This window comes from Cupressus sempervirens, chromosome 10 (assembly GCF_028749045.1).
Source record: "Cupressus sempervirens isolate cs-2001-9-10 chromosome 10, ASM2874904v1, whole genome shotgun sequence".
In the NCBI taxonomy this organism is placed as follows: domain Eukaryota; kingdom Viridiplantae; phylum Streptophyta; class Pinopsida; order Cupressales; family Cupressaceae; genus Cupressus; species Cupressus sempervirens.
The window spans coordinates 340,490,540-340,634,718 of NC_143127.1; the positions used below are offsets into that span (position 1 = coordinate 340,490,540).

The following is a 144,179-nucleotide window of genomic DNA, read 5'->3' on the forward strand; positions in this document are numbered from 1 at the left end:
AAAGTGTTTGTGATGAAAAGTGTAAAGAAGTAAATGACAAGAAGTTTGCAGATTATGTTTGTTATGATAATAATAGTATTGGCTTGAAGATTATGAAAAAATGGGTTTCAAAGGTAAAGGTTTAAGAAAGGATGAGCAAGGATTAATGAATCAGATTGAGACTACAGTCAGGTCAAAATATGCAGGTCTTGGATATGATGCAAGTAGTTGAAAGATGAATAAAGGTTCAAAAGAATCAATTGAAAGCATAGAGATTATGCAATGTTCACATTGTAATAGGAAAAGGCATACAAAGGATAGATGTTGGGATTTAAATCCATGTAATATTTGTGGCTTAAAAAATCATTGTGACAAGACATGTTGGAATAGAGATTACAAAAATGATTCTATGGCAGGTTGTATAAAAATGGATTGTCGATGGAGCTATGGATCAAATTGGCATAAATTTGTAAGACTGATCAGAAGTTTATTCAAGTACAAATGTTCAAGCATAAGGAAGACTTCAATACAAGTGGGAAACAAATCTGAGCAAGGCATCAAAGAGGCAAAAGGTTATCGGCATTTGTGATAGATGAGACAAGATGAGGCAAGATTATCAGTAGATCCTATGAAAAGAGGAAATCGTTGGCAGCCAATTGCTTACAAAATATTGTAGAAATTAAAGGCCGCAACCTTGGAAGACACTATTCATAAGGCATTAATTGATATGAAGATTATTGGAAAATAGCTTTTTGGGATTTGGATTTGTATGCAATGAAATTTGGTAGTAGAAATTAGAGGGGAGTGTTAGAAATAGTAATTTCTACTAATCGTCTGATGCTTCTAGATTATTAGGTTTAGGTTTAGGGTGTTCCGGCTAAAGTATTTTCTAAAAGTTGTGTCAGCCAAAGTATTTTTCAGAAACATGTAGATATTTGTGTTTTGTGCTAATTTAGATGTTTCCAAAATGATCTAAGACCTTTATAAATAGAGGAATCATGTAATGTAATTGATATGGACAAAAGAGTGAATGAAATATAATATATTTTATTGTGCGGCAGCACATTGTATTCTGTGTTTGGTATTTTGTATTGTTCTGTGTCTTTGTTATTTTTTTTTGTCCTCTGCCCATCCATCACTGTTTTCATTATGTTGTCTCTGGACACTACTATTACTGGATGGCTATATTTTTTGTCAATTAGTACTGTACTAAGTTGTGTCGAACTTTTTTCGGACTATGTTGGGGTTGGAATCCAGTGTAATTATATATGAACATGTCATTTTGTGATTGTGAATTCTTGGTCTCATGGTTTTAAGCTATGATTGATGTTCTCGAGTATGAATATGATCTATTGTAGTTCGATGAATGTGGGCAAGTAGTAATATTATGGATTAAAATGTTTATGATTAAAAGAAAATTGTTCCAACAAAGATCAAAAATCTAAGTCTTTGCAACAAAACCAAAAATAAACATGTACACGCTTTACCGGACTATCATTTTTTTGCTCTTTTTTAAAATTTCAAGGTTAATAGAATAGACCTTAACTATGCTATCAATAGGGGTGATACTCTTATCTTACCACCTTCTTAGGGGTGATACTCTGATCTTACCACCTTCTTAATATCTTGACAGGTTAGTATTGGATGTGAAGTTTAACTGTTATGTCTGTTCATTTCTTCTTATTAGTCTCTTTGTCTTCTATTGAACAGTAATGTAGAAATATGAAAGCAAATCCCTGTTAAATTTATTGTGAAAAAGGATCATTGATTAATTGATACCAAAGCATGTAATGGTTCACCCAATGACATACCATCGTGATCCAAAAATGACTAAAATAGTAATGCAAGATGTTGAGGAAGTTGAGGTGAGCGAGTAGTGCAACAAGAATACATGTAATTTCCCCTAGTAGTTTATTTTCGCTTTATAATCTTCCCCCATTTTTACAGGTCACGATAATTGAAAAAACCCTAATTTGGTAGCTTACACACTATTCATGGCAATGAGAAGATTCATGGCAATGAGAAGAATCTGGTTTACAAGCATGATGTGGTTGCAATAAGGAACCAAATGATGGTGTTGGTGAGAAGATCAATATAATTCTTCTTCTTCACATATCCACCAAACTCCTCCAGGTAAGTTTACGAATCTCAAGCTACTATGACTAAATAAAATAGTTGCTCTACTCTTAGTATAGATGTAGCCACAAATTGTTGTGAACTACAATAAATTATGTGTCTCTTTTCTTATTTTTGTAATTGATTTCTAATTTTAACAGTCCCAACATAAAAGCCTTTTAAGTCTTCTCACTGGTATCATCTGCATCCTCAACGCTGCAATTATATCCATGAGGTGAACTTTCTTGGCCAAATTCACACTAACAGATGACGAAGTAGAGTTATCCTTATACATTACTTGTAAGGCCTCTTCTTGTTCAATCAGTTTCTTTAAGACCCTCAGTGATATTATCCATGCCCATTTTACTAACTGCAGTTTCAGCTCTTAGCTTATCCTGAATCACCTTCAAAGAATCTTCAAGCTTGTTAATAGACTACTCATGGTCTTCCCTCAAATCGCTATTACCCTTGGCTAAAGTTTGGTCACTTGCTATGATGTTATCAAGACTCTGGTTTGAAGGAGAAGATCTGTCATTCAATCCATTTATTTTAGCTACCATCCATGGAAATATAGAATCGTAGGTCTCCATCATATTTTTTACACTTTTATTTATATTAGGATTTTCCAAGAACCTATAAACCCCTCTTAATTGCATTATCTCTCTCCATGTCAATAGGGATGTCCATGTGAATTTGAAACTCTTGATTTGGAGTTTTAGAATTTGAAATCTAGATTTCAGCTTTTCAGAATTTGATTTGGACCATTTGATTGATCAAGATTTCATTATCAGAATACACATTTCCTCTGTTTAGTTGTACAGTTATGAAATTAGAATACCAACCAAAATAAACATAAATGAAATATATTTTCAATATATTATTACAATCACATAATAATAAATTCCATAATGAAAAAGAAACGAAAGATTTTAATGAAGTAGAGAAATTTCCATTCATTACAGTACAATGAAATCGAGGAGGAATCAATTAAATTTATTTACATTGAAGTCAAGCAGGTTAGATGTTTTATTATTTATACAAGTTATTTATTGAAAATTGCCTTTGCCTGACAGACAATAACACCTTTTCGCACAAAATACATTCAACCATTATGTTCATCGTCATGCCTGAAAGCGAGATAAAATTAATAGAAAGACAGACTAAATTACAGCTGCCTTTCTGAATTTCATCCCAGGTTGCAGTGTATCTTTATATCTTCATTACAATCTGGTGTTTTTGTGTTACGCCTAGGATTATGGATTATGTGGATTATTCTTGGACAAATGTTGTCCAAATTGACCAAAGTGTGCAATACGGTGATGCCAACTTTATTAAGGGATATTCACAAAATTGTTTTGACTGGGGATTTACAAAAACTTTTGAGAAAAGAAATTCATTTTGACCATGCGTATGATCGACTATGGTAAAAAAGGACAATGAACAATTTGATCATAGAAATAGTCACGAAGTCTTTAGGAACCATTTGTTATTCATTTTCTTTGCTTGATTTGGTTGTCTGTAAAGGGGCTGGATGCATCCATTTTCAAAGGCTAAAATTAACTTCTTTCTAGGGATGTCATTCAGTGTAATAGCTTGCTCAGAAATGGAAAAATCAGAGAATATTTCTTCTGTTGAACACATGTGGAGGGATATGATCTCTCTTTTTGTTTAGTGTATTTGTTGTTTCGCAACGATTGAGTAGAGTATCAAACATAGCAATGTGAGCAATAGGTCAGGTGGACCTCAAAAATTTTTCATTTCAATTCATATGTAATTCAAGTTTTTGGTAAATTGGAATTGAAATGGGAATTGGAGCAATTCCACCATTTAGATGGAAGACCAAATTATGGATTTGAAGGTAAATGGGGAATCCAAATACTAATTTTTTCAATTCTAGTTCTGATTTTGCACACATAAACAATGGATTAGAAATATTTAGAAATTACAAATGTCAATTTTGGTTCAAATCCATGAACCAAACAGACCCTAAGAAGGAGGAATAAGTGAACTAGGCTTTGATTTAGCATTAGGCTTTAAGATAGGACAACTTCCTCGTATGTCTAGCATAGAATGTTTCGGAAGTGTCTATCTAGTTGAACAAATTGTTGTGATTAGGCATTTATTTATTATATAATATTACATTAAAATCACAAAAAAAAGTTTTTTATAATTTTAAATGATTAATAAATTACAAAAAAATGTCATTATGTTGGCTGCATAGCAATTTCGATGGCTCAGAGGGTTTCTTGTTTCATTTCATTTTATGAAAAGATAAAACTAGCTTTCTCATTTTCTTTGACAACAACACTAGGCTCTAAAGAATCAAAAGCATTATCATTTGATGATGTGTAGTTAGAGTCATCGCCATAAGATATAGCAACTTTGTTATGAGTAAAGAAGCTAGATGAGGGATGTTTCCTTTTATTTGAATCAACTCTTGATATGAGGAAGTTGCCCATAATGTATCTTTAAAGAATTCTTCTTAAATAAAATTATAATTTTAGATGGAGTGTTTCTCCCTAAATGCAAAGCCCTAACATATTCCATAACAAGTAAAATCAACCTCTCATGAAGAAGAAGGGGAAAAAAATTGCTTGAGCATGTAGACTATAATTTATAAATTGAAACAAATAAAACAAAAAGGAAATGCACTTGTTGTGCATTAAATGGTTAAGGATAACAAAACAAAAGTTAAAAATATTACAAAATTTATAAATGAGGGCGAGATAATGCACAATTACCTTAGAAATATTTGCTCATTGACCTTTTAAGGGAATGTCTATGACAACCGTTACCAGTATTATTTTCTACATTGTCTCTTTCACCATGCTAAAAAAAATCCACTACTTCATTGACACACTTCTTATCTATGTAAAACTTCCTACCCTCTACTAGTGGGCATGAGATCTTTACAATTAAAGAAAGGAAAAAAGATTTTTCTTGGACGTGTACAAACAATGATTTATAAACAAAAACAAATAGAACAAAAAGGAAATGCACTTGTTGTGCATAAAATGGTTAAGGATAACAAAATGAAAGATATAAGTACTGTAAAATTTATAAATGAGGGTCAGCTAATGCATAATTACCTCAACAACATTTGCTTAGGGTCTTTTAGGGGATTATCAATGATAAACCTCACCAGTATTATTTTCTACACTATCTCTTTCAGCATGCTAAAAAAAATTCCACTATTTCATTGACACACTTCTTATCTATGTAAAACTTCCTACCCTCTACTAGTGGGCATGAGATATTTGCAATTAATGTTTTATCGATTTATGACTCAATGGCGTATACTCTAAGAGTACCCTCCTTCCATCCTTCAATAAATGGTTTGGTGGCCTATACATCGACCCCATGAAGCTTTTCCATATAGCCATTTAGGCCTCACACTAAAATCTCACTCTAGACTGAGTCCATATTTTTTTTGTCACAGACAATGGGTTCTATTTTATTATGGTCCCCCATTCTTCCATAAGAATAAGCATCCATACTCTTGAAAATAGGGCAAGTAAATCAAAACACCAAAATTGTCACTTCCAAAATACTCAACCATTTCATAATAAGGCATTTATAACATCATCCTTTACAAGATCATTATGCATGATACATGGATATCATTGTTAATATCCTAATTCATCATTTGTTTAAAATTTAATGTCAATATTCACTAGCCTTCTTGCCACATAGTTAGCTTCTTGCAACATGTGGTAGATTTTATATTCTTTAAACATACCCAACATTAATTTTTAATCTTTAATAAAATAATAATAATTGTCTGCCTTGTGGGACATTTCCATTTAAACCATCATCAATCTTAATATATGCATTTTCAACCATAACTTCATCATCCCCCTATCGTTAACTATTTTCATTTGAATGTTGATTTGTTGGAAATATAAGAGGAGTAACTGAGAGGGGAGGGGTGAATCAATTACCACTAAAATAAATCTCAGATCCCTTTGATGTCAATATAGATCAAAACTAAACTCTGTTATAACTCAATAACACACAAAAAAAGTGTTGTAACTCGGTAAAGACTGAAATGGCTCGATAAATGCTTAACATGAAAATCTTCAAGATATTATCTGAGGTTAATCATACTTAACTTAATTACACACACATAAGAAAAATAGCATGAACACAGTTGACACCAAGATTTAACGGGGAAACCTAATTTGGAAAAAATCACCAATTGCAACTAGTTACTAATTTTCACTCTTCTAAAGTAAGCCCTACTAGGAGCTAACCCTGTTAAAGGATACAAAATAGACTATAATGTGTGACCTTGTTAAAGGATTTAATCACCCTATTAGGAGTGACCTTGTTAGAGGTCTTTAGACAATTCAATAGAAATGCCACCTTGTTAGAGGATTTACAAATAGTTTTTAATCCAACTTTGTTAAGAGATTTAGATCATTGTTACAATGGTTAAAGAGTAACAATGAGATGACCTAATTTTTGACGCAACTTAATTGCTAATTACAAATCTGAATTCTAGCTTGTAAACTTGATCCTTCCTGATCAAATGTATCTTTGCATCTCAATAAGGATATTCTGCTTATCCTTCTAATTCACTTCCTCTTAGCATCATCAAATCTTCAATTATGTTCCACACATTCAATTCCTCAACTTGACCTTGTATTTATATCATACATATTGTCAATTCAACTTAAATACAACTTAGAATAATTAATATTCATCTTCTCAGATGGCTAGAACCAACAGACAATTCAATTAAGCTCAATATGCCAAAACAAGAAAATCCTTCATTAGTCGACCCTACTTGGTAGATATTAGCTCAAAATGATTTGCCTATGTTAACCAGGTGAACTCGATTAATACTACATATTAATAAAGTTCCATTGGTAATCGAGTGAGCTTAGTTAACACTGATTCCATCCAACATTTCCTTTCTAAATCGAGTTAGCTTGGTTAACACTCAACTTTTGCAAACTTTCCTTTATCACCCAAGTGAACTCGGTACACATTGTCTTCTTAACTAGGAAAACTCTGGAGTGCTTGACAGACATAGAAAACTATCTTCAATACTCGAGTGAGCTCGACATACACTGATTGGCAATGATATGACATTTTGTGTAACATCAAAGACAATACACAATTAATCAATTGTTTTTAACAAGATGGACCACATAAACATCAACATAGTAGTTTTTCTAAGTAATATTATGGATTGAAATTTTTTTATTGAATTAGTTGGAGAAGGGCCTTAATCCTAGATATTATAACTTAACACATGACAACATAGACTCAAGCCTTAAACCCTACAACAAAATCCTAACCAAAAATCTAAATCACATCAAAAACAATGTATTTAGATGCCTACTACACTATTCCTTTATTCTATAGAGTTTCTAACATAATAAAATACATAACAATATGAGACTTTGAAACCATATAATTAACCAATGAGATAGTTTTAGCCCAAAGGACATGGGTATTAGAAAATAATAGCCAATTCATTATGGTCAAAGCTGAAAAAATCGTAATAACTATTATCATATTAATTTTGAACTTAAGGTCACTAACCTCATCTATTGGCATCTTTAACCTCATCCTTCTTTGAGATGATCTTCCAATTCTTTGATAGATTTGAGGTTTATTGTCTAGTCTTAGTCATGCTCATCAATCTCATATTCTTCCTTGTCTTCATCTCCTCCCTCTTGTTTCTAACTCTTCTTCTTGTCCTTCCTTTTGATTATATTTTTCCCCTTAACCACTACAAACATAGCTTTTTTCATTATTCTGCCAATAATCCTACATAGGTTATAACAATTATTTAGTTTGCTTAGAAGAAGTAACAATCTCCTCTACTTGGATGATTTATTTTTTCTAAATGTTGTCAATTTATTCATATGCGTTGGGAGGGATTTATTTCTCTTTAGGAATGTTGGGGACAAAGGGAGCCCCTTCATCAACCATATCCTCATTAGAAATAAGGGATGCACAAGCATGGTCCAAAACCTCTTCATAATTAGCCAAATTGATAGAGATATCAATAGATTATTCTTCCTTGCCACCTTTGTATCCATCATCCTTAGAGTTCTCTAAGGATCCCTTTTGCTCTAGCTCATACTCAAAGTTAGTTTCAAGGATAATTTCATTTTTTGTATTTTCCCCTTTGAGTTACCTTTTAAGCAATTGTGTCAAAAAAAATCCTTAGAACTCATCTCATGTTCCTAATCTTCATGAGTTTCTTGGAATAAAATGTTGATCTTGAAGCATCAATTTACTTTATATTTGATATTTAGTAGAGAAATGTAGAGCTTCAAAGTCTTTTTTTTTATCAAGCTAGAAAATAGTTATATTTGTCAACATAAAAGATAGATGATGGTCACATTGGTAATGGGATCATAGCTAACATGGTTAAACATAAATAAAACTTATTTTCTTCTAATAATAAGGTGTTTTGAATTTTAAGGCATTTTAGGATGATGGTTATTTTAAATATAAAATTCTTATTCCTATTCATAACAAGATGTTTCCTAGTTCATTTCTATTATAGGCTCATTTGGGAGTTCTTATAATATATGTTTTTATTTTGTATGGATGGTTGTGTGCTAATTATATTCAAGAAGTATGTGTCTTTGATGAGCTATTTGGAGGAAAATATTATTATTTTAGAGGATGACTAAAAATTCTTCATTAATAGGTATGTTGAATAAGTAGTTGCTTGTCATTCACTTTAATAATTATATCATGAGTTATAATACCATTATAACAAGATAAATCTCAAGTAGGAGGAAAAAGGGCTTATAATAGATAAATATTATGTGTGTGTGTGTGTGTGTGTGTGTGTGTGTGTGTGTGTGTGTGTGTGTGTGTGTGTGTGTGTGTGAGAGAGAGAGAGGGAGAGGGGGGGGGGGGGGGGGCGAGGGGGAAGAAAGATGAAATGGATATCAAGTACGATAATTATCACTTACAATAGGAAAAGTTGGTGATGGTGCATGAGAGAAAGAATGGGAAAATGGTGAGAGACATGAGGTGGACATAGATAATAATTATGTGAAAATATTATGAGAGGGGGAGAGATGTGAAAAATAAAGAAGGGGAAGATGGAGAGAGATGATATAGACCTCAAGTTAGGGCTTATATTAGATTTTTTAAAAATTGTGATGGTAAGGTGGGGAAAGAAAATGAGAGAGAAAGTAGTTATAGGGGGACATGTGAGAGATAAAGTGCAAGCATGGTGAGAGGTTGATAGACATGAGTTATAAATTGAGGGTAAATAGAGAGTAATAAATGTTGAGAAGAGACAGAGAGATAGTGAACTAGGATAACTAGAGGGAGAAATTTGTGTGTGAGAGTGTGTGTGTGCATGTGACATAGAGAGAGGGGGGCACATGTTAAGAAGCATGAGAGAGTAGGGTAATTAGGGTATATATGTTTTAGACAGAGTTACAGAAAGGAGAGAGGGTTAGCCACATGAGGAATAAGTTTATGGTAATGTGTGTGTGTGTGTGTGTGTGTGTGAGAGAGAGAGAGAGAGCTAGGTTTTCTATAAGGAAGCTAAAGGTGAAGACCATCAATTAAATTAAAGAGGGAGTCAAAGTAGTTGCCAAGAAGATTAAGGTAAAGGAGGAGGAGATGACACTAGAGCCATCATAATGTTGGTAAATTTGTTTATTCTTTTGTTTTTTAGCCTTTTAAAGCTTTTCCTGCATAGTTTATCATTTGGTTTTGGTGACAGTTGTAATGTCCCTACTACTAGGGTTAGCTTGGGACAAGTATTGCCTACAAAATAAATATTAGAATTCAACAATAACAAGTTTAACTATACTATTTGATGCAAGAGCATCTTGCATTAGAAAATAGAGAGAGAGAGAGAGAGAAAAAAAATTAATGGAGGAGAGAGAAAGTGACAAAAATTAGAGGAAAAATAAAATAAAAATAAAAAATAGAAAAAAGTAGAAAAAGAGAAATTTCTATTTTCAAGGTGCATAGGTGGTGTAAATAGAAAAATAAGTAAAAATGGTTGTCATTCCTTTTATCGATGTGTGTAGGTGGAATTCTAGAAGTTTGTGGGCATTTCCATAAATCATGCATTTAATATTTGTTAGGCCACATGATGGTGCTTAGTTATATTTGGGTGGGAATTTAATATTTTTTATAAGGTATTTGTATTTACCTTTAATCCCACATTGGTTGTGTTTGTAACATCTTGGGTGGTGAGTGCCTATTTAAGCAAGGCATATGAGCATTTCTAATCAAGCTTCAAAGTGTGATCTCTTCTTAATAGAAGCTTGGAGAGGAGGAAGTAGAGGAGTGAGTTTTCCAAAGTCTGTGGATAAAGTGCCAAACATGAGTCAGTTTATAGAAGGATTGTGGTAAATTTGTGAGTTTGTGAGAAGGGCTAGTGGTTGCAGTTTGGAAACAATGAGATTGTTTGGTGGGCTTATGAGTACTAGTTAGATCTTCCTTGGAGGTTTCTACCAGAGTATGAATCTGGAATAGGTAGGGTTTGCATTGGATCTTGAGGGATATTGCAGAACTATTACTTGCTTTGTATTTGGTTGTAACTGGGAAGGCCTTACTGCCCAACACATTGCATGCAACCAGCTATATCTATGAATAAATTATTGTGATTTGGCTTTAAATCTTGCATTGTTGTTTTACTTTCATTCTGTTGCTATTTTCTAGCAGCTAGGACATCTTGTTTGGGGATTCTCCTACCTTGCACTATGTCAGGTGGTATTATTGTGAAGGTTATTCCTAAGCATGTAGACATATTGCCAAAGTTGAGGCAGTCTGCACCAAGGCCTTAGGACAACATGCAAATGGATCTATGGTTGTGAAGATGGAAGATTGATCTTGTTTGGGAAGACTCATCTATTAGTGATTGTTTGAAGAGGGTTTGTAAATATCTTAGAAGATGGCTCTGAGAGGATTGGAACTTGGGATGATTTCTTATCTCCATGATATAGTTGAGAGAAGGATTAATGAGATAATAGTTGAGGTGGATGTTGTTGTGGATGATACTTTTTTTAAAAGATTTGAGAAACAAAAGAAGGAAGTTCTATGATACTAGAGTTGGAGTCTACCGATCTAGAAGAGAGTTGTCTAGCCAGTTAGAAGACTTATTTGAGAAAGAAGATGACATAGCAAGGTTGAGGTGAAAGAGGTTAGTTTTGTTGACCAATTTGTGGAGTCTGGTATAGAACTTGTAGAGAAACTTGAGGCCATTGCTGACGATATTCCTAATCTTATTGATGCTAGGATGTAGATTGGTTTTCATGATAAGTCGATTGAGTTTGACATGGAGATTACATAACACTCAAGCCTGGATGATGTGGTTGTTGTTAGTGGTCACTTATATGTTGCAAAGCATCTTGTGTGAGCAATAAGACAATTGGTGTTGTGATTGTGGAAATGTGTTGATGGAGATCCACATATTGTTGTTGATACGGAGTTTATTACTATTGATGTGATGCAAGAGCATCCTGAGTGTAAGGGCAATCTTGCATCACCCAAAAATATTTTCTTTTTAGCCTTTTCTATTTTAATAAGGACAAGTAGAAAGGGTGGTTACTATTTATGGGAACTTGCTATTTTTAGTAAGTTGTTCATACAAGCTTGGAATGTTCTCATTTATTATAGCACGGTTCATTTTAGAGATATAAGCTTACCACAAAAATCTCATTCCTCTAGCTTAAGTATTAGAAAAGTTATTGCAGATTATCGATGGAAAGAATTGCAGAAAAATTTCCAAGCTCACTATTGGAGGCTTTAGAGTGCACTGATGAGGTCCGAAAACTCGATAGAAGGGTACTAGCATTGTTCTAAGCCTATAGATCAGGAGTTGGCATTTCCAAAAAGTGGTTATAATAGCCAATCAAAGCAACACTTTGCGAGTTATAGCCTTCAGAAGTTGGGCTACTGAAATTTCTAAAATAATTTGTCAAAGATGTATTTGGCTGACTCTATGTTTATTGTTAGGGTCTTTCAGCCCTAGCTATTAAGTTTAAGTATCTAGAACCTTCCCAAGCAACATAAAATTGCCTATTTAAGAAAGCCCCAAACATTGTCTAGGGGAGCTCTGGGTGATAGTTCACAGAACTATCTTGCAGATTACTATAATGAAGGCACCCATTTGGGTTAGCATATTGTAATTAAGAATTCTGTAATTCAGCATTTGCGACAATAATGAGAAGTTCATATTTTATTCTTGCATCTTCTATTGTTTCTTTGTTTCTGTTATGAGTTTATGGTATTAAGGGGTGTTCTCTACATCAAGTGGTATCAGAGGTACAGTTCTTGAGCATGTGGACAAATTGTCGACTGTAAGGTAGTTTGCACCAGGACCATGGTTTGGGTTGAGTGTGTAGAAAAATCACCGATTATGAGGGAGTTTGCACTAGGGTTCCAATAGAAGTGTGAAAATGCCTCCACGAAGACAGCGTGTCGAAAGAGCAACAGGTGTGACACCTAAGGGTTTTTGAGCCCTCTAAAGACAAATGCAAGCATTGGAAGAAAAAATGCGTACAGGAATGAATCTTCCCATAAGAGATGAAGGTGAGGATGAGGATGAAGTAGAAAAAAATACTGAAGCAAAGGCAGTTCTAAACACAAAGGAAGAGAGACTTTTTAGGGCCATCTCCAAGATTGGAAAAAAGACCTAAGTTTGACGTTCCCACATTTTCAGGAAATCTTAACACAAAAGAGCTAATTGATTGGATCAATGAACTAGAGGAGTACTTTGAGTATGAAGATATTGAGGATATGGATAGGGTCAAGTTTGCAAAGGCAAAATTGAAGGGACATGCAAAGATCTGGTGGCAAGAGGTTTAGTTGGAACGAAATAGAAAGGATGAAATCACCAGATGGGATTAGATGATAGCTAAAATGAAGTGACAATTCATTCCTATGGATTATGAGCTTGATCTATTAAAGAAGATGTAAGGAATGAAGCAAGTGAGAAAATTTGTTCAAGAGTATACCAAGGAGTTCTACCGAGTTCTCATTAGAACTGGCCATGCAGAAGCTGATAAGGAGAAAGTCACCCATTATCTTAATGGGTGAAGGCCCAGCATTTAGGACAAGTTGAGTCTAGTTCGAATGAACAGTATTGAGGAGGTATACTAGTTTGACCTAAGAGTTGAGAAGAAACTGAGTAAGAAGTTTGACAATAAGAATAGTGGAAGAGGTCATGGTGGAAGATCTAGTGGATGATCTTATGGAGGCCATAATGATGATCAAAAGAACAAGGATGAGGCTGGAAGTAGCAACTAGAACCAAAAGGGAAATGATTCCAATCATTTTCATGATTAGAACAATAGAGATCATAGAGGAAGAGGTAGAGGACAAGGATCTAGAAGAGGAGGCTTCTGTGGAAAATGTTTTCACTATAGGGAAGAAGGGCTTAGAGCATTTGAATGTACCCAGTGCCAAGGAAAGATAGATCGAAGAACAGAAGGTCACACAAGAGATGCACATGTTGATGAAGATGCTAGATCTTCACATTCTAAAGATGCTAAAAGAGGAGAAGTCCTAGTTAATAGAAGAGTCCTGCTAAGTGGTGAAAATGAACCTAATCAAAGAAGGAGTTTTTTTTGAACAAGCTACAGATGTGAACATAAGTGTTGTGTGTGATCATTGATGGTGGAAGTACTCACAATTTGGTGTCAAAAATGATGGTCACCAAGTTGAAGCTAAACATACAAAAACACCTGCATCCGTACCGTATTTCTTGGGTGCAAGATGACCAAAAGGTTATGGTCAACGAGCAGTGCTCATTGAAGTTCAAGATTGGGAGCTATCTGGATGAGGTACTTTGCGATATCATGCCTATGGACATATGTCATATATTGTTGGGTAGGCGATGGCAATTTGATAGGCATGCTATACATGATGGGCAAGAAAATACCTATACTCTAAGTAAGGATGGAGTGAAACATAAGTTGAAGTCATTGAAGGATAAAGAAGAAAAGGTATGTAGTGCTTCTAGAATATGTTTTGTTGATGGAAAAGAGTTTCTTAAAGGTATGAAGCATGAGCAAATGTGTTTTTCTATAATTCCTAAAGATAGTAAAGAAGAAGTAGAGGAGGTACCTGCAAAAGTTGTAGATATATTGGAGGAGTTTTCTAATATTGTATCAGATAATGTACCTGATGGATTACTCCTAGTGAGGAAGATCAGTCACCAAATGGATTTGGTTCCAGGAGCCAATTTTCCAAATAAAGCAGTGCACAAAATGACACCAGCAGAAAGTGAAAAGTTAAATAGGAAAGCTAATGAGTTGTTGTAGAAGGGGTTGATTCAAGAGTGCTTGAGTCCATGTGTTGTACTAGCAGTATTAGCACCAAAGAAGGATGGAGAATGAAGGATGTATACAGATTATTGTGCTATCAACAAGATCACAATAAAGTATAGATTTCCATTACCAATGATGGATGATATTATAGACTACTTGAGTGTAGCTAAGTATTTCACAAAGATAGATCTAAAGAGTGGGTACCATCAGATTCGTATCAAAGAAGGTGATGAGTGGAAGACTGATTTCAAGACAAGGGAAGGACTATGTGAGTGGTTGGTCATGCCTTTTGGGCTAACCAATGCACCAAGCACTTTCATGAGGCTCATGAATGAGGTACTAAAGGAGTTTTTAGGTAAGTTTTTCATGGTTTACCTAGATGATATATTGATCTTTAGTAAGACATTAGAGGAGCATTTGATGCATTTTTGCAAGGTGTTTGAAAAGTTAAGGGAAGAAAACTTGTTGATAAACCTAAAGAATTGCAGTTTTGTAAAGAAGGAGTTGGTGTACTCGGGATTTGTAGTCTCGGGAGAAGGTCTAAAAATGGACCCAAAGAAAGTGAAGGCTATCCCTTAATGGCCTACTCCAAGGAGTATTATAGGGTTGTATCAGCCATTACTTATACCAAAAAAGCCATGGGAGGATGTCAACATGGATTTTATTCTTTGATTACCGAAGACACAGTGCGGGCATGATTCTATTTTTGTGGTGATTGATAGGTTTTCAAAGATGGCATATTTTATTCCTTGCAAGAAGACAAGTGATGTTGTTCATATTGCAAAGTTTTTTTTCAGAGAAGTGGTGAGACTACATGGTCTACCAAAGAGTATAGTTTCAGATAGAGATACCAAATTTGTTAGATATTTCTAGCATACATTATGGAAGAAGTTGAAGACAAATTTGAAGTTTAGTTCATCACATCATCCACAAATTGATGGGCAGATAGAAGCTATGAATTGTAGTTTGGGAAACCTATTAAGATGTTTGGTTGGAGATAAACCCAAAGGATGGGATATGATCTTATCACAGGTAGAATTTGTATATAATAATTCTATCAATAAGAGTATTGGTGAATCACCATTCCAGATTGTATATGGGAGTAGTCCTAGAAATTTTTTTGAATTGAGGAAGTTGGATAAGGGAGAGATAAGTAGTGTTGAAGTAGAAGATTTTGCTAAACATTTGAAGAACATCCATGATGAGGTGAGGAAGCACATCATAAAGATGAATACATAGTATAGTATAAAGCTAAGGCAGATGTGAAAAGGAGATATAAGAAATTTCAAATTGGAGATGAAGTCATGGTTCATTTGAGAAAGAAGCATTTTCCAGTAGGTACATATAATAAGCTCAAGATGAAGAAGTTTGCACTATGCAAGATAATGAAGAGGCATGATTCTAAAAATGCATATGAAGTGGAGTTTCTCAGTGAATTGAATATTTCACTAGTATTTAATATTTTAGATTTGATAGAGTATTATGAAGGAGGTGATGGAGATGATGTTGCAGAAGCATAGTGGAGTACTCCAGCAGCTAGTTCAGCTACCAAGGAAATTGAGTAGATACTAGACAATCGTATCAGAAAATGTACTAGAAATAGAACTTATGAAGAATATCTGTTCAAATGGAATGGGAGACTAGTTGTGGATTCATCATGGCTAGCAAAGGAGGAGGTCAACCATCTTGGTTTTCCTCTGAACACATAAGACATGACGGGGTCACTTCTCAAATTACCTTGGGTGTTTAATGTAGGAGCATCCTGGCTGTAAGGGTAATCTTGCATCACCCAAAATATTTTATTTTCAGCATTTTCTATTTTAATAAGGACTAGTAGACAAGGTGGTTACTATTTATGGTAATTTGCTATTTTTGGTAAGTTGTTCATACAAGCTTAGAATGTTCTCATTTTCTATAGGAAGGTTCATTTTATAGATATAAGCTTACGATAAAAATCTCATTGCTCCAACTTAAGTATCAGAGAAGTTATTGTAGATTTTTGGTGGAAAAATTTGTAGAAAATTCTTCAGGTTCATTGTTGAAGGTCTTAGAATGCCTGAATGAGGTCGAAAACTCGATGGAAGGGCACTAGCATCATTTCGAGCCTGTAGATTAAGAGCTTTAATTTTCAAAAAGTGGTTATAATAGCGAATCGAAGCAACAATTCGTGAGTTATGGCCTTCATATGTTGGCCTACCAAAATTTTTAAAATAATTTTTCAAAGATGTATTTAGCTGACTCTATGTGTATTGTTAGGGTATGTCGGCCCTAGGTATTAAGTTTAAGCATCTAGAACCTTCCCAAGCGACATAAAACTGCCTATTTAAGGAAGGCCCAAAGATTTTCTAAGGGAGCTCTTGGTGATAGTTCATAGCATTGTCTTGTATATTACTATAATGAAGGCACCCACTTAGGTTAGCATATTGTAATTGAGAATTCTATACTTTTGCATTTGTGGCAATAATAAGAAGTTCATATTTTTTCCTCGCATTTTTTATTGTTTCTTTGTTTCTGTTATGACTTTATGGTATTAAGGGGAGTTCCCTACATCATAATGTGGATTCACTAGTTTCTAATGTGGATGAGGGTTTGCTGCTAAAACACTATGTTTAGTTTGTTCCTATGACTGAGTATGTTGATTGGATGGTTGAGATTCTTGTGTTTGACATAATGATGCAGATGTGGATGATTTGCATGTTGGTTTTCTTGTCCTTGATGAAGTAAAAACCATTGGTGAAGATGAAGATGGTTGTAGATCTTTCTTTTTGTATCAAAGTGGGGGAACACATTTTTTCTATCTACATGGGCAGTCTAATGTGGGAGCATCTTGCATTATAAAATAAGGAGAGAGAGAAAATTAAAAAAATAAAGAATGGAGGAGAGAGAAAGTGACAAAAAATAGAGGAAAAATAAAATAAAAATAAAAAATAGAGAAAAGGAGAAAGAGAGGATTTATATTTTCAAGGTACATAAGTGGCATAAATAGAAAATAAATAGAAAAGGTTGTCATTCCATTTATCGAGGTGTGTAGGTGGAATTCTAGAAGTTTGTTGGCATTTCCTTAAATCATGCATTTAGTATTTGTTGGGCCACATGGTGGTGCTTAGTTGTATTTGGGTGGAAATTTAATATTTGTTATAAGATAGTTGTATTTACCTTTTATCCCAAACTGGTTTTGTTTGTAACATCTTGGGTGGTAAGTGCCTATTTAAGCAAGGCATATGAGCATTTCTAATCAAGCTTCAAGTTGTGATCTCTTCTTAGTAGAAGCTTGAAGAGGAGGACGTAGAGGAGAAATTTTTCCTGAGTCTGTGGATAGAGCACCAAACGTGAGACAGTTTATAGAAGAATTGTGCTGGAGTTGCGAGTTTGTGAGAAGGGCTAGTGGTTGTGGTATAGAAACAAGGAGATTGCTTCGTGGGCTTACAAGTACCAGTTAGATCTTTCTTAGAGGTTTCTACCAAAGTATGGATATGGACTAGCTAGAATTTGGATTGGATCTTGAGGGATCTTGTAGAATTATTACTTGCTTTGTATTTGATCATAACTGAGAAGGCCTTGTAGCCTTGAACACTACATGTAATCAATTATATATATGAATAAATTATTGTGATTTGGCTTCAAATATTCTATTGTTGTTGTGTTTCTATTATGTGGTTATTTTTTGGGGGCTAGGACACCTCCTTTGGGGATTCTCCTGCCTTGCACGACATCAAGGCTAAGGGCATGGAAGAGAATCCAATTAAGAAAAGTGTTACATTTTCTATGAGGAAGATAAAGGTGAAGAATTTTGAACAAATTCAAGAGGGAGTCAAAGTAGTTGCCAAGAAGATTAAGGAAAAGAAGGAGGAGATGGAACTAGAGCCATCATAATGTTGGTTTATTTGTTTATTCTTTTGTTTTTTGGCCTTTTAAAAGTTTTACTCGCATAGTTAGTCATTTGGTTTTGGTGCTAGTTGTAATGTTCCTACTACTAGGGTTAGCTTGGGACAAGTATTGCCTAAAAAATAAATATTAGAATTCAATAATAACACATTTAAATATACTATTCCACCCTCTAATCTAAGCCCCAACATTACAAACCGCTCTAGATTGGGCTTCCTAAACCTCATTTATTTGATAACCTTCCATGGAACTCACCCATTAAGGTTTTTAAACAAAACATTTTCTATCCATGATTAGTCACATATGCATATGTTGATAGATCATCAGAATATTCTGGTACATGGTGATTATCCATTAGTCCTAGTCATGGTATTCAAATGGAAGCCTTTAATGCCTATCATATCCCATGCTAGAGATTTCTTTAATATCCATGGTGTTAGTCCAATGGGCTAACACAATATTATGTGTTTCTCTTCTAGCAATTCATAAAGGGTTACTCATCTCTCGCACTAATACGATAGCCATTTATACAAGGATTTCACTTCCTACACTAGCACTATGAGGTTAAATCAATTACTTAGATCCTGAAATAATTATATTAATATATTGAAACACATCAATTTATTCTTTATATTTACTAAATAAAATATTAAATTATTAAATATAATATTAAATAAATATATATTTCAAATACTAGAGAATCAATTATAGTATTTGATTTATATCTATATTTATAATTCAATAAAAGAACATTTATATAGGATTACAATTGATCCTAATAACATTGCTAAGGCAAGGGCTTTACACTTGGAAATGGGTATTGCAATTTCTAATGACATTCATAGAATCCACATAGAAGGAGATTCTCAAATTATAACTTGAGCCATTAAATTAGGACACTTTGCTAGTTGGGAGATCCACTACATTGTCTAGGAGGTGAGGGCATTACTTTCTAAATTTGTAAAATTGAAAATTTCACATTGCTTTAGGGAGGTTAATAGATTAGTAGATCCACTTGCCAATAAAGGGGTTGCTTTGCATAAAGGGTCGATTGAATGGGATCCAATATCATTAGCTAGTTCATTAAAATTTGATATAGATCCAGAATGGGTGCTAGGAGAAGTCTCTTCACCTAGTATCTGATAGATGTCTAGGGGGTTATCGACTTCTCATGTAGTATTTTGGCTTTGAATTTGCTTCCTTTTTTTTTTGTATAGATTATGGTTGTTTCTCATTGAATATATAATATTTTTTCATCTGCAAAGGGAGAGTTTCTTCACTAATTTCCTCATGGAGCCTTTTGAAGTAGTTTAGAATAAAATATGATGGCCTTATCCATTTTTTCCAAGAAGAAAGAAGAAATACCCTATAACTTGAATAGTTATGTCCACCTTTTATGAGTTATCCTTTGACTTTTTAATACTCTTTATTATTTTCCCACTTGACATGTGAGAGAAATTTGAATAGGAATAAAACTATCACCTTTAAGTCTAACTAATTATGTTTCCTTTTACTAGTTTCCATGTTGATGTAGGGGGTTATGTCCACCTTTTATGAGTTATCCTTTGACTTTTTAATACTCTTTATTATTTTCCCACTTGGCATGTTAGAGAAATTTGAATAGGAATAAAAAATATAACATTTAAGTCTAACTAATTTTGTTTCCTTTTACTAGTTTCCATGTTGATGCAGGGGACTCCCCTTAATACCATAAACTCATAATAACATAAAAAGAAACAACAACAAATGCAAGAAACAAAATATGGACTTCTTATTATCACTGCAAATGCAGAATTACATAATACTTATTTACAATATACTAACCCAAATGGCTACCTTCATTAGAGTAATCTACAAGATAGTGCTGCAAACTAGAGCCCCCCTAGACAATGTTCGAGCATTTCTTAAATAGGCAATTTTATGTCACCTAGGAAGGTTCGGAATGCTCAAACTTAATACCTAGGCCAACAGACCCTAACAATACACATAGAGTCGGCCAAATACATCTTTGACAAATTATTTAGAAATTTCAGTAGCCCAACTTTCAAAGGCCATAACTCAGGAACCGTTGCTCTAATTGGCTATTATAACCACTTTTTGGAAACACCAGCTCCTAATCTATAGACTCAAAAGTGCACTAGCACCCTTTCGTCGAGTTTTCAGACCTCATCTGGGCACTCTAAGGACTCCAATGGTGAGCCTAAAGACTTTTCTACAAATTTTTCCACCGAAAATCCTCAATAAATTCTCTGATACTTAAATTAGAGCAATGAGATTTTTATGGTAGGCTTATATCTCAAAAATGAACCTTCCTGTAGAAAATGAGAACATTCTGAGCTTGTATGATAAACTTACTAAAAATAGCAAGTTCCCATAAATAGTAACCATCCTGTCTACTAGTGCTTTTTAAAATAGAAAAGGCTGAAAATAAAATATTTTTGGGTGATACAAGATTGCCCTTACACCTAGGATACTCATGCATCAAACACCTAGGGTAATTTGAGAAGTGACCCCATTACGTCTCAAGTGTTCAGAGAAAAATCAAGATGGTTGACCTCCTCCTTTGCTAGCCATGATGAATCCTCAACTAGTCTTCCTTTCTACTTGACTAGATATTCCTCATAAGTTCTATTTCTGGTTTTTTTTTTCAATACGACTATCTAGTATCTCCTCAATCTCCTTGGTAGCTGAACTAGCTACTGGAATGCTCCACTGTGCTTCTGCAACTTCATCTCCATCACCTCCTTCATAATACTCTATCAAATATGAAATATTAAATACTAGTGAAATATTCAATTCAATAGGCAACTCCACTTCATACACATTTCTAGAATCATGTCTCTTCACTATCTTGCATGGTCCAAACTTCTTCATGTTCAGCTTATTATATCTACCTACTCAAAAACACTCCTTTCTAAAATGAACTATGACTTCATCTCCAATTTGAAATTCCTTATATCTCCTTTTCACATCTTCCTTAGCCTTATACTGTGTATTCATCTTTATGATGTACTTCCTCACCTCCCCATGGATGTCCTTCAAATCTTCAGCAAAATCTTCTGCTTTAGCACTACTTATCTCTCCCTTATCCAACTTCCTGAATTCAAAAACATTTATGGGACTACTGCCATATACAATCTGGAATGGTGATTGACTAGGAATCCTATTGGAAAAATTATTATATGCAAATTCTACCTATGTTAAAATCATATCCCATCCTTTTGGTTTATCTCCAACCAAGCATCTTAGCAAGTTTCCCAAACCGTGATTCACAGCTTTTGTGTATCCGTCAGTCTGTGGATGATGTGATAAACAAAACTTCAAATTTGTCTTCAACTTCTTCAATAATATACACAAGAAATAACCAACAAATTTGGTATCTCAATCTGAAACTATACTCTTTGGTAGACCATGTAATCTCACCACTTCTTTGAAAAACAATTTTGCCACATGAATATCATCACTAGTCTTCTTGCAAGGAATAAAATGTGCCATCTTTGAAAATCTTTCAACCACCAAAAAAATAGAATCATGCCCACGTTGTGTCCTTGGTAATCCAAGAACAAAATCCATGTTGACATCCTCCCATAGCTTCTCTAGTATAGGTAATGGTTGATACAACCTTGTATTCTGCTTCATTCCTTTCACCATCTGACATACTCGACAACTTTGTACAAAATTTGTCACATATTTTTGTAACTATGGCCAGTGATAATTTTCAACAACCAAAGCTATAGTTTTATCTCTACTAAAATGTCCACGCAATCCTCCACTATGCTTCTTCTTGATGAGGTTCTCTCTCATTGAACTTCTTAGAATGCACAATTGGCTTCCTTTGAACAACATATTATCTTGAATCATAAAATCTAACCACTTTGTCCTGTCAAGTGTAACAGGTTCTGTACAAGCCTTCCATGCTTCACCAAAATTATGATCATCTGGATACAATATACTAAGTTCTTTGAACCACACCACCTCTATCTGCATTTTTTTTAGCAAAAGTTTTCTTCTACTAAGAGCATCTACAACTTTTTTAGATTTCCCACTTGTGTTTCAAAACAAATGTATAACTCTACGAAAAATCAACCCAATTTACATGCCTTTGGTTCAATTTTCCTTCACTATTCAAATATTGAAAAGCTTGATAATCAGAATACAAAACAAACTTCTTGGGAAGAAGATAGTGTCTCCACTTCTTTAATGTTTGAACTATAGCATAAAATTCTTGATCATAAAAAAAATATTTTATTTTTGTATCATTCTATTTTTCACTAAAATAAGCAATTGGTCTACCTTCCTGGCTCAAAACAAGTCCTGTTGCAGTACCACTAGCATTATAGTCTACTTAAAACACCTTGCTGAAACCAGGAAGTGCTAAAATAGGCTGCTCAATAACTTTCTATTTCAACAAATTGAAATTCTTATCTGCTCCTACATTCCACTTAAACTCTTTCCTATCTCCTCTTATTGTTTCAATCAAGGGTCCACAAATACTACTAAAACTTCTTATGAACTCTCTATAAAATGCAGCCAATCCATGAAAGGATCTTACCCCTATTAGACTCCTTGAAGTAGGCCATTCAAGGATAGCCTTCGCTTTCTCTAGGTCCATTTCCAGATCTTCTCCTAAGACTACAAATCCCAAGTACTCCAACTCCTTTACAAATTTGCACTTCTTTAGGTTTATCAATAACTTTTCTTCCCTCAACTTTTTAGACACCTTGTAAATATGAATCAAATGATCCTCCAATGTCTTACTAAAGTACAATATATCATCTAGCAAAACAATGAAAATCTTACCTAGAAACTCCTTTAGTACCTCATTCTCAAGCCTCATGAATGTTCTCAGTGCATTGGTTAGCTCAAAAGGCATGAATAACCACTCATACAATCCTTCCCTAGTCTTGAAAGTAGTCTTTCATTCATCACCTTCTTTGATACGAATCTAATGGTACACACTCTTTAGATCTATCTTTGTGAAATATTCAGCTCTACTCAAACAATTCATAATGTCATCCATCCTCAGCAAAAGAAATCTATACTTGATCATGATCTTGTTGATAACATAAGAATTTTTGCATATCCTCTATTCTCTAGTCTTCTTTGGTGCTAACACTATTGTTTCAATACATGGACTTAGACTCTCTTGAATCAACCCTTTTTGCAACAACTAATGAACTTGCCTATTCAACTCTTCACTTTTTGTTGGTGTCATTCTATGCACTACCTTGTTTGGAAAGTTGGCTCTCAGAACCAAATCCATCTGGTGATTGATCTTCCTCATTGGGGATAATCCATCAGGTACATTACCTGATACAATATCAGAAAACTCTTCCAACATATTTGCAAGTTCTATAGGACCTCCTCTACTTCTTCTTTACTATCTTTAGGAATTATAGAAAAACACATATGCTCATGTTTCATAACATTAAGAAACTCCTTTCCATGAACAAAACATATTTTGGCGATACTACATACCTTTTCTTCTTTATCCTTCAATGAATTCAACTTATGTTTCACTTCATCCTTAGTTAGAGTGTAGGTATTTGCTCGCCCATCATGTACAACATGCCTGTCAAACTGCCACAACCTAGCCAACAACATATAACATATGTCCATAGGTATGATATCACATAGTACCTCATCTTGGTAGCTCCCAATCTTGAACTTCACTGAGCACTGCTTATTGACCATAACCTTGGGGTCATCTTGCCCCCAAGCAATATGGTTTAGAAGCAGGTGTTTTTGTCTCTTCAACTTCAACTTGGTGACCATCATTTCTGACACCAGATTGTCAATAATTCCACCATCAATGATCACATCACAACACTTATCTTAACATATGCACCTTGTTTGAAATAAACTCCTTTGATCAAGTTCATTCTCACCACTTATGAAGACTCTATTGTTAACTAGGACTTCTCCTCTTTCAAAATCTTCAGAATGTGAGGATCTGGCATCTTCATCAACATGTGCAACTCTCACCTAACCTTTTGTTCTTTGATCTATCCTTCCTTGACACTTCGTACATTCAAATGCTCTATGCCCTTCTTCTCCACAATGAAAACATTTTCCATAGAAGCCTCCTCTTCTAGATCCTTCTTGTCTGTCTCTTCCTCTCTGATCTCTATTATTTTGATCATGGAAATTATTGGAATTGTTTACCCTTTGGTCCTAGTTGCTACTTCCAGCCTCGTCCTTGTTCTTCTAATCATCATTATGGCCTCCATAAGATTTTCTGCTAGATCTTCCACCATTGCATCTTCCACTAGGGTAAAAGTAAAACCTGTGCCACCCTTTTACAAAGGAAAAGGCTAACAGAAGTATAATTGTTCAACTTCAATGATGTAAATATTGTATTATTATTTAGAATTTCAAAATGAAGTAAACTAACGAATAATGTAAAAATGGATGAAGTTTAGGATTATAATTTTTAATAATTATTTGCAAAAAGAAATAATAGATTTTCATATTTTTTAAAGAAAAATTTTTAGTTGCTGAAAAATGCTGGAAATTAGGGGTCTAGTTCCCACCACAAAACTACAAGGAAATAAACTTATTTCCTTTTGATCTTAGATTATGATATAGATAATATTTTTAGCTAAAAAAAATTAAAAACAAAAAATTGTCTTTAGACCTATATTTTCTCTTTTATGATGATTCAAATTTCAATTTATTCAAATTGATAGTATTCATCTCCCACCACATTTTTGAAAATAAATCTATTGCAACCGAAAGAAAAATTATAGATTCTTGAAGAGGACTCCCTCCTCTAGAATGTCATAAATTTTTTTAATTCTTTTGATATGATTTACTATTTTTTTTTTCTCAAAATCGACATCTTCTTGAGTCTTAAAATGCGTACTTGTAGAATTGTTTAATTACAATATATTATATCTAATCAAAACATTGTGAACTCCATATGAGAGTATTCTTGACTTTGAGCTCTATAAAATGGTGTTTATATGTTATTGAAAATATATCATAAAAAATAGTAAGTTATTGAAACATTAGTTTTCTGAACTAATTTAATTTCTTTGGTAATTTGATACTAACTACTATAAAACATGCATTTAATAAAAATTTCCAATTGGAAAAGTGTGAGCCCATATAAAACTTAGCTAGAATAAATTTAACAAGATTGTATGTTTGAAAAAAAAATAACTTTTAGATAGAAATACTCAAATTTAGTCATTTTGATTAGTCAGCTTGAAAGGTAACACAACTTTGTACTTTCACCCCTATTCTTATTGTCAAACTTCTTCTTTAGTTTCTCCTCAACTCTTAGGGAAAACTGGTATGCCTCCTCAATACTGCTCATTCAAACTAGAATTAGCTCATCTTGAATGCTTGGCCTTAACCCATTAAGATAACGGGCGACTTTCTCCTTATCAACTTATGCATGACTGGTTCTAATGAGAACTCGGTAGAACCCTTCAATATACTCTTGAACAAATTTTCCTTTTTGCTTCATTCCTTGCATCTTCTTTAACAGATCAAGCTCATAATCCATAGGAATGAATTCTCGCTTCATTTTAGCTATCATCTGAGCACATCTGGTGATTTTGTACTTTCCCTTTCTATTTCACTCTAGACGAACCTCTTGCCACCAGATCTTTGCATTTTCCTTTAGTTTTTCCTTCACAAACTTGACCCTATCTGGATCCTCAATATCTTCATACTCAAATTACTCCTCTAGTTCATTGATCCAATTAATTAGATCTTATGGGTTAAGATTTCCTGAAAATTTGGGAACCTCAAATTTAGGTCTTTTTCCAATCTTGGAGATGGCCCTAAAAAGCCTCTCTTCCTCTGAATTTAGAACTACCTCTGCTTTAGCATTTTCTTCTACTACATCCTCATCCTTGTTTTCATTTCTTATAAGAAAATTTATTCCTCTTTGCATTTGTTTTTCCAATACTTCCATTTTCCTTTCGAGGGCTCAAAAATCCTCAAGTGTAACACCTACAGCTCTTCCACCATGCTCTCTTCATGGAGGCATTTTTTGCACTTTTACTGATAACCTAATGTAAACTACCTCACAATCAGTGCTCTATCTACATGCTCAACCCAAACCATGGGCCTAGTGCAAATTGCCTCAAAATTGATGATTTGTCTACACACTCAAGAACTCTAGCTCTAATACCACTTGATGCAAGGGACTCCCATTAATACCATAAACTCATAACAAAAACAAAGAAACAACAATAAATGCAAGAAAAAAAAATGGACTTCTTATTATCACCACAAATATAGAATTAAAAAATTCTCAATTACAATATGCTAGCCCAAATGGGCACCTTTATTAGAATAATCTACAAGATAGTGTTGTGAACCATCACTTAGAGACCCCTCTAGACAATGTTTTGGTCTTTCTTAAATAGGGAGTTTTATGCCGCCTGGAAAAGTTCTAGATGCTCAAAGTTAATACCCAGGGTTGACAGACACTAAAAATACATATAGAGTTAGCCAAATACATATTTGACAAATTTTAGTAGCCCAACTTTTAAAGGCTGTAACTCATGAACTGATGCTTCGATTGGCTATTATAATCACATTTTAGAAATGCTAGCTCCTGATCTACAGGCTCAGAACTGCACTAGTGCCCTTCCTTTGAGTTTTTGGACCTCATTACGGCACTCTAAGGCCTCCAATAGTGAGCATCAAGATTTTTCTACAAATTTTTCCATCGAAAATCCATAGTAACTTCTCTAATACTTAAGTTGGACAAATGAGATTTTTATGGTAGGCTTATATCTCTAAAATGAACCTTCCTATAGAAAATGAGAACATTCCAACCCCATATGACAAACTTTATATATATATATATATATATATATATATATATATATACACCACCCTATCTACTAGTCCTTATTAAAATAGAAAAGGCTGAAAATAAAATATTTTTGGCTGATGCAAGATTACCCTTACAACCAGGATGCTCCTGCATCAAATGTGAGTATGGAACCTTCTTTATCTGATGTTTTCTCCTTTATTAATAATATTTTCTCTTTCTTTTTATGTTATTAGGTGCATGTCCTACTTTGTCTTGTTATGAATGGTCTTACCATTCAATAGTAATATAGTTTATTTATAGCTTTTATTGAATGAATGGAGATATAAAACTATCTTTTAACACATGACATGACCTCCATAATTTATTATATCAGCCATGTTATTTTCTACTGTAACACTTTTTGTCAAGTAATATAGAGGTAATAATTCTATCCAAATTTTAGGAGTTTTCCTTGACTCGTTTGGTTAATTATATTATTTTAAAAATGTTTAATAAATTATGATGGGCACTAATTTCTAATCTATTTTATATGTAAAACAGAATCACTTATTTTATTTTCATATATTTATAAAATAAGAATGTATTTGAATAATATTAATATTATTATTTATTTATTAATTATTATTAGATAATACTATTTATTTAAATAATGAAATATATATATTAAATTATTCATATATTATAATTGATTATTACAAAGTCATATCTTCAAAATATTTGTTGAAATTAATTAAATTTACAATTGTATGTTTCATGGGTTTATCTTAATTGAGGATCATTTCACGAGTTCTTATCTTTATCTTCCTAATAGTTTTTTGTTGGTATTGGTTGTCTAAGGGTGCTAGTTATTTTTCCAACACTATGAATTATCTTAAAATTTGACTACTATGTTGTAAATTCTTTTGGGGCTTTGGACCCCTTGCAAAAAACTTGTTTTAACCCTCCATCGAAAAATATTCAATAAATTGATTAATAGGCAACAATTATATAAACCATTGTAATTATGTAAAGTAATTAGACATTATAATATCTTAACATTTAGCTAATATCTTCATTCTCCTAACATTTAATTTGGTGATGTTGATGTTTATAGTAAATCTTATTCTTTGTTGATATTTTAAAGAAAACCAAATTGTGTTAAACTACTCTAGTTTATAGTTTTGATTAAAATAGGAAAGAAGAGAATCTTGAACCTAGATAACAAGAAAGTAATCAAACCATCTATGAGGTCATTACAGCCAAGCATTAGAGAAGTGCACTCTAAGCCCAATGGTTAGAGTCCCACCTAGAATTTACAAAGAGAAGAGTAGTCAAAATTATCCATGTTCTTTTGAATAGTTTAAGTTATCCACACCTATCACTAACTTAAGTCTAAACATTAAAATACCAAGTTTACTAACCATGTTCAAATATTCACTACCCCAACAGTGGTGAAGATTAATAGAGTAAATAATTAAAATAAACCTCACCATGATCAAAGTTTATAGAGATGTTTGTAAGACAACACATAAAGCAGGAAACCTATAGAGAACCCAAGAGTACCAAAAACACAAGAAAAGAAACTAAGCCTATTAATGTTCTTTGAATCTTCATTGATGTGCTTGGTCTCTTTAGTTTAGCTCTTGATTTGGGTGGTAATCTTTATCTCCTCACAATTCTCTTTATTGGCTTGGCTTGCATTTTTTCAATTTTCTCTTTCCATTAATGACCCCAAACACAAGATTTCTTTTCATTTCTTTATGTACTTTGCAACTGGAGGAAATAACCAACTCCAATTCAAGACGAGTAACTACAAAATTAAATTGTTTGTTTATACTTTCAATTTTCTCATTTATTATCACAATTCTTATTGAAATCTTCTAGATTCCTCTAGATATTCGAGAGGGATTTCATTATTTCTCCAACCTTAGCTTTTTCACTAATCTTAATCCTTTAATCTTCAGAAATGCCTAAGTCCACCACCACTTTCTAATCTTGAGGAGAGTGAGTCTCACCATTAGCTTCTTTCACTTACACAACAAAATCTTCCTCATTAGAGGAGTAAAATCTAATTTTCTTTGGCATTTTCTCCACTTTCATATATCTTCCACTTTGTCCTCCATTTGGGAATTGTGGGATTCCTCCTTGCTTTCTTCCTCATAACTCTTCCCTTTTTTATTTTTCAACCTTGTGAATCTTCTCTCTCCAAAGCTACTGTTTCATTTTTGCCTTTTGAAGTCCATAGTCCTATCCTACTCATTTGTATAATATCCCTCCCCTTCATTTTTATTGATATCAGTAATTTCTTCAATCATTTTCCTTTTTAGGGTTACTAGCATGGTTGGAAATCACAGAAGCATTTTTCTACTGCTTGGGGGCCTCAATCAAAAGGGATTGTTGCAAAGATATATAAAAATTCTTAGATTTCATGGGATAGGGTTTATCAAATATTTGAGGTGACTCTATTTAGGACTTATCAATACGGATTTCTTTGATAACCATAGAGGAATTATGAGCTCTAAGGGTTCTAGGGTTATCAATGGGTATAGGACATCTACCAGAACTTGGGTGGTGACCACAAACATGCTGATAAAGACTAAAAATGAGCCCTTGGTGAATACGAGGGTTTTCTCCAAGGAAAATGTTGTTGACTAGAGAGGAATAAAGGAAGAATGAGTTGTTAACTTTTTCCCCATGTCTAGGCATTTTGAACAGTGGAAAATGATAGCCATGATAGGTCATGTAGCAACCTTCAAGAGTAAAATACTTAATTAACTAGTAGAAAATGGCACCAAAAGGAATAGGGAGAGATAGTCTATCATGTCCCATTTTAAGAACTCGCATGAACTAGTTCTTTCATTTCATCAAAGAGCTTATGCCTAAATTTATTGTAGTCCAATGAACCTTTCCTTTCCACTTTAAAGGCAATATATTCCAGGCCTGGGCCTTCACCAATTAGTTATGGCATCACCATGAATCTAATACTGCTAATTTCCATTAGTCTTTTGTTCAAATAATTTGCAAACTTATAAGAGAGAATAATGTTGTGGCCTTTTAGCGCATGGAATATGTACAAATGCAAACCCTCCTTAACAAAATATCCCCAAATTTCTTTATTTTTCTCTAGGTCTTTATAATTTCTTGATTTTACTAATTTTGGTGAGCCTTCCATGGTGTTCTCTTTCTCACACAATTTCTTAGAAATCTAAGTACCTAAGTTCAGATCGACGATGCTTTTCTTTGTAATATCACTCATTGTGGAAACTTCCTCCAAAAATTGAAGATTATGGATATTATTGAGGGAGTTAGAGGGACTAGAAGGAAATTTTGTTTCTAAATATAGGTGATGCAAAAAATAAACTATAGTCATTGATAGTTCAAAATCTTGTGACAAATCTTACTCTCAGTCCTTGTAGCATACCACTTCAAATAACTAGGTCTTTCTCTATCATGAATGTGACAAATGTGATGAATCATGATGACATGCCACGTGTATAGCCTTGGTTGGGTAGAGGACTCACTAACTTGCCTCCATATAAATACTTGACATCAGTATTGGGTAAAAGTACAAAGTTTTGTCACCTTTCAGACTGACTTATCAAAATGATAAAATTTGAGTATTTCTATCTAAAAATTAATTTTGTTCTTGTGAAAATATATTATCTATATAAATTTATCCTAGTTAAGTTATATATGTTCTCATACTTTTTGAATTGAAAATGGCTATTAAATACATGTTTTTGTTATAAATTCTATACAATAATTGGGGGCAGGGGTGGGTGAATCAGTTATTCAAGGTCCAAATGTCTTGATAAAACTTTTCACTAAATATAGTGAGCCCATTTGACTAATCAAGCATATAAGCTTAAACTTTCCTACTTAGCAAGTTACTGTAAAATCAACATGCAAGAATAGCATTCATGAAGAATCAACACATAACACAATGATTTACGTGGAAACTTAATTTGAGAAAAACCACCAATAACATGCTACTCAATTCTCACTCTTTTAAAGTGATGCCCTGTGAAAGCCATGCCTTATTAAAAGTTACAACACACTATTAAATGTGCCTTGGTTAAAGAATTTCAAGCACCCTATTAGAAGTGGGCCTAGTTAGAAGACTTTAGAACATTCCCTTGGAATGCCACCCTACTAAAGGATTTACAAATTGTTGTTAAACCAACCTATGTCCATAGGATTTTACTCTAATTTATACAATTGTTAGAGAGTAACAACAAGGGCTTTCGATCTGATACAACTCACAACATAACCTGCAAATTTCAAATCTTGATTCAGCTCACAAATTTTCCTGGCATTTAGTCTCTACAGCTCTGATAGCTTTTTTCCTTTCAAGCTTCATCTCCTTGAGTCTTTGTGCTCAATGTACCAGTGCAATCTCCTCTATGGTCACCTATCGAAGAAGAGTCTTTGTACTCTATTCCTTCCTCTCTCTCAATGCCTTCACCTTGACATCCTACCAACCACTTCAAGAACTCTTGATTCTTGACCTGTAACTCTGAATACTTTTCCCACTCTTAATTTCAGTTCAAATGGATTAGGTAAGATTTAATGAGTCTACCTATAATCTTGTTCCTTCCAGAAACATCATGAGGAATCCACCTTTATTTTCCCAAAAATGATTTATCTAAAATTTTGTGCCACCACCTTATCATCCTTATCCTCCATTTGGTTAACAAAATTCAAAGTAGCAAACTTGTCAGCTCAGATCTGGCAAATCTTTGACTTTTCAAATAATGCACCAGCTTGGCACTATTGAAATTCTAATGCTTGACACATACTGTGTTACTTGGCACCTACTATGTTTTATTGATGCTCGGCACCTATTACTTGCTTGACACTTGAAGTTGCTCGGTTCCTTTTGTTTCACTTGGCACACACTAAATTTTGCATTTGCTCGACACTTATTGATAATCTACTCAGTATGAGCTAACTTGACCCACTAATGAACTTAGTCAAGCTTTGCAGGTAGATTTGTTACAACTTATTCTTCTAGAGTTTCTAAGTGTAGCTAACATCTGTATATTTAAGTATATTATCAATACATCATTTTACCATTGTCTTAACTAATCCTTGTACTTCATTACAAAACCATAACTCAATCTCTCCCTTAGGTGCTTTTGTTACATCTTATTGATTAAATCCTCTTCATTAATTAACTAAGTGATAATACTTGGATCTTATAAGTAATTGTCATTCCAACAAATAGCAGGTTTGACATCAGTGACAAAACAATGATTGAAAACATTCTTTATCAACAATCTCCCTCTTTGCAAACAATCTCTCTTCTTCGATAATGATCTTTTCAATTAGATCTCAACAATCTCCCTCTTTGGCATTGATGACATACTAAACTGATCAACCAAGTTATCAAAACACTAACTAGGTTTAAAATAGTAAATTAAATGCCAAGAAGAAAATTTTATCAAGAAATGTTCATTCTATCAGCAACATAAACTAGCTTGTGATTCCCTTTGAATTTTGTAAGTAACTCCCTCTTTCAAAGTATTAAGAATATCTCTTTTGATGATAAATCGTATTCTCTTCTTTTATTTTGCTCTCTCTGTGATTGATTCTTGTTTGCACTATTTTCTCCCTTTGAGCAGCTATTTTCTTTTTTCATTTTCTACTATTTTCCTTTTACACATTTCTCCCTCTACATGTCTGATCAGTTTCTATATGACTCCCTCTTTTCTATAGCTTACCACTTTGATCAATTTTTGTCTACCTCTTAGCTGCTATTTCTCCCTTTACACATTTCATTCTATAGATTTGACATTTGATTCTGTAGATTTGATCAATTTTTTCTTTTCTCCCTCTTTAGCAACAATACCAAAGACATTCTATTTTTGCATCTTGTCATGCAAGTGTAGCATTTGCAGGAACTCCAATGTCTCCTTCTATCACCTTGCTTGTGACTTGTTTGGAATTTCAATACTTTGATTACTTCAAGCAAAAACCTAAAGTAAGTATCCTCTGCATCAATTTATAACATTTTAACAATCAACTCATTTGATGCAGGGTAGTCTTGTCAATTTATAACATTTCAACAATCAACTCATTTGATGTAGGGTAGTCTTGTTGCTTAAGTAGCTTTGGATATGGGTATCATCCCTAACTTACCTCTAAGATACTCAAATGCATCTTTACGTAATGCTTTTGTGAAGATGTTAGCAATTTGTTCCTTTGAGTTGACATATTCCATCTTCACTTGCTTTTCTTCCACCAATTCTCTTACATAGTGATACTTAATTACAATGTGCTTTGTTTTGACATGCATCACATGATTCTTTGATATGTTGATGGCACTTGTGTTATCACAATACAATATCATAGGTTTAGTTACCTCTTCTTTCATACCTTTCAACAAGTGCTTGATCCATACAATATTGGTGCAGTTGATAGCAACAGCAACATACTTAGCTTCTATTGTGGACTGTGAGATACAACTTTGTTTTTTGCTAGTCCAAGTAACCAATCTTTTACCTAAGAAAAGTGCTCCTCCACTAGTGTTTTTTCTATCATCAATATTGCTTCCCCAATCTACATCAGTGTAGGTTTTCAATTCAAAAAATTTAGTCCTCTTGTAATATAATCCAAAGTCATCAGTTCCTTTTAGGTACCTTAATATTCTTTTTACTGTGATAAGGTGATTTTCTCTTGGGTTTGCAGAAAATCTTGCCACTATTCGAATAGCTAATGCAATTTCCGGTCTACTATGCACAACATACTAGAACTTTCCAATCATTGATTTGTACATGGTTTGATTTACTTCAATTGACTCATCATTCTTGAATAACTTATGTCCTATTACCATTGGTGTACTAACTAGTTTTGAATCTTCTAAGCCAAATGTCTTGAGTATCTCCTTGATATATTTTGATTGGGTCACAAATATGCCTTGATTTAGTTGATGTACTTGCAATTCAACAAAGAATTTGATTTCTCCAAAAATTGACTTCTCAAACACATGTTTCATTTGATCAACAAAGTCTTTGCATAGGGCATCTTTTCCTCCAAATAGTATATCATCAACAAAGATTTTAAATATCAAAATGTCTTTACCTTTTAATTCCTTGATATACAAGTTGTTGTTTTCATCTGTTCTTTAAAATCTTATCTTCATAAGATATTTGTGCAATCTCTAATACCATGCTCTAAGCACTTGTTTCAAACCATAGAGTTCTTTATGCAGTTTGCAAACCATATCTTTGTTGTCATCATCAAAAAATCTCTCTCATTGTTCTATGTAAACTTTCTCTTCCAGTATACCATTTAGAAAAGTAGACTTTACATACATTTGGTAGACTTTAAAACCATTGTAAGCAGCATATGCAAGTAGTGTTCTTACTCTTTCCATCCTTGCAACAAGGGCGAATGTTTCCCTATAAGCTATTCCTTCTTGTGCATATCCTTTACAGACTAGTCTGGCCTTATTTCTTGTGATCTCACCATTCTCATCAAGCTTTTTCCTAAATACCCACTTGGTACCAATCACATTCTTATCAGCTAGTCTTGGAACTAAAGTCCAAGTTTTGTTCTTCTCTATCTGATCTATCTCTTCTTCCATGGCTTTATGCCAGTTATCATCTTGCAGTGTATCTTTCACTATTTTGGGTTCAATCTTCCTCAGTAGACATGATTCATTCCTTAGTTTGTTCCTTGTCATTGGTCTAGCTTCCTTGTCACCAATGATTTCTTTTGCAGGGTGATGTATTCTCACATACTTGGATAACCTTGGCTCTTTCCTCATTTCCAAGTTTGGTCTTTCAGCTTCAAAGTCACTGTGCACATCTCTTTCTAGTATCTCATCATCTCTTTCATGTGTACTAATTTCAAAATCAGAATGTGCATTATCTTCATTCTGTAACTCAACTTCTGAATGTAGCTTGACATTCACTGGTTGTAACTTTGTTGATACTAAAACTTCTTGTTGATTCCCTAGTTGATTGGCAACATCTTCTTTAGTAGGCATTCCTTCATAGAAGTATACAAAGGATCTGTACTCTTCTAGTTTCTTGATGGGTTCATTATCTTGAACTTCTGCATGCTCATCAAAATTTACATTTGCACTCTCCACAATCTTGTTAGTGTTAATATTCAAACAATTATATGATTTACTTCTAGTGGAGTATCCAAGGAATATGCCTTCATCACTCTTTGCATCAAACTTTCCATTTCTAGTATATTTAAGAACATACCATCTACAACCAAATACTTTTAAAAAATTTACATTGGGTGAGTGACCATACCATAATTCAAAAATTGTTGCATTTGTACCTTTCTTGACTTGTACTCAATTCAGGGTGTAGACAGTTGTACTTACAACTTCTCTCCAGTACTTTAGAGCAACATTTTTCTCCATCATTAATGTTTTGACACAATCTATCGCTAATTTATTCCTTCTCTCTGCAATGCCATTCTGTGGGGAGTTCTTGGTGCTGATATGTGTCTTTTAATTCCTTTGTCATTACAAAATGTCTCAAACTCTTTTGATGTGAACAAACTCTTTTGATGTGAACTCTTCTCCTCTGTTTGATCTTAGGCACTTCAGACTCTTTCATGTTTCTTTCTCAACCCTGGCAAAATACCACTTAAACATTTAAAGTGCATCAAATTTTTGTTTTAAGATCATGGTAGTCATCATCCTAGAGTAGTCATCAATAAACAACATTATATATATGTCTCCTTTGTAGCATTGCACTTCTATTGGGCCACATAAGTCTATATGGAATAACTCTAATACTTCTTTGAAAGTGTAAGTTTTTCTTTTGAAACTTGACTTGGTCATCTTTCCTAGCTGACACTATTTGCACATTTTTTTGTCAGGCTTCTTTAGTCTTGGTAGACCTCTAACTTTCTTCATTTTACTAATGCTAATCAGATTATCAAAGTTGACATGACATAGCCTTTTGTGCCATAACCACACATCATCAAATCTAACAAGAAGATAGGATGCATCTTCCATATTTAGGTAAAACAAATTGCTCCTAGTTTGTTCTCCTTTTTCTATTAGATTTTCATCAGTATGATAGATTTTGGTAGTTTTGTTTCCAAATTCTACTTTGCATCCTACATTGCCTAACCGTGACACACTCAGCAAATTGTAATTCAATGCTCCAACATAGTATGCATTATCACATGAAATTTTCTTTGTAAGTTTAATAGAACCTTTTCCTTTGATTAGACATGGAGCATCATTTTCAAATCTAAGACTATTTCCATCATATTGAGTTAGCTGACAAACTTACTTTTGTCTTCTATCATGTGATGTGAGCATCCACTATCTATGATCCATCTATCATTTTTGTTCACATAGGTTACTAGTGTTGTCACCTCATCTTCATCTAACTCATCCTTCATGGCTACATAGACTACCTCATCTTTATTTTCTTTAGAATCCTCTTCTTCAACAATGTAGCACTTTTTTCCATTGTCTTTGTAATCTCTGCTATCATCTTCTCTTCTATTCTTATTCTTGTTGCCTTCTCTGTAGTTCTTTTTCTATGTGCATCTTGTAGCATTATGTCCTACTTCATTGCAATTAAAATATATGATGGGCAACTTACCTTTGAATTTACCTTTGCCTCTGTAAAATCTTTTGGCTAGTAGTGCTTCCAGTTGTTCCACATCTTCTTCATCTATGCTGATGTCAATAGATGCATACTTTACCTTCTTCTTCTTCTTCTTCTTCTTCTTTGGTTTCACCTCCTCAGTATCTTTCCTTGATAGCTTGGCCTTGATAGCAGATTCAAGATTCTCATGTCTATAGTTATCAAAATTGGACAACTCAAATGTAGTGAGTCTTCCCACTATACCTTCAAAAGTTAGCATGTTTCCTGATACACATCTTAATTCTTGCATGGTTGAAACTCAAATAGCATAAATGGGGAGCAAGGTTCTTAATAATTTTCTATTAACAGTGTCATCATCTAAATGACCACCCAAAATTCTTATTGCACTTACTACTTCTTTCATTCTAGAGGCATATTGAGCACTATACTCACCTTCCTCGATTCTCATGTCATCAAACTTTTCTCTAAGGCTTTCTCTTTTTTCTCTTTGAACATTCTGATCTCCTCCATAAATATCAATCAAGGCTTTCCACATCTTGAATGCAGAGTCACATCCCTTGATGTCATCAAATTTAGCATAGTTGAGGGCAGAGGCAATCTCCAACATTTCCTGATTGTGCTCATTTTTCTTCATATCTTCTGCAATGGGTACAACAGGATCAACATGTTCCACTTCAATTGAGGTTTGTGCATGTTCATTTATTGATCCAAGGTGCATCTTTATTAAACTTTGTCATGCAGTGAAGTTATCTCTGTTGAGCTTGGGAACTTCTCTCTTGGACATTTTGATCTTCCTGCTTCTAGTACCTTTAAACCGAACCAGTAGATAGCTCTGATACCAATTGTTAGAAATGCTTTAGAATAACTAAGAGGGGGTTGAATCAGTTATTCAATGTCCAATTGTCCTAATAAAACTTTTTCACTAAATATAGTGAGCCCATTTAACTAATCAGGCATCCAATCTTAAACTTTTCTACTTAGCAAGTTACTATAAAATCAGCATGTAAGAATAACACATGAAGAATCAACACATAACACAGTGATTTACATGGAAACCTAATTTGGCAAAAACCACCAATAACATGCTACTCAATTCTCACTATTCTGAAGTGATGCCCTATGAAAGGTCTGCCCTATTTAATACCATAGGGCACTCATCTTGGTAATTCAGGAACCTTAATACCAAGCATTTGTAGTCCTACATAAGAGATGATATATATATATATATATATATATATATATATATATATATATATATATATGTTAGTGAACAGATTGTTTTCCTCCTTTTAAGGTTAAATAACTTGCTCTACACCCAAGGTAGGAAACAAATTAGGCTCACAATAGTTGCGTAAATGTTTCCTTAACTATTTTCCTCTGAATATTAAGAGGTAGAACTCCCTCTAATAGATTATCAATGAATTTAATTTAACAATGTAGTAAATACATGCACACACTTTTCCTAGAAAGTGCCTAAGGACATCTCTCATGCTCTTGGGTAGGTAGATGAAATACATAATTTCCAGTGACAAAAAGTAACTAAGAAATAAAAATTCTCATCAATATTGAACATAACTTAGGAACAACTTAGATACTTTAACAACATGAAGTGAAATCAAAATTGAAAATGAGATGCAATAATTTTAGTTAGTAATCAATGTCACCAATGATTAGCATAATAGTTCACAAAGTAACAACAAGCAACTGAGTTTAAACACAAATTTCTAAACTATAATATGTATTCATAGATATATTTATGGAAATTTCTAAGACCAAAGTCTTAAAACAACATTCACATATTATCCTTACTTTCTACCAATCACTATTCAAAAAGGCCCAAAGTAATACTATTATTGAAATTCCCTTATCCTAACTAAAACCTAACTCGTTATTAGTTTTAAGCCCCAACATATATATTTTTCAAAATCTGATTGGCCTCCACCAAAACTAAGCCACCTTCGATACAAATAGTTCTATTAAGCATAAGTAGTTATAATAGTTTTTAAAACAAGATAGATAAAAGAACAACTACTTCATAACTAAACTTCTTCACCAAGTTTGTCATCTTTTGACATGAATTGGTATACCAACTTCTAGCTTCGAAACGAGCTCATGAATTCCTGAGTTACATGAGTGTAGATTCTTGAGGCTGAGCAACTTTTATCTGCAAGCATATTTCTCTCACCTCATCTTCTTGATCCTCCTACTTTTCCTAGGTATGAGTTCCCTATTTAAGTACAATGTAGATTCCAGGTTAGCCACATTGGTGAAATCTTGAGGGGTAGGACTATTGCTTTCCTTGGTCTTGAATAAGATATCATGGAAACTCTTTGATAAGGTCATCAGATCTATGTTTCCATCTTCAAATTATATAATTTTTGTAGGATTGACTATATGTATGTCTTTTAGTATCCCTTTATGCATCTCTGTGATCTCACCCTCAATTGCATGCATCTCTTTTGTGAAAGTTTTATATATAGAGTCTTCCCAACTCATGTTACTTTTCAAAATGAAAAGCATGCATGGGTCTATATCCTTCATGGGGTTTTCAGAGAGAAATTTTATCACCCCATATTTCTCTAATTCATGCACCTAGAAGACAATTGCTTGCATCAACTTCAATTTGATTTCCACATAGGAATGAGAGTATGGACTTTTCCAAGTAACACCTCTTCCTCTGCATATGTAGTTGTAAATTCCAAAATGAATTCACTTCTCTACAGATCCAATTCACTTGTTTATTGCCTCCAAAAATAGGCTTCTCCTTTGCATCTACCTAACTAACTACTAACTATTAGAGGAGTTTGCGTCAAAAGATTATGGGGCCTGGATTAAGTGAAGAGCACCAATAGTCATTAAAGAATCAATATATTTGGCCATGGTGATGACTAATCTTTTTAGTTTCCTCTTTTGCTTGTCATCATTTTCTGATTCACTCAACATGCGCTTAGCTAGGAATTTGAAGATGTGGTTGCCAATGTCTCTAGTCAAAACCCCCAAATCTATGGTGGTAACCATAAAATCTTCAACCTTCACTTCACTTGAACCCTCTTTTTGCCTATAGGCGGCAACTTCTATTGTTACCTTCCTTGTGATAAGATCCTTGGTCAAATGTGCATCACTCTTTACCTTGTTGTTCTTTGGAGTATGAGTGACATATTTGGTAACTATGTCTTCAATGGACATAGATCCAGGTTGAAACTTCTATCTGTTATTCATAGAATTAGACAAATGGGGAGACTAGCGATTGTCACCCCTTTCTTGGTTCTAGGAGGGGTCATGAACCTAGACTAAACTACATTTGTAGTACCTATCACCTTCACACCCATCTCTTGATTGTCTAATAGTGCAAGATCTTACCATTTATTTGGAACTTAATCCATAGGATTCTTGCCTTGAACTATCTTTTGAACCAACATTGTAGACTTAGTTTTGGACCTAGTTTTAGGAGCTATCTTTTGATTTGGTGGTACTACTTCTTTCTTCCTCTTAACTTGTTGAAACACAACTTGCAACATCAAATCAAAGGGGGATGTTAGAGGTTAAATATTTAGAGAAGGAAATTGGTTTTATAGATCTTGCAATTTTCTCTTTGTTGGGTAACTTGGTTCTTTTTTCTCTTAACCAATTATTTTTTCAATCCAAGATGGATCTAGTTCTAACGTTTATGTCATCCTCCTCATCTTTGTTCTAGTCAACATTAGTTTTAATTTGCTCATTCATTTCTTTCCAAACTCGTTCAATAACATCTAAACTATCTTCAATAAGTCCCTCCAGTTTGAACTTCACCTTTAATGAGGTGATTTAAGAAAGTGTTAGCCTTGACTAGTCTCTTTTAAGGACCTCATATTCATTGTTCAGTCTTCCCACAAATCTTCGATGTGAGGCACCGATTAAACCTGATCTTTTATACCAAGCACTAGTCTCGTAAACATTTTACTATCAAAGTTTCTCCTTCCTTGGTAGAACCCAAAATTAAAATTCAATAGGTCACTTTTGATTGTTGAGGCATTAATCATTGTGTTTCAAGCTAGGGAGACTATTTTAATTGGGAAACCAAATTCCCATCTCTCTTCAGGGAGATTTTCCTTTACTACAAAGAACATTTGTCTCTATATTGTAGTCATGAAAAAACAATCTAGAGCATACCAGGGCAACTTAATGGATTCTTCTTCAAAACCTCATATTCTGAGATAGGTGAACGTAGGGAACTGGATGTAGAAACTTCCATAGGTTTGAAACAACCTTTGAGCCTCTAGGGACACCCTCTATATAGGAGTTTTAACTCCAAGATTCATGAGGGATAGAGGTGAGATCACTAGCACATCCAAGATAGTAATTGAGATAGGACAACATGTAAAACTCTTTCTTAGATGTCTGTGAGTGCTTGAGTTGGCTTCTTAATGAACTGGCTATCAATTATGCCCAGTCTAGAAATTATTTACTAGTTAAAATAATATCTATATAATGAAACATCCACTCCTTGAAAACCAAAGCATCAACTAACCCATTTGTTCTATGCAACAAAACCATCAAGTGATGTATATGGGGTTTCATATGATCTTTAGTGAGTTCTTTAGGCAGCTTTGAACCTCCCATATAAAATATTCCTATCCATTTCTTAGACATATTTTTGTGATATTTTGAGGGGTCCTCTCAGTAGTGAACTAAGGATAGGGTAGGGTTGAAACTAGCAAGGGCACATTCTAGAAACTTCAAGATAGTCAAGATGGTTTCTCTGGTGATAGACAATAATGGTTCTCCATTTTTGTTTAGGATGCTCTTTTTTTTACATCATAATGGTCTATGAAAAATTGGACTAATTACAGACTTAGAAATGCAGGAGGGAAGATGGCTACTTCAAGGACACCACTTGTGAGAACTTATAGACATTCTTTATCGTCATCTTTATTGTAGTTTCTTAATCGTGACCCCCAACAAATTAGTATCAACAATCACAGGTTTTTGACATTCAAGACTAGAGGTGTTTTTAAAAGAATGCATGATAGACTTCATCCTTTAAAAAGAAAAGAATTTTTTCCAAACCTTTATCTAGAAAGAAAAAATGATATTACAGAAGCAGAAAGGAGAGATTTTTCAACTCTCACCTATAAATCACTAAATAACAAAAATGCTTCTCTTCCTTCTCTCATTGTTCAACTCTCCATTTACCATGAAGTGGGATAAAGAAAAATTTGTTTCATACATGGTTTTAATGAAAAGCTAGCATACCGGGGAATATACAACCAAAAGATTAGGTTTTTATGGTGATATTATTGTGGGCAAGTATGCATGCTTCAAGGAGTTGTGATGTTTATTTATTAAATGCTCGCTTCAGGAAAGTGTCCTTACAATCATTATTATCCTCTCAACAATGTGATTAATCCTTCAAAACAAAAGATTTTACTCTTTTCACTTACACTGCCAACCTGTCACCTATATTAAGTGGTGATAATTCAAAGGGAATGCTTACATCATCATCAAGATGTCACCTCTCGAATCATCGAGATAGCTATCATGTCAGACATCATTCACCTTCACAAGTGTTGACTTCTTTCAACTACTTTGACCAAGGTTCAAAGAGGTTTAAAGTGGTTCAAAAGAAAAACCAATGATACACTTGGTAGGTCCCACCTGCAAGACAAAAGTTAATCCAAAAAGCTTTTGTTGAGCCACTTTGAACTACTTTGAACCAAAGTTCATTGAGGTTCCAAAGAACTTCACAAGGATTTCACAATGAGGTGAAAATTTTAAGGCTAAGTTAAAACAATATCTTGGGGGGAAACCACACATGACTCAAAAGGAAAATTTTGACAAAGTTAGGGAAAAAATAAAGTATTAATCATGGCGACTCATTAACTAGGGATAACAACATTTATACACACACAATGATAAGGTGTGCTATATCGTGTGGATCCTAACTTACAGGGGACTACGACTCCCTCCCTCAATAGTAGAAACACATCAAACAAAAAAGTAAATAATATAACAGAACCATACACATCCTAGTATGGGGTAAGTACCCAAAATTCATATGATAAAATTTAAAATTCTTTGTCATGATAAAAATATGATCATTAACTAAAAATACATGGTATAACATCATCATGATCATAAATATAACCATCAACCAAAAATACATAATATATTATTATAATAAGAATATGATCATCACCATCTAGTGACATGATAGAATACAATACTCTATCTATCTAGAATGCATCATGACTTAAGAAATAGAATGTTCATAGAAAGGGTCTATATGGTCCGACAACGTTGTATATTGTAATAGAAAAAGGGTAGGAAATGAGTAAACAGATAAACATAGTTCATATAAACATAGAAATATGTGAATATATGTATAAGATAGATAAATAAATAGAGAGGTAAAGAATATTTGAAAGATAAAGATATATTTAGAGGTCTATGAAGATAGATAGATATAAGGGAAATAGAAGAGGAAAAGATAATGAGATGTTGATCATGAGATAAAGTGATAGAGATACGTAATGACATATATTAATAGAGAGATATAGGTAAAAGGACATGTATTGATTAGAGATTGAAAAAGTGAGAGATATGGTGAGGCAAATATGTGTGTGTGTGTGTGTGTGTGTGTGTGGGGAAGAGGAGAGTAGATATGAAGTATAGCAAAAAAGATAGCTAGAGGAGGAGAGAAGAGAGGAAAAGAAAAATGAAGGATGTGTAATAGATATAGGTAGAGGGTTAGAGCATTGTCACAAGAATCTAACTCAAACTCAACCTCTAGACTTACAAATGATATGACAAATTGAAAATAAGAAATTTAAATATTGTTAAATATTAAAGACTTTATTCATATATCATGTATTCAATTAGCGTCAAAGATATAATGATTGAGACAAAGAGAAGCCAGTTTGCACACATGAAGTTGATCACATAAGTTTTAATGAAGTTATAAATGAAATAAGTTAGACTGAAATTATGGAACATATGGATTATTTATTATCATCATGTTGAGCATTGCATTCACGTTAAACATTATTGGTAGCATCTCCCATTTTATATTCTTCTACCATGCAAGTTATGTCATAACTACTTCGCTTAAATTTTTTGTTCTTAATATGTTAGAAAGATCATTATGAAATATTGGAATGATATCAAATACATAAATACATAAATTCATTATCCTTTAGCTTTTTCAAATGGTCAGTTTAATAGGCCTCTATTTTTTCTATCTTTTACAAACATTAAAATTGTTCTTTTCTTATTTCGGAGATGTTCAATTCTTTAAAAGGATATCATTTTATTTTCTACAATGTTTTCAAATTTGATATTGGCTTTTTTAAAAATTTTAAGTCCTGGCTCATATGAAATTGCTTTTTTACCAAAAACATAGTGAAATCTTATTTTTAATTTGATTTATACAAAATTTGTTATGTTTTATTATTTATACCTCCTACATGCAACATAGCTTTTACTACACATTGACTTCATCTTTAGGATTTACTAATACACTTGGTGAGAGTATAAGGAGGGATATATTACTTCATGTGTGTGTGTGTGTGTGCGAGCGCGCGTGTGTGCGTCTATGTGTTAAGTCGGAGATATGTAGTAATGAGTGATATAGAGTCATAAATATGGATAAAGAATGTTACAAACAGTAGGGAGATATATAAATAGACAAGTATAAGAGTTATAGAAAGAAATGCATGGAAATAGATAGAGTATAACTTGATCAATTTTAAACCTAATAAAATAGTAAGCTCCATGGAATCTTAGTGCTTAACCTAGACCAAATAGAATTCTTAACATAACAAAAATCAAAATTGTAACCAATCAAACTCTAACCAACACTAAACTTAGTTTAATCCTAACCTTTAAAAAAGTATATGCCAAATTATATACTAAAACTAACACTCATCAAAATTGAACACCTAAACCTAACAATAAAATAAATTGAATTGCAACCATAAACATTATTAAACATTATTAAACTTTCTTGAACCCTATCCAAAATCATATAATAAGGCTAAAGAAAACTTAATTATAACTCTACAACCAATTTATTTCCAAATTAAATTGATGTATAACCTTAAACCTAATTAATAATTAAGCTAGATTGAATTATAACCCTAGTACTATATTACATCAAATTATAATTCTATAAAAAAATGAATGCTAAATTAAGTTGAAGTATAATCTTAAAAATAATAAATAAATAAAATTGGTTGAATTCTAACCCTAATACTATACTAGATCAACCAATTTAAATCCTAATGCTAAACTTATTAAATACATAGAAATTAATATACTCTTAATCATTACATTGAACAAACCTCTCTATGATAACGATGATCTAATGAATGTATAGATATAGACAACAATTCACCACCACACTAACTATTTAATATTAGTTATTACCATATATATTAATTTAATTATTACACTATATGTTTTAAGAAATTAAAACCTCCATAACTCTCATTTCGTATTTATGCTAATATACTGATATATTTTTAAGTAAAAATAATCTTATATATTAGAATACAAAATATAATAGTGAAAAAGTTTAAACATAAATTGTAGACAAGTAGAATTTAAGTTATTTTTACATAATTTAAAAATTACTAAATTTGATACCATTCTAAAGAAGAAAATAATGTCTATATTGTAAAGTGAAAATTGATGGATGGGTAGAGGCACAAGAAAATACAAAACACTAAACAAAATGTGCTACGACACAATAAAAATATATTAGATTTCATTCATGGTAAATGAATACATAGTGTCTTTCTATAGGCAAGTGTACAATATTCTATAGAAATCTAGCATTAGCTAACAAGACAAAATATCTACATATTTTTGGAAAATACTACAACCGACTCAAACTTCTAGAGAATACTTTAGTCATCACACCCTAAACCTAAACCCAATAATCTAGAATCATCTAATGAAGAATGATTAATTCTTAGTGGAAATTGATATTTCTAACACTCCCCCTTAATTTATACTATCTGCATCATGAATATTTACAGTTCCCAATGTTTCCCTCAAAATCTCAAATTGATCCAGTGCTAAAGCCTTGGTGAAGATATCTGCAAGTTACTCCTCTTATTTGCAATGTTGTAGATTAATTTCTCTATTATTAACCAGCTCTCTAATGAAGTGATACCTTGTGTCAATGTGCTTTGTCCTCTTGTGAAACACGTGGTTCTTTGAAAGTGCAATAGCAGACTTGTTATCACAATAGATTGTAGTAGGTCCATCTTGAGCTTGCATTAAGTCTTTCAAAAATCCTTCACATCCATATTGCTTGACATGTTGTTGTTGTTCCCGCTACATACTCTGCTTTAGTTGATAAGAGAGTTAGTACAGGATTCTTTTTTGATGCCCAGGCTACAACACTTGTCCCAAGATGAAATGCATATCCAGATGTGCTCCTTCTATCCTCAGTATTCCCTGCAAAATCACTATTTGTATATCCAACCAATTGAAAATCATTTGAAATAGAATACAAAATGCCATGATTCATAGTTCCTGCAATACATCTAAAAATTATTTGTCTTGCCTACCACTTCAATGCCATGATTCATAGTTCCTGCAATACATCTCAAAATTAGGAAAAGAAAATTCCTTTATCATTTTGGGTAACTTCAATGCCAAGAAAATATTTCATCAATTATAGATTAGTCATTTCAAATTCCTTTTTCATTGCTGATTTAAACATGTCAACAGATAAATTGCTTATGAAGATCAAATCATCAACATATAAACAAACAGTCAAAATTTGACCTTGTTCATTGATCTTGGTATATAATGTAGGTTCATAGGTGCTTCTCTTGAATTGATTATCCTTCATGTATGAATCTATTCTACTGTACCAGGCTCTTGGAGCTTGCTTCAATCCATAGAGCATCTTCTTCAACTTATAAACTTTGTCTTCATGTCCTCTTATTTCATATCCTAGTGGTTGTTGCACATAGAATTCTTCCAAATATCCATTTGAAAATGTCGATTTGACATCCATTTGGTGAACCATCCATTTGTTCGGATCTATAGTAGCTAATACTATTCTGACAGTATCAAGTCTTGCTACAGGTGCAAATGTCTCATTATAGTCAACCCCATATTTTTGTGAAAATCCCTTAGCGACTAACCTTTTCTTATATTTGTCTACGTCTCCATTAGCTCTAAACTTAGTCTTAGAAGCCCATTTTACACCAATGCAATCTTTGTTCTTAGGTAGATCAATTATTTTCCATGTATCATTTCTATCAATTGATTCAATTTCATCATTCATTGCATTAATCCAATGTCTTTCCTTAATTGCATCTTCAAAATATATAGGATCTTGAGCAAATAATGAAAATTTTGATTGCAAATCTACTTTACTTCCTTGATCACAAATCTCACTCAAGCTTCTAATTTTCTTGCTTTTAACCCTTGATCTCAATTGTGCAAGTATAGGATTTGAACCATTACTTACTTATGAATTTGAAGATTCTCCATGTTCAACTTTATTTTCTAAGTGATCTCCTTGTGGACTTCATGGTGGAGTTCCTTCTTGGTCACTTGGTTGATCCTCTTGATCTTCATGATCCTTTTTATCCTTCTCACCATATGGTATTGTTGTAGCACCTGTAACTATTTTATCTATATTTCCATCCCAAGATTCATCGTCTTTAAATACAACATCCCTACTCACAATGACTTTTCTAGTGATGGGATTAAATAACCTATATGCCTTAGATTGATCATCATAGCCAATAAAAATGCAGTCCTCACTCTTATCATCTAATTTATTTCTAGTTTCTTTTGGAATAGGTGCATATGCAATACAACCAAATACTTTGAGATGAGAAACATTATGAATCTTACCACTCCATGTTTGTTGTGGAACCAAGTCTCTCACAATCTTTGTTGGACACTTATTCAAAATATAAACAGCACAAGAAATTGCCTCAACTCAATACTCATTAGGAAGATTCTTACCTTTCAACATACTCCTTGCCATCTCCATTATTGTCCTATTCTTCCTCTCTGCAACAACATTTTGTTGTTGTTAGTAAATAGCTTTTTGATTCTGTGATCCCTACAATAATCTAAAAACTCATTTGAATTATACTCTCCTCCTCTATCAAATCTCAACACCTTGATAGGTAAACCACCTTTTTTCTCGAAAAAAGCCTTCAATTCTTTAAATTTTCTAAAAGTTTTAGATTTGTATTTAAGAAATTAAACCCATGTCTTTCTACTAAAGTCATCAATAAATGTTAAAAAATAAATGCTCTCGGCTAATGATGGTGTTTTCATTGGACCACATATATTTGAATGCACAATTTCTAAAAGTACCCTTGCTCTATATGACATCCCTTTTGGAAAACTCTCTCTATGATGGTTGGCCAAAATACAACTTTCACATGGACTTAATGATGCTTCTTTCTTTGCAATAAAGATAATCCTTTCAGAATTACATGACCATACCTCAAGTGCCATATCCATGTCTGATCTTGTCTTGTTACCTTGAAACTTGTTGCAATTTTATCAACCATATTGCTCTTCATCTAAAGTGGAAATATTCTATTATTTGTCATTTCTACCCTTGTAATCACCAAGTTACTAGGAAGCATATCAAATATAGTGCACATATTTTTCTCAAAAATAACTCTAACCTTTTTGACTAAGTTGCCCCACACTTATAAGATTATGTTTCAAACTAGGTACAAAGTCTACATTAGAAATAGATTTCTTACCAGGCTTTGTTATGACATTGATTGTACCTTTTCCACTTACTTCCACTATCTCATTGTTTTCCAACTTCACTTCTGATTTAATTGATCTATCCAAGCTTTCAAAATAATCTTTGTTTCATATCATATGATTGCTACAGCCACTATCTAGAAACCAAAAATCATTTGAACTCTCTTGGGCTACATTGCAAGTAATGAGCGACATCTCAGAACTACTTTCAGAAAAAATTGCATTTTGCTTACTCATATCAGCTTGTTTCTTTCTACACTCATTTACAAAATGTCCAAACTTCTTGCAGTAATAACATTGAACATTTTTTTTATCACACCTTCATGATGTCTGATTATTACTACATCCCCTTGAGTTGAAGTATTGATTTCTTCTTCCTCCTAGATCTAGACTCTTTCCTTCTTCCTTTTGAAAATTATATCTACCTCTTCCTCTTCCTATAAATCAAGAATTTTCTCTTCCTCTAACTCTACCAAATGTCATTTGTGTTTTGAATGCATTCTTTGATGAATTACCATTACACTTATTCAACCTTTCTTTGTGATTATACAAGGATCCAAACACCTCATCTATAGATAATGTTGTTAAATTCTTGCATTCTTCAATTGCAACCACAATATTATCATATTTAGGAGGCAAACTTCTTAAAATATTCTCTACAACTTTCTGGTCAAAAAGCTCATCACCATTCATCCTTGATTAACCACATCCATAACACAATTTGAAAATTGCTCTATAGAGTCAAAATCCTTCATTTGTAAATTCTCAAATTCTCTTTTAAGTGCTTGCAATTTGACAATCTTTATATTACTTGTACGTTGATATGCAGTCTCAAGAATGTACCAAGCTTGCTTGGCTATAACAGCTAGCTTAATTTTTCCAAGAACCAAGTTATCCGGAGCTTGTGCAATAATCTGCAAAGCTTTTTTACTCTTTTGTCTATTCTCATCAAATTTTTTCTTTTGATTAGCATTTAAAGTAGACTCATCTACAGGTTTAGCATAACCATTTAAGATTATATCTAATAATACATAGGAATCAAATATATGCTTCATTCTAAAAGCCCCATCATCATAATTCTTTCTAGAAAACATTGAAGTTGAACCCTAAAAACTCCCTGAAGCCATGCATGATAGAAACTTATAAACAAAATTCACAAGTATAACAAACCCTAAATAGGGTAATAAGAAACTTACTCATCTCACAATAACTTTCTATCCCCTTTCTCTACTGCAATCCTCCTTATGCACGATCCTTCAAACTCCTCTTCTTAACCTTGCTCTAATACCAATCTTATGGATGGGCAGAGGCATGGGAAAATACAAAACACCAAACACAATGTGTTGCAACACAATAAAAATATATTATATTTCATTCACGGTGATTTCAAATGAATACATAGTGTCTTTTTATAGGCAAGTGTACAATATTCTAGAGAAATCTAGCATTAGCCAACAAGAAAAAATATCTACATATTTCTAGAAAATACTACAACTGACTCAAACTTCTAGAAAATACTTTAGCCAACATACCCTAAACCTAAACCTAATAATCTAAAAACATTTAATGATGAATGATTAATTCTTAATAGAAATTAATATTTGTAACAAAAATAACGTTTATATTGTAAAGTGCAGTAAATACACATACTTTCAACAATGATTTGATCTGTGCAAATATTTAGAAAGGCTACTATGTTAGGAATTCTTTTTTTGTTTTGTTTTGGGTAGAGTGCATATGCACTTTCATATAAGGATATCTATCTAGAACTATGCATTCTTCCATGAATTAACAAGAGACATAATGCATCATAGTTCCTACCAAAATGCCAAGAAATTAATAATTGAGAGTGGTTAAGAAGTTAAACACTTAAGTTATTGTTGTAAATGCATTGAAACAATTCTCTTATACCATCATTTTATTTTGTATGTCAAATATATGACAACCATCGAGAAAACAAGAATTCTTCCTTCTTAAAATTTGTTCTATGATTATATCATATATTTTAAATTCTTATTAATCAGACAACGAGCAATATTTAGAATTGATTTTATTAGTTTTTATTTAATAATAAATTTAATATTGCAAATATTTAGATTAAAATGATATAATTATAAACAATTATTACTATAAGCATAACAAATTAAATTGAATATTATTTTCCAAAACTTATTGTTTATAAAATATAATATATAATAATAAAAATATATATTTAAAAAATTGAAATCTAAATAGATTGAAATAAGTAAATTTGTGTAACTTATAAAACTAGCTTATATATATATATATATATATATATATATATATAAAAGCTAAGCCAAGAGATATCCTTCTCTAGGTGCCTATTTTCATAATCCCATAATTTTCATCACCGCATATTTATGTGAGTCTAAGAGATGTGAGGAAATGATTCGAGACTCTTGATCTACCTCATTTTTATTTCCATTTCCTCTATGCAATTTTCACAATTTTAATTATAATTATATTTAGTCTACTTCTATTTTATTTTTCTGACATATAAATGAACGTCAATTTTTTTTCAAAATGGAAAATGTTTACATTGAAGATTGTTGCCACTATAGAAAGCCTCTCAACTTAATAAAAAACACTATATTAGCAAAATTGTTTTATATATGTTTATTATGTTACTATCATTGTTAAGGAATTATTATATGTAGTATATTCTACATAGTAGATGATGCTTGTACACATGTAATAAATCAAGCTTGTGTCTCATCTCAGTTGTCACATACCTATTAATAATATTGTCACAAAGTGTGACAAGTGGTGCATGAAAATTATTTAAGTATTCAACAGACCATGCGGATAGCATGATTGTGAACGCATTAATAGGCATGATATAGGCCATTTTGAATAGAGCCCAGCTTACAGTGAAAGTATAACGAAGCGGATGTGCAATGTTTTTCTAAACTGTTGGATTAATTCACTATGCAGTTGTGTTTGTCGTGATTTACCAAATATTGCCCTCATTTCTCAATTGCTTTTCCTTTACTCGATCTTTCTCTCTCACTTTTCCTTTACTTGGCCTTAGACATAAGTATAGTAAAATGTTCCAGTGCATTACATATTTATGTTTCTAAAATTTGATATGTCCAAAGAGTAGCACTGTTGACACAACTTCTCCACTAACTTGACAGGTAGTGAGAATGGCTTTCTTCCTTGATAGCATGTTGCTTCGTAATTTGATGGGACTTCGCATATCATTAGAATAACATCAGGGGGAAGCCAAATATGTAGAGAAAGTGAAACAACCCATTTCTCAAACTTTTACATATGGTCTCACCTCTGTCTCCATAATTGTGTTGTTAATTTTTGTCTTATTAATTGTTTGGAGTATGTAGCTGCCAGAGATAACTCTTGCCTGAACTGTCATGCCCAAAATGTAAGGGCAAAAACACACACAACAATTTTTTTTAATTTGAATCCAAAGTCTAATCTAAAGTTTTAGAATAACGTTTAAGAATTATCCTCTAATAATAATAACGTTAATTACCTAACTAAAATTGAATGAATGAAATCTAAACTAAAACATATTATGACAATAATATTTAAAACGTACTTAATTACTTTCCTTACCAATGAGCACTAGAGTTGCGCTAATTAAACCTTTACTAACCACTTAATTTTAAACCTAAATTTATTAGAAATAAAACATTTCTAAAGGTAATACAATATACTTAATATAACTACGATTAGATAATAAAATTAAACAGGCTTTCATAACTTACCAATCTTAACATTTTAATTGACAATTAACTCCAACATACCTATACAATCTAGTGAATTCAATAATCTATAAGTTAAATCTAACTCTATTAAAAAAAACTATTACAAAATTTAAGTTTGACATTAATAGGGTTCATATAAAAAAAATTAATCTAACAAAGCTCACCATAGTATTTAACTAATTAATAAAACATTAGAATTATTCTAATTAAGGTATTATAATTTCCAAGTTAAAACTTTTAAAATAAACTCATTTAATATTAACATCATTTCTTAACAAATAATACATTACCTCCTAATGCCATCAAATTTACTAATCTAGTTCATCGATTAATGCGATACTTAATTTAAAATATAAACAATCTATAATTTATCTAAACATCTAATACCCTAGCATAGAATACTACTGATCAAAATAATAATAACCACTAATCCACATTTAAAATTAACATAAATCTCAAACTAACTAAACATAAATATTAACTAGAACGAACCTTGACTACTAAAATAAATTAACTTAAAAAATTTTAAATTAACATAATTTAGTACTAATCTAAGGATATATCAAAACCATATTCAATTATAATTATAATAATACTAATCTAACTAAACTTAATTTTAAAACAAACTTAATACTAATATAATTCTAAACTCTCTATAGACATATTAACCCAACAAGTTAAATCAAATCCTATATTATCAATTAAAAACATAACTTTATTAATACTATATCATTAAACCACCCTAATCTAAAAACTAAACTTAAGTTAAAGAAAACTTAACATGATACACTAACAACAAATGATAACTAATCATTCAAACTTAAATCTAAATTAACTTAAGTTTAACTACAAACTAATGATTACCATTAACTGCACCACCACTAACTATATTACTAACCCACACCCACACAAGACTTAACCTAAACTATACCCCACCTACCTTACACGTTGCCCAAACACCAACGCACTGGCCAAGGTCTGTCAGCGCTGACAGACCTGCCTCCACTATCCCTTGCGTGAGTGAAGGGCAATGCTTAAAAAAAATGCATGGGGATGGAACAAGTTGCTAGTGGGTTGGTGGGTAAAGATTAGATAGTTTAATCAATTTTCAACCAAGCCTTCATCATCCCCTACACACGCAGCCCAAGAATGATATGAGTGCAAGGTACGTTGGTTATGAATAAGGATTGGAAGTTTAAGAGTAACCCAAGAGTCTCTTAATTCAATATTGTAGAGACATGTGATAAGGGTGTTGACATAGAATATTCACCATAGGATTTATTAATTGTTTTTATATTGCTTGCCCCTTTTTTTGTTTAACTCACACTCCAACTCCCAATCAATACAAACTGACGCCTAGGAAGATGTAGTTATGAGAGAGAGGAGAGTAGAGTAATGAGATAGGATATCCTTAGGGTAGTTATTACTAAATTTTTATATTTGAGGTAGGATATATATCATATCCAATCTATTTAAGGTTTGAAATTTAAGTTATTGCATTTGTAAAAAAAAAAAAAAATTAATAAGGAGTATCCAAGAGAATATTCGTTGTGACTGTGACAAGGGGGTGGAAAATAAAAACTTTTCCCATATATTTTCCAAAGAGGGTTTATTTGATCTAGAGATGCACATTTTTAATTGTGAGTCCAATTGACTAAGTGATGACATAATTTTTTTTTTTCCTTGATATATATTTATCTTTATCTCAATAGTGCATTCTAATCTAATGACAACATGGATTTCTTTAACTAGTATCATGCTCCAAGGTTATGTATAGGGTTATATTTGTGTCTTACATCTTATAATTTATGATTTATTTGTTCATTATATCACAAGGTGAATCTTCCTTTCTTTCTGAATTCAAGGAATACATGATCTCTAGTTCAATTGATTATATTCAAATGAAACTTAGCAATCAAGGTGTTAACTTTGTGATTGCAAAGTAGGATTTTTAATTCATCTAAATACTTAACCATATATTTATAACTTCAACATATCAATTTGCATTTTAATAACATAATTGGAAACTTGGAAATTTATAATTTAGTGTCATTATCTATTAATCTATTTACTCTCAACATATGCCACATTTGAAATCACATGAGAGCCATACAAGGAGGGTTTCATAATATTTTCTTTCCTCTATTATTCATCCTGGTTCAAGGCTCCATCGGGAAAGAACCAGTAAGAAAACCTGATGTCTTTGCCGCTACATCAAATTCAATTACAACTTACATAATATTACAATTCATTAAGTTTTCTTCAAGGCATTCACAAGAGAACTTTTATCCAATGTCTTCATTGCATCAAGGGAAAACATGGAAAAGACAAGAACCAACATGGAGGTAAACAACACAAGAAGATAAGAAAATTAAACATGCATTCCCACCCGGTTGCACAATAGGTCCAACAATGAACCAATATAGGGGAAAGGTGGATTTTCTCAATAGGAGAAGTCAATCACCATACCATCACACAGCCCTTTTGGGGCTAAACTTCAAGAACTTCCATTCTTTTACAAGGCCCTTTTGAGGCTATATCCACAAGGATTTTCTTTCTTTTCCACATTCAAGAATTCTTAATAACAACAAGGTATGAGATGACAAGTAGGGTCTCATACACCCTACCCTTTTTCCCTCCTCTCACCATGAGAGGAGACTCTACACTATTGAGGTCCAACTAAGGCCCTTTCCCCAAACATGGCCACTTCTTCCCTATCTAAGGGTGAGTGTTGCCAAAAACATCCCCATGAAAACCTCTCAAAAACAATCAAAACATCAAGAAGGCATATGAATAACATCAAAAGAAAACAAGGTAAAATCCCTCCCAAACCACCCCCAACACACAAGCAAGAAATGCATAACTACACAATGTCTCCAACATGATTCAAGCAAGATTCAAAACAAGAACACACATAAAGAACCATTCAAGGAGTGAAGAACTCCTACCTTCATAGAAGAGTTATGGCAATGGTGGTTTGAGAAGAGCTTCCCTTTCTTCCTTCAATCTTCGAGACTTCCTCCAAAACTAGAGGATTGGGTGACAAAAACCAAAACTACCCCCAAAATGCCTCTAAGTATGGTCCTTAACTCCACTAGGCTTCAAGTAACTCAAGATGGAGGTTTGGTTTCACTAACACAAGTAAAGACCAACCCATTTTCGAAGTCAACCTAAAATAGGGTTTTTGAGTGACCCTAAGAGTCAATCTAGGAGGCTAAAGGGTTGGAAAGTACCCCCACACATACCCTTACCCATAGGGGTACTTAAATTTAATGTTTCTAAGCCTTTAAAGACTTATTAGGAACAATTAAAAGTTAGGAGAATAGTAAGATCAAATTATAACCTTTAAAGAATTACAATACAAGGTTAGCACAAAATTAACAAGTAATTTAGCTCCGCTTTTCCGTTGAGTCGTCTTGGCTAATTTTCCTGCACACATCAATAGGTCCAAAAACCACATGCACAATGTGAATTATATATCGGAGGAATTATATAAATTAAAGCATCCATTTCCTAATAAATAGTTGTTTTTTCTAATTCCACTCATATTTCTAACCCTTCGACTTGCATAACCAAAAGTGTTAGTGTTGCATACATTTTCTTCATCATAATACATATTTATAAGCATTAAATGACAAAATCAAATAACTGAACTAAAGCATCACACATCGTGGAATAGCATAAAAATGTTCAGTGTATCCAATAATGTTCTAACATAACAAAGCATGAGTATCAAAATAATAATGTATCATCGGTGCAAGGATGGGTCGGGGCGAGACCTCACATGAACATGATACCAATTTAGTCACCTGCTCAGAGGAGCACAAAAAAATTTTAATTCGACCTAAAAGATCTCATGATTCATGTGTGGCCTCTTTATTAGACTTCTCACAATGAATTTATTTTAATAGTGTAGGTAATTTTTCTGTATTGAATGGGACTATGTGTTGGCATGCATAATTTCTACACTGCCGACCCTCAAGAACCCACCTTCATAGTGGTATTAGAGCATAGGAAAATTGTGGAATTAGATCATAGGAAAATTTTGGAGTCATAGCACAGACAGATTGTGGAGTTACAGATTGTGGAGTTAGAACACAAGTTGATTTTGGAGTCACAGTCAAAGTAGATTGTGGAGCTTAAAAAAGGATTGTGGCTGCAAGAAAGACATATGAGATCAATCCAATAGTAAGGTCTTGCATTTTTGAAGTTGAGGCATGAGTGTGTGCTTATGAGCTGGATTTTATTTCAAGTGATCAGTTTTGTAAGAAGTTGGAGATCAATATTTTTTTAAGATAATCTTATTGATTTTGCTGCGATTCTAGTATTTTAAAAGATGTTACTATTTTTTAAAGTATGGCATCAAGTATGAATCAGTTTATGACTCTAATATTTTCTAGCAAGAATTATGATTATTGGGCATTTAGAATGAAAACAATATTTCATTCCCAAGAGTTAGTAGAGATTGTAGTGAATGGATTTTTAGAGCCATTGGATGAATCATTATTAACTGTAGATCAAAAGAATGAACTCAAGGAAAATAGGAAGATAGAGATAAAGGCTTTTCAAATTATTCAACAATGTTTGGATGACACTATTCTTGCAAGAATTAATAGATCTACAACAGCCAAGCAAGCATGGGAGATCCTTGAAACAACATATCAAGGCATAAGCAAGGTAAAAGTATCTAAATTGATGTCGTTAAGAAGAGATTTTGAAAACCTTCAAATGAAAGATACTGAATTAGTAGAGCAATTTTCAATTTGAGATATGAATGTTGTTAATCAAATAAGATTGAATGGTTATGAGCTAAAAGATCAAAAAATTGTAGAAAAGATCTTAAGAAGCTTGCCTATTAAATTTCATAATATTGTTGTGGCAATTGAGGAATCTAAGAATTTGTCAACTTTATCTATAGATGAGTTGTTTGGGTCATTACAAAACCATGAATACAAGTTGAACAGGTGTGATAATACTTCACTCGAGCATGCATTCAAAACAGAGGAAGAGGAAATCTAGGATTCAGAGGACCAGGAAGAGGACAAAATAATTATCAAAGAGAGGAAAGGAGTTTTGATCAAGGAGTAAGGAGAAATCAAAGTTTAAGCTCAAAGGGGTGCAATAACAATCAAGCATCAGAAAGGTATGATAAATCAAACATCCAATGTTATTATTGCAAGAGGTTTGGTCACTTGGCAAATGAATGTTGGAAGAAGCAAACAAATGTAGGCAAACAAAATGCTAATTTTTCTGAAAGTAGTCCAAGGACATTGTTCATTACATGTCATGTAGCTCAAGAGAACAAGTGATATTTGGTTTCTAGACAGTGGTTGTAGCAATCATATGACAAGAAATAGAGATATATTTGAAATCTTGGATACCTCAGTAAAGTCAAAAGTAAAATTGGGCAATGATAACATAGTGGAAGTAAGCGAAAAAGGTACAATTGTTGTGATGACAAATCTTGGTAAAAAATCTATTCCTGACATGTATTTTGTACCTAATTTAATGAATAATCTTATAAGTCTAGGACAACATACACAAAAAAGTTATAAAGTTATTTTTGAAAATAACATCTACACTATATTTGATATTTCTCCTAGTACCATGGTCATTGCAAGGGTTGAAATGATAGACAATAGAATGTTTCCACTTCACATGAAAAGTGCAGTGATGGACAAGGATGGAGTGAGTTTCAAGGCAATATGTCAAGATCAATCATGGATATGGCATTTGAGGTATGGTCATCTAAATTTCGAGGGATTGAGTTTATTGCAAAGAAAGGAAATGGTAAGAGGCTTACCCACCATTGAAGCACCATTTACTTCATGTGAAAGTTGCATCTTAGCTAAGCAACATAGGGAAAGTTTTCCAAAAGAAATGTCATATAAAGCTTGGGCACCTTTAGAAATTGTGCATACTGATATATGTGGTCCTATGCAAGTGCCATCATTGGGGGGGGGGGGCATTTATTTTCTAACATTCATTGATGACTTTAGTAGGAAGACATGGGTTTATTTTCTTAAATATAAATCTAAAACATTTAGCAAGTTTAAGGAGTTCAAGGCATTTGTTGAGAAACAAAGTGGTCTATCCATTAAGGTATTAAGGTTAGATAGAGGGGGAGAATACATGTCAAATGAGTTTTGGATTATTGCACGCATCATGGAATAAAAAAAGCAGTTCACTACAAGTTATACACCTTAGCAGAATGGTGTTGCCGAAAGAAAGAATTCAACAATAATGGAGATGGCAAGAAGCATGTTGGAAGGTAAGAATCTACCAAATGAATATTAGCCTGAAGTAGTAGCTTGTGTTATTTATATCTCGAATAGGAGCCCAACAAGGATTGTAAGAGACAAGATTCCACAAGAAGCATAGAGTGGTAAGCATCATTGTGTTTCCGATTTTAGAGTATTTGGTTGTATTGCATATGCACATGTTCCCAAAGAAACAAGGAGTAAATTAGATTATAAGAGTGAAAATGTATTTTTATTGGTTATGATGAACAATCTAAAGCATATAAGTTGTTTAATCCTATAACTAGAAAAGTCATTATAAGTAGAGATGTTGTGTTCAAAGAGGAAGAATCTTGGGATGGCAATATGGACAAGATAGTTATAGGCACAACTCCAATACTATATGATGACCAAGAAGGAAAAGACCAAGAGAATCAAGTAGATCAAACAAATGAGAAAGGGGGAACTCCTTCAAGAAGTACACATGGAGATAACACACAAATAGAAGATGAGCAAGGAGAATCTTCAAGTTCGCAAGTGATGACTCTAATCTTACACTTGCATCTTTGAGATCAAGGATTAAGAATAATAAAACTAAAATTTTGCAAGAGATTTATGAACAAGGGGACAGAATAGATTTACAATCAAATTTTACTTTATTTGCTCAAGATACTATATATTTTGAAGATGAAATTAAGGAAAAACAATGGATTAATGCAATGAATGAAGAAATGGAATCTATTGATAAAAATGATTCATGGAAACTAGTTGATTTGCCTAAGAATAAAGAATGCATAAGTGTAAAATGAGTTTATAAAACTAAGTATAAGAAATATGGAGAAGTTGATAAATATAAGGCAAGATTAGTAGCTAAAGGGTTTGCAAAAGAATATGGAGTTGATTATAATGAAACTTTTGTACCCGTAGCTAGACTAGATACTATTACAATGGTACTTTCTATTGCAGCTCAAAACAAATGGATGGTTTATCAAATGGATGTAAAATCAACTTTTTTAAATGGGTATTTGGGAGAAGAAGTTTATGTGCAACAACCACCAGGTTATGAAATCAAAGGACATGAACACAAGGTTTATAGGTTGAAGAAGGCACTCTATGGGTTGAAACAAGCACCAAGGGCATGGTATAGTATGGATTAAGTATGGATTTAATAGAAACACTAGTGAGCCAACACTATACACGAAAGTCAAAAAGGAAGGGAAATTTTTGATTGTTTGCTTGTATGTTGATGATTTGATCTTTACTGGTAATCTTTCCATTGATATGTTCAAATCAGCAATGAAGAAAGAATTTGAAATGATAGATTTGGGTTTGATGAAATAATTTCTTGGTATTCAAGTAACATAAAATGACAAGGGAATTTTCATTTGTCTAAATAAATATGCACAAGATGTTCTGAGACGGTTTAGAATGGTAAATTGTAGTCCAATCTCTACACCTATGACAATGGGCACAAAATTAAGTAGAGAAGACAATGAAAATGAATTTGATTCTACTCAATTCAGAAAGTTGGTTGGCAGTTTGATGTCTCTCACAACAACTAGGCCTAATATTATGTATGTAGTGAGTGTAATTTCTAGATTTATGGATTCACCTAAGAACTCAAATTGGCAAGCAAGAAAGAGAATATTGAGATACATTGTAGAGACTGTAAATTATGGCATAATGTATTCTTCTTCAGATGATTTTCAGCTAGTTGGGTATACTAACAGTGATTTTGCAGAAAGTATTGATGATAGAAAGAGCACATTTGGACATGCATTTCCTCTTGGAATAGGTATTGTGGCATGGGCATCAAAAAAGCAGCCTATCATGACTATTTCTTCAACTGAAACAAAATATGTAGCCAGTACATCAGCAGCATGTCAAGCGGTATGGATGCGAAGAGTCTTGAAAGATCTAATGCATGAGCAAGATCAATCTACTACAATCTATTGTGATAACAAGTCCACCATCACACTATCAAAGAATCATGTTTTTCACAAGAGGACAAAGCACATTGATACTAGATATCATATTATTCGAGAATTAGTCAATAATGGAGAAATCAACTTGGAGTATTGCAGATCTGAAGATCAATTGGCATATATATTTACAAAGGCATTATCACAAGAATAATTTGAATATTTAAGAGACCAAATGAATATTGTAAACTTTGATGTAATTAATGGTACAAATTAAGGGGGAGTGTTGGCATGCATAATTTCTTTACTGCAGACCATCAACAACCCACCTTCACTATGTGTAGACCAAAATAGGAGGCAATGTGTAGAGGAAACCCGGATTGTAGGGGAGCTAAGGAATAATTGATACAAAATAGATATTATTATTTTGAGACATGGCAAGAGGAAAAGGGAATGATATAGTTCTAGAGTTTGCTATGGAAAACTACTAGGAGGGGTTAAATTCACTCGGTTTCCTCGCTTGAAACAATTTTCCATATCATAGCCTCTTGGATTGTTGTTCTTTGCCGAAGAACCCATCAAAGTAATAATATCAGCATGGATTTACCAATCGTTTAAGGAAAAAAACTAATCTAAAATAAAAAGAGCAATAAAAGGTTTTACAACAAGGATGTGTGACACCTATTAGGAAAACGAAATGTCTAAGCCAGAATTGAAAAAAGGGTTTAAACAACATGAAGTAGACACAACTATTTGCAAAATCGCTTAAGCCAACTTAAAGAAAGATCTTCACGCTATGAAAACTATTTCACAAACTGTTTCACTTAAAAGCACAACCAAAAAACAAGGGCTCTTACAAGGCTATAAAAATTGACAAAATTCCTTACTCAATTTTGCAGGCTAAGTTTACAGGTACCAAAAAAAGCCAGCAATGTTTTGAACGAATATTTCTTAGTAAGAAGGTGCCCAAAGGAGTTATTTAGCAAAAAAAAATTGCAAAAGTAGCTCTAAAAAGATCACCGAACGAAATTTAATGAGCACGCCTGAAACTGAATTCAATGAGCAGACCTGAAACTTGAAACTTTTGGTAAAGGTTTTGTCATATTAAAATGAATGGTGGCAATTTTAATGGTTGAAGTGTAGACCTCTTCGATAATGTAGAAATTTCTAGAATTGTAGCAGGCAGAAATATCGAGATATGTTTTCCCATCTCGAAACTTCCCTTATTTTTTGCAAATAATGATGTTCAAAAATTCATTTATTTGGTTACCATAAATAGTTCTACCCAATGACAAAGTAGAAAAATACAATTATTTTCAATTTTTAAATAAGTGAAAATTCTATAAATGGTTGTAGCCAATCACAAAGTAGAAAAATACAATTATTTTATATTTTTAAATAAATGAAAATTTAAAAAATTTAAAAATAAATTCTTCAATTTTGGTTAGTTCATTAAAATATTGTATTTAATGTGCACTTTAACTAATGCATTAGTTTCCTAGACGGTGGGAGCTAATAAGTTCCCTGTTACCAAAAAAATGCTAAAGCTGGACACCTAGGCAGCTTAAAAGGAAAACTCATGTGTTTGTTTTTCAATCAAACTCTTCCTCCCCCTCGCCGATGCTTTCACTATCTTGTTTAGCTTCATTTTTCCTCTACTCATATGAAATCTTAAAAACCCTATCTGCCTGCAAAAAACCTCAAAATCCCTGAAAGAATTATAGAACACACTAGACTTAAGTCAAAATACTGAAAAATATAAAGTTCCTATGAAATTACACAAAAAATTATAAAAATCATAGAACTTACGGAAAATGCTGAAATATATAAAGATGTGTGAAAATAACTTATAAATATTGTGTGAATTTACACTTTTTTGTGTAGAAATCACAGAGCTTAAGGAAATTACTGAATAATAGAAAGATCTTGTAAGATTAGAAAAAAATATACGGAAATCACAAAAGCCTACACAAAATACAGAAAAATACACAACTTGTAGTATGAACTTGTAAAGAGCTTATGATATTAAGCAGAATTTTATAGAGACTGATTAAATTAAGGGAAATACTGAAAAATAGAAAGAGCTTGTGAAAATAACCTTCGAAGAGTTTGTAAAATTAGAAAAAAATTATAGAAATCACAGAAGCCTACACAAAATACTGAAAAAAACATAGCTTGTAGTATGAACTTGCAAAGAGCTTATGGAATTATAGAGAAAGTAATAAACAGGGACTATTTATGATCCCTAACCTCTAAAATGTAGCTCTACATTTTCAATCTAGGTTAAAACACGCAAAGTCCGTAGTTATGTTTTGTCTCTTTTGATGAAAACATAAACAACATAGAATATAATAGCAGCATAGAAAAAAATTAAGAATAGCAACACCTCAAACAAATTTTTATTCACAAACTGATTGATTACAACCTATGCAATGGCCTCTATATATAGAGAGCCTATGAGATGAGGGCATTAATAGAAGATGTTTCTAGAGGCTAAGATGATAAGGCTATATGACCTAATATCAAGGGCAACATCCATATCTATTAGCAACATAATAGAAAATGTGTGACAGACTGACAATTCAGTTATAACAGCCTGGGTGTAGTTGTTGACTATGTCTAACATCCTCCCTTAATTTCTACCACTAATGATAATGAGTGGGAGAAATTACAATAAAAAATATAGATAGGATAGGTCCCGACATTGAGCCTTGTTAGGTACCTTTTTACAACATAATAAGAGAGAGGGAAACATTATATGACTATCCCCCCTTAATGTTCACCTCAATCATGCCTAACATGCCTCGTAGTTTCAAAAATTTGGCCTCAAGCATACTCTTAGTAAATATATCTGCTATTTGGTTTTCACTTGGACAAAATTGGAGATTAACAAAATTTTCTTGAACAAGATCCCGAATATAGTGAACATCAATCTCAATGCATTTTTTTTTAGCATGAAAAACAAGATTATTTGCAATTTGGATAGCACTTTGATTATCACAATACAAAGGAGTAGCTGAACTTAATGCAAAACCAAGCTCAAATAAAAGGTTGTGAATCCAAACTGCTTCTTTTTCAGCTTCTTTTGTTGCTCTATATTCTGCTTCACATGAGGACAATGATGTAGTAGTTTGTGTTTTGCTACTCCATGTAATTGGACCTAACCCAAGCTGAAAAATATAACCACCAGTAGATTTCTTATCATCTATATCACCTCCCTAGTCTGAATCTGTAAAACCAATCAAAGAAACTAAGCACTTGTAACTATAATGAATGCCATAGTAAATGGTGCCATGAATGTATCGTAAAATTCTTTTGGCAGCCAACCAATGAGTTTCTTTTGGTTCTTGCATAAATATAGATACCAAATTGACTGCAAAACAAATGTTTGGTCTAGACTATGTTAGATAAACCAAGCTACCAACAAGCTGTCTATATAAATTAGCATCCACCTTCTTGGAAATACATTCTTTAGTAACCTTAATTCCAAATTGAAAAGGAGTAGGGGCTAGCTTACATTCAAGCATGTTAAATTTTTCTAAAAGATCCAAAGCATATTTTGCTTGAGAGATAAATAACCCATCATTAAGTCTACTAATTTGCAAGCCAAGAAAATAATTCAGTTCACCCAAATCACTCATATGAAATGCCCCTTTAAGATTTGATTTCAAATCATTAATTAACCATATATTTGGTCCAACTATGAGTAAATCATCCACATAAACTGCAACAAGAATAATTTCATTTTACACTCTCTTCACATAAAGATTTGGATCTGATTTGCATTTTTGAAACCCATGAAGCTGAAAATACCTATCAATCTTCTCATTCCATGCTCTTGGTGCTTGTTTAAGCCCATAAAGTGACTTCTTTAATCTGCAAACAAGATTAGGATGTTGCTGATCTACAAAACCTGGCGGTTGATCCATATATATTTCCTCATATAAATCTCCATTTAAGAAAGCATTCTTTACATCCATTTGATGAATATGCCACCCAAAACTTGCGGCCAAAGAAAGAATAATTCTAACTATATTCATTTTAATGACAAGAGCAAAAGTTTCTTCACAATCAACACCCTCTTTTTGATTAAATCTCTTAGCAACCAATCTAGCTTTAAATTTTTCTATAGCACCATCTGATTTAAATTTTGTTTTATAAACCCATTTGCAACCAATGAAATTCTTACCTTTGGGAAGTGGCACAAGTTTCCAAGTTTTATTTTTTACCAAAGCATCATATTCTTCTTCCATAGTTTGCTCCCATTCTTTCTTCCCTCTAGCTTCTCAATATGATCTTAGGTCACTAACTTGTAATATTTTGGCCATGAGAGCACTACCATTCCTCCCTTGGATCTTTGAGCCTTGCCTATATATTTCTTCAACACTCCTTGTCTTTTGACTAGCTGAAAAGTCATCTTCTTCATCATCACTGCCTGCAGAAAATGTCTGATTACAAGCATCAGTAGTGTTATTTTCACTAGCATTTTCATCATTTGTAAAAGTGCACAACTCATCCTCATCAATGTAGTCTCCATTTGCTCCTAAAATATCTAAAAAATGAGAAGCATTTGTTGTTGTAGAGCGAGAGAGCGGCTGTAAGTTGTGAATGCTCATCAAACTTTACATCTCTACTAACAAAGACCTTGTTTGTTGTCAAATCATATAACCTATAAGCCTTTGATTCTTCACTATAACCCATAAACAGACACTTATGACTCTTTGGTTCTAACTTTTTCCTTTGTGCATCAGGAATGTTTGCCCAAGCAATGCACCCAAATACTTTAAAATATCCAATGTGAGGTTTCTTACCACTCCATGCTTCTTCAAGGGTGATATTTGTGATAGCTTTGGTGGGGATTCTATTTATAATATGTGCAGCATAGGAAACAGCCAAACTCCAAAATTTATTATGCAAACTTTTAAAATGCAACATACAACGAGCTATTTTTAAAAGAGTTCTATTCATTCTTTCAGTCAGCCCATTTTGTTAAGGAGTATAAGGAACTATTCTTTGCACCTTAATACCATAATTTTCACAAAATGATTCAAATGCATAATTGCAATATTCACCCCCATTATCCGTCCTTAAACATTTAATTGTTTTTCCACTTTGATTTTCAACTAATGCCTTAAACATTTGAAACACTTCAAACACTTTTTTTCTCCTTTCAAGAAATAAACCCATACTCTCCTGTTGTAATCATCAATAAAAGTGAGAAGGTACCTCACACCTAAAAGTGAAGGATATCCTGGTTCGCATAAATCACTATGAATGAGTTGTAGTGGATGATTAGCTCTCCATGCTTTACCTGAGTCAAAAGGATCTCGATGATGTTTCCCTAACACACAACCTTCACACACACCTTCACAAGCTGAATTTTTTGTTAATCCTCTTACCATATCCATTCTAACCATATCTTGTAATTTTCTATAATTTAAATGTCCAAGTCTAGCATGCCAAAGTTGTGAAATATAATCAGTCTGAGCAATAAAAGCATGAGAGAGTGTATATTTATCATCAAGAAACCCCACAAATTTAAATAGATTCTCTTCATGATCAACTCTACCAATAGCAATTATATTGCTTGGGTCTTTTCTATCTCTAACAATAATTTCATCAGTATTGACAACAAACTCATATCTAGCTTGAACTATTTTGTATACTGAAATAAGATTCGCTCCCAATCCTTCAACCAATAAAACATTTTTCAAAGACCCATGTGTTACATTAAGAGTTCTTGTTCCTAAAACTAGAAGTTTCATTTTATTACCAATAGAAATTTCTTGATCTGAATTCTTCCCTTCATAAAAATCAATAAACAAAGATCTATCCCTAGTCATGTGAGATGATGCCCCTGAATCTAAAATCCATTCTTTATTAGAATCTGAAGCAAAGTATCCCCCCTTAACACTAGATATACTTTTGGGTGTAGCAATTACCTACTCATTTGATTTCTCTTGCCTTTTTAAAGAGATAGCTACGAAATTATGATTATCTATAGTGCCTGCCCCTAGGTCACATTTTTGCTAACATTGTCGAGCTCTTTTAGGGCTAGTTTCATGTTGATGGTTAGTAGTATTGTTTTGAAACTTTCAGATATTATGTTATGGATTCAGTTAATATGTGATGAGATCACTTAGACTTTACATTTCATGTATGCATGATGATTATGTTCAGTATTGCAATTACTAATGATGATTAGTAAGATGATTTATTGTCACATGTGTTTTCTTATGGATACTTACCCCATACTTGCATGTGTATGGTGTGTGTGTTTGCTCTTATGTATGGCGTGTCTGATGTGGTTAAGGAAGGGAGTCATAGTCACTTGCTAGTCGGGATCTACACGATGCACCACTTCCTGCCATTGCTTGTTTAGTTTAGTATACATTGTGCTTATACATGCATGGTTTTTATGCAAGTTGTAGGTACCGGGTATCGACTTCCCTGAATTGCCAGGATGAGCGTACCCTATTACATTATCTCAATGATAAGAGAGGGGAGATAAATTCTCAAGTCCAAATCCCAACCCTTTAAGCCATTTGTTCTAATTGGAAAATTAGGACAAGTATCTGAGTTAAGCACCCTCCGAATACATTGGATGATGTAATTCACGATATTAACCCTTGGTTTGATATTGTATGTATTTTGGCTATGATGGGTTTTCATATTTTTACCTTGTGAGTCTTTGATGTATTTTCTATTAATTAAGCCTAATTAAAAAATTTAATTAATGGTTTAATTTAATGGAAAATTAATATGATATTTTAATATTTATTTTATTTAATTAATTAAGAAATTAATTAAATAAAATAATTAAATATGAAGATAAAAGTTATAATTTTAAAAGTTGGAATGTGACAATATTTATTTTAATAATATATATTGGAGTTCATTTTTAAATAAATGACTAAATAATATTATTATTAAAGCTAATAAATATTTTAGCAATTAAGTTTTGAAAATGAAAATTTTAAAGTGGGAAAAATATATTTAAATTATTAAAAGATTAAAGGTTGCATGATGTGTGCACATGATTAAAGTATAAATATATTAAGATAAAACAAGCGGAGATATTAAAGTTAGTGCATGAGATTTAATAATAAATAAATTAAATTGGAAAGAGTAAAGTAAATATTATATTAATGATTGTGCATTATTTTAATATTTGCTCACATAGGAGTTGGAAAATTCTCGAAAGTTGTCATGTAGACAACACAGGAATTTGCACTCTAAGAATGCACAAGTTGTCTACACTTAGAAGTTAGCATTTTATTTGAGCACATGGTGTCTACAACCTTATGACTCATCTAGAAGGTTGGAGAAGACTCATGCTTGGTTGTCATGCTTATCTTCTAGTTGTTTCTAGACACATTCTAGATGCATCATAGAGGCCTTTAAATAGAGGCTCTCTTAGTGTGTTTCGACAAGCTTAAATGGAAGCTTCAAAGCTTACATGCATTTGAGAAGCTCATATGCTTCTACATGCTCATATGTTTCTACATGCTCCAATGCTTCTTCAAGCACTTCTAATCACGTGGGAATTTCGGTTGGCTTGGATCTTGGAGGAATTGAGAATGATGAAGAAGGAAGGGATTTCCTATGGACTTTTGAGGCATGGCAAAATTAGCATCAGTGTCCAGGTGCACTCGTGATATTCGCATATTCTTTTTGCACTCCTTCTCTTCCTGTCTTCATCGTGTCTGTTATATGTGCCTGAATCTTCTCTATGATTGAATCTATAATTTGAAATTGGAATCTAGATAATTTATTTGGTTGAGAAGAAAACAATAGAAAACCCTAGATCCAATTAAGGAGAAATTAGATCTGAAATGAGTTTGGGTTCGATTTAGAATCAAATTGATTAATGGATTTGAAGAGGGTTTCTAATTCTATAGTCAAACCTATTAGAGAAATTAATGGTTAGATTTACAGAACAATTATTTTAAAGAGAAAATTCTTAATTCAAAGAATTTGAAAACTCTTCTTATTTAAAGTTATATATATGTGTGTTTTCTTTCTAAATATATGTAAAATCTGCATACTTATATATATATGTGTGTGTGTGTGTGTGTGTGTGTGTGTGTGTGTGTGTGTGTGTGTGTTTTCTTTCTAAATATATGTAAAATCAGCATACTTATATATATATATATATATATATATATATATATATATATATATATATATATATATATATATGTATATATATATATATGTATATGTATATGTATATGTATACACACACACACACAATGATGTAATACTAATTAACGATTTGTACACACACACACACACACATATATATATATATACATATACATATATCTATATATACATATACATATATATATATATATATATACATATATATATGTTTTTTTTTTAAATATTGCTTTTTAAACAAAAATTGCGACTACTGAATACGGGTCGCTTATGATTAAGCATTTTTGAAAAAACGTATATATAAAACTTGGGTGAGGGCGGGTAGTCACCCCCCCACCCCCACCGGCGGTCACTATCCACGACAGTGAATCCGCCGATAGCCATTAAAGGCTACATGACGGTCACTGCAATGGCAGTGCCGCGGCAGGCCTCCCGTACGGGACGGCGCTGCAACCACAGCTGACGCAGGCTTCCGCAGACATTGTCGTGCATCCATTAACGCAGTGGCAGTACTGTTTGTAACCCGTGCCAATGTTAAGAAAGGCATATAGTATATTATGTTATTTTATTAAAAAAAACTCATATGTTATATATTATGTTTTGAATTCAATATTTATATATATGAAGTTAATAAATATTATTATATGTATATATATATGTGTATAAATGAATACACACACACACACACACACACACACACACACACATATAATATTGTAATTCAATTTTGTTAGTATAATGAAGTATTAATTTTATATATATATATATATATATATATATATATATATATATATATATATATATATATTAACAGAATTTTATTTAAGTAATGATTTAGTGTAAATAAGATTAATAAAAATGTTGCAATTGAAATAGGGAAGTTGCCCAAATAGTTTTTGAATTCTCACGAATGGAAATTTGAGAAAATTATAGATGATTTTAAAAGAACAATTCTTCCTAGTGATATTAATGTTTACTTGATATTCATTGAATGATTGAATGAACGATGAATCTAATTTAAATATTGATTATTCTAATAATGAAATTATTAATGGGATTATTATTTATTAATAATTGTTGAGGTTAGCAATTATTAATGAATTATATGTATAGTTAGTATAACTATCAAGTAATTTGATTAAATTCAATTTGAGATTAGTAATAATTGAAGTATAGCAATAAGTTATAATAATTGGTTTAGATAATCTCAGGGGATATGAGACGAAAGGTTAAAGTAATTATTAGATAATGTTAGTTATCCTTATATTATTGGGAATATAAATGCATCAAAATATAGGTTATGGAACTATGGTTAATTATTAATTAAGGAAACATTAGTATTCATATAAGAATGACGAATGTAGTCATTACAGAATTATTATTAAGATTTCCAATATAGCGTGTTATTAACAAGTTATTATTAATCTATGAATATTAGAGATTTGAGTTATAATTGACTTTCAACGTACAAATTATAGTTAGTTATTAGCCAACTGATATTCATTGGGTTGATGGTATGGTTGTGTAATTATTAATTAAATCAATTAACTAGGGTTAATTGGATTTAATTAATAATTATGTAATAGAGATTTAATTGATATAATTCTGTTAATGAGATTGTAAAAATATTGATATCAAAGTTGATAGGTCTTATTCTGATGACTTGAATAATGACCTTAGATGTTTTAATGGTGAGACTTAGTAATATTGAATTGAAAATTATTAAATGATAAAGGACCATGGATGTGTACCTATGTTAATTAATTTATTTAATTGATTATTTTAATAAAGTTATAATCTTCTTATTCGAAGATTGATAATTGGCTTTCTTATATTTTAACGAATAATGATCCTTGATTTATGTTGGAAGTTGAAGTAACCTTAAAATAAGAGTTAATCAATTAGAATTTGGATTATAGTTAAATAAAGAGAGCAATTTAATTAAAAGTCAATGATGATCAGTTTAATGAGTAAAGTATATTTATCCTTAAACTATTCTTAGAATATTATTTTAAAGTAATAGAAGGATAATGCTATCGGGGAAACAAATGGGTAGACGTGTAGGTCAAATGCTAAAACCTATAGACTTGAAGTATACTTGCAAATAGAAAACTAAAACTTCTACACTTAATGATTTTAGTAAACCAAAACATGTGTTTGCATCATGTATTCTCTATGCTTCTTGTTTTGGATTTTTGGGTTGACTAGTGTTGACCAGTCTTAGGTTGTTACCAGAGGCTCGGGGGTTATGGGATGTGATGGTATGTTGATCTTATTGGTCTCGCTCTTTATAAACCCAACCATGGTGATGTGATCGTATGCTCTATGTAATGTTTGTATTTACTGATTGTTATTGTTCATCAGTCTTCATGTGTGAGGCTGAGATGTATATGTATGAGACACTTGAGCTAATCATTTTTGAGTCATCGATCAGTTATCCTTCGATTACTTTCCAGTCACCATGATGGGATTGAAAAGTGGATTTATTTCTTGATGATGTCATGTTGTGACATGTTTTGACTCAACCATTTCGGAGTCTTCAATCAGTATGGTTTTGAGATATTCTGGGTTGCTTGTTGAGAACCAATGGATATTGCGATTCATTTTGAGATAAATTTTGGTTGTTGAGAACCAATGGATATTGTGATTTATTTTGAGATATATTTTCGTTGTTGAGAACCAATGGATATTGTGATTTATTTTGAGATATATTTTGGTTATTGAGAACCAATGGATACTTATGATTATCAGTGATGCCTTCAGTTGCCAATAGAGAACTGTTGTGGTCATGATTTTCTATCGAAGCTTTTCAGATGCCCATGGAGATTTGATGATTCTTATTATGGATATTTGATGCTTATATTGTGGATATTTGATGATTCTTTTTATGGATTATCTTTTGGTATTTCTTTCTAGTTGCTTGTATATGACTGGGGTGATTTCATGATTCCGTGAGCTTAGGGTAGGTTATCTACTTGTAGTGTCGGGAAGTAGCTTGCAATGTGGGTCGAGGCCCTAAGTGGCTGCCAGGGTAACTCATTGTAAGTTTGGTTAATAAGTGATAACATTTACACACTAAAATGGGAATTAAATGAACCTAAAAAGATAATTGTTTTGGTTCTCACACATGCCTCGAGTGCTTGTACAGACTAAGATGGGAGTAGAGAGAACGCATGGTTGTGACCTTGCATTCCATAGCATGCCTCGTCAGTATGAGAGGATACTAGTGGCCGCATGAGATCAGTATGGACCCGTGGAGTTTAGCTAACTACCAGAGTAACTTGTACGTGATAAATGTGATGACACTTCCCCGCTTGCAGAGTAGGTTTCCTACATGTCATTGTGTGCCTCTGAGAATTAGATGTCAGTTTTGTGTGATGGAACCTTTGAGTTAGTATACTTTTAGGATTCCTAGCTTTAGAGAGTATTTATGCTATGTGATTCTGATAGCCTGTTTGGGACTTGAGATTATCTCTTTAGCATGATGGAAGTGGACCATTTAGGTTCCACGTGGTCGGGTGGTAGTGTTTTCCACTCTTATCATTTGAGATCCATCCAAGACACCATGGCTGGAGTATTCTTGGTTGGTATTTATCTTCATTCTGTTCTTGGATCATTATGATAGATGATATACATTATGATGGATGTATTTATTGGTATGTTTCTTATATTGATGATTTGCATATCTTAGATTATGTTACTTTATGCTTTACTTTGCATGTTAGTAGGATGTTTTAGGAGTGACATTCCTACTATGTTAATACTGATGATCTCTTCGGTGCTTTGGAATGTTATGCACGGAGAGATGGCTAGGATCCACGATGGTCTAACGATGCTATTTACGGTTGGGAGGAACCGTGCACTTAGTTATGTTTGTGATATATGGTTGTATTATAGAATGGATGTTTATATCTTTTGTGATGATGTATCATGTATGGTTTATGGTTTCATTATGTTATTGCATCATGGATTAGAGTTAGTATGATGATGTACTTTATTTTTTTAGATGTATATTCTTTTAAGCCCTTCATACACTGTAACATGTATAGGGGATGATTGAGCTAACTAAAATGTAATTACTTAAAGGACACTTGTATATGGTTTAAGAATGTTGGATGTATCCTTGTTATTTCATAAGGATGTGATGTTAGATGAATAGTTATAATTAGATGTGATTCAACGTTAAGGGATCTTTAAAGAATGTAATCTGTTATGTTATGTTATGTTTACTTTCATTTTATTTGTTGCTATTGCTTCCGCTATCATGTCAATGATTTATCTTTTATGTTTAAAAAGAAAAATTTGTTTGGCAAACTTAGTGAAATTCTTTGGATCCCTTGGCGAGGCATTACATTATCCTTCTTTCCATCCTTAAACCTTTCTTGCTCGGGCTTATATTTTTGCCTTTCATTGTCCCTCTTCTTCAAACGAAACTTCTCCATGTGATTCTCACCTCCACAATACCTGCAAATGAATGGCTTTCTTCCAGCTTGCTTTTCTGCACCATCATTTCTAAAAAAATGATTAGAACCTTTATGATTTCGAAATTTATTATTTCTTTTCCAATTTTTTTTTCATCATTTCTAAAAAATTTACCTTTGGTTGTATATGCATGATTCTTCTTAATATGCCCTTCTTTAATAAGTTGAACTTCTTCATCTAAAAAAGATTTGCAAAATTGATCAAAAGTTTGCTGGGGGGTATTGGGATTTAGTTGAAGAACCCTTTTCCTGGATTCCTTAAAGACTTTATATGGCTAGGGAAGCTTACTTTCAACCATTGCAATCAACTGAAAATCTTTTTTTGCATATTCAACACCTTTTTTTTTTTAGTTGGGCATTTAAAAAGGTAACTTCATTGAAGTAATCAAACATTTTTCCAAAATCATATGTATCTAAATTCATCAATTTTTCTTCTATACTGAACAAGCTAGCAATGTCTGCATCTTTATAATCTTTTTCTAAAGTCTCTCACAGCTCTATTGGGTTATCAATATCAACAAATCTTTTATTTAGATTGGGGCTCAAAGCTTTACCAATAATACCTCTAGCTTGCTCCAACTTGCATTTCCACAACTCCTTTTCTCTATCAGTTTGTTGAGGTTCCCCAATTTTTTTATTTACTATCCTCCATAAAGTCTTCTCTCTTAGAGCATTCTTAACTGCAATCTTCCAATCTGCAAAACCACTTCCATCAAAGATAGGCAAAATTTCATTTGAAGAACCCATGTTAGCAAAAAAATCAGCTTTCAAAAAAATCTAGCAATACTCCAAAAGCATAACAGCCCTACAACAAATTATCACTCCAAAAATATATCAGCCCTGCAAACAAACCATTTCCAGCAATATATTTGCCTGCAACAAAACCCTCTAGCAATATTTCTAGCTGAATTTCTAAATGAATCTCCAGTTGAACTTGGCTAAACCTTGCTCTAATACCATGATGAAAACATAAACAACACAGAATATAACAACAACACCTCAAATAAATTTTTATTCACAAATTGATTGATTACAACCTATGCAATGGCCTCTATATAGAGAGAGCCTATGAGATGAGGGCATTAATAAAAGATGTTTCTAGAGGCTAAGATGATAAGGCTACATGACCTAGTATCCAGGACATCATCCATATCTATTAGCAACATAATAGGAAATGTGTGACAGATAGACAATTCAGTTATAACAGCCTGGGTGTAGTTGTTGACTATGTCTAACATCTTTCACGGGCTAAAGTCCATAGTAGTTCAGCAGTTGCTTTTGGGAAAAAGTTTTTAGAAAATAATAATTGGGCATTCAGTTTTATCTTTTAGGGTTGCACCTAGTGGGCTCAAAAAAATCTCTTTTTAATTCTAATATAATTTTGCAGTGTTCCATTTATTCTGATGAGCGATGGATTCATGTTGAATCACTACTCGTGAAACATGGGTCAATGAGTTTGACTCAAAATCACACCGTGAAATCCTGATAGCAATATCACAAAAATGTTTGTATTAATTTTCTTATAATTAGGAGAAAAGCTTCAAATGTGTTCTATTAATTATATACTTCATATAAAATTTCAATCTTCCAAAATATTCAGTGAAATGGTTAATAATTGGTACGTAAGGGATCTAATATATAATTGCACTAAATACTCTAAAAATTCATAATTATATTATGTATAGTTGATCAATGAAATTGAATGACTACTAAAACATTATAAACGCTAAGTTGGACAGAATTGCTCACATCTTCATGAATTGGATTGACTATTAAGGTTTCTGTGAAGCACAATAGACATAAATCCTTTTGCTCAATTTGAGAAGCCATTATGAAACAAATGGTCAAAGAACTTAAAAAGGAACAAAGTGGTCGTTCACTCCAGTAAGGAATCCTCATTGCTAAAAAGCAAGGATCAAATTATTCATTTTAATCTGAACTGGTGCCATTGAAAACTTATAAGAAAATCCCTTTCATTCTGAGCTGGAGACATTGAAAACTTATAGAAAATGCACTTTGTAGGTACATAATGTTCTACCAGAAGTATTGTAAAATTGTGTGCACTTGGTAGGTACATAGTATTTTATCAAATAAAATACTTTACACACAATTGTTTATTGGGGTAAGAAAGCTAGATGAGATTATGTGAACCCCAAGAGTATGGTACTGAATATCAAAGTTTTTATGATATGACCATTTGTGTTTTTCATCCAAAGAAAATTCTAATTCGTAGTTTGAAGAAACAAAAGATCAGCCTTTTATTTCAAGTTACTTTGGTGAAGGAAATTCTAATGTAAGGATGCTACAGATCAGATATATTATTTTATAATGAGTTGCTAGTATCAGTGTAGAATTTTTGGCATTGGCATTATTTATAGTTTAAAGTATTGTAGATAATGATTTATTCACTATGGAAAGACAATGAAAATAAATTCTATTATTTTATAGGTTTAACATTAGTCAACTTCAACAAAAATAAGAAATGTTACCTGGTATTGAAATGGGTGTGGCCATTTCAACTTTATGCAGAGTCCAGATAGAGATGTTGTGGAAGGTTGTCTTTGGTATTGTTATTGATCATAGAAAACTTAAAAAGTTGGAATGTAGAAGAACAATGTTCCAGTGGAAATGAAAAGCACACAACTCGAGGGAAGACTATAGGTACCTGGTCGAGGACAGGGAGAATATAAAGCACGCCTAGCTTTCTTAGCCTTGGGTTTCCCGTTCTCTTTTTTTTAATATTTTGTTTGTTCTCTTTAACTTTGATGTGGGTTACTATGTCCCTACTCATAATCTTGGGACAATACTGTTATGTTCAAATTAAATTATGTTAATCCATAGTACTCTATGACTCCTTTTTTTTGTGATTATCAACAATATTTTGGCTGATAAGTTAGACTTTAGCATTAGTAGTTATAACTCTGGTTTTTAATTAAGTTTTGTATGTTGGTGATTCTCTAACACAAAGTTTTAGGATGGTCTTGTCTAAGGCTTGGTTATAATGGCTCAGAGAAGAGACGATCTATATTCTTTTCTTCCCTAGGTTTAGGACCCTTTTCCTCCCTCCTTTAATCAAAAACAAAAATAAGAAGTCACCCTTTCGATACGCTAAACCAACAAAATAGTATTAAACTATTTATTTTTCTCCTACTATAAATTGGTTATGACGATGTCTATGAGTTAAATATGTGTGTTATAATATTTCATAGATAAATTCACTTAAACATTTGAAGACCCCTAAGGGAAATAAGAATACATTGTATAAATCAGTGTTAGTCTCCAATTTGTGCAACTGAACCATATATATGCGAAAAAAAATCTATAAGAATGTGTAAGCTAGAAGCTGGTACACACACTTAGATGGGCGTAAGTGTATTGATATAGAAATAGATGTATTCTTGTTAGAGAATCAAAATCAAAACGTGTCATTGTGCATAAATCCACATGTAGACCCACTAAATGTAGCATATGCCTGCTTCAAAAGCAGGAAAGAGTTCTACAAATTGGAATTTTTCTTTTAATCTAAAGGCTAAAAAATCACATGGAAGAAAACTACAAACAAAATGCTCAACTAACATAGATACAAAGATTAATACAAGTTATAGTTTTGTGCAACAACGACGGGAGAATAAAAAATGAGTGAGGGGATATGAAAATTTAACAAGTGTCACGTAGTGGCATGTACTTGTTGTTAATTATAATTATAGTAAAAAAATTATTTATAATAAATAATTTATTATATAATTTTGATTTTGTTTTATAATACTACACTAATTAAAATAATAATATAATAATTTAAATAAATGAGTCGTAGACAAAATTAGGTTTTGTTTTTTATTTCGTTATTTGAATATTTTGAATATTTAACTATAATTAGGGTTTCTATTTAGAATTTATAATACTATTAAAAGGTTTTTTAGAATTTAGGATGAGTGTGTTAAAAAACAGTAACCTGTAGTGTTAGTATTTAGTAAAAAATATTGAATAGAGGTTTAATGTGGAGAAAAATTATTAATCATATTAATTCAATATACTATTTGATTTTGTGCAAAATAACTTCACAATTTATAATAACCATATTCTCTATCATAAATTTTAGCCGAAAATATTGCAATATCGAGAACCTCTGAAAAAAGGGCTCCTATAACACAAAATCTATTCAACCAATCATAATTTCTTTATAAAATATAAAATATATATATTAATAGCAAAGCTTTAGAAATATTTTAATAATTAAAAAATCATTGTTTGTGATTGGTGGATTGATGTTAAACTAATTCACTAATCTTGCAAAGTGAATGCAATAGTACTAGCATACGGCAAGTACAATAAGCTAAATTTGGTGTTACTTTTTTACCATCAAGCATAGAAATCTTCTCCTAAAAAGGTTAGCCATAAAGCAATAAAATTAATGAGTATAAAGAAATGACCTTGAAATAATTACGAAATTGTTAGACAACAATAAGGTGACTCACCGAACCAGGAACCAATTGTTGAATTTCTTCTATGTCAAACTAATTTGTGATTAATAGAGAAATAATAAGCCTCTGACGAACATTTTCAAAAAATCACAAGGAGATGAGCAAAATTAAAGGAAACAAGTTAAAAGAAGAAAGAGTTCACAATATTTTTAAATTATAACTTGTACCTAAGTAGTAAAAATGTACAAACAATAACAATCTTGTCCACGTTGCCCTAGAAAATTATTGCACACAATCTACAATATTCTTAATACATAATATAAAATGAGCATCTTTTGTTCTAGTCTTTCTTTCTAGAAAGAAGGTGTTCACTGAAAGGTTTTTAAGCGTTAACAGTCATACCATTCATGTTAAAAGTTTGGATTTTATTTTTGTTTATTTTTCAATCATTTTTATTTATAATGTTTATTAAATCAATGAAATTTCAGATAAATAGATTCTTTTATTTGAAAAACTTAAAAATTCAATATATTAGTATTATGAACTAATGAAATGTATAATAACTAGATTAAATCATTTTCTTTCTTATTATATTTTATTAAATAAATGAAATTTTAGATAAATAGTTTTCTTTTGTTTATTTTTAAAATCTAAAATTCAATACAACAATATTAGGAACTAATGAAATGTATAATAATTGAATTTAGTGATTATTATAAATCTATAAAATATTTAAATAATTTAAATAAAAATAATTAAACAATAATTTTGTTTCTTCTACCCATAAAAGACTATTTTTTTCAAATAAAACAAAAAAAATCATAAATTAAAATATAACAAGAGCTTAGTTGGAGTCATTGCCATCTACAATATTTAATTTATGCAATCATCTAGTGATTGGCATTTTTATCTCAATAATAATAAATAGAAATGCAAAACATTTCATGTCCATGGCCATAGGGAGTATATCTCTTAAGCTTATTTAGAATTTTAATGCAGAAATCTTCAATTCTTCACCAACTTTGCAAAAATGAACAAAAACATTCTTTTACTACACCAAAGATGCCACGGAGTAAAAAAAAACACTTGACACTAGGCTATCAAATACCAATGTCCACAACTATAAATAATAAATACTTTAAAAACTCACACAAGACACAAACTTGCACAACATAGACCCCCAATCCCATTAAATAGATGTTAACATTAAGTGTCATGAATTAAAATCAGAAAGTCCTATAACACATGAGTGAAGAGAAAAGCTTTGATTAATGTAAGACCCATATTCCTTCTCTATCTCTACCATGTATCACAACATATACTATATTTATAGTTAAAATTTATGGTTGTTATAAAAAATAATTATTCAAGCAGAAAAAATATCACAACAAAGACTAAATCAACGTTATGGAAATTGTGTCCCATATACATCTAGGTAAACACTTTTTACTGAGAAAAATATAGTCCTCGTCATAGAAGAAAATGTGCAGTATACTAGCAAGACTTCACATCCACCATTTGAATAAATTCAGGGGTGGATAGAATATTGCCATAAAAATTGAGAAAGATAAACTTTTAATAGAATTATATTTGGTTTTGTCATTAGAGATCACACATGTAATTTTTTGTTGGGGTATTCAATATCACTACCAAATTCAACAAACAATCACTCTGAATCTATGGCTTTGTTGCTAGGTCTCAAAATTGCTCTTTACAAAGGTTTTAAACATTTGATTATTGAAAGTGATTCCTGATTATTATTCAAGCCACCATTTCCACATCTTGTCCTAATAGAAAGTTGCTTTATGTTCTTCTAAAAGCTTGGTTTACGTTACACCAAGTTCATGACTTCCATATTTGTAATACTTATCAAGAGGGTAATGCTTTGGCTGATATGTTTGCCAACTTGGCATGTGATGGATATTGCATTTCACTCTTTCAGGATTCTCCTAATCTGACAGAGTTTCATGGTATCTCAAAAGTACTAAAATTGGATAAAGTTAATGTATCTAAATGTTGACTAGATGATGGATGTTGTGAATGCTAATGCATATATTACTAATCTTACTCTTTCTTCTCTTCACAAATATTGATGGCTTTCTTGCCATTTTCTCTTATTGTACCTATCTTTACTTTTTTCTTTTCTTTATATACTTATATATACACTTCTTGCCATTTGTTTTTTTTTTTAAATTATATTTAGTAATCACTCTAAAAAGTCTAAATTTTCTAATTCATATTTTAACAAGTTGTATCTAATTAGAGAAACCACTAGACATGAATACTGTCTGTGTGTTTTCTATGGAGCACCGAAAGTTGTTTCCTTCTATATAATAGATAGCACATGTAGCAGAGTTTAGCATACTTAGCTTTAAAATTTTGAAAATACAATCTTATTGTAATATCCCATTTTCGAGAAAAAAATATAATAAAAAGAATTAAGTATAAGATTACATAATCAAAGAATGAGAAAATATTTATAATTCAATTGATTCAATGAAACAAAAATTATATATAAAATAAAATAATTAATTAAAAATAGTTATTATTACAATTAAGAATATAATCATCAAATATTATAATTGAAATTATATTATTTATCTTAATTATATATTATAATATTATAAAAAAATAATAATTAATATTTAATCAAAATAATAGCATTGATAATGATCATCGATAATATTTAAAAAAAAATTATCAATTAATATACAATTATACTAAAGAACATTAAGATACATGACTATAAGAACAACTTAATATTGACTTACCAAGTCAAATAGAAAGGCCACAACACTGGAGAGAGAAAACTTATTAAAAGATAGAAGCATTAATATCATCGAATGGATGATATATTTTCCATTGAACCTAAAGTACATACAACAAGCAATGCAAGTGCCAAAGTTCCTGCCTTTCCTAAGTTTGAATAATAGTTGAATGTGACGGGAAAAATTGTCAACTTATTTGAGGAGTTTTGGTGTTCCATTAGAGGCTCTATCTTGTAGCACTCTGGCCTAGTACAAAGAATAAATATACAAAAGCATATATATTAATAATTTCAATCATTCTTTTAAAATTTGTTAGTTTCAAAGACTTTTTAATATTATTTTGACTTCCACTATGAAAGATTGAAAAATGATCTCTAACAAATCATAAATTTTACTTCATATAGTATAAATAAAAATTAAACATATATTCATATAATTTATTTATTTTTAACAAAAGGTTACATAGCCACTTAAATATCATATTTATTAATAAACTAGTTCAAGGGCTCATTAAAGAAAGAACTATCAAGAAAACTCTGAATCCTTGCCAAAGTACAAAAGTGCTAAAGGCTAATAGGTTATACCATGCATACCTATAGTGAAATACAATTACTCTGCATTGAGCAAGAGTTCCCAAAACATGGTATATACAAATACTTTGCAATGACCAAGGTCCAATTATGTCAATCAGCCTCTCTTTTTGAAAGATTTAACTAAAATCAAGAGAACATTGAACTGCCTATCTAATCAGAGCATTTGTGAAATAGAAAAATACCATCCAAATCAACATTTGGGACATGAACCATGAAGCCCAACTCCATACTTTCCATTTTCAGCAAAGAGATGAATCCTCATGCACAAAAAGTGTGAAAACTAATAGCCAAATAAGTGATAAGTGCATCAAACAACTATTGCACTAGTTTCTATAAAGCTTCATTCATCTTCTCTGAGTCCCAAATATGACACTCTACTAAGCATGGGAATTTCAAAAAAATAACCTTTGAATGACAAGATTCAAATATGGAGCCTTCACAACCAAGATTAGCTAGGCAATTAGCTAGTGTATTGCCCTTCCTCAGAGTACCAGAGAAACAAGTAGCATGAAAAGAGTCAATTAAATCCCAGCATTGTTTAAGGATATAGGTTAGTTTCCAGGCATGAGAAGACAGCGAGAGGCAAAAGAATTTATAATTACCTAAGAATCACCTTTGATATGGATGGAGGAAACATTACATCTCTTAGCCAAAACTAGACATGCCAATCGGGCTTGAGCTTCTGCAAGGTTTTTAGTGCAATTTGGTAAAACATCTACTTCGATTGCAACTACTTCACATTGCCAATTCCTAATACAAGCACCCAAGCCTAACTTACCAGGGTTCCCATGAGAGCAACCATCAAAATTTAACTTTAGAAAATTTCTAGAAGGTGGAGACTATTTGATATGAAGTCGATTTGATTGATGATTAGAATTCCAGTTTGGGGATAAAATTGGAGGCAACTTTATTTTTTTCCACAATTTTAAAAGTAGATAATCCCAAGAAGATACTGAAAAACTATTCACACAATTGGATATATTTGCACTCACTCTTTCTGAAATTGCATTCTCAATCCACAGATTCTACGTATAATTTTTCATTACAAAAAATGATCTTGTTGTGCTCCAACCAGATGGCCCATACCACAACAATCGAGATGCACTTCAAAATACATGTAAATAGAGATCCCAAAAACACATCTGGCTAAGATTGAAATAGGACCCAAAGACATTTTAGAAGAGGTAAAGACATTTGAAGCTTGTTCAACACAAAAACCCAACATTGATAAGCAAAAGGACACTGAAGAAGAAGGTGATATGTAGTTTCCAGCTCCTTGTTACATAATTTGCAAACAAAATATTCAGCAATACCTAGCCTGAACGACCGTTTGCTAGTGAGTATCCTTTTTCTAAGGGCTAGCCAAGCAAAACATCTAGCCTTCGGCAACACAATAGAGTTCCAGCAAAAGGAAAAAGCTCTAGACTTCTTGCTTGAATTATCTATTTGTCGAAGACAATAATAACCTTCCTAAATTGAGTAATCACCACCTTTGGATTGGGTTCATCTAACTATATCTTCCCTATTAGAAACAAAAACAATTCTTTCAACAAGAAAGTCCCTCAAACAAAGGATACTTGGCTGAATAAGATGTGTTGGAGGTTCTTTCCACATAACACTTCTTGAATTAATTTCAACTACCAAAACATAAACCCAAAAAGAGGAGCCCCACTCAGCTTTTAGGACTTGGTGTGCTTCATCCAACTTTTCTTGTCTACATAGAGGGGGGAATCCATTCCATGAATCTTCCCAAAATTTTACTTTCTCCGCACCATGGATTTCCCAAGTAACATAATTATAAACAATATCCTTTGAAGACATCATAAAATTCCATATGGCTGAACCTAAAGGAGGATTAGACAAAGTAAAGATTCTGACAAGACTTGGAGGATCTAAGTATTTTTCTTGCATGATTGAACACCATTTTGCATCAGATTTCATATACATTTTCCACACAAGCTTGCCTCCAAAGCCTTATTTATAGTAGCAATATCATGCAACCCAACACCCCTAGATGCCTTGTCATGAGCCATTTCAAGCAAAGAAACAAGAGGAAGCTTCTTTTTATCTAATTAATTTCCTTTCCATATAAAATCTCAAATAATCTTTTGGATTTGCAAGACTATAGAAGAGGGAGCATTAAGAATTGACAAGTAATAGTTTTGGATAGTTATTAGGACAACTTTAACTAGCAAAATATGACCTGACAAAGATAACCATCTAGCTTTCTAGGCTAAGATCCTAGCCCCAATTCTGTCAATGATAGGAAGCCAAAAAGTCATCTTGTTGCTTCCCATAAAAAAAGGGATGCCTAGATATACTGACGGGAGTTGAACCACAAAGAAGCCCAAAGTTGAAGAAATCCTCTGTGCTACTACATCATTAGTGTTGAAAACAAAAATTTTAGATTTGTTGGCATTGATTATCTAAGCATAAACTTTTGAATATAGGTCCAAGGCATACTTAATATGTGTAGCTTCCTTTACAGTTAACTTACCAAAAAGAAGAGTATCCTCAGCAAAACAGGAATGGTAACTATAATAGATGTATGAGGAATCAAAATTCCTTGCCATAAGCCCAATTGTGAAGATCTATTGATGAATCTTCTGAAACCATCATCCATAAGAATAAATAAAACTCGAGATATCGGATCACCCTGACGAATCCCTTGAGAAGAGGGTAAAAAACCAATTGACTTGTCATTAATAATGACTGAAAACTAGTCACCAAAAATACAATTTATGATCCTCATGTATATAGCTTTGGTAATCAATTTATAAATCATGTTGCATAATGAGATAGGTGTAAGATCAGCAAAAGAGGCTGACTACTTAACTTTTGGAATATTAGTTGAATTGAAGCTCCTAATCATCTTGGCATTCCTTCTCGACTCTTTTACCACTGCTAATAAATTAGAACGAATAAAATCCCAACATTTTTTTATAAAAAAGACCTATAAATCCATCTGGACCTAGGGCTTTTTGGGTGGGAATGAAGATACTACTTTTTAAATTTCTTCCAATGTGAAAGGGGCAAGTAACATCCTATTATGATCTTCTGTGATAAGAGGGGGAATACAACTAATAAATTCATTAATCAAACTATCATCCATAAGATCCAAATGGGGGCGAGCCAAGAGATTTGTAAAAAAGTGATTACCTTCCTCCTTAATACCATTGTCTTCTTCTATAAGATGACCAAATTTTGAGAGCTTAATTGAAAAAATTGTATTAATAGCCCTTTTAACTCTTGCAGATTCATGAAAAGATTTCGTGTTCTTATCTCCATCTTTTAACCATAGTTCACAAGACTTTTGTCTCCAATAAATCTCCTCCCTTTTGCAAAGCTCCTCTCATTCTTCTTTCAAGGATTTTTTTTTATGGTATAAATCCAGACTAAGACCTTTTTGAATGATGGCTGAATTTACCTTCTCAAGTTTTCTTGAGACATCTTGTTTTTATTTGAACATATTTTTGGAAATCTTTGCATTCCACTCTTTGATCATCCCTTTCATGTAATGATGCTTTTTAGAGAAATGAAGCATCTTAGGATCCCTATAGGTTAGAGAATTTATCCACCATTGTTTAAAGAGCATAATAAAATTAGGATGCCTGAACCACATGTGTTCAAACTTAAAAGAACTAGACCAATAAAAACCTTGCGATATGTTGTTCTTTGATATCAATAACTGAACTAGAAAATGATCTGATACAACAAAAGGTAAGATTTTAGATTTAAAACTAAAACTCAATAGCTTCCATGATTGTGAAAACAAGTACCTATCCAATCTCTTAGCAATTTCTAAAAAACCAATATGTCAATTAATCCATGTATATAATCCATTCTCAAGAAAAATGTCACTTAAGTTATTATCTTCCACAAACGAAGAAAAATCTTGGATAGTTTTAATAGGCAAACAAATTCCCCCTTTCTTTTTAGACATGGATAGTAGTGCATTGAAATTTGCACCCAAGATAAAATGCATCTCTCTTTCTTGCTGGATAAAATCTATCAGTACAACCCAAAGGATCCTCTTATCATTTGTACACGTGGGACCATATATGTTGAAGAGAAGAAATTTCAAATCAAAATGTTCAACTTTAAATAGCTGCCAATTAGAATCTTGCCCAATAAGATGACCATGAATACTTTAGCATTCCATAAAATTTCTAAACCCCTAAAGGCCCCATGCCCCGCTACATGAACAGAAAGCCAATTAGTCCATTTAGACAATGTCTTATCAAAAATTTTCTCTAATAGTTTAGTTTCTTGAAGAATAATAATATCTCCTTTTGTAGAATTGAGCAACTGCTTGATTCTACCTCTTTTTTCAGAGGCATTGATTCCTCTAATGTTCCACATAATGATCTTCATTGTTGACAAGGAGAACCTCTCATTCTCCTTGTCAAATCTTTTGACTAATGAAAACTTATCATCAAGACTGGATTGAATACCATCATCCACTTCCAATATTGTCTTTTCATATTTCAAATTTCTACCTCTCTTTTTTGGAGTCTTCTCCACTATGGTGACAATAGTAGGGGATTGATCTAATGACAAATGAATTGAGAAGCCAAAATACTCTCTATCCATGTTATTACCATTTTGTTGACTAATTTCTAATTCTTTACCAGTCAGATCCATCACATCTGCATATTCAATTCATTCAAAAGATGGCCTTCTTTAGAGAGATTACTTGTCTTCATGTGAGGTTCTACAAACTCATTGATCTAATAGTACTCTAAAGGAAGCTCCAAATTATTCATATCATTCAAATTTTGAACTTCTTCAAGATTATTACATGCTAACAATTTAGGTTGGATGAGAGCATTCATCTGACAACTGTCGAATGGTATTAGATATAAGGAATCAGTTGTTCCTTCCAATACTACATTTAAACCCTAGGTATTTTCCACATTCACCAATTGAGTCCCATTTGGACAATTAGATTGATTAATAGACATTACATCGTCCAAGTGAATAATTTCCTTTATATAAACTTCTTCCTCAATTGCAATTTCATCAATAAAGTTAGATGCAAAAGTTGTTGACAGAGTTGTGGCCACTTTTAAAAGTTAATGCTGGGGGATCTTCTTACCTTTTAATTCATTGAAAATGTGTAAGAAATGAAGAGGTTTGTTATGGTAGATGAGGTCATGCACTATCATGTCCAGCAGCAATGAAGGGATTTCATTAGGCTCTGAAACATCTAGACCCATCAACAATAATGTAGTCATAGAGCTTGTGCTCACATTTGTATTCTTCCTCCAATAGTGCCTAAAGAAGCACAATAATGCCAAAACTTGAATTAAAAAACTAAAATCATTAGTGGGAATAAAATCTTTTTGAAAAGAAACCATGCCTTGACTAAGAAAAACCTTATCGAAAACCACTAAATCCTGCGTATATGCTTGGAAGAGTTTTGCATTTTCTCATGCACATTTTAGGTGATCTGTGGAATGATCAGAACATATCTCAACATTTGGGGTTTGATCTTGCAAACGGTCCAATGTAAAGTGACCTAAAACAGTCAAATATTTGTCAACAACCTCTGGACTTTGAACCACAATGAGCTGATTCAAGGCATCCCACTTAGATTTGATCATGACACCTGTCAGTTTGGGCCTAGACATGTTAAGTAACAAACAAACTCAAACATCTCTCTGAAGATTTTCATAGGAGATTAAATCATGCTTGATAAAAATTCCAATCTAATTGGCTATAATTTCAATAATGTTGGGATCCTTGTACTCCAATGGTAAAGCCATTAGGTAGATCCAAAAGTTCTTAAATTGGCCTAGGGCATCATTAGATTTAAAATTTGGCATCCAAGAAATGGTGAATAATCCTTGCCCTTTATAAAACAAACACTAATGCTTATGCATAGAGTCTATACATGCCATTGAATCAAATAAACTTATAAAGTAATTGCATTGCAAATCAATGAAAAAATCTTCCTTGACTCCCTCTTAGATGGATCTAGCCCAATCCAAAATAGTTGATAATGGTAGCAGGTTATGGCCAAACATACCTATTAATGCAATGTCTTTAAGGAGAGCAATATGCACCTCAAGGTAATGATCAAAAAAATATTATAGACAAAAATGAAGGCTTCATGGGGGAAGCATTGTTTTATTCTAATTGAGATTCCTTCTTTCTCCAATCAAATCATCAATCCTTGCCCAAGCTTTAGATAATATCGATCATGTTCATGTCTATGTCAGTTTCCCTTAAAGGAATCAACATTACTTGTAACCCCAGATCTGTGCCATGGCATCCCAGAAGAGTCCATCCCTTGCTGCTTCATTGGATAGTGCACTTGCTTTTTCCTTCCAATGGAGATATTATTTGGAAAAGTTAAAAGCCTAGGTCTTTTAATAGATCTATTATTGGGAGACGAAATGAATGAGAGTAGCCATTCTGCATGAATTGATTTGGATGGATGATGATCAATTGGCTCTTAAGGCAATGATCTAGATGAAGAACCTGAGGCTTGGGAATCTCTGCAAATGTCAAAGATCTCTTTCCTCCTAAGTTGATTAAAATCTACATATGGGAGAGGTTGTTGGTGGAACCTATCCCCCCTGTGTGAATCTTTTGCCTCTCTTACCTCTACTAAACCCACACCCTCCTCTACTATGAAATCTCGCTGCTAGCATCTCGCCGTTTTGAAAATTTAATAACCTAATTTTTATTTAATTTTTTAATAATGTAAAAACAATAATATGATCTCCAAATGGATAAACTTTTTCTATAATTTATGAATTATTATCTTATTGACCATTACTAAATGTAATTGAAATAAAAATAAATGAAAACTAAAATCAAACAATAAATTTAATAAGAACAACTTATAAAATTAAACCAAAATTAAAACAACATTATTGTTTGTAAAAATAGATAATTAAAATGATGGGTTATACCATATAATCAATATATACACAAAATTATAATATTGATTTTATGAAATTATGCAAATAATGATGTCAGTAAAACAAATAAAACAACTATTCATGGCTTAACTTCCGATCTATCAAACTTTTATGACAAAAGGATTCATTATTTCTTTTGTTAGTAGGTGTTTACTTTATCTCTAAACAATTGTCCCAGTTTGGCATAGGTTTTGAAAACCTTGCTTCCATTTAATTTTTTTAAAGTCTCACTCTAGAAATCTACATTTCTTTTAGAAGTCTTGGCAAATAGTCTACATGCCCTATATGTGCATAGAGTTTTGCACAAATGTCTACAAACATGCAAGTGCAAACATGCTTGAAGTTTTTGTTTCACTTATTTCTGTCTTTATATATATATATATATATATATATAATTTTTATCCAACTTTAGGAGTAGGAGATGGGAGTGAAACAATGTTTTTGTATCCAATAATTCATAGCTCATAGTAATTGTATTTGCATGTCGTAAGAGGATCAACAAACTCTTTAGAAATGGATTTCCATCTTAAGCCCATTATAGGGCAAGCAAGGAGGATGTTGGCATAATTTTTGGATGGTGATGCTACCCATAGAAATCACATTTTCTTCAAATCTTCTCTCATTTTTGCAATTGTAGTACATATTATATTTGCAATTGTAGTACATATTCTGCACGTACTTCCTACTTTCCATCTGCAAGCACCATTATACATATGTCTGATTCTCTAACTTATACATTTTTTTAAAAAGCTTCTCAAGTTTTAAAAAATAGTTTGGGTTGTTATGTAGCAGCTTTGTTTTCCTTTAAATTTCAGACTAATTTGAAGTGTTTTCTGATTGAGAAATGAAAATGGGATCACATTTAAGTTTTCTACCTTCTTAAAGTTTTTTTTGGTCTCTATACTACAATCCAAAATATAAGTTAAATTGAAGAAACAATGAAGGAATTCTTGCTGGAAATACAATTTTGTTGCATGATTTAAAAAATCCGACTAACACACACTTTAATTATAGGAAGTCTTATTTCAGGGCACAAAGATTTGCAATAAATCATCTTTTTGGTTGTATGCAAGACATTTTCTTGTAGTTAAACATGTTACTTCTCTTGGAAAGCATCTACCTCTATTAAAATTGTGGAGAGATCCGTTGGATGGATTCTTAGCTGGACGCTTGATATTCTTTCTAAGCAAACATCAAATGTTTCGAGTTTTCTGAATAGTGGGCATTGGGTTTTTGTCTATGTACTTGTATGCTTTTATCCATAGAGCAATAAAATTCTGCGCAAGATTCAGTGACCCCAAAGATTTTATTGGAAATCATATTATCCATCTTGACTAGAATAAAAGAAGAGGAGAATCACATACTCTTTAATGAGGCTTAAAATTGTCAAGATCTTAAGGTAATTAAAAAGGCTACCAAGTAATCCCCCAAGGATTGCCATAGGCAGTTCGTCCAATGGAAATTTTAAGTGACCTGGTATCAAACATTATAAGGCCACATTTTTTAGTGTCACAAAAATCTTTGAGTTCCCATCGAAACTCTGCAACTGCTCTTTTGAAAAAAGAGCTCTAAAGAAGAGCATTCTACCACCTGAACAAAGGAACTCAATCAGAGCCTTTACCAACACAAATTCATACTAATATCTTCCTATTAATTCAAAGATAATGACATGTCCTACTCCAAATCTGATCAAATATAATAATAGATAATAATAAATCCGTATAATTAACTCTGCAAAGAGACATACAAAATGTTCAATAACTTTGCTACTTGCAATTGTCTGCATCAAGTGTCTGTCTCTGTGACTTGAAGTTAACATAGCAAGTGTGAAGAAGCTCATAGGTAAATCCGTGATAATAGAAAATTCAGTCTTATAGTAACCATTTTTAATGCAAAATTACAACAAAATTGATCAACCTACAAAATCTCTGTAGCAAGGGAGGTACGAATACAATTATTGTTTCGCATAATTTTTTTTCCAACATATACCAACAGGTATAAGTGTCATTGGTTTATGTTGTTTCAACATATACCTTCACTATCTGTGTATTCGGTGGTAGAAATTATGGATTTTGACGGTGGGTGGACAGGACTTTCAGGGTGGAGTTATATTTATTTTTGTGCAATCAAATCCCCTGACTGTCGATAAAAATGATTTACATTCTATTTATTTGGCAAACTGTTGTACGATTTGTAGAAAGAATGGATCACAATCAACAGATGGAGTTGAAGGGAGCGAAGAGAACGAACATATGACTATGGGCTAGGGCATGCATATATGGTTTTTTTAATTATATACATTGTGCAATTACATGTATCCATGCTGTCCGGATCAGGTTAGAGGATATAATAAATGAATACGTTAGTAGTACAACTAAGCATATCTTGACCACGAAAATATTTCTATTTTAAAATAGAAATTAGAAAGTTGATTGCTTTCTGTGCAGCCCACTCAATCCTACGCTTTTTAAAGAGACAAATTGAGATGCTGAATCAGCGAATTCCTTGGCTGCCAAATGTTTGTCCGTTTTATCTTTCTTCTCAAAGTAGTTTGGAAATTTGGTAGGCAATATGACACAGGACACATCCATTATAGATAAGATAGTGTATTTTTTATGCTCGAGATGCGATTAAATGATGAATTTTGAGGTCGATAGTAGGGCTCGGAGTTTTGGTGGGGAAGTAAACTAAAATTTTGTTTCGTTTTGTTTTGTTTTAGTGCAGGCTGACGCGTAGAGGCCCCGACTGGAGTGGACAGTACCAGAATAAAAATGCCTTAATTGCTCACCAAAAATTGGCCATTATAGACCCTTCTTCTGGCCGTGGAATGGGCATTTTGTACAGATGGGGGAAGGGGGTTTTGTTTGTGCTGCAACTTAGTGCTGACAGGAAGTTGTTGGAAATTAAACGTCAACGTCTGCAGATTGTCCTTGAGCCCCGCGCCCATCTACTCTGTCAGGTCATGGCAGGCATTCATTTTTGGTAGGTGAAATTTTGAATTTGAACGTTGAGAGGGAAAGGAAGAATGTGACAAAAGGAATGTTTCAACATTCATTCATTTAGTAGAGTGCAGATCAAGCAGATCAGAGAGAAGTTGCAGAGTTGAGCAGAGAAGGAAGAAGGAAAGAAGTAAGTGCTTGCAGTTGCACGTGCTTCCCTTTGTTCACTCCGTAAATTTGTCATTGTTAGATTCGTCCTGTAGAAGCAGTGATTGCTCCAGGCACCATTGTATGCAGCCATTAGAGCTGTAAGTTTAAGGTTTAAAGTTTAAAGTTTATTAAAAGCTTGAAGTTTTAACTTTTTAGGGTTTTTTGGTTGAAGCCGAATGCTCCTAGGTTTTGTAATAGTTTAAATCTCATTTGAATAGAAAAGAAAGTAGGCATACTTGAATCTATTGATCTTCCCTTGTATGTTGCATTTGATTAATTTGTTTAAAAGCTTAAAGCTTTGGCTCTCTGGTTTTAATGGTGAAAGCATTCATGTTAAAATCTCTTAAGTTATAATTTCTCAGTTGGAGCCAAGCTTACTCGACATCTATTGTTGCCGAGCATTTCTTTTGGAGCCGAGCATACTCGGCATCTATTGCTACCGAGCTCCTCTTTGTGCCGAGTTCACTCGGCCCCTGTTGCCTGTCACTCGGCACCATCAAGTGTCGAGCAAGTGCCGAGTAAATCTGGCACTCGACACCTTCCTGTGCCAAGCACTTTTCTTCAAGTGCCAAGCAACCTACCACTCGGCACCATCAAGTGCCGAGTAAAATTGGCACTCGGCACCTTCATGTGCCGAGCAACTTTTAAGTGCCGAGCAAAGTTTTTAAGGTTAGAGTTGTGAGTTTAAGTTTGATTTTGATTGATATTTCTCACAAAAGTCATCCCAAAAAATCGGTGCCACAAATTTTGCTGCTCAAATGTACGCATACTATTTGTATCTAGATAAGCATGGGGTGATTGCGTGGAAGGAAGAAGAATATCTCCAGGCATGAAAAATGCTAACAGCAGGCACTTAAATGGAGAGGGAATGGCTAGCTCCTGCAGAAGATTTGATTAATATTTCCCCAACATATGTATTTGGAAAAGCACTAAATTTGAAATAGAAATTGTTGAGGAGAAAACATTTTTATCAGCATAAGCAAATGGTAAATCCCCAAATATGAAGCCATCACTTTTGCAGTTTTAAGAAATGATCGAGCTGTCCAATTGCAAGGATATGGGTAGGAATATCTGCAACATCCGTGAACGGCTAATGCGTCAATGGAAAGACAAATATATACTCTGAAAATTTGAAATGGAGAAGAAATGCTGACACAGCTATAAAGGAACAAGAGAAATCATTAGTGTCGATTATCACTCACAAATTCTACTGTTTCAGCCACAACAACAAATCCAACAACACTAGAAGAATGGCACTATCCCTTTCAGTGCTTCGTTCTGCTGGTAGTCACCCCGAAAACACCATTGACAAAGACCAAATGCCTGTAACGAGAATAGAAAGAACTCCTCAATTGCGACGGTTATTATTATTATTAAATTTAATATTTGTATCCAGTAATTACATTAATGACATACTGCAGTACTGCAGGACAATTAATGACAAGTGGTCATGTTTGTATCTTTACAATTTTATTGAATTTTTTCAAACCAAAATTATTTTTTCATTTCCTTTTTCCCTCATAGCAAATAAGATTTTCAATATATAGTATTTTTTAAATTTTACAAATATGTTAAAATTATCAAACACTGGTTAATACAAGTAGACTTAAAAAATTTGCAAATCTGATTGGTTCCTTCAAACTAATATTCGATCAAGCGAATCCAATAGTTACACCAATAATAACTAAATCTTTAAATTGAATCATGGACATCTATAATCAATCTCCAACATCCAACTATAGATGCCCCAAACTCAATACAAATTAGTATATATATAACTGATGTGTCAATTTGAGGGGATCGATAAACATAACATCCTAGTAGGTAATTATTGATAGAATATTCAAATATTAAATAACAAATCAACTCTATTTGATTATTGCTATATTGAATTATCTAATTGTTCGATAAGGAGAAGTGTCTCTAAAAGGAAACCTTTTCATCTCATACGGCATTCAAACTCATTCCGACGAAAGGGGAAGAAAAATCTATAGGTCTACAATACTAAGATTTTAGGAATTGTTAATCACAGTAGACAATACTTTCAAAGTTTGGCAATATTAAGTTTGCTAATCATTGGGTAATGCCCCTTGTACGATCCTTCTAGTGCACCACCATATATCTTTTCTGGTGATCGTGCTCCTTGAAGTCAATGGGAGAGGCCAAAATAGTTCAACACGACACTCACATACTCCCATGTTGCAGTCTTCTTGGCCTCGCCTCCATAAAGGATGGGTTTGGGTTGGTCCCTAGTGGCTCTTTTTGCTACCCTTGATGCACACTGACCTTCTGTACACAAAGACCCTAAATGGTGTTTCCCTTACCTGGATTTAGCTATTTCTCTATGCAAGTCAGCGGGAGTGAAAGTGACAGATGATGCTACTAACACCTTTGCTGATGGTTGGGCTCTTCCTAAACCATCTACCAAACCCACAAAATTCTGGGATTCCGATAATAAAGACTCTGCCTCGACTAGCTTACAGCCTAAAGGCTTTATTTATTTTATTAAAGTATTTTTTGATGGATAGTTGTCTTATCTGATTGTCTGTCGATAGTGGCCCCTTTTTTGTATATATGTATTTTTAATATGTAATTAATAGGAAAGATCTATTGATCAAAAAAGAGTCTAGCAATAATGTAGAAAAGATTATATAATATAGAAGATATACAATTAGCATTTATACAACTCTAATTAGCAAAAGATAAGAATAGTGTTGTCAAAAACTATTTCCTTATAATAAATTTTACAATTCTTGAGCCCAAATCAATAAAAAGAACTACCAATACATAGGGTCATAAGTATACCAAGAGATTACATTAATAAGGACTTAGAATCGTATCGGAAAATATATATCTTTCATTCCCTACATGCATTCAACTACTCAAAATGTTGAGAAAGAAAAGGGCGTCATGCATAAGGAGAATAAAAAGCCCAAAGTGAAGTGGACATTGTGAAGAATACATATGTTACATTCAATGTTATATATCAGCGGAGAAGTTACAGTAAGGTATTCGTTAAACAGAAGATTGATTCCATATTCTCTCTATCAATATTGAACTGCGTGAGTAAACTAGCTACAAACGCTCAAAGCCATAGCCATATCTAGATAAGAACATTGACTGGAGAGAAGAACACACATATTTTACTCATAAGTAGGAATAGATATATGTTCAACGAAATATATAAATGAACATAGAGATACAGGCAACATATAAAATGAAGGAAGAGTATAGAGCATGTATTGTGAGTGGAAGGTCGTCAGCAGGTTTGACGACAAAGATTAGAAAGATTATTCAATTAACTTCCATCGTATATGAAGAAGGTTAAAGTCAAAATGAATCATAATAGAACCGCTGACATATTTAGATACTTATCCCAATCATCATTTACATAGAAAACATCTCAACACAAGGCTATAACTCAACATAGGGATATCGTCATTAGCGATAAGATAGAGTTATGCTTACGATAAAACTAATAATTACTATCATAAACCAATATAAAGATTCATCATCCAACATATTGGCTACAGGAAATAGTGAAGACAAAAAAAAATATAATCCAATATTTGAAATGACAAGTAAAAGGGTTCATCATCAAACAATCTGGTAATGTTACCATCCAATAGAATAGTGGAACAAAGATATTGGTAGCTGTAGAGATAAAAAACTTACGAGATTTTATCACCACGCATTGAGCTAAAATACTTATACTGAAACATCAAATAGTGGGACATATCATCAACAATAAATAGAGTAGAATACATGATGGTAGATATAATTGTATCACTCTCAGTACACACTGAGGTGGTAACAGAAGTACATACTCAAAAGATCAAAAACAACAATGATTTGATTTATCTATTTGTTCACTATATCTTCAAAGAAAGAGAATATATACAAGTTTATAATACCAGATAAGGATTAGAGAGCTACCAAGTTAATACCCTTCTACAACTCATTCATATAGTCATCCAATATTTAGAAGAATATAATTTTGAGAAGGAAACAACACAGGTAATATCGATCAACCTTCCATCATAAGCTATTATATTAGATAACATAAGAGTGCAAAATTCAAGTAATTTAGCTAATATAGTGAGAGGGGATATTACACTAACTAAATGCCATGTAGAAACATACCAATAGAATCTGCAATTCTGTTAAGTAATAATCCACCTCTTCGCTTTCCCTTTCCTATTGATTTTTACCAGCATAAATAAGAATATTGTATTAGAATGCCACAATGGAGTTAGGGAAGAAAATGATAATGTGAATCAAGTACTCAATATTACGTGCAGTTAAAAATTCCAAATTCTACCAAAGGGTTTTAAATGCATATTAGAAGAATTCACATTTTACAATATTTTTGGGGTTCGTATCTTGTGTGGAGTAATATACTATAAGAACAAATACAGTGTTAAAAATAGTAATTGTTTTTAGATTATTAGGTTTAGGTTTAAGTTGTGTTGGCTTAAGTATTTTCCAGAAATTTGAGTCAGCTGTAGTATTTTCCAAAAGTTTGTAGATATTTTGTCTTGTCCGCTAATGTTAGATCTCTTTAGAATATTGTAAACTTGCCTATAAGGGTGAATTGAATACAATATATTTTTATTGTGCTGTAGCACATTGTATTCTGTGTGTTCTTATTTTTGTATATCTCTTCCCACCCATCAAAGTGGTATCAAAGCCCAAGGTTAAAGATCATGGAAAGATAAAGATTTCAGAGCACAAGGGTCAAATCCTAGAGAGTTGAAGACTACAAAGTCAATGGCTGAAAAATGCTGGTAAGATTTGAGCTTGTGTGAAGCTTTGTTAATATTTTGTCTTGAGAAGTAAAGATAGCAAATGGAAATGTAGATAAGGCTGAAAATGAATGGTTTTTTATAGTTATAATTTTATGAAGAGGAAAATGCATGACTCGATTTGTTTCAGATGTGTTATTATACTAGTTTGCAGAAAATGAATGAAGGAAGTTTCATGTGTATTAATTTCTAAAAGGGGTAAATATTTATTTGTGACAAAAGCTTTGAAGAAGTTCATAAATAAATCTTGATAGGATACAATAGTGAGTTGTTGAAAAAGGATAAAGTGTGTTTAATCTCTTTTATTTCAATGGACAAAAGGGTTAATGAAATATATTAGTGTCACAACACATGGAGTATTTTTCCATTTTAGTTTATTTTGTCCATCCACCTTTCACAAGGTGTATCAGAGTTGTCCTAGGTTTCTATAAGTGGTATTAGCCAACATAAGACAAATAGAATTTTTTAAAATTATCTAAACATAAATGTCTTCTATAACCTAACCCTATTCAGTAATCCTCTTGGAATTTCTAGAATCATCTATTATGCCTTTACATTTCATTTGAGGGGAAATTACACATTCCAACACTCCCCCCTAATTTCAACCTTAAATGTTGTTGGATACAAATCCAAATCTTTTCTTTTGCTTGATGCCAAAAGCTAAAAGCTAATTTCCAATAATTTTCTTATCCATTAATGCCTTCATGAATAGTGTCTTCCAAAGTTGCGGCCTTTACCAACAATTTCCTCTTTTCACAAGATCCATTGATAATTTTTCCTCATCTGTCACAAATGCTAATGACAAGGTTCACTAACAACTTTTTGCCTCTTTGATTCCTTGCTTTAATATGTTTCCCAATGCTACTACATTCCTTCTTACACTTGAACATTTGTACCTAAATAAGCCTTTGATCACTCCTGTAATTCTTTGCCAATTTGATCCATAGCTCCATCCACAATCTATTTCTATAAAATTTGACATAAAATCTTTTTGCACTCTCTATTCAAACATGTCTTATAATAATGATTTTTGAAGCCACAAATATTACAATGATGTATATCCCAACATCTATCCTTTGTATGCCCTTTCCTATTATAGTGTGAATATTGCACAATCTTTTTGTCTTCAATAAATTCTTTTGAACCTTTATTCATCTTTCCACTGCTTGCATCATATCCAAGACCTACACATTTTGGCCTGACTATCGTCTCAATTAGATTCCTTAATCCCTATTCATCCTTTCTTAGATCTTTACCTTTGAAACTTATTCTTTCCATAATCTTCAAACCAATATTGTCATTATAATAGCTAGAAGTTCTATCAATACAATTTTCATGTTCATCATTACACTCTATTTTGCAAACAACTTCACCAAAATCACATTTCTCAATCCTATAATCACTCAAATCATTTGTGTCATATGATACATTGCATACAAATGGTTTCACATTCAAACATTCTTTCCCTTGCTTCATAATAGATAATTCCTTCTTTAACATACTATTTTCCTCATCCAATTTCTTCACATTATCTTCTCAAACTTTGTTGTTTTTCTTAGCATCATCAAACAAATTTAACTTTTCTTCTAATTCTTTATTTTTCTCTCTAAGCTTACATGTTTCTTTCACCTGCCAGTTATGCAATTCTTCCACAAATTTTAGCCTATCCTCTAGCTCTTCAATTGCCTCTATACGAACACTAATTTCATTTAACAATTTAGATTTTTCTTCTCTCATTTCATTTCTTACTTTTTCAAATTCCTTTTGCAAAATATCTTTTCCACACACTAATCTTTCATTTTCTTTCTTCACCATCACTAATTCTTCTTCGAAATTATTTCTCTTCTATTTCTGAACTCTACAAGTTTTTCCCATTGAAATCAACAATTTAACACACCTTACTCTTTCTTTTAGATAATTCTAAATGTCTTTTTACTTCCAAATTTCTAATTAAATCTTCAAACAACTTGAAACAAACTCTTTAAATAGCTAGACTCCTCACAATATTCTTTAGCTATCATAATTTCTCAAATGCCATTAAATAATTATAAGAATTCACACCATGCCTTTTATTCTTTCCTCTGTCATTTCTTTCGTTAACAGATCTTTCCACTAATTTTGTTGTTCTCAAGAATGTGCTTTCTTGCCGACTTGCCCTCTTTCCTGCTCAATACTTGATGTGCAATCTTCTTCAAAACAACTATCTTTCTCATGACAGAAACAATCCTCCACCATTTAGCAACACCAACACACCACTTGCTCTTTTATCACAATCTGAAAAGTTGGTAGAGTTTAGAAAGAGAAGACAAATAAGTAAGAAGAAGAATTAGTGATGGTGAAGAAAGAAAATGCAAGATTATTGTGTGAGAAAGATATTTTGCAAAAGGAATTGGGAAAAGTAAGAGATGCAATGGGAGAAGAAACATCTAAATTATTAAATGAAATTAGTGTCCATATAGAGGCAATTAAAGATCTAGGGGATAGGCTACAATTTGTGGAAGAAGTACATAATTGGCAGGTGAAGGAAACATGCAAACTTAGAGAGCAGAATAAAGAATTGGAAGAAAAGTTAAATTTGTTTGATGATGCTGAGAAAAAAGAACAAAGTTTTGGAAGAAAATGTGAAAAAATTGGAAGAGAAAAATTATATGTTAAAGAAGGAATTGTCTACTTTGAAACAAGCAAAAGAATGTTTGAATGTGAAACCATTTGTATGTGATGAAACAAATGATTTGAGTGATTATGAGATCAAGAAATGTGATTTTGCTAAAGTTGTTTGCAAAAAGTAGTGTAATGATGAACATGAAAATTATATTGATAGAACTTCTAGCTATTATAATGACAATATTGGTTTGAAGATTATGGAAAAAATGGGTTTCAAAGGTAAAGGTCTAGGAAATGATGAACAAGGATTGAGGAATCCGACTGAGATACAATTAGGCCAAAATGTGAAGGTCTTGGATATGATGCAGGTAGTGGAAAGATGAATAAAGGTTCAAGAGAATCAATTGAAAGCATAAAGATTGTGCAATGTTCACACTGTAATAGGAAAGGGCATACAAAGGATAGATGTTGGGATATACATCCTTGTAATATTTGTGGCTTGAAAAATCATTATTATAAGACATGTTGGAATAAAGAGAGCAATAAAGATTTTATGGCAGGTTGCATCAAATTGGATTGTGGATAGAGCTATGGATTGAATTGGAAAAGAATTTATGAAATGATCAGAGGTTTATTCAAGTACAAATGTTCAACTATGAGAAGAAATGCAACAGCATTGGTAAACAGATTAGAGCAAGACATCAAAGAGGCAAAAGGTTACTGGCATTTGTGACAAATGAGGAAAGATTATCAGTGGATCTAGTGAAAAGAGGAAATCATTGGTAGCCAATCGCTTACAAAATATTTGTAGAAATTAAAGGCTACAACCTTGAAAGACAGTACTCGTGCATAAAAAAAAATTTGAAGATTACATGACACATTGGAATTTGTATGCAACAATATTTGATAGTAGAAATTAGGGGGGAGTGTTAGAAATAGTAATTTCTGCTAAGAATTAATTATTTGTCATTAGATGTTTATAGATTATTTGGTTTAGGTTTATGTTGTGTCGGGTAAAGTATTTCCTAGAAGTTTGAATTAGCAGACGTATTTTCTAGAAGTTTATAGATATTTTTTCTTGTCAGCTAATGCTAGATCTCCCTAGAATATTGTACACTTCCCTACAAAAAGGTACTATGCATTCATTTGAAATCACAGTGAATTGAATACAATATAATTCTATTGTGTCGTAGCACATTGTGTTCTGTGTGTTTTTATTTTTGTGTGCCTATACCCACCCATCATACAGTATATAAATTATCTTATCAAATATCTAAAAGTAACTTCTTCAATAACAGTTGACATTGTGAGTTTTTTTTTAATTTAAGAAACATTAGAGTTTTACTCTAGTTTATTATACTATTGAGGCTCATGAAAACTTTTTAAAACATTTTTTATAAATTCATATGTAACTAATTGATGTAATCTACTAATTTAATAAATGAGAATATCTAGAAGCATAATTTGGAATAATAATAATGAACTGCTTTATGAATGCTGAAATAGGGATGTTATCCAAATGAAACTACGTGTCAAATATTAGGAAATCAAAATTTTGGCTACCTGCACAATGTCTCTGCCTCTCTTTCATCAATCTAAAGATTTTTCTTGCAGTAGGCCAAATACAGAACAAGAAAAATGTTTAAGAAGCGAATATAAAATCTTGACTATCTTCTCTCGTGCAGTCCTATTATAAACAAAATATTCACAAATAATCAATCTCTCTCATAGTAGAGGATCATTGTATTTCCTACACAGATTGCTATAAATAAAAATTTATCTAAGAATGTATGGGATGTGCCCTAATTAGCGTTGTACTACCAAATTCAATTTGATGCAAGTACCAAAAGTAGACCATAAGCAAAATGCGAGGTCAGATATTTAGAAAAAAAAAACTCACAGTATTTTAAATTAGTACAAACATTGAACCAACCCCAACTCTTCTATGGTTTCTAAGTATTCTATGAAAATTAGCTTAAAAGACCTTACATGATGATCTATGCACTAAAATCTTTTACGAATGTACACCTCAGAACATGCAACCAAACTCTAATTGCCAAATTTTCCTCTTTTCCATGCTATGACATGAGATACACAGACAGGTGGATGCCCATAGCAATATAACAGTGTGGAGAAACTTAGGGGAAAAAAATCTACAAATCTCTATGAAAGCCCTCCTTATAGAAGATGTGAATAAATACAGGGGGCAAGTGGATTGTCTTAGAAATGGCATTTGTCAAACCTTTGTTAATTTCTCTAATATTTTGATGAATAAATAGAAAAGACAACTACAAAAAATCTAGTAAGCCAATTAGAATAAGAAACTTAAATATTTAAAAACTATTTTAATACAATTATTTCATCAGACCATTATTTAGGTTAGTAGTGCACAATTTTTGAAGAACAAACTAATACTCAAATTGCTATCAAAACCTTTAATCTCCTCCTTAACGGCAGGGCTAAATATCATTAGATTTAATAGTTCAAACACAAATTATCCAAAAAATAAATAAAAGATACTGAAATCACTTGTGAATAATTTTTAAAAGACTAATTTTGATACGAGTCTGAAGAAGGGAAAAACCCTAACTAGTCTAAAAGTGCAGAAAATCTAGTTGCTTTGTAGGATGATTAATGTGAGCAAATATTTAGAAACGCTAATCAGTCGGGAATTCGATATCTCCTGGTAGAGTGCCAAAGCACTTCCATACAAGTAGATCTATCGAAAAAACTGCATATTTTTCACTGAACAAATAAACTCAGGGAAAGAGAAGAGCACTACAATGCGTACCCGGTATTGGAGAACTCGAAGAAAATCCCTGGAAAAATGATGAAGCTCGACATCTGCACCGCATAAATGGAGAGCTCATGCGCTTTTATTTATCAAACCTTTCCTCCGCCTAGCCGTCGCTTTCGCTATTTTGTTCAGCTCTATTCTTTCTCTGTCCATCTGAAATCTCGGAATCCTAACCTGCCTGAAGAAAAACTTCTAAGTTACAGAGAGATTTACAGAGCACGGTGAACCTAAGTCAAAATAATGAAAACTATGAAAAGCTTATGAAGTTACACAAATCGTAGAAATTACAGAAAATACTGAAGAAGAAAAAAAGATCTCGTGATAAAATGTTTCAAAGACCTTACGAAATTACACATTATTATGAAGAAATCACAAAGCATAAGGAAAATACTGAAAAATAGAAAGATCCTATGAAAATATCGCAAAGCCTCAGTTAAATTTTGAAAAATACAAAGAGCTTGTAAAATTAATCTTCAAGAAAAGCTTGTGAATTTACACAGAATTTTACAGGGACCGCTTAGGGCAAGGGAAAAAAATGAAAAATAGAAAGAGGATATGAAAATAACCTTTAAAAAGTTTGTAACATTAGAATCCTTAGAAATGCTGAAACATACAAAGAGCTTGTGATATGACCCTGAGGAATACTTGTGAAATTACAGAGAAATTGAAAGAAATCGCAGAAACCAGGTTAAATACAGGGACTGGTTATGATCCCTAACCTCTTCAACGCAGCCCTAAGTTAGGTTTTAGGTTTTCTCCTCTGATAGAGTAAAGTTGCCCAAATTTTCTTTGGAAAGTGTTGTACGGAATGATGAAAACAAGAATCTCGAGGTCTACATAATGGACTCCAAGCTTTCCGGATTGAATCGTGGCCTTCCACGATAGGAAATGGGCGCATTCAATTGACGGCCGAAAAGAGAATACATGGACTCAGTTGACGGCAGGGAAGAAGTTGATATGCGAGGGAGGCTTCATCTGTTAATAGGCGCAGTCGGTTCACCCTCAAAATGAAGTGGAATTAATGTCTGAGAGGAATTATTGTTATTTGTCGATAAGTACACATTCGGATGTTCCCCTCGATTACATCCATTCCTTCGCAATGAAATACGGCAATTGAAATGATTGATTTAATCCTTGTGAGATGAATGTGAGAATGCATTCCGAAGTATCTGTGAAATAAATGTGAAGGCCCTTTCAGAACGCGAGAGCCATTCTGATTAGACGTTTGCTTCGTCCATTGACTGGCCTTTCGTGGAGAAAACCGTTTTAAGGAAGCCCTCTAAGCGACAATGTGAAATGGATCTGAAATGATTCGTTTTCTTCTTGTGGATCCACGAATTCGTTGCCTCTCGCTAGTAGTTATAGTTATAGTTAAACAATGGCTTATGGTAAAAAGTTCTAAACAAATAATAATTGGGCGTTTAGTTTTAGATTTTAGAATTGCAGTGGCCTAAAAATATTTCTTTTATGTCTTAAAATAATTTTAAAATATGTTTGTAATATTTAATTTCTTATAATTAGGAGAAGAGTACTAGTAAGTGAATGTATTCTAATAAGCACATACTTCATATACACTTTCAATCTTCTAAAAATATTTTATAGATGTCTAATAATTTATAAGTTCTTGTTTTATATAAGACACAATTAATTTTCTCATTAGCCCCTTATCAACATATGTTAATTCAGACTTAAAAAGACACTGACATATTAGAGTTGTGATCGACCCTATATTAATTAATTAAAAGTCTTTTCATTTACTTTGATTTTTAGTTGTTATAAATTAATTATAAATTAAATTTATTCGTTTTTAAATAGTGTATTTAAATTATTTTTAATTATTTTAAAATTGTTAATGAAATTGTTCTTGGATTTGTAGTCTATCAATATTTGTATAAATATTTTTCAATAGAATAATTTACATTCAAATTTGTAAATTTGAAAAAAAAGGAATAAAAAAAATGAATCTAGACAAGTCTCCAATGGTTTTTTAACCTTTTTCTTTTAGAAATATTGGGACTTCATAGAAGAAGATGTTACGAAAGTCTTGGAAGAAGTCAACAACTTCAGAAAACTACTGAGAGAAGTCAATAATATTTTTATAGCCATTATTCCAAAAAAGGATAAGGTGGAATCTTTTAACGATTTTAGACCCGTAGCTTTATGTAATACACTCTATAAGCTGTTCACTAAAATTTTGGCCAGCAAACTTCAAAAGATGTTGTCTAGTCTTAATAACTGAGGAACAAACAAGTTTTCTCCCAAGAATATTGAAAACATGACAGCTCCATTCTAGTCCACGAGGTTGTTCATTTGGTTGAAAATAATAAGTTACCCAATATGCTCATCAAGTTGGATATTATGAAAGCATATGATAGGGCAAAGTAGCACTGTTTATGCAAAAGTTTTGAAGCTTATGGTTTCCCTAAACAATGGATAGAGTTGATTTTTGAATGTATATCTACTCCAAAAAAAATTATATATTAATAAATAGCACCTTGGTAGGCATTTTTAGCATATCTCATGGAATAAGATAGGGAAACCCTATTTCTCCCTTTTTTGTTTATTCTTATGGTTGATGCATTGTGGAGCTCAATTTCACAAGCAATAATGGAAGGAGCCATCAAAGCTATCTCAATAACCAATGGGGAGGAACCATCAACACACGTGCATTTTTTTAGATGCTACAATGTTATTTGGAGAAGGATTGACTAGTGAAGCCCAAGCCTGAAAGGATATTTTGGGTAACTATACCAAAGCGTCAGGTCAGGAGATTAATAGAGATAAATTGAAGATCACTTTCTTCAACACTTCCACCAATTTGGAAGCTCAAATTTGAATCATTTTAAATTTTAACAAAGGTATCTTGCCTTGTAGAGACTTGGGTCTCTCTCTCAATTCGGGTTACAATGTTTCTAAACTACGGGATGCCCTAGTACAAAAATTAAAAGTAAAGATTTCTTGATGGAAAGGTAGGTGACTTTCCTCAATAGGAAGGAAGACTATGGTTTGTACTATTTTTTCAGCACAACCTGTTTACCACCTTTCATGTTTGGATCTCCTAAATAGAAAAGTGATGGAAATTAAAGTTAGCTACTTAGAACCTTTTTTTGTTAAGGTAATTAATGCAGGAGCATCCAATAGTGTAAGGACAAACCTATATCGCCCAAACATATGCTTAGTGTTAGTTTCTATTCAATGTTTTTGTATTTTTGGATACCCATTTTGGCCAAATAAAGGATCCAACTCTCATTGTTCCACTATTAGTTTTTTTGCATTAGTGTTTTTTAGCACCTTGGGATATGTGCTAGTGCAAAAAATAGGTTATTTTGTAATTGAGTCATTATTATGATGAGTTTGTTGAAAACATATTGATACAAGTATGAGAATGTGTTTCAATCATTTTTTTGTCACTGATGTCAAACCTGCTACTTGTTGGTAAGACAATTGCTTAGATGATTTGAGTACTATTTTTTTTTATTAATGAAAAGGATTTGATCAAATGAGGTAACAATATCACCTAAAGGATAGGTTGAGTTATGATATGGAAAAAGAGTACAATGATTAGTTAAGACAGTGATATTATAGTGCATTGATTATCCACTTAAGGTTGGAAAGGATGGATACACTGATTAAGTTCAGAAGAACAAGTAAAACAAATTATGTATGTTAAGCATAACAATCTGCATAGTAGGTGCCGAGAAAAGTTAGTGTAATTTGAGAAAAAACTTAGTTGGAGTCGAGCAAAGTCAAATTTCAGTGCATGCCGAGTGATATAGTGTTAGCCAAGTAAGCTTTAGTTGATGCCAAGCACCAATAAACTTTAGTTCGTGCTAAGTGATTTGATAGTGGATGTCAAGCAACACAATATCTATCGAACATTAGAAGCAAGTTAATGCCGAGTGACAACATTATGAGAAAGATCATGAACTCAATGAATCTGAGCTAACAAGTTTGATTTCTTGGATTGTGTGAACCATGTGGATGATAAGCTTGATGAGCTGGTGGCACAAAATTCAAGATGAACTATTTTGAAGCAAATTCAAAGAGGATTGAAGGAGAAGTTTCTAGAAGGAAATAAAATGAAATGATGGGTAAATTCATTGAGTCATACCTAATCCTACCTAACCCTAAAGTGGATGATAGAGGATGAATGATAAATTATCTAAATTTTCTATTTGTAGAGATGATTGGTTAGAAGCAAAGGTTTTCATGTGCCAGGATTTAAGGAAGACAAGAAGTCTAAGGTATTGCTTCATTCAGTGACCAAAGAGAAGAGACTAATATTGGCAAGCAAAGTATGAAGGCTTAAGGGTTAGGATGCTTGAAGGGTGGAAAAGCTATCAGAATTGAATTGTCTGAAAGCCAAGCATAATGGAGGATTGAAATAGAGAACTATAATCTACAAAGTGAAGTTGTAAGTTGTTATCAAATCAATCCTTACTGTTAGTTTCTAATCATTGTATCAGTCTAGGGTAAATACTTCGGATTAAGGTTGACCTAACAGTCATTTGTAAATTCTTTAACTAGGTGATGTATTCCAAGGGAATGACCTAATGTCCTTTAACAAGGCTCTCTCCTAATAGGATGATTTGAATCCTCTAACCAGGTCACATTTCATAGTGTGCATTGTAACCTTTAACAAGTTTGTGTTTCACAAGGAATCACTTCTAAAGAGTGAGAATGAGTAGCATGTTACTAGTGGTTTTTTCCAAATTGGGTTTCCACATAAAATTATTGTGTCAAATATATTATCAAATCTGTAATGTTTCATGCTTACATTTCTGTAAAGTTGATTTCATAGTAACCTACAAAGTTTGAGTGACCATGTGACTAACAAATGCATTCTTGTATGATGAATATGTTTTATAGATATAGGTTCACTAAGCTATGAAAAGTTTTATTTGTACATATAAACCTTGGATAACTGATTCACCCCTCTCTCAGTTATTCTATAGAATTCTAATAATTGGCATTAGAGAGAGGACTAGTTTGAAGGTATTAGAAGAAAAATATCAAGATGTCAGAAAGAGAGGTGCCCAAGCTTAATAGAGATAACTTCCAAGCATGGAAAAGTCTAATGAAGCTACACTTAGGAGGTCTTGGAGATCATGCACAATCTACCATCACCACAGAGCAAGTTGATCTTGTTGCAACCCTAACTATTGAAGAAACAAAAAAGAACACAACCAGGCAATGTTGGAGATTGCCTCTACCCTAAGATATGTCAAGTTTGATAACATCAAGGATTGTGATCATGCAATGAAAATTTTGGATGCTCTTCACACTATTTATGAAGGAGACACAAATATTCTAAGAGTCAAACTTGAAATTCTTAGAGGTAAGTTCTATGATATGAAAATGCAAGAAGGTGAGAATATTGCTCAATGTTGCTCTAGGATAAAAGATGTTGTTAATACAATAAGAGGAGCTACTAGTAAGATAGATGATGAGATTGTACTATGCAAAGTTTTGAGAACACTCTTGCCCATTTATGCTATTAGAGTTTTTGCAATACAAGAACTGAGATGCATACCAGGTTCTAATCTGACTCTTGAAGGTCTAGTAGGTAGGGTCACAAATTTTGAGCTGTATAATTTTGATAATTTCAAATATGAAAATGTTGAATCTACTTTCAAAGCCAAGCTGTCATTGAAGGAACCTAATGAGAAGAAGAAGAAAAAGGTAAAATATGTTTCCAGTGACAATGATATAGATAAGGAAGATGTAGAACAACTTGAAGCACTACTAACAAGGAGATTTCATAGAGGTAAATAAAAATTCAAAGGTAAGTTACCTATCACATATTTCAATTGCAATGAGGTTGGTCATAATGCTACTAGATGTCTAGAGAAGAAAAATTATAAAGCTGGAGACAAGGACAAAAGTAGAAGAGATGAAGAGAACAAAGATTACAAAGACAAATGCAAGAAGTCCTGCTACATTGTTAAGGAGGAATCTAAAGATGGATCTGATGGTCATGATGATGAAGTAGTTTATGTTGCAATGAAGGATGATTCTGATGAGGATGAGACAATTGCACTGGTGTCCTATGTGAACAAGAATGACAAATGGATCATTAATAGTGGGTGTTCAACATCATAGGACTAGAGATAAAAATAGTGGGTGTTCAACATCACAGGACTAGAGATAAAAGTAAGTTCATTACCTTGAATTATTATGATAGAAATAGGGTAAGGTTTGGTAATGATGCACCTTGTCTAATAAAAGGAAGAGTTTCTATCAAACTCATGGAAAAGATTTTATGTGAAAATGCTTATTATGTTGAAGGACTTAACTATAATTTGTTGAGTGTGTAATAACTGAATAGTTTAGGTTGTAAGGTTGAGTTTGAGAACAAAATGTTGCTAAGATATATGATACTGATTGAAAAATAATTGGGAAAGGTGATCAAATTAGACGTAATCTATTCTACCCTGATATGGAGAATGCTACTTATTTAGTTATAAAATTTGATGATGTGTAACTATAGCACAAGAGATTATGTCATGTTACTTTTGATAACTTGGTTAGTATCAGTAATATGAGAAGAGTCAGAGGTTTGGCTAAGATGAAGATACTTGACAATATAATTTGCAAATAATGTCAGTTAGGTAAAATAACAAAATCAAGTTTTAAGAGGAAGACCCATACCTCTAAAGAAATATTAGAGATTGTTCATACTGACTTGTGTGGACCAATTGATGTGCAAAGCTACAAAGGAAATACCTACATTATGTTATTTGTTGATGATTATTCTAGAATAATGACAGTTATGTTTCTAAAACAGAAGTCTGATGCTTTCTAAATGTTTAAGTGGTGCTTAGAAAGAGTTAAGAAGGAAATATGTAAAGGTTTAAAGTGTTAGAGATCTGACAGAGCAGGAGAATTTACATCAAATGAGTTTGAGATGTTTTGTAATGACAAACATCTAACTTTAGGACCCCTCCACAAAAAGGAATTGTTAAAAGGAGGAACATAGTTGTAATGGACTATGATAGGACACTCATGATGGATAAAAATATTGCTTTGAAATACTAGAGAGAAGTTGTAAGTACATTTGTTTATACCTTGAACTTCATGAAAGTCAAGAAAGATACTCATTCAACACCTTTTGAACTATGGTATGGATACTCACCTAATGTAAAATATTTGAAGGTATTTGGAAGCAAGTGTTATATTCTCAAGGATTTTAGGAATGGTAGACTAGATGCAAAAAGTGAAGAAGGTATATTCCTTGGCTATTCTACAAGAGACAAAGCTTATAAGTGTTTAAATACTAACATTAACAAAGTTATTGAAAGTGCAAATGTGAAATTTGATGAATATACAGAAGTACATGAGGCTAAACCTATCAAGGAACTAGAGGAATACAAATCATTTGTCTACTTTTATGAAGGTATGTCTACTGATGAAGATGTTGTAAATAAAGTTACGAATCAATAGTAAGTTCCAGTGATTGTTGAGTCACATATTATGAATGTTGAGTTGCATTTAGGAACCAAGCTACATTTAGGTGTTGAGTTACATAATGAAGTTAAGGCACATTTTGATTTTGAGATTAGTGTGAATATAAGTAATGTCAAAGTACCTAATATAGATGTACATATTGATTTAGATGTTGAGAGACCAAATGAGGAAAACTGAGCAGAACTAAGATAAAGATAAAGATACAAGAAAAATGACAAGGAACAAGCTAAGAAATAATACATGTTTTCTTAGTATGCATGAAATAGTGAAATGTTCCCTAGAAGATGTGGACTGGAGTAAAGCTATGAAATAAGATATTGAACAAATTGAGAAAAATAAAACATGGACTCTACTTCCTAGACTAGGAGATAAAAATGTGATTGACACCAAGTGGGTGTACTGAACAAGTTAGATGAAAACGGTGAAGTCACAAGGAACAAGGCAAGATTATTTTGTAAAAGATATACACAAGAAGAAGGGATAGACTATGGATAAATATTAGCTTCTATTGCAAGATTGGAAGGAGTAAGAACTCTTCTTGCTTACTCTGCATACAAAGGTTTAAAAGTTTATCAAATGGATGTCAAATTTACATCTCTAAATGGTATATTGGAAGAGGAGGTTTATATAGAACAACCAAAAGGATTTGTTGATGCTAACAACAAGAACATGGTATGTAGACTACACAAATCTTTATACAGTTTGAAGTAAGCACCATGAGCATGGTATGAAAGGCTTCACAATTATCTTGTGAAAATTGGATTTGAGAAGACTGATGATCATAACAATTTTTACTTGAAGATAGAGAAAGGCAAAGGTATTTTACTATATGAATTTTTTGTTGATGATATCATATTTGGAGGTCAAGATACTTTATTTAAAGCTTTTGCAAATAAAATGAAGAAATAATTTGAAATGTCTTTATTTGGAGAGATAAAGTTCTTTGTGGGTTTGCAAGTACATCAAATGAAATATAGTATATACATCACTCAGTCAAAATATGTAAAGAAGATACTAAAAACTTTTGGATTGGAGGATTCCAAGCCAGTAAACACTATATTGGCCTATGATTAAAAATTACAATATGTAGTACACATCAGACATGATATTGCATTATTTGTTGGAATAGTTGCAAGATTATCTACTAGTCCCAGGGAGAATCATTTGATGGTTGTTAGGAGAATAATGAGATATCTAAAAGGCACAAAAGACTATGGTCTATACTATAATAAAAAATAGAAATTTGAATTGAGAGCCTACATTAATGCTGATTGGGCTGAAAATATTAATAACAAAAAGAGAACTAGAGGAGGAGTATTTTTCTTAGGAAAAAGATTGGTTAGATGGACTAGTAAGAAAAATAATTGCATATCTCAATCTATTGTTGAAGCTGAATATGTTGCTACTGTAGTAAATTGTATAAACATTGTATGGATCAAACAACTACTCAAATGTATGAAGGAAGAAATCACTGAATCTATGATACTTTATTGTAATAATACAAGTGTTATAAACATATCAAAGAATTTTTTGATGCATACAAAGACTAAACACATTGCGATCAAGTATAGTTACTTGAGAGAGATAGTTCAAGATAAAGAGGTGAAGATGGAATACATTAACACAAAAGAGAAAATAGTTAATAGGGTATGTGCAGGATCATGGTGTACCAAACTATGACCTTAAGTGGTAGTGAAAAACTAGAAAATCAGGGTTATGTCAACTTGACACATAATTTTAAAGTGGTTCTAGACTTTATATGAAAAAGTTGTAAGAAAATAATCTGTAGGAAATTGAATCTAGTTTCTAAACTACAAGGCCTTATCTGGAGAAAAAATTATTTGATTGGTCAAAAGTTTGGATTTTAATGCAGTACTACAAAAATTTCAGGGCAAAAATAAAAAGTAGGTGTATGTCTGACCGCCTTAATCATAATCAAATGATAATATTTTTAAATATAATTTTAGATATAAAAAGTAGACTCATGCCTGGATGTGACGCATATTTTTTGCAATTTTTATTCCAAATAAATAATTAATTATGAATTTTCTACTATACTATCTTTAGAATTAAAAAACTCCTGTGTCTGACCACCTTAACTAGTTCAAAAAAAATCAAAATTAAGGTTTTTTTTTTTTTTCTTATACCAGTCAAAGCATAGAATGTGACACATCTTTTGGATTTCAAAATCTTATACGGTTTGAAAGTTATAGCTATTTTTCAACCAGTATGTCAATCAGTACTTTGTAGCTAACTCCATTAGAAAATAAGTAATAATTACTTACTGAACTCGTAATTTGACAAAACTTACATTTATGAAAAGCTAAGAACATTCTTAAGAAACCCTTTTCATTACATCAAATTTTGGCTAAAAAAAAGTCGCCAACTACATGCTTGAAGTAAAAAACACATAAGAACATGCCAAAAACACATTTTTGGGATGTTTTAAAGATGACCATATAAGGTTGGTATTGAAAGATATAGTAAGAATTATAAAGGTATTAATTGTTTTCATTTAGTATCAGGATGGGTGCGAAAAAAGTGGGAATAGATTTTGAAATTCTTTGAGGCATTTCAGAAGTACATATTTTTCAGATCGCCACTTTTTGGCACACCATGATCCTGCACATACCCAATATCTTCACAAAAGAATTACCTAAGGATGTTCATGAGTATCTAAGAAGTAAAGTAGGGGTGATACCCTATCCAAGGCTACTTAAGAAGCATGAGAAATGCCTTGCATCAAATAGGATGATTGACATATGTCATACATTGATGTAGTGGATCTTACTTTAGGAGATGCCTAAAGTAATTAAAGAGTTGGAGCTACAAATCAGTCACAAGCTAGGTGACAGAGGGAGAAACTGAAAATTTTAATATTTACATATTAAGATGACAAATCTTTGGCATTTTTGTCAAAGAGAGAGAAAGAAAAATAAAGGGAAAATCCAAAGAAATCTAGCAATCCAGAAAGAGGAGATTATAGAAGATATAGGATGATAGTGTTAAGGCAGCTATAAGAAGCGATCAATAGGGAGTCATAAGGATGAAGTTGATTGTTTTTTGATCAAAACATAATTATGTACCTTATATAGAAGATGAAAGTTGCTAATAGAGGGAGATACTTCAATACAAGGAATTACAATACAAGGAATTATTTTCTTTTTTGTATTATTGTTGGTTATATTGATTAAATTTAATTTGTCATCAATGTCAAAGAGGGAGATAGTTGAAAATAGATATATACTGGTATGAAAATGTGTTTCAATCATTATTTTATCACTGATGTCAAACTTACTACTTCCTTGTAAGACAATTGCTTAGATAATTTGAGTACTATCATTTTTTTTATTAATGATGAGGATTTGATCAAATGAGGTAACAATAGCACCTAGAGGAAAGGTTGAGTTATGATATGGATGTTAGTGTAGTTTTTTATTTTTCCTATTTTGCTAGGTTTTTCCTCCACTTTTAATAATCTCGCTTAGGTTAATAAAGCATGTCTTATTAGGTGAATGGTTGTGAGGTGTCACCTTCCTACATGTGAGCATCCATTAGCTATCTTGGGAAGATACTTTGCTATCTTTAGCCTGATAGATGGTTGCTCCTCATTGGTTGCTGTTGCCACCTCCTCCCTCTTCCTAGCCTATATAAGCATGCTACTTGGCTTGTATTTGTATCTCTGATTTTTTGCATCCTCTTAATGCTATTTTGCTTCCAGCATTTGCATTACTCTCTTGGAGACTAACTCTATGATGCTATTTTGATTTTGTATCATTTGCATTCATAGTTTAGATATTTACTCTTTGCACTAGTTTTCTGGGTTATTAATCTTATCAGATTCTAACATGGTATCAGAGCTTTTCTATGTGCAAGAGTAGATTTTAGTTTCCTTATTTGAGAGATTCGGGCGGGGCAAATAAACTTTATTGTAGTTTTTTGAAAAACGAAGTATGCTCTTCTCTTGCATCTTTGGATGATCCTAAGAATAAGAAAAGTTTTGACAAAAATAGTTTTTCTCTGGGGTTTCAATCTCAAATCTGACAACCAACTTGCATATTTGAAGTTTTCAATCAGTTTTGCAGGTTTCAGCATGCCATTGATGGACTTAAGAAGCTTATCCAGCATTTGTATGTCATATTTTGGTTGCTGGGGTCATTTTTTTATTTTTGGAGCCGTTTTTTATTGGTAAAGGTGTCTGATTTACACTACAACAACATCTTATGTACATCAGCAAGAAAAACGATTTATGGGTTTTGTTCGCAGCCTCGAAAAACCATCTAGGTATCTTTTAGATTTTGCATGCAAGCTGTATATTTTTCAGAATCGAGCATACAAAGCTACAGCCATACCCCTCTCCGTTGGCAGTCACAGATTTGAATGCAGTTTTCAAATGTCTCGTTCTTGCTCATACAGACTCCGATTTTGATGATTCTTGTTATGAACTTCACTATTTTTTTGTGCTCTATCCACTAGTGGAGTTGTTTTTTGATTTTCATGCATGAATTCTTCAGAAATTGCAGATTCTCAGCCGTGACTGTGCACAGTTCTCGTTTTGGAAACTTCAAAGGATCATAACTTTCTCATACGACCTCGTATCAAGGCGATTCTTTTTTTGAAAGTGCATGATTTTTCAAGTAGATTGCAGTGGTGCTATTTGTTTCCTTGATTATTGTGCCCAAGTTTCACTTTTAGCATATGCTCTTCATGAGGGTTTGTAATGCATTGAAATCAAGACCACTAAGTATCTCTTTCCAGTGGTAGTTGTAAATGCACTAAAATAAAGTGTCAAATCATATTTCTTTGGGTGGGGGGGGGGGGGGGGCATTGTCGTGGCTAGGTTCTTTTCTTTCTAGCATTTCTTCTCTGCATTTCTTCATCATGGATCAAACAAATATGCCCATCCTAACTCCATACAATTACTTTGAGTGGAAATCACGCATGACAATTCACTTAAGGAAAGCTGGATTAAATAGGATAACTATGGGACTTGAAACTGAACCTGCTAAAGATGAAGATAAGCCTATGTGGTTTAACAAATGTGATGAGGCATTTGGAACATTGTGTTTGTCTGTTTCTCCTGACTTGCTATTTCACAGTGAGTCTTTGGATACACCAAATGAAGTATGGACAAAGCTAGAAACACTATTTGGCACACAAGATTCAATGAGGGGTCATATGTTGGAAAATGAATTAATTAGTTTGAGTCCAGGCAATTTCAACACAATCCAAGATTTCTTCACCAAATTGAAATCACTAAGGCTACAGTTAAAACAATGTGGAATTGAAAAGAAAGATGAACAACTGATTCTTAGTATTCTCTCTAAGCTAAGTTCAGAATATTCTGTGTTTGTCTCTACCTTCTATGCTACTAAGGGTGCACTTGGTACTCAATTCACCATGCCATCTTTAGATGATTTTGTTGTCAATCTCACGTGAGAACAGGACAAGCTAATCCAGATGGGCATTCTTAAGTCCTCTAAGTCACATGCCTTGACTGCCAACCAAGGCACAAAAGAACAACAAGGACAAAGTAGTAACAACAATAGTAAGGACAAGAAACAAAAGAATAGCGAGGAGAAGAAGGATCAGATGCTGGTTTCTTCAAAAGAAACTATTGATACACCATCTTCCAAGGGTGATAAGCCTAAGAAAGAAAAGGTCAAATGTGCTTATTGTAAAAGACCTGGTCATGATGAACATAAATGTTTGTAGAAATAACTTGACCACTTGACATACATTCTTGAGAAGAATAATATCAGTGTTCCTGAGTCTATCAAACAAAGTTCTAATGAAGGGTCTAACAAGGAAAAAGAAAACAACAAGGGGAAAGGAAAGGGAAAGGCCCTTTTTGCAGTTGCTTCCTCACCATCCACTTGGGTTCTTGATTCGGGTGCTTCACACCAAATGGTTCATCTAAGGAAGAACTTGCATCCTTGGAGCCGTGTACTATGCCTTCTATTTTGATGGGTGATAACACTCTTGTTGAGGTGTGTGGGAGAGGGTCTGTTGATGTGGGGGATGGTACATTCCATGATGTTCCTTATGTACCCTCATTATCAACTAATCTCCAATCGGTACACCAGATCACTCACACAGGTTTAGGCAAGCGAGTTGAGTTCACTCCTAGTTCAGTGGAGATATGTGAGTTGCATAATGATTCTACAGTTACAGTTGGGAGAGCAGATCATTAGTCACAACTCTATATTTTTTCTCACTTTGTTCCTAATCCTCCTTTTGTAGACACCTAAAAACCTTTAGAAAATAAAGTATTTTTATTTTCTGAAAAAATCTCTGATGACATCATCATTTATTAATTAATTAATTTTTATGCCATTAAATCCCTTTATCTTAATTAAAAATATTTAATTAAGGAATCCCTCCCTAAAATGTTTAAATCTTATTTAAACATTATTTCCTTATTTATTAATTATTTAATTAATAAATTGACCAAAAATCCTAAAATAAATAAAAAATTTATTTTTTGCCCAAAACTTGGCCAATTTCCTTATGACCAATAACCTTTTCCAAAATCTTCTAATCCTTCTTTAATTTCGATTAAAGGCTAATCTCATCATTTCCTACCCCTAACCCCAACTCAAAATATTTAATTAAAATTAAATATTAATCCTCATGTTTATTAAAAAAGTTTTAATAAATATCTCCTCAACCCAAACCCTTGAAATAAATAAAACTTTATTTATTTCTTAAAAATCTAATTTATCCTCACCCTAAGAAGTTCTAGACTCTTCTAGAAAGTCTTCATCCTCATCCTAGGAAATTCTAGACTATTCTAGAAAGTCTTTATCCTCATCCAAAGTCTAGACTCTTCTAGAAGATGTCTTTAAACCTAATCCTAATCCCTTCCTAACCTTGTCACATTCCCTAAACATGGGTTAAGACTTACTAACCCAAGCCAAAGTTAACAAATATCTCCTCCTTCACCCACCCTCATTAAATGCCATCCACTTGCCTATCCCTAAGCTAATCCTAAACCATCCTAATCCATCCTCTAATCATTTGCACAAGCCTAAACAAGCTTAAAACTTTCCTAATCAAGTCCAAGTCGAATTTGCTCTCATCACCCTCAAAATATCTCAACCATAAAACTTTATGAAGTCCACTAGGTCATAAATGACTCTTACAAGTCATTATGAGGGTCTTTATGAAGATTTTATCCCTTGAGCCTCCTTTGTTGACTCATCCTTCCCCTTTCCTCCATCCTCTCACCATGTGACATGTGTCACTCCTTGATTGGCTATAAGGAAGCACAATCCATGTGCTCTCCTCTCATGCAATCTAAGCCCTCCATGAGCTTTTTCCCATCCTTGCATCTTAGCCCTCAATCCCTCAAGCCTCTTGCCTATAAATTGGATCCTTCCCCTTTGCAAAATAACACAATCCATGAAGTAAAGTTATAATGCTATTTTGAGAGCCAAATCCATACTAAAGCCATCTATCCACACCAAAAATCCACAATCATCCATTGAAGCCCTTTTTGAAGCATAAAGCTTGAGCATACATCCTATCTATTTAGACAAAGCTACTCAACAAGAGAGCTTCTTATTGAGAGAGTCCATTAATGGCTCATATTCTCAATTAAGAGCTCATCTTAGTCTATCTTGAAGTTTATGAATTTTGTTTAGTTTGTAGAAGCTTTATTTAAATTGGGTTTCTATTAGCATACTAACATTGCTCATATACATTTTGGCACGCCCGGTGGGACCCCGCATGGGTCATCTTCATTAGCTTTTTTAGTCAAGTTTTGTATGTTATTTGCTGACTTTGGCTAATTTTTCTTGTTTTTGTGATTGGTAGGATTGTATAAATTGGTTTTGTAGGTCCACATGAGCATGAAGAAGACAAAGGAACTCATAATCTATCTCATAGTGTTTGCAGATTTTTCAAGCTTATAGGTGGACAAAGAACTTGAAATTCTTCTTCCTCTTCTTGTCTATATTCTTCTTATTCCATCTACTTCTTCTTCTTCTTCTTGTGGGAGATCTTGGCCATTTTTTTTTAAGGAAGCAAAATCATACACACTTCTTTTTAGTGCTTAAAATGAACCCCCAAATCATACTTAAATCCATTAAAAAATTAAAAATTTGCAAAAAATAAAAAATCTTTTAACAAGTGAAACTAAACCAATCTAATCATTTGCATCCTTGCAACATCAAAGTTTTAGATGCATTCATGCAAAGTTAGGAACACTTCATTTTTGAAAATTTAAAAAGAACTTCAAGTTTCCATTTCAAAAGATTCAAAATCAACACTAAGTGCACACTAAAGTTCTTTTTAAAAAAATCTCATGAAAACTAAGAGTCCTAAATGGTTGCCAAAAATTGTCCTAAAAGCTTTGTTATTTGTTCCAAAAAAATGTCTTATTGCAAAATCTTGAATGTTTCTTAGGTTTTTCATGCATCAAAACAATCTAGGAATATCATTTTTGGGCTTAAAATATGCAAACTAGAACACAAAATCTTGAATGAAAACCAAAGTCCAAAGAGTCATTTTCACTTTTGAGTCCAAAAACAATCTTTAATGATCTAAGGTTAAAACAAAGCACTTCAAAGTTCTTAAAACAACACACAAAATCTCAATCTTGAATGCTCAAAGGAAAAAACTTGAATGTTTAATCACTTGTCTTTGAATGCATGTTGCTAAACACAATCCATGAAGTAAAGTTATAATGCTATTTTGAGAGTCAAATCCATACTAAAGCCATCTATCCACACCAAAAATCCACAATCATCCATTGAAGCCTTTTTTGAAGCATAAAGCTTGAGCATACATCCTATCTATTTAGACAAAGCTACTCAACAAGAGAGCTTCTTATTGAGAGAGTCCATTAATGGCTCATATTCTCAATTAAGAGCTCATCTTAGTCTATCTTGAAGTTTATGAATTTTGTTTAGTTTGTAGAAGCTTTATTTAAATTGGGTTTCTATTAGCATACTAACATTGCTCATATACATTTTTACACACTCTTGAATGCCATGGATTAAAATCAAATTTTCCTTGAATGCACATTAATCTCGCTCACACTTCATTTGGGCATAAAAATTGGACAAATCTTGACGTGGAGGGCCTCCGGGCGCGCGCTTGGCAATCGAGTTTTACACATCTTTGTTTTGGGCTTAAAATAAACTCACACTCAATCTTGAATGCCTAAAAATCAATGAACATCGCATGGTTTTGACGCATTTTCAATGGCGCTCGCATTTCTTATGTTGACGATCTCTCGACTTTCATTATGCTAATGACACTATCAAATTGGAATGAACATTGTATGCCATAATCACAAGTGTCTTCAATCATAGCTTACAAAATTTAAATCATCAATTGGAATGAATGCGTGTCTTTTAAAGCCCAAGATCATGTATGTGGTCTTGTTTTACGCTTTTTAGGAGGCCTGCTTGGGGATTTCATCACCCCTTGGGACGACCTCAACTCCAGCGTTCCGGCGGAGTATAAAGATCGGGAGGTGAATCCAAAGACACCTCTCTTGGGATCAAAATTTTGTCACTCGGGCTAAGCCTCAAGGAACTTTATACCCTTGAGAAGTGAAAGAGGAGAAGTGGGTTACCGCTCCTCTCGGCTGTGTGACATCTTTTTGGTTTCATCTACAAATTTGGGCCTCACGTACCTTGTGTATATCGAGGACTCCCTAGCTAAACCAAATTTCATCCTTGTAGAAAGCTTCCTAAGATGTTGGTGTGTTTGACGTGCTTGCTCAAAACTTTTGTCTGCTTGTTTGTTCATAGCTTTTGAATGAATGTTTGCCAATTTTGGTCGAAATCCCAGAAAAGCAGAAATCTCCCAACTCAAGGCATACTTAGCGTAGTCACTGCCTTATCAGAAAATCATCCAAGCTCCCCTGCTGCAACCGAATCTATCTAGTTCTTTGCCTTAGAACAATCCCAAATCCAAAGTCCATCCAAATCATCCCCCCAGCCAGCTTGCAACCCAATCCAAAATCATCCAAGCCTTTAAAGAGTTGTTGTTACTCTGCCAGAGTTTGCTATCCAAATCAATCCTGCCAATCAACCAATCTCACCAAGGTTATCCCTTTGACAGAGCATTGTCTAGGGTAATCTAGCTTTGTCACTTGCATCCCTCATCACCTTGAGCTAAAGGTTGGGATCCACAAGTGGTCAATCTCGTGTCATGCCCATAGGATCATTAGTCTATCCTTAAGTTGACACAGCCACCACCAAATCCAGCGCATAGGAAAGCAAAACTCTCACCTTTTCACAGCATGCCCTTGAAGTCTTCCATCCATAGGAAAGCCAAAAATCTCCAGCCAATCCTCCTTAGGTCTGTCATATAGCTTTGACTCTCCCTAGGAAATTTTTCATCAGCCAATCCAAAATCTGTGCTTAATCCAAATCCAACCATGAGCTTCCGTGTTCATCCATATGCAAGACCACATCCCCATCAAACTCATCATCAAAGCATGAAGTACCAATCCTATCATGATGTGTTTGGTCGCATTGTCCTTGCTCCTGCCACCTCCTATTCCAATGATGATGAAAATCTTGTTGACTATGACGGGTATATTGAAAGCCTTAGAAACATTCCCCCAAGCATCCCCCAAAATCCAAGAGTTATTCCAAACTATCTAGTCATGCCATCTAATATTCCAGCTTCCCCTCCATCACCCCATCAACCAAGCTTCCAATCTTCCACCCCCATCACACTAGCTATTCCTGTCAATCCACCTCCACCTTCGACACACGAGTCTCCAAGGAATCTCCTAGAGGAAATACAAGAAAAGTTGCCTCCAACAGTCGATAAGCCATGTCATCTAATCCAACCATGTGAAGTAGTCAGTGATGAAGCTTCCCCATCAATAATATCACCTCCATCTCCCATAGCTATCATCCCCATACCATCCATCAAATTGCTTAAAATCCTTCCACTTCCTGCAAGCATCAAAATCCCACCACCTATCAAATCCCTCCAAATCCTATCAACATCGCCTCCAAGCATTTCCCAAATCTCTTGTAATGACCCTTATGCATCCATCTTCTACTCACCATCTCCACTACTGAATCTCCCATCTATCCATCCCCTGCCTTTGAAGAATCCATCCCTTCACCTCCTATCACACCATCCACTCCAAACCAATCCTATCAAGATCCTGCCCAAAAGCATGTTGACATCCCCCAAAGCATAAATGAAGATATCATCGTACCATGTCTTCCATCCATAGTGCAGTCACCATCTCCTCCATCTCCAAAACCTCAAGCCATATCTCCTCCACTACAAGATATCTTGTCATCCCACCAGCTACATCAAGATCCTATCCTTCCATCTCCCTCGCTCCATGCTTCCATCTTACCACCTATCCAAGCTATTCCACCATCTATAATCTACCCTCTTGGTTCACTTACATTCATCCACGGTGGCCCTCTCTCAGCAGAAGAATTAAGAACAGTATCTCCCCATTGCAATACACCTAATAAATCACTTCTACCATTTTCTGCAAGCAAAAAGTTTCCTCAGCTTGTTCAAATGCTCAATCGATGGCATTATCAAGGTCAAGGTTTAGGACCACAAGAGCAAGGAATCCGAGAGCCTATTATTGCACAAAAAAATCTAGGATTTCATGGTCTTGGATATGTATCCAAAGGCTCACCATCTAAAGGTGTTGGTACACCACACCCCCAAACCAAGCCTATCTCCAAGCCCACCATGCCAGCCTCCCATCACTCCTTTAAGAAATCTTATGTCATCCACCCTCCACCATCTTTGCAACCCAAAACAACCTACCATATCCCCCCTTCATCCACTAAATCCATTTTGGGTCCCTATGTCCCAAAATCTACCATCCTCCATCCTCTTATCAGCCATCATAAAAATCCTATTCCATCCATTTCTATGCAAGATCAACAAAGGCACATATCAGGACACATCATCCATCATCATCCCCCTACATGCTCTTTCATATCCTCTCCATCTTACAAAGCTTCTCCTAACCATCTTCCCAAAGCTTACCACAGCAATGTGAATGCCAACTTCAAAATGCATAAAGATAAAAATCCACATCCTAGACAATCATATGTCTATTCTAAAAGACATACTCCAAAAAGGCAAAATCCAATCAAAGAATGCAAAACAATGCAAAAACCTATGAAAAGAAAATCCAAAACCATGTGGATCCCCAAGAAAAAAGTTGAAACCCAATGCATAATGGCATCCACCATTGCTAATCCCCCATCTAGTGACTCATGTCCCCCATCTCCTAACTCCATCTTGGGTGCCTATATCCCCAAGCACGCTTCCACAAATCCTCCATCACGCCCGCATCTACCATCTATCCCCCATATGCTCTTTTCACACCCGTTCCAACATGTGCCAATGTTGCTCTTGCAAGCATCCCCATCTCATGCTCCTTTCCAGCATTTTCATCCCTCCATCTCCTACCATCAATCCCATCTAATCCGATCTATTGCATAAATCACACATCCGGTGTACCAATAGCTAGCAACAAAATTGAACATTCCAACAGCCAGTGAAAAATCCCAAAAAAGCCAAAATAGCTGAAGAAAGCCAAAATCATTCCAGCTAAGTCCAAAGTAAAAAGTCAAAAAAGAAAAGAAAAATAAAGCGTCCACTGGTGAAAACTTGGCAATTCAAGTGCCTTGGACAAGTACCATGATGAAAACTTGGCAAACAAGCGTCATGCGTAATCCCGCCATCCCCAGCTTAGCCTATCACCCTCATGCTTTTGGTCATCTCTTGACATCCAACTCCATCTTCCAATCTATCCACCTATCCTCCATCCTCCAGCTTCCATCTCACACCATCCACTAATCTTATGCAGCTTCAGCCAATCATCTCAGCTATCATCCATCTCCCTAGCCCCTTCAGCTTTTTCCATCCTAGCTTCAATCCTATCACATCCATCATAAGACCTCCTTCCGCATGTTATCTTCTGATTGGGGGCACTATATTCCTTGGAGATCTTGTCTTGTCCATCCTCCCTTGTCATTGGTATCTAGCTCTAGGCTATCCTCATGCAAACCCAATGTCATCTCTTTATATCCATCATAATCCTAGCTATCTACCATCCTATCCAGCCATCTCATCCTGCTCCTCTAGCTATCCTTGGTCACAAAATCTCTCATCATCATTGGATGCATCCTGCCAAATCCATATCTTTTTCTATCACCCCACCCTTAGCTTTCGCATCTTGCACAACATCGAACCATCCCGCTATCCTATCATCCTGAGCTTTTGCCTGCTTGTAACTATCTTGGTTTGTTAGCTTGTACCATATCTTGATTAGCCCGCTTGTAAATATCTTGGTCCATCAGCTTGTACATCCTCTTTAGCTTAGTACCATTGTATCTATCCAACGTTCGTGTCAGTTCGTCCTTGATCAGCATCTTGCACCCATCGCAATCTTGGTTAGCTATTCCAACGCATCCTTTAGCTAGATTTCTTGTCACCAAAGTGTTATCTTTCTTAATTCAGCTTGCCAGACACATCACTCGTCCAAATCCACCAGCTTAGGTGCTCTCCGATAGGTCCTTGTAGGATATAGCTTTCCTCATGTCTGATCTTGGTCCGTTAGTACCTCGTCCTACCCATCTCGTTGGCAAACGGTTCTCTTTTGGATTTTCGCTTTCTTTTGATTTAGACTCTTCCCTATTGGGTCTTGAAATATCTTTTCCAAGCAATCTCCTTGTTCCCTCCTCAAGGTTGCCACGATCTTCCATATCATGGTATGCTGCGAATGGGGCAATTAGAGCGTAAGGTCTTGATCAAGTCTTTCTTTTGTTTTTCTTTTCTGCTTGTGGGTTACCCAGTGTCGGTTCCGCACTACTTCCTCTGGGATTCATGTGTGATGCTCGGGCAACCCTTGCATGTTTGTTTCGAGTCAGTTTGTCAGTCCTCTGGATAGTTGGTGAAAAGGCCTTGATGTTCTTGGTAACCCTGGCAATTAACCAACAGTCCTATAGCAAATCTAGTGCTCAACTACATGGTGGCACTTCTCTTTGAAGTATCCCCCCGCTCAAAAAGCTTCAATGGTTTTCCTTCATCTCCATTATCCCCCATCCATATCCAGCATCTGTCTCTCCTACCCCAGCTTATGCATCAGTATCTCTTTGAATCACTCATCACTCTTAGCTTTAGGGATCCACAATCCTAGTCTTAGGGATCCACCAATCCAAATCAACCCACCAAGCCTCATCTTTCGAGATCCACAATCCTAGTCCTAGGGATCTCCGAAACCCATCTTCCGCCAATCTAACTCTTTGAAATCCTATTGCATCAGCTTTATAATCCCCTCATCCATCTCCCTATCCTGGATTCTTTTTTATAGCGCTCCGCTCCTTCGTCCTCTGCAATCCCTGAGATCTTAAGCTTGCTTCCTCTTGTGCCTCTGATTCTCCCTTTATCATTCTCCCATCTGAGTCTCCTTGCTCATCCCAGATTCTTGTATTTTTCAAGAAGCCACCAAGCCTCACTTTCTCTCCCCGCTGCCTTCTTGAGGGGGCATCTCACAGTCCATTCTCTCCTCTTCTGCTCTAGCCTTGGGCATCTTATTTTCTTATCTTTGATGCCATGCCACTTGCGGCATCACATCAAAGAGGGGCAAAATGTAGACACCTAAAAACCTTTAGAAAATAAAGTATTTTTATTTTCTGAAAAAATCTCTGATGACATCATCATTTATTAATTAATTATTTAATTAATTAATTAATTAATTTTTATGCCATTAAATCTCTTTATCTTAATTAAAAATATTTAATTAAGGAATCCCTCCCTAAAATGTTTAAATCTTATTTAAACATTATTTCCTTATTTATTAATTATTTAATTAATAAATTGACCAAAAATCCTAAAATAAATAAAAAATTTATTTTTTGCCCAAAACTTGGCAAATTTCCTTATGACCAATAACCTCTTCCAAAATCTTCTAATCCTTCTTTAATTTCGATTAAAGGCTAATCTTATCATTTCCTACCCCTAACCCCAACTCAAAATATTTAATTAAAATTAAATATTAATCCTCATGTTTATTAAAAAAGTTTTAATAAATATCTCCTCAACCCAAACCCTTGAAATAAATAAAACTTTATTTATTTCTTAAAAATCTAATTTATCCTCACCCTAAGAAGTTCTAGACTCTTCTAGAAAGTCTTCATCCTCATCCTAGGAAATTCTAGACTATTCTATAAAGTCTTTATCCTCATCCAAAGTCTAGACTCTTCTAGAAGATGTCTTTAAACCTAATCCTAATCCCTTCCTAACCTTGTCACATTCCCTAAACATGGGTTAAGACTTACTAACCCAAGCCAAAGTTAACAAATATCTCCTCCTTCACCCACCCTCATTAAATGCCATCCACTTGCCTATCCCTAAGCTAATCCTAAACCATCCTAATCCATCCTCTAATCATTTGCACAAGCCTAAACAAGCTTGAAACCTTCCTAATCAAGTCCAAGTCGAATTTGCTCTCATCACCCTCAAAATATCTCAACCATAAAACTTTATGAAGTCCACTAGGTCATAAATGACTCTTACAAGCCCTTTTATTGCTCTTACAAGTCATTATGAGGGTCTTTATGAAGATTTTATCCCTTGAGCCTCCTTTGTTGACTCATCCTTCCCCTTTCCTCCATCCTCTCACCATGTGACATGTGTCACTCTTTGATTGGCTATAAGGAAGCACAATCCATGTGCTCTCCTCTCATGCAATCTAAGCCCTCCATGAGCTTTTTCCCATCCTTGCATCTTAGCCCTCAATCCCTCAAGCCTCTTGCCTATAAATTGGATCCTTCCCCTTTGCAAAATAACACAATCCATGAAGTAAAGTTATAATGCTATTTTGAGAGCCAAATCCATACTAAAGCCATCTATCCACACCAAAAATCCACAATCATCCATTGAAGCCCTTTTTGAAGCATAAAGCTTGAGCATACATCCTATCTATTTAGACAAAGCTACTCAACAAGAGAGCTTCTTATTGAGAGAGTCCATTAATGGCTCATATTCTCAATTAAGAGCTCATCTTAGTCTATCTTGAAGTTTATGAATTTTGTTTAGTTTGTAGAAGCTTTATTTAAATTGGGTTTCTATTAGCATACTAACATTGCTCATATACATTTTGGCACGCCCGGTGGGACCCCGCATGGGTCATCTTCATTAGCTTTTTTAGTCAAGTTTTGTATGTTATTTGCTGACTTTGGCTAATTTTTCTTGTTTTTGTGATTGGTAGGATTGTATAAATTGGTTTTGTAGGTCCACATGAGCATGAAGAAGACAAAGGAACTCATAATCTATCTCATAGTGTTTGCAGATTTTTCAAGCTTATAGGTGGACAAAGAACTTGAAATTCTTCTTCCTCTTCTTGTCTATATTCTTCTTATTCCATCTACTTCTTCTTCTTCTTCTTGTGGGAGATCTTGGCCATTTTTTTTTAAGGAAGCAAAATCATACACACTTCTTTTTAGTGCTTAAAATGAACCCCCAAATCATACTTAAATCCATTAAAAAATTAAAAATTTGCAAAAAATAAAAAATCTTTTAACAAGTGAAACTAAACCAATCTAATCATTTGCATCCTTGCAACATCAAAGTTTTAGATGCATTCATGCAAAGTTAGGAACACTTCATTTTTGAAAATTTAAAAAGAACTTCAAGTTTCCATTTCAAAAGATTCAAAATCAACACTAAGTGCACACTAAAGTTCTTTTTAAAAAAATCTCATGAAAACTAAGAGTCCTAAATGGTTGCCAAAAATTGTCCTAAAAGCTTTGTTATTTGTTCCAAAAAAATGTCTTATTGCAAAATCTTGAATGTTTCTTAGGTTTTTCATGCATCAAAACAATCTAGGAATATCATTTTTGGGCTTAAAATATGCAAACTAGAACACAAAATCTTGAATGAAAACCAAAGTCCAAAGAGTCATTTTCACTTTTGAGTCCAAAAACAATCTTTAATGATCTAAGGTTAAAACAAAGCACTTCAAAGTTCTTAAAACAACACACAAAATCTCAATCTTGAATGCTCAAAGGAAAAAACTTGAATGTTTAATCACTTGTCTTTGAATGCATGTTGCTAAACACAATCCATGAAGTAAAGTTATAATGCTATTTTGAGAGCCAAATCCATACTAAAGCCATCTATCCACACCAAAAATCCACAATCATCCATTGAAGCCTTTTTTGAAGCATAAAGCTTGAGCATACATCCTATCTATTTAGACAAAGCTACTCAACAAGAGAGCTTCTTATTGAGAGAGTCCATTAATGGCTCATATTCTCAATTAAGAGCTCATCTTAGTCTATCTTGAAGTTTATGAATTTTGTTTAGTTTGTAGAAGCTTTATTTAAATTGGGTTTCTATTAGCATACTAACATTGCTCATATACATTTTTACACACTCTTGAATGCCATGGATTAAAATCAAATTTTCCTTGAATGCACATTAATCTCGCTCACACTTCATTTGGGCATAAAAATTGGACAAATCTTGACGTGGAGGGCCTCCGGGCGCGCGCTTGGCAATCGAGTTTTACACATCTTTGTTTTGGGCTTAAAATAAACTCACACTCAATCTTGAATGCCTAAAAATCAATGAACATCGCATGGTTTTGACGCATTTTCAATGGCGCTCGCATTTCTTATGTTGACGATCTCTCGACTTTCATTATGCTAATGACACTATCAAATTGGAATGAACATTGTATGCCATAATCACAAGTGTCTTCAATCATAGCTTACAAAATTTAAATCATCAATTGGAATGAATGCGTGTCTTTTAAAGCCCAATATCATGTATGTGGTCTTGTTTTACGCTTTTTAGGAGGCCTGCTTGGGGATTTCATCACCCCTTGGGACGACCTCAACTCCAGCGTTCCGGCGGAGTATAAAGATCGGGAGGTGAATCCAAAGACACCTCTCTTGGGATCAAAATTTTGTCACTCGGGCTAAGCCTCAAGGAACTTTATACCCTTGAGAAGTGAAAGAGGAGAAGTGGGTTACCGCTCCTCTCGGCTGTGTGACATCTTTTTGGTTTCATCTACAAATTTGGGCCTCACGTACCTTGTGTATATCGAGGACTCCCTAGCTAAACCAAATTTCATCCTTGTAGAAAGCTTCCTAAGATGTTGGTGTGTTTGACGTGCTTGCTCAAAACTTTTGTCTGCTTGTTTGTTCATAGCTTTTGAATGAATGTTTGCCAATTTTGGTCGAAATCCCAGAAAAGCAGAAATCTCCCAACTCAAGGCATACTTAGCGTAGTCACTGCCTTATCAGAAAATCATCCAAGCTCCCCTGCTGCAACCGAATCTATCTAGTTCTTTGCCTTAGAACAATCCCAAATCCAAAGTCCATCCAAATCATCCCCCCAGCCAGCTTGCAACCCAATCCAAAATCATCCAAGCCTTTAAAGAGTTGTTGTTACTCTGCCAGAGTTTGCTATCCAAATCAATCCTGCCAATCAACCAATCTCACCAAGGTTATCCCTTTGACAGAGCATTGTCTAGGGTAATCTAGCTTTGTCACTTGCATCCCTCATCACCTTGAGCTAAAGGTTGGGATCCACAAGTGGTCAATCTCGTGTCATGCCCATAGGATCATTAGTCTATCCTTAAGTTGACACAGCCACCACCAAATCCAGCGCATAGGAAAGCAAAACTCTCACCTTTTCACAGCATGCCCTTGAAGTCTTCCATCCATAGGAAAGCCAAAAATCTCCAGCCAATCCTCCTTAGGTCTGTCATATAGCTTTGACTCTCCCTAGGAAATTTTTCATCAGCCAATCCAAAATCTGTGCTTAATCCAAATCCAACCATGAGCTTCCGTGTTCATCCATATGCAAGACCACATCCCCATCAAACTCATCATCAAAGCATGAAGTACCAATCCTATCATGATGTGTTTGGTCGCATTGTCCTTGCTCCTGCCACCTCCTATTCCAATGATGATGAAAATCTTGTTGACTATGACGGGTATATTGAAAGCCTTAGAAACATTCCCCCAAGCATCCCCCAAAATCCAAGAGTTATTCCAAACTATCTAGTCATGCCATCTAATATTCCAGCTTCCCCTCCATCACCCCATCAACCAAGCTTCCAATCTTCCACCCCCATCACACTAGCTATTCCTGTCAATCCACCTCCACCTTCGACACACGAGTCTCCAAGGAATCTCCTAGAGGAAATACAAGAAAAGTTGCCTCCAACAGTCGATAAGCCATGTCATCTAATCCAACCATGTGAAGTAGTCAGTGATGAAGCTTCCCCATCAATAATATCACCTCCATCTCCCATAGCTATCATCCCCATACCATCCATCAAATTGCTTAAAATCCTTCCACTTCCTGCAAGCATCAAAATCCCACCACCTATCAAATCCCTCCAAATCCTATCAACATCGCCTCCAAGCATTTCCCAAATCTCTTGTAATGACCCTTATGCATCCATCTTCTACTCACCATCTCCACTACTGAATCTCCCATCTATCCATCCCCTGCCTTTGAAGAATCCATCCCTTCACCTCCTATCACACCATCCACTCCAAACCAATCCTATCAAGATCCTGCCCAAAAGCATGTTGACATCCCCCAAAGCATAAATGAAGATATCATCGTACCATGTCTTCCATCCATAGTGCAGTCACCATCTCCTCCATCTCCAAAACCTCAAGCCATATCTCCTCCACTACAAGATATCTTGTCATCCCACCAGCTACATCAAGATCCTATCCTTCCATCTCCCTCGCTCCATGCTTCCATCTTACCACCTATCCAAGCTATTCCACCATCTATAATCTACCCTCTTGGTTCACTTACATTCATCCACGGTGGCCCTCTCTCAGCAGAAGAATTAAGAACAGTATCTCCCCATTGCAATACACCTAATAAATCACTTCTACCATTTTCTGCAAGCAAAAAGTTTCCTCAGCTTGTTCAAATGCTCAATCGATGGCATTATCAAGGTCAAGGTTTAGGACCACAAGAGCAAGGAATCCGAGAGCCTATTATTGCACAAAAAAATCTAGGATTTCATGGTCTTGGATATGTATCCAAAGGCTCACCATCTAAAGGTGTTGGTACACCACACCCCCAAACCAAGCCTATCTCCAAGCCCACCATGCCAGCCTCCCATCACTCCTTTAAGAAATCTTATGTCATCCACCCTCCACCATCTTTGCAACCCAAAACAACCTACCATATCCCCCCTTCATCCACTAAATCCATTTTGGGTCCCTATGTCCCAAAATCTACCATCCTCCATCCTCTTATCAGCCATCATAAAAATCCTATTCCATCCATTTCTATGCAAGATCAACAAAGGCACATATCAGGACACATCATCCATCATCATCCCCCTACATGCTCTTTCATATCCTCTCCATCTTACAAAGCTTCTCCTAACCATCTTCCCAAAGCTTACCACAGCAATGTGAATGCCAACTTCAAAATGCATAAAGATAAAAATCCACATCCTAGACAATCATATGTCTATTCTAAAAGACATACTCCAAAAAGGCAAAATCCAATCAAAGAATGCAAAACAATGCAAAAACCTATGAAAAGAAAATCCAAAACCATGTGGATCCCCAAGAAAAAAGTTGAAACCCAATGCATAATGGCATCCACCATTGCTAATCCCCCATCTAGTGACTCATGTCCCCCATCTCCTAACTCCATCTTGGGTGCCTATATCCCCAAGCACGCTTCCACAAATCCTCCATCACGCCCGCATCTACCATCTATCCCCCATATGCTCTTTTCACACCCGTTCCAACATGTGCCAATGTTGCTCTTGCAAGCATCCCCATCTCATGCTCCTTTCCAGCATTTTCATCCCTCCATCTCCTACCATCAATCCCATCTAATCCGATCTATTGCATAAATCACACATCCGGTGTACCAATAGCTAGCAACAAAATTGAACATTCCAACAGCCAGTGAAAAATCCCAAAAAAGCCAAAATAGCTGAAGAAAGCCAAAATCATTCCAGCTAAGTCCAAAGTAAAAAGTCAAAAAAGAAAAGAAAAATAAAGCGTCCACTGGTGAAAACTTGGCAATTCAAGTGCCTTGGACAAGTACCATGATGAAAACTTGGCAAACAAGCGTCATGCGTAATCCCGCCATCCCCAGCTTAGCCTATCACCCTCATGCTTTTGGTCATCTCTTGACATCCAACTCCATCTTCCAATCTATCCACCTATCCTCCATCCTCCAGCTTCCATCTCACACCATCCACTAATCTTATGCAGCTTCAGCCAATCATCTCAGCTATCATCCATCTCCCTAGCCCCTTCAGCTTTTTCCATCCTAGCTTCAATCCTATCACATCCATCATAAGACCTCCTTCCGCATGTTATCTTCTGATTGGGGGCACTATATTCCTTGGAGATCTTGTCTTGTCCATCCTCCCTTGTCATTGGTATCTAGCTCTAGGCTATCCTCATGCAAACCCAATGTCATCTCTTTATATCCATCATAATCCTAGCTATCTACCATCCTATCCAGCCATCTCATCCTGCTCCTCTAGCTATCCTTGGTCACAAAATCTCTCATCATCATTGGATGCATCCTGCCAAATCCATATCTTTTTCTATCACCCCACCCTTAGCTTTCGCATCTTGCACAACATCGAACCATCCCGCTATCCTATCATCCTGAGCTTTTGCCTGCTTGTAACTATCTTGGTTTGTTAGCTTGTACCATATCTTGATTAGCCCGCTTGTAAATATCTTGGTCCATCAGCTTGTACATCCTCTTTAGCTTAGTACCATTGTATCTATCCAACGTTCGTGTCAGTTCGTCCTTGATCAGCATCTTGCACCCATCGCAATCTTGGTTAGCTATTCCAACGCATCCTTTAGCTAGATTTCTTGTCACCAAAGTGTTATCTTTCTTAATTCAGCTTGCCAGACACATCACTCGTCCAAATCCACCAGCTTAGGTGCTCTCCGATAGGTCCTTGTAGGATATAGCTTTCCTCATGTCTGATCTTGGTCCGTTAGTACCTCGTCCTACCCATCTCGTTGGCAAACGGTTCTCTTTTGGATTTTCGCTTTCTTTTGATTTAGACTCTTCCCTATTGGGTCTTGAAATATCTTTTCCAAGCAATCTCCTTGTTCCCTCCTCAAGGTTGCCACGATCTTCCATATCATGGTATGCTGCGAATGGGGCAATTAGAGCGTAAGGTCTTGATCAAGTCTTTCTTTTGTTTTTCTTTTCTGCTTGTGGGTTACCCAGTGTCGGTTCCGCACTACTTCCTCTGGGATTCATGTGTGATGCTCGGGCAACCCTTGCATGTTTGTTTCGAGTCAGTTTGTCAGTCCTCTGGATAGTTGGTGAAAAGGCCTTGATGTTCTTGGTAACCCTGGCAATTAACCAACAGTCCTATAGCAAATCTAGTGCTCAACTACATGGTGGCACTTCTCTTTGAAGTATCCCCCCGCTCAAAAAGCTTCAATGGTTTTCCTTCATCTCCATTATCCCCCATCCATATCCAGCATCTGTCTCTCCTACCCCAGCTTATGCATCAGTATCTCTTTGAATCACTCATCACTCTTAGCTTTAGGGATCCACAATCCTAGTCTTAGGGATCCACCAATCCAAATCAACCCACCAAGCCTCATCTTTCGAGATCCACAATCCTAGTCCTAGGGATCTCCGAAACCCATCTTCCGCCAATCTAACTCTTTGAAATCCTATTGCATCAGCTTTATAATCCCCTCATCCATCTCCCTATCCTGGATTCTTTTTTATAGCGCTCCGCTCCTTCATCCTCTGCAATCCCTGAGATCTTAAGCTTGCTTCCTCTTGTGCCTCTGATTCTCCCTTTATCATTCTCCCATCTGAGTCTCCTTGCTCATCCCAGATTCTTGTATTTTTCAAGAAGCCACCAAGCCTCACTTTCTCTCCCCGCTGCCTTCTTGAGGGGGCATCTCACAGTCCATTCTCTCCTCTTCTGCTCTAGCCTTGGGCATCTTATTTTCTTATCTTTGATGCCATGCCACTTGCGGCATCACATCAAAGAGGGGCAAAATGTAGACACCTAAAAACCTTTAGAAAATAAAGTATTTTTATTTTCTGAAAAAATCTCTGATGACATCATCATTTATTAATTAATTATTTAATTAATTAATTAATTAATTTTTATGCCATTAAATCTCTTTATCTTAATTAAAAATATTTAATTAAGGAATCCCTCCCTAAAATGTTTAAATCTTATTTAAACATTATTTCCTTATTTATTAATTATTTAATTAATAAATTGACCAAAAATCCTAAAATAAATAAAAAATTTATTTTTTGCCCAAAACTTGGCAAATTTCCTTATGACCAATAACCTCTTCCAAAATCTTCTAATCCTTCTTTAATTTCGATTAAAGGCTAATCTTATCATTTCCTACCCCTAACCCCAACTCAAAATATTTAATTAAAATTAAATATTAATCCTCATGTTTATTAAAAAAGTTTTAATAAATATCTCCTCAACCCAAACCCTTGAAATAAATAAAACTTTATTTATTTCTTAAAAATCTAATTTATCCTCACCCTAAGAAGTTCTAGACTCTTCTAGAAAGTCTTCATCCTCATCCTAGGAAATTCTAGACTATTCTATAAAGTCTTTATCCTCATCCAAAGTCTAGACTCTTCTAGAAGATGTCTTTAAACCTAATCCTAATCCCTTCCTAACCTTGTCACATTCCCTAAACATGGGTTAAGACTTACTAACCCAAGCCAAAGTTAACAAATATCTCCTCCTTCACCCACCCTCATTAAATGCCATCCACTTGCCTATCCCTAAGCTAATCCTAAACCATCCTAATCCATCCTCTAATCATTTGCACAAGCCTAAACAAGCTTGAAACCTTCCTAATCAAGTCCAAGTCGAATTTGCTCTCATCACCCTCAAAATATCTCAACCATAAAACTTTATGAAGTCCACTAGGTCATAAATGACTCTTACAAGCCCTTTTATTGCTCTTACAAGTCATTATGAGGGTCTTTATGAAGATTTTATCCCTTGAGCCTCCTTTGTTGACTCATCCTTCCCCTTTCCTCCATCCTCTCACCATGTGACATGTGTCACTCTTTGATTGGCTATAAGGAAGCACAATCCATGTGCTCTCCTCTCATGCAATCTAAGCCCTCCATGAGCTTTTTCCCATCCTTGCATCTTAGCCCTCAATCCCTCAAGCCTCTTGCCTATAAATTGGATCCTTCCCCTTTGCAAAATAACACAATCCATGAAGTAAAGTTATAATGCTATTTTGAGAGCCAAATCCATACTAAAGCCATCTATCCACACCAAAAATCCACAATCATCCATTGAAGCCCTTTTTGAAGCATAAAGCTTGAGCATACATCCTATCTATTTAGACAAAGCTACTCAACAAGAGAGCTTCTTATTGAGAGAGTCCATTAATGGCTCATATTCTCAATTAAGAGCTCATCTTAGTCTATCTTGAAGTTTATGAATTTTGTTTAGTTTGTAGAAGCTTTATTTAAATTGGGTTTCTATTAGCATACTAACATTGCTCATATACATTTTGGCACGCCCGGTGGGACCCCGCATGGGTCATCTTCATTAGCTTTTTTAGTCAAGTTTTGTATGTTATTTGCTGACTTTGGCTAATTTTTCTTGTTTTTGTGATTGGTAGGATTGTATAAATTGGTTTTGTAGGTCCACATGAGCATGAAGAAGACAAAGGAACTCATAATCTATCTCATAGTGTTTGCAGATTTTTCAAGCTTATAGGTGGACAAAGAACTTGAAATTCTTCTTCCTCTTCTTGTCTATATTCTTCTTATTCCATCTACTTCTTCTTCTTCTTCTTGTGGGAGATCTTGGCCATTTTTTTTTAAGGAAGCAAAATCATACACACTTCTTTTTAGTGCTTAAAATGAACCCCCAAATCATACTTAAATCCATTAAAAAATTAAAAATTTGCAAAAAATAAAAAATCTTTTAACAAGTGAAACTAAACCAATCTAATCATTTGCATCCTTGCAACATCAAAGTTTTAGATGCATTCATGCAAAGTTAGGAACACTTCATTTTTGAAAATTTAAAAAGAACTTCAAGTTTCCATTTCAAAAGATTCAAAATCAACACTAAGTGCACACTAAAGTTCTTTTTAAAAAAATCTCATGAAAACTAAGAGTCCTAAATGGTTGCCAAAAATTGTCCTAAAAGCTTTGTTATTTGTTCCAAAAAAATGTCTTATTGCAAAATCTTGAATGTTTCTTAGGTTTTTCATGCATCAAAACAATCTAGGAATATCATTTTTGGGCTTAAAATATGCAAACTAGAACACAAAATCTTGAATGAAAACCAAAGTCCAAAGAGTCATTTTCACTTTTGAGTCCAAAAACAATCTTTAATGATCTAAGGTTAAAACAAAGCACTTCAAAGTTCTTAAAACAACACACAAAATCTCAATCTTGAATGCTCAAAGGAAAAAACTTGAATGTTTAATCACTTGTCTTTGAATGCATGTTGCTAAACACAATCCATGAAGTAAAGTTATAATGCTATTTTGAGAGCCAAATCCATACTAAAGCCATCTATCCACACCAAAAATCCACAATCATCCATTGAAGCCTTTTTTGAAGCATAAAGCTTGAGCATACATCCTATCTATTTAGACAAAGCTACTCAACAAGAGAGCTTCTTATTGAGAGAGTCCATTAATGGCTCATATTCTCAATTAAGAGCTCATCTTAGTCTATCTTGAAGTTTATGAATTTTGTTTAGTTTGTAGAAGCTTTATTTAAATTGGGTTTCTATTAGCATACTAACATTGCTCATATACATTTTTACACACTCTTGAATGCCATGGATTAAAATCAAATTTTCCTTGAATGCACATTAATCTCGCTCACACTTCATTTGGGCATAAAAATTGGACAAATCTTGACGTGGAGGGCCTCCGGGCGCGCGCTTGGCAATCGAGTTTTACACATCTTTGTTTTGGGCTTAAAATAAACTCACACTCAATCTTGAATGCCTAAAAATCAATGAACATCGCATGGTTTTGACGCATTTTCAATGGCGCTCGCATTTCTTATGTTGACGATCTCTCGACTTTCATTATGCTAATGACACTATCAAATTGGAATGAACATTGTATGCCATAATCACAAGTGTCTTCAATCATAGCTTACAAAATTTAAATCATCAATTGGAATGAATGCGTGTCTTTTAAAGCCCAATATCATGTATGTGGTCTTGTTTTACGCTTTTTAGGAGGCCTGCTTGGGGATTTCATCACCCCTTGGGACGACCTCAACTCCAGCGTTCCGGCGGAGTATAAAGATCGGGAGGTGAATCCAAAGACACCTCTCTTGGGATCAAAATTTTGTCACTCGGGCTAAGCCTCAAGGAACTTTATACCCTTGAGAAGTGAAAGAGGAGAAGTGGGTTACCGCTCCTCTCGGCTGTGTGACATCTTTTTGGTTTCATCTACAAATTTGGGCCTCACGTACCTTGTGTATATCGAGGACTCCCTAGCTAAACCAAATTTCATCCTTGTAGAAAGCTTCCTAAGATGTTGGTGTGTTTGACGTGCTTGCTCAAAACTTTTGTCTGCTTGTTTGTTCATAGCTTTTGAATGAATGTTTGCCAATTTTGGTCGAAATCCCAGAAAAGCAGAAATCTCCCAACTCAAGGCATACTTAGCGTAGTCACTGCCTTATCAGAAAATCATCCAAGCTCCCCTGCTGCAACCGAATCTATCTAGTTCTTTGCCTTAGAACAATCCCAAATCCAAAGTCCATCCAAATCATCCCCCCAGCCAGCTTGCAACCCAATCCAAAATCATCCAAGCCTTTAAAGAGTTGTTGTTACTCTGCCAGAGTTTGCTATCCAAATCAATCCTGCCAATCAACCAATCTCACCAAGGTTATCCCTTTGACAGAGCATTGTCTAGGGTAATCTAGCTTTGTCACTTGCATCCCTCATCACCTTGAGCTAAAGGTTGGGATCCACAAGTGGTCAATCTCGTGTCATGCCCATAGGATCATTAGTCTATCCTTAAGTTGACACAGCCACCACCAAATCCAGCGCATAGGAAAGCAAAACTCTCACCTTTTCACAGCATGCCCTTGAAGTCTTCCATCCATAGGAAAGCCAAAAATCTCCAGCCAATCCTCCTTAGGTCTGTCATATAGCTTTGACTCTCCCTAGGAAATTTTTCATCAGCCAATCCAAAATCTGTGCTTAATCCAAATCCAACCATGAGCTTCCGTGTTCATCCATATGCAAGACCACATCCCCATCAAACTCATCATCAAAGCATGAAGTACCAATCCTATCATGATGTGTTTGGTCGCATTGTCCTTGCTCCTGCCACCTCCTATTCCAATGATGATGAAAATCTTGTTGACTATGACGGGTATATTGAAAGCCTTAGAAACATTCCCCCAAGCATCCCCCAAAATCCAAGAGTTATTCCAAACTATCTAGTCATGCCATCTAATATTCCAGCTTCCCCTCCATCACCCCATCAACCAAGCTTCCAATCTTCCACCCCCATCACACTAGCTATTCCTGTCAATCCACCTCCACCTTCGACACACGAGTCTCCAAGGAATCTCCTAGAGGAAATACAAGAAAAGTTGCCTCCAACAGTCGATAAGCCATGTCATCTAATCCAACCATGTGAAGTAGTCAGTGATGAAGCTTCCCCATCAATAATATCACCTCCATCTCCCATAGCTATCATCCCCATACCATCCATCAAATTGCTTAAAATCCTTCCACTTCCTGCAAGCATCAAAATCCCACCACCTATCAAATCCCTCCAAATCCTATCAACATCGCCTCCAAGCATTTCCCAAATCTCTTGTAATGACCCTTATGCATCCATCTTCTACTCACCATCTCCACTACTGAATCTCCCATCTATCCATCCCCTGCCTTTGAAGAATCCATCCCTTCACCTCCTATCACACCATCCACTCCAAACCAATCCTATCAAGATCCTGCCCAAAAGCATGTTGACATCCCCCAAAGCATAAATGAAGATATCATCGTACCATGTCTTCCATCCATAGTGCAGTCACCATCTCCTCCATCTCCAAAACCTCAAGCCATATCTCCTCCACTACAAGATATCTTGTCATCCCACCAGCTACATCAAGATCCTATCCTTCCATCTCCCTCGCTCCATGCTTCCATCTTACCACCTATCCAAGCTATTCCACCATCTATAATCTACCCTCTTGGTTCACTTACATTCATCCACGGTGGCCCTCTCTCAGCAGAAGAATTAAGAACAGTATCTCCCCATTGCAATACACCTAATAAATCACTTCTACCATTTTCTGCAAGCAAAAAGTTTCCTCAGCTTGTTCAAATGCTCAATCGATGGCATTATCAAGGTCAAGGTTTAGGACCACAAGAGCAAGGAATCCGAGAGCCTATTATTGCACAAAAAAATCTAGGATTTCATGGTCTTGGATATGTATCCAAAGGCTCACCATCTAAAGGTGTTGGTACACCACACCCCCAAACCAAGCCTATCTCCAAGCCCACCATGCCAGCCTCCCATCACTCCTTTAAGAAATCTTATGTCATCCACCCTCCACCATCTTTGCAACCCAAAACAACCTACCATATCCCCCCTTCATCCACTAAATCCATTTTGGGTCCCTATGTCCCAAAATCTACCATCCTCCATCCTCTTATCAGCCATCATAAAAATCCTATTCCATCCATTTCTATGCAAGATCAACAAAGGCACATATCAGGACACATCATCCATCATCATCCCCCTACATGCTCTTTCATATCCTCTCCATCTTACAAAGCTTCTCCTAACCATCTTCCCAAAGCTTACCACAGCAATGTGAATGCCAACTTCAAAATGCATAAAGATAAAAATCCACATCCTAGACAATCATATGTCTATTCTAAAAGACATACTCCAAAAAGGCAAAATCCAATCAAAGAATGCAAAACAATGCAAAAACCTATGAAAAGAAAATCCAAAACCATGTGGATCCCCAAGAAAAAAGTTGAAACCCAATGCATAATGGCATCCACCATTGCTAATCCCCCATCTAGTGACTCATGTCCCCCATCTCCTAACTCCATCTTGGGTGCCTATATCCCCAAGCACGCTTCCACAAATCCTCCATCACGCCCGCATCTACCATCTATCCCCCATATGCTCTTTTCACACCCGTTCCAACATGTGCCAATGTTGCTCTTGCAAGCATCCCCATCTCATGCTCCTTTCCAGCATTTTCATCCCTCCATCTCCTACCATCAATCCCATCTAATCCGATCTATTGCATAAATCACACATCCGGTGTACCAATAGCTAGCAACAAAATTGAACATTCCAACAGCCAGTGAAAAATCCCAAAAAAGCCAAAATAGCTGAAGAAAGCCAAAATCATTCCAGCTAAGTCCAAAGTAAAAAGTCAAAAAAGAAAAGAAAAATAAAGCGTCCACTGGTGAAAACTTGGCAATTCAAGTGCCTTGGACAAGTACCATGATGAAAACTTGGCAAACAAGCGTCATGCGTAATCCCGCCATCCCCAGCTTAGCCTATCACCCTCATGCTTTTGGTCATCTCTTGACATCCAACTCCATCTTCCAATCTATCCACCTATCCTCCATCCTCCAGCTTCCATCTCACACCATCCACTAATCTTATGCAGCTTCAGCCAATCATCTCAGCTATCATCCATCTCCCTAGCCCCTTCAGCTTTTTCCATCCTAGCTTCAATCCTATCACATCCATCATAAGACCTCCTTCCGCATGTTATCTTCTGATTGGGGGCACTATATTCCTTGGAGATCTTGTCTTGTCCATCCTCCCTTGTCATTGGTATCTAGCTCTAGGCTATCCTCATGCAAACCCAATGTCATCTCTTTATATCCATCATAATCCTAGCTATCTACCATCCTATCCAGCCATCTCATCCTGCTCCTCTAGCTATCCTTGGTCACAAAATCTCTCATCATCATTGGATGCATCCTGCCAAATCCATATCTTTTTCTATCACCCCACCCTTAGCTTTCGCATCTTGCACAACATCGAACCATCCCGCTATCCTATCATCCTGAGCTTTTGCCTGCTTGTAACTATCTTGGTTTGTTAGCTTGTACCATATCTTGATTAGCCCGCTTGTAAATATCTTGGTCCATCAGCTTGTACATCCTCTTTAGCTTAGTACCATTGTATCTATCCAACGTTCGTGTCAGTTCGTCCTTGATCAGCATCTTGCACCCATCGCAATCTTGGTTAGCTATTCCAACGCATCCTTTAGCTAGATTTCTTGTCACCAAAGTGTTATCTTTCTTAATTCAGCTTGCCAGACACATCACTCGTCCAAATCCACCAGCTTAGGTGCTCTCCGATAGGTCCTTGTAGGATATAGCTTTCCTCATGTCTGATCTTGGTCCGTTAGTACCTCGTCCTACCCATCTCGTTGGCAAACGGTTCTCTTTTGGATTTTCGCTTTCTTTTGATTTAGACTCTTCCCTATTGGGTCTTGAAATATCTTTTCCAAGCAATCTCCTTGTTCCCTCCTCAAGGTTGCCACGATCTTCCATATCATGGTATGCTGCGAATGGGGCAATTAGAGCGTAAGGTCTTGATCAAGTCTTTCTTTTGTTTTTCTTTTCTGCTTGTGGGTTACCCAGTGTCGGTTCCGCACTACTTCCTCTGGGATTCATGTGTGATGCTCGGGCAACCCTTGCATGTTTGTTTCGAGTCAGTTTGTCAGTCCTCTGGATAGTTGGTGAAAAGGCCTTGATGTTCTTGGTAACCCTGGCAATTAACCAACAGTCCTATAGCAAATCTAGTGCTCAACTACATGGTGGCACTTCTCTTTGAAGTATCCCCCCGCTCAAAAAGCTTCAATGGTTTTCCTTCATCTCCATTATCCCCCATCCATATCCAGCATCTGTCTCTCCTACCCCAGCTTATGCATCAGTATCTCTTTGAATCACTCATCACTCTTAGCTTTAGGGATCCACAATCCTAGTCTTAGGGATCCACCAATCCAAATCAACCCACCAAGCCTCATCTTTCGAGATCCACAATCCTAGTCCTAGGGATCTCCGAAACCCATCTTCCGCCAATCTAACTCTTTGAAATCCTATTGCATCAGCTTTATAATCCCCTCATCCATCTCCCTATCCTGGATTCTTTTTTATAGCGCTCCGCTCCTTCATCCTCTGCAATCCCTGAGATCTTAAGCTTGCTTCCTCTTGTGCCTCTGATTCTCCCTTTATCATTCTCCCATCTGAGTCTCCTTGCTCATCCCAGATTCTTGTATTTTTCAAGAAGCCACCAAGCCTCACTTTCTCTCCCCGCTGCCTTCTTGAGGGGGCATCTCACAGTCCATTCTCTCCTCTTCTGCTCTAGCCTTGGGCATCTTATTTTCTTATCTTTGATGCCATGCCACTTGCGGCATCACATCAAAGAGGGGCAAAATGTAGACACCTAAAAACCTTTAGAAAATAAAGTATTTTTATTTTCTGAAAAAATCTCTGATGACATCATCATTTATTAATTAATTATTTAATTAATTAATTAATTAATTTTTATGCCATTAAATCTCTTTATCTTAATTAAAAATATTTAATTAAGGAATCCCTCCCTAAAATGTTTAAATCTTATTTAAACATTATTTCCTTATTTATTAATTATTTAATTAATAAATTGACCAAAAATCCTAAAATAAATAAAAAATTTATTTTTTGCCCAAAACTTGGCAAATTTCCTTATGACCAATAACCTCTTCCAAAATCTTCTAATCCTTCTTTAATTTCGATTAAAGGCTAATCTCATCATTTCCTACCCCTAACCCCAACTCAAAATATTTAATTAAAATTAAATATTAATCCTCATGTTTATTAAAAAAGTTTTAATAAATATCTCCTCAACCCAAACCCTTGAAATAAATAAAACTTTATTTATTTCTTAAAAATCTAATTTATCCTCACCCTAAGAAGTTCTAGACTCTTCTAGAAAGTCTTCATCCTCATCCTAGGAAATTCTAGACTATTCTATAAAGTCTTTATCCTCATCCAAAGTCTAGACTCTTCTAGAAGATGTCTTTAAACCTAATCCTAATCCCTTCCTAACCTTGTCACATTCCCTAAACATGGGTTAAGACTTACTAACCCAAGCCAAAGTTAACAAATATCTCCTCCTTCACCCACCCTCATTAAATGCCATCCACTTGCCTATCCCTAAGCTAATCCTAAACCATCCTAATCCATCCTCTAATCATTTGCACAAGCCTAAACAAGCTTGAAACCTTCCTAATCAAGTCCAAGTCGAATTTGCTCTCATCACCCTCAAAATATCTCAACCATAAAACTTTATGAAGTCCACTAGGTCATAAATGACTCTTACAAGCCCTTTTATTGCTCTTACAAGTCATTATGAGGGTCTTTATGAAGATTTTATCCCTTGAGCCTCCTTTGTTGACTCATCCTTCCCCTTTCCTCCATCCTCTCACCATGTGACATGTGTCACTCTTTGATTGGCTATAAGGAAGCACAATCCATGTGCTCTCCTCTCATGCAATCTAAGCCCTCCATGAGCTTTTTCCCATCCTTGCATCTTAGCCCTCAATCCCTCAAGCCTCTTGCCTATAAATTGGATCCTTCCCCTTTGCAAAATAACACAATCCATGAAGTAAAGTTATAATGCTATTTTGAGAGCCAAATCCATACTAAAGCCATCTATCCACACCAAAAATCCACAATCATCCATTGAAGCCCTTTTTGAAGCATAAAGCTTGAGCATACATCCTATCTATTTAGACAAAGCTACTCAACAAGAGAGCTTCTTATTGAGAGAGTCCATTAATGGCTCATATTCTCAATTAAGAGCTCATCTTAGTCTATCTTGAAGTTTATGAATTTTGTTTAGTTTGTAGAAGCTTTATTTAAATTGGGTTTCTATTAGCATACTAACATTTCTCATATACATTTTTACACACTCTTGAATGCCATGGATTAAAATCAAATTTTCCTTGAATGCACATTAATCTCGCTCACACTTCATTTGGGCATAAAAATTGGACAAATCTTGACGTGGAGGGCCTCCGGGCGCGCGCTTGGCAATCGAGTTTTACACATCTTTGTTTTGGGCTTAAAATAAACTCACACTCAATCTTCAATGCCTAAAAATTAATGAACATCGCATGGTTTTGACGCATTTTCAATGGCGCTCGCATTTCTTATGTTGACGATCTCTTGACTTTCATTATGCTAATGACACTGTCAAATTGGAATGAACATTGTATGCCATAATCACAAGTGTCTTCAATCATAGCTTACAAAATTTAAATCATCAATTGGAATGAATGCGTGTCTTTTAAAGCCCAAGATCATGTATGTGGTCTTGTTTTACGCTTTTTAGGAGGCCTGCTTGGGGATTTCATCACCCTTTGGGATGACCTCAACTCCAGCGTTCCGGCGGAGTATAAAGATCGGGAGGTGAATCCAAAGACACCTCTCTTGGGATCAAAATTTTGTCACTCGGGCTAAGCCTCAAGGAACTTTATACCCTTGAGAAGTGAAAGAGGAGAAGTGGGTTACCGCTCCTCTCGGCTGTGTGACATCTTTTTGGTTTCATCTACAAATTTGGGCCTCACGTACCTTGTGTATATCGAGGACTCCCTAGCTAAACCAAATTTCATCCTTGTAGAAAGCTTCCTAAGATGTTGGTGTGTTTGATGTGCTTGACGTGGCATGAGCAGTTTGGCCATCTTAACTTCCACTACTTGCATCAGCTTAACCAACAGAGCATGGTCACAGGGTTGCCTTTTACTTTGACATTGGAGTCACTTGGAATACATGATAGATCTTCTGATTGGTCAGATTCACTTGAGCAGTCTTCTACCTCCACTTTTGATGCAAAGAGTGATTCAGAGGACTCACCTCCTTCCTCTCCTAGTCATCATTCACAGGTTGATGATTCTCCTCTAGATTCTCCATCTTCTGGTCCACTTTGGGCTAGACAGACCTTGCAGTTTGCAGGTGATTGGGTTGGGGATCCATCAGACACCAAGCAGACTCGTTTACAATTCCAAGATGCTCTACATATCTTCATTGCTACTGCCTCAAATCCACAGTCCTTTCATGAGGCTTCTGGTATTTCTAAGTGGGATACAACTATGCAGGAAGAGTATAGTTCCTTGATGAGGAACCACACTTGGGATCTTATCCCTTTTCCTAAGGGAAGAAAACTTGTTCGATGTAAGTGGATCAACCGAACAAAATTTGCAAGCTTTGCTGGAGGTGCGGGATGCTTCATCTTTTGGGGGGGCCTCTTCCTCTCACTTGGAGTCCTAATTTTCTTTCGGGAGTCTCTTTTCTCTCTCTTTTGGGGGAATTTTATGTACATGGGTACCTCGTCAGGCTTGACTTTCTGGGACCCATTTCTACATCCACCTAAGCTTCGCTTATGGGGGGGTGTTAGTGTAGTTTTTTATTTTTCCTATTTTGCTAGGTTTTTCCTACACTTTTAATAATCTCGCTTAGGTTAATAAAGCATGTCTTATTAGGTGAATGGTTGTGAGGTGTCACCTTCCTACATGTGAGCATCCATTAGCTATCTTGGAAAGATACTTTGCTATCTTTAGTCCGATAGATGGTTGCTCCTCATTGGTTGTTGTTGCCACCTCCTCCCTCTTCCTAGCCTATATAAGCATGCTACCTGGCTTGTATTTGTATCTCTTATTTTTTGCATCCTCTTAATGTTATTTTGCTTCCAGCATTTGCATTACTCTCTTGGAGACTAACTCTATGATGCTATTTTGATTTTGTATCATTTGCATTCATAGTTTAGATATTTACTCTTTGCACTAGTTTTCTGGGTTATTAATCTTATCAGATTCTAACAATGGAAAATGAGTACAAAGATTAGTTAATATAGTGATATTATAGTACATTGATTATCTACTTAAGGTTGAAAAGGATGGATACACTAATTAAGTTCAAATGAACAAGTAAAACGAATTATGTCTATCAAGCTTAACAATTTGCACAAGTAGGTGCTGAAAAAAGTTAGTGTAAGTCAAGCAGAAAATTAGTTGGAGCCGAGTGATACAATGTTAGCCAAGTAAAGTTTAGTTGATTTTGACCACCAATAAATATTAGTTCGTGTCAAGTGATTTGATAGTGAATACTAAGCAACATAGTATGTACCAAGTATTAGAAGCAAGTTAATACCGAGTGATGACATTATGAAAAAAATCATGAATTTGATGAATTTGAGGTGACAAGTTTGATTTCTTAGATTGTGTGAAACATGTTGAAGATAAATTTGATGAGCCTATGGCACATAATTCAAGATGAACCATTTTGAAGTGAATTCAAAGAGGATTGAAGGAGAATTTTCTAGAAGGGAACAAAATAAAAAGATGGGTAGATTCATTGAATCCTACCTAATCCTAAAATTGATGATAGAGGATGAATGATAAAAGATCTAAATTTTCTATCTATAAAGATAGTTGGTCAGATGCAAAGGTTGTCATGTGTGTGAATGTAAGGAATACAAGAAGTCTAAGATATTGCTTCATTTAGTGACCAAAGAGAAGAGACTACTATTGGAAAGAAAAGAAAGAAGGCTTAAGGGTACGAATGCTTGAAGGGTGGACAAGCTATCAGAGCTGAAGTGTTTGAAAGCTAAGAAAAATGGAGGACTGAAACAAACATCTGTAATCTACAAAGTGAAGTTGTAAGTTGCT

The 144,179-nt window shown here is 34.0% G+C and overlaps 1 protein-coding gene across 12 annotated transcripts; it reads right to left on the bottom strand.

Moving 5' to 3' along the window:
* Positions 1 to 54,238: 54,238 nt before the first annotated feature.
* LOC149533980 (uncharacterized) lies at positions 54,239 to 102,333 on the bottom strand. Of its 12 annotated transcripts, none has more exons than XM_089803685.1 (5): positions 101,714 to 102,326; positions 100,989 to 101,172; positions 94,932 to 94,985; positions 73,480 to 73,620; positions 54,239 to 55,546 (listed from the first exon to the last, which is right to left on the bottom strand). In XM_089803685.1, exons 2-5 carry the CDS (start codon positions 101,065 to 101,067, stop codon positions 55,449 to 55,451), a joined length of 372 nt encoding a protein of 123 aa, XP_089659811.1. In that variant the 5' UTR covers positions 101,068 to 101,172; positions 101,714 to 102,326; the 3' UTR covers positions 54,239 to 55,448. The 12 variants fall into 12 exon arrangements, with proteins under 12 accessions (XP_089659811.1, XP_089659812.1, XP_089659813.1 ...); XM_089803686.1 differs by having other exon boundaries at positions 73,489 to 73,620; positions 101,714 to 102,325; XM_089803687.1 differs by lacking the exon at positions 54,239 to 55,546 and adding an exon at positions 61,644 to 61,987 and having other exon boundaries at positions 101,714 to 102,323.
* Positions 102,334 to 144,179: the final 41,846 nt, after the last annotated feature.

Excerpts from the sequence above, each read along its gene's own strand:
- LOC149533980 (XM_089803683.1), bottom strand. The coding sequence starts at position 101,067 with ATGAGCTCTCCATTTATGCGGTGCAGATGTCGAGCTTCATCATTTTTC. Across the intron at positions 73,621-94,931 it reads CAGAATTGCAGATTCTATTG|ATTGGAAGATTGCAGTTAAG; the intron begins GTATGTTTCTAC and ends GTGGTTTTGCAG. Across the intron at positions 72,943-73,488 it reads CAAGTTGGAGCAAGCTAGAG|AAAAGCAAGCTGGAAGAAAG; the intron begins GTATTATTGGTA and ends ATGATGGTGCAG.